Source organism: Bubalus bubalis, chromosome 3, assembly GCF_019923935.1.
Source record: "Bubalus bubalis isolate 160015118507 breed Murrah chromosome 3, NDDB_SH_1, whole genome shotgun sequence".
NCBI lineage: Eukaryota > Metazoa > Chordata > Mammalia > Artiodactyla > Bovidae > Bubalus > Bubalus bubalis.
In genome coordinates this window covers 57454767-57598945 of record NC_059159.1, presented here as the reverse complement: position 1 = coordinate 57598945, position 144179 = coordinate 57454767, and the positions used below count along the sequence as shown (strand labels likewise).

The window sequence follows — 144179 nt, the reverse complement described above, 5'->3', positions numbered from 1 at the left end:
CTTGGCATGTGGTCATATCAAAGCTGCCATCTCTGTATCACATTTGAGGACTTAGTAATTATGAGTTCCTCTCCACGCCTCCTCTGACAGAGCATTAAGTTCAACACTGCTTTGTGTCTAAACTATTAATAGTTGGTTGTGCATCGGTATTGTCACTCTGCTGTAGGATACCCGAGGGCATGGATCGTATCCTATTCATCTCTGCCCACAACCAGGCACAGAGGACAGAAGGAGCCAAGGGTGAGAAGTCAGGCGAGTCAACTTGAAGGTGTTCATAAAGCAGCCAGCGAGCCAGCAGTAGGAAGTTTGAGTGGGTAGAGCATGATCCATTTCAGCTGTGGTGGGGTTAGAACATGGGGCCAGACTCTGGCGGGCAAGAGGAAGGCCCCCAAAGGCGTACTGAAATCCTAAGTATAGGCTCTGGACTGGTGGCAACCAGCAGGGTAATTCTCTGTGCTTCAACTCATCCTTTGCCAGCTTGAGTGGATAATATTACTCACCTCAGAGGGCTCTTTTGAGAATGAACAACGGAAGACATGTAAAGTAGTTAGCATGGTGCTGGGCACCTAATAAGTTCTCAAGCATTAACTATTATGTCATTATTTTTGTGTGCAATTCATAAAACATTTTCCCAAATCAGCCTCGATTTCTCAGAAATATTTAGTAGGTTGGGGGCTCTGAAAAAGCTATGAAAGGAAGATTCTCAATAAACTACTAATAAATAATTGGGCAAGGTCTTACCTGGAGCAGCTGGAGCAAAATACCATAGACTGGGTTATAAACAATAGGAATTATTAACAACAGAAATGTATTGCTTAGAGTTCTAGAGGCTGAAACTTCAGACTCAAGGTGACAACATGGCTTCCTTTGGTGAAAGTCCCCATCCTGTTCATAACCCATGCGTTCTTGCTGGGCCCTCACATGTTGGCCAAGACCAGGGTGCTCTCTGGGGCCTCTCTTCTGGAGCACTAATGCCATTCATGAGAGTTCCACCCTCATGACCTACACACTTCCCAAAGACCCACCTGATAAAATTATCTTTGGTGAGAGGATCTCCACATAAGAATTTTGGGGGGATACAAACATTCAGCCCATAACAGGGAAGATGTACAGGCATAAAGAGAGAAACACACCCAGAGACACACAGGCATGCCTGATTCTTTGCTTCTGGGTCTGTCACACACACACACACATACACACATACACTCCCTTTTCCAGATGTCCCCTGGATAGAATTCTGCAAACAATATGTCACAGCAAGCATTCTTGGCTCTGCCCCTCCAGGGATGATCCTTGAGCCAACATGGAGAAAGACATTCTCATCACAATTTCCGTTGAGAAGACTGTGGTTCCTTGGGATGAGGAAAGCCTATGATAAAATGTTGGGCATGAATTGAAAAAGTAACTAGTTTTACTGCAGAGAATGGAGTACAAGAAACAATTTATTCAGGCCCTGAAATGTATCTCCCTTCTGAATCCATCCTTTACAAAGCAAAAGTGGATATATATGTGAAATCTCTTGTGGGGTCACTGCTCCTTTCTCCTGGTCTTGGTGTGCACAAGATTTTGTTTGTGCCCTCCAAGGGTCTGTTTCTCCAGTCCTGTATAAGTTCTGGCAGCTCTATTGTGGGGTTAATGGTGATCTCTTCCAAGAGGGCTTATGCCATACCTACGTCCGCTGCACCCAGAGCCCCTATCCCTGCAGCAGTCCACTGCTGACCCACAACTCCACAGGAGACACTCAGACACTCAAAGGCAGGTCTGGATCAGTCTCTGTCAGGTCTGGTGCACACAAGGTTCTGTTTGAGCTCTCCGAGCGTCTCTGGCAGGTATGACGTTTGATTCTAAATGTGATTTCACCCCTCCTACCGTCTTTCTGGGGCTTCTCCTTTGCCCTTGGAAGTGGGGTATATATTTTTGGTGGGATCCAACATTCTCCTGTTGACAGTTGTTCAGCAGCGAGTTGTAATTTTGGAGTTCTCACAGAAGATGAGTGCATGTCCTTCTACTCCACCATTTCCTTCAGCAGAAAAGTCTGACCCAGACTTGCCTGTGAATGTGCAGGACTTTCTGGCGGAGGTGAGGGTCGGTGGTGGCCTGGTGCAGGGCCAGGGGCACTGAGTGCACCAGTGAAGGCATGGGACCTTTTGAAGGACATCCCCATTATCTTCATTACCTCCACCATAGTTTGGCCTCAGGTTAAACAACAGGGAGGGAACACAGCACTGCCCATCAACAAAAAATTGGATTAAAGATTTACAGAGCATGGCCCCACCCATCAGAACTACACCCAGCTCCCCCTAGTCAGGCTGTCCCATCAGGAAGCTTCCACAAACCTCTTATCCTTCTCCATCAGAGGGCAGACATAAGGAAAACCACAATCACAGAAAACTAATCAAACTGATCACATGGACCACAGCCTTGTCTAATTCAATGAAACCATGAGCCATGCCATGTAGGGCCACCCAAGACGACTGGGTCATGGTAAAGAGTTCTGACAAAACATGGTCCACTTGAGAAGGGAATGGCAAACCACTTCAGTGTTCTTGCCTTGAGAACCCCACGAACAGTATGAAAATGCAAAAAGGTAGGACACTGAAATATGAACTCCCCATGTTGGTAGGTACCCAATATGTTACAGGAGAACAGTGGAGAAATAACTCCAGAAAGAATGAAGAGATGGGGCCAAAGCAAAAACAACACCCAGTTGTGGATGTGACTGGTGATGGAAGTCAAGTCCAATGCTATAAAGAACAATATTCCATAGGAACCTGGGATGTTAGGTCCATGACTCAAGGTAAATTGGAAGTGGTCAAACAGGAGATGGCAAGAGTGAATATTGACATTTTAGGAATCAGTGAACTAAAATGGACTGGAATGGGTGAATTATACTTATATGACCATTATATCTACTCCTGTGGGCAAGAATCCCTTAGAAGAAATGGAGTAGCCGTCATAGTCAACAAAAGAGTCTGAAATGCAGTACTTGGGTACAATCTCAAAAACAACACAATGATTTCTGTTCATTTCCAAGGCAAACCATTCAATATCATGGTAATCCAAGTCTGCCCTGAGCAGTAATCCTGAAGAAGCTGAAGTTGAATGGTTCTATGAAGACCTATAAGACCTTCTAGAACTAACACCCAAAAAAGATGTCATTTTCATTATAAGGGACTGGAATGCAAAAGTAGGAAGTCAAGAGATACTTGGAGTAACAGGCAAATTTGGCCTTGGGGTACAGAATGAAACAGGGCAAAGGGTAACAGAGTTTTGCCAAGAGAACACACTGGTCATAGCAAACAGTCTCTTTAAACAACACAAGAGGGGACTCTATATATGGACATCACCAGATGGTCAACACTGAAATCAGATTGATTATATCCTTTGCAGCCAAAGATGGAGAAGCTGTATACAGTCAGCAAAAACAAGACCAGGAGCTGACTGTGGCTCAGATCATGAACTCCTTATTGCCAAATTCGGACTGGAATTGAAGAAAGTAGGGAAAACCAAAGACCTACAAGACCTTTTAGAACTAACACCCAAAAAAGATGTCATTTTCATTATAAGGGACTGGAATGCAAAAGTAGGAAGTCAAGAAACACCTGAAGTAACAGGCAAATTTGGCCTTGGAGTACAGAATGAAACAGGGCAAAGGCTCATAGAGTTTTGCCAAGAGAACTCACTGGTCATAGCAAACACCCTCTTCCAACAACACAAGAGAAGACTAGCACCAGATGGTCAACACCGAAATCAGATTGATTATATTCTTTGCAGCCAAAGACAGAAAAGCTCTATACAGTCAGCAAAAAAAAGACGGGGAGCTGATGGTGGCTCAGATCATGAATTCCTTATGGCCAAATTCAGATTTAAATTGAAGAAAGTAGGGAAAACCACTAGACCATTCAGGTATGACCTAAATCAAATCCCTTATGATTATACAGTGGAAGTGAGAAGTAGATTTAAGCGACTAGATCTGATAGATAGAGTGCCTGATGAACTATGGACAGAGATTTGTGACATTGTACAGGAGACAGGAATCAAGACCATCTCCATGGAAAAGAAATGCAAAAAAGCAAAATGGCTGTCTGAGGAGGCCTTACAAATAGCTGTGAAAAGAAGAGAAGCGAAAAGCAAAGGAGAAAAGGAAAGATATAAGCATCTGAATGCAGAGTTCCAAAGAATAGCACGGAGAGATAAGAAAGCCTTCCTCAGTGATCAATGCAAAGAAATAGAGGAAAACAACAGAATGGGAAAGACTAGAGATCTCTTCAAGAAAATCAGAGATACCAAGGGAACGTTTCATGCAAAGATGGGCTCGATAAAGGACAGAAATGTTATGGACCTAACAGAAGCAGAAGATATTAAGAAGAGGTGGCAAGAATACACACTGCTGCTGTGAATACACAGGAGAACTGTAAAAAAAGAGCTTCATAATACAGATAATCACAATGTTGTGATCACTCACCTAGAGCCAGATCCTGGAATGTGAAGTCAAATGGGCCTTAGAAAGCATCACTACAAACAAAGCTAGTGGAGGTGATGGAATTCCAGTTGAGCTATTCCAAATCCTGAAAGATGATGCTGTGAAAGTGCTGCACTCAATATGCCAGCAAATTTGGAAAACTCAGCAGTAGTCACAGGACTGGAAAAGTTCAGTTTTCATTCCAATCCCAAAGAAAGGCAATGCCAAAGAATGCTCAAACTACCACACAATTGCACTCATCTCACATGCTAGTAAAGTAATGCTCAAAATTCTCCAAGCCAGGCTTCAGCAATATGTGAACCGTAAACTTCCAAATGTTCAAGTTGGTTTTAGAAAAGGCAGAGAAACCAGAGATCAAGTTGGCAACATCCGCTGGATCATCAAAAAAGCAAGAGAGTTCCAGAAAAACATCTATTTCTGCTTTATTGACTATGCCAAAGCCTTTGACTGTATGGATCACAATAAACTCTGGAAAATTCTGAAAGAGATGGGAATACCAGACCACCTGACCTGCCTCTTGAGAAATCTGTATGCAGGTCAGGAAGCAACAGTTAGAACTGGACATGGAACAACAGACTGGTTCCAAATAGGAAAAGGAGTACATCAAGGCTGTATATTGTCACTCTGCTTATTTAACTTCTATGCAGAGTACATCATGAGAAATGCTGGGCTGGAAGAAGCACAAGCTGGAATCAAGATTACCAGGAGAAATATCAGTAACCTTAGATATGCAGATGACACCACCCTTATGGCAGAAAGCAAAGAAAAACTAAAAAGCCTCTTGATGAAAGTGAAAGAGGAGAGTGAAAAAGTTGGCTTAGAACTCAACATTAAGAAAACTAAGATCCTGGCACCTGGTCCCATCACGTCATGGCACACAGATGGGCAAACAGTGTAAACAGTGAGAGACTTTATTCTTTGGAGCTCCAAAGTCACTGCAGATGGTGACTGCAGCCATGAAATTAAAAGACGCTTGCTCCTTCGAAGAAAAGCTATGGCCAACCTAGACAGCATATTAAAAAGCAGATATATTGATCTATATTTCTGTCTTTGTGCCAGTACCATACTGTCTTGATGACTGTAGCTTTGTAGTATAGTCTGAAGTCAGGCAGGCTGATTCCTCCAGTTCCATTCTTCTTTCTCAAGATTGCTTTGGCTACTCAAGGTTTTTTTTTTTTTTTTTGTATTTCCATACAAATTGTGAAATTGTTTTAGTTCTGTGAAAAATACCACTGGTAGCTTTATAGGGATTGCATTGAATTTATAGATAGCTTTGGGTAGCATACTCATTTTCACTATATTGATTCTTCTGATCCAGAACATGGTATATTTCCCTAGATCAATGGAACAAAATAGAAAGCCCAGAGATAAGTCCATGCACCTATGGACATCTTATCTTTGACAAAGTAGGCAAGAATATACAATCTTTTTAACAAGTGGTGCTGGGAAAACTGATCAACCACTTTTTAAAAAAATGAAACTAGAACACTTTCTAACACCACACACAAAAATAAGCTCAAAATGGATTAAAGATCTAAATGTAAGACCAGAAACTATAAAACTCCTAGAGGAAAACATAGGCAAAACAGTCTCTGAAAAATCACAGCAGGATCCTCTACAATCCACCTCCCAGAGTAATAGAAATAAAAGCAAAAATAAACAAATGTGACCTAATTAAACTTAAAAGCTTTTGCACAATGAAGGAAACTATAAACAAGGTGAAAAGACAGCTTTTAGAATGTGTGAAAATAATAGCAAATGAAGTAACTGACAAAGAATTAATCTCAAAAATATACAAGCAGCTCATGCAGCTCAATTCCAGAAAAATAAATGACCCAATCAAAAAATGTGCCAAGAACTAAACAGACATTTCTCTAAAGAAGACATACAGATGGCTAACAAACACATGAAAAGATGCTTAACATCACTCATTATCAGAGAAATGCAAATCAAAACCACAACGAGGTACCATCTCATGCCAGTCAGAATGGCTGCTATCAAAAAGTCTACAAACAATAAATGCATGAGAGGGTGCAGAGAAAAGGGAATCCTCTTACACTGTTGGTGGGAATGCAAACTAGTACAGCCACTATGGAGAACAGTGTGGAGATTCCTTAAAAACCTGAAATAAAACTGCCATATGACCCAGCAATCCCAGTGCTGGGTATACACACCGAGGAAACCAGAATTGAAAGAGACACGTGTACCCCAGTGTTCATTGCAGCACTGTTTACAATAGCTAGGACATGGAAGCAACCTAGATGTCCATCAGCAGACGAATGGATAAGAAAGCTGTGGTACATATACACAATGGAGTATTACTCAGCTATTAAAAAGAACACATTTGACTCAGTTCTAATGAGGTGGATGAAACTGGAGCCTGTTATACAGAGTGAAGTAAGCCAGAAAGAAAAACATCAATACAGTATACTAATGCATATATATGGAATTTAGAAAGATGGTAACTATGACCCTCTATGTGAGACAGCAAAAGAGACACAGATGTAAAGAACAGACTTTCAGACTCTGTGGGAGAAGGCGAGAGTGGGATGATTTGAGAGAATAGCATTGAAACATGTATATTACCACATATGAAATAGATGACCAGTCTGGATTCGATGCATGAGACAGGGCGCTCAGGGCTCGTGCACTGGGATGACCCAGAGGGATGGGATAGGGAGGGAGGTGGGAGGGGGGTTCAGGATGGGGAACACATGTACACCCATGGCTGATTCATGTTGGTGTATGGTGAAAGCCACTACAATATGGTAAAGTAATTAGCCTCCAATTAAAATAAGTTAATTAATTTTTAAAAAAAAGCAGAGACATTACTTTGCCAACAAAGGTCCATCTAGTCAAAGCTATGGTTTTTCCAGTAGTCATGTATGGATGTGAGAGTTGGACTATAAAGAAAGCGGAGCGCCAAAGAATTGATGCTTTTGAACTGTGTTGTTGGAGAAGACTCTTGAGAGTCCTTTGGACTGCAAGATCAAACCAGTCCATCCTAAAGGAAATCAGTCCTGAATATTCATTGGAAGGACTGAAGCTGAAGCTGAAGCTCCAACACTTTGGCCACCTGATGTGACAAACTGACTCACTGGAAAAGACCCTGATGCTGGGAAAGACTGAAGGTGGGAGGACAAGGGGATGACAGAGGATGAGATGGTTGGATGGCATCACCAACTCGATGGACATGAGTTTGAGTAAGCTCCAAGAGTTGGTGATGGACAGGGAAGCCTGGCCTGCTGCAGTCCATGGGGTCACAAAGAGTCAGACTCGACTGAGTGATTGAACTGAACTGATATGAAATCTATACATCCCACTTCATAGACCAGGTTTGTAAAATAAGTTCATTTTTCTGCTAATAATAAAGTCTATGACTCTAAGGTTACACTTATTGTTGAGAGACTTTTTCTCTCTGCCGTGTAATTGCTTCTTTCTGTGATTCCAGGTTATTGGGAGAATTAAATAAGTTATTACAAGAAAAGTGTTTACACTAGTGTCCAGCTCAATTCTAACAGAATAGCACTCACTCAATAAATATTTTTTATTATTATTCCCACCATAAATATTATTCCCAGTATTTCAGTTTGGCCAGTGGGGCTTCCCAGGTGGTGCTAATGGTAAAAAGACTACTTGCCAATGCAGGAGATGTAAGAGATGCAGGTTCAATCCCTCGGTGGGGAAGATCCCCTGGAACAGGAAATGACAACCCACTCTAGTATTCTTGCCTGGAGAATCCCATGGACAGAGGAACCTTGTGGGATACAGTCCATGGGGTCACAAAGAGTTGGACACAACTGAAGCAACTTAGCACACATTGGAGTCTGAATTTGGGAAGCCAACTAGAGGCAAAGGATGTCATGGACGCAATGGTTGTTGACACTGCTCACAAATGTACAGGTCCCTGGTCTTCCTGGCACCAGCTAGAAGCAGACTCACTCAGCTGCCTATGGTTGGGTAAGGCCACATGACTAGTTCTGGCCACTGGGTTGTGAATGGAAGCAACACATGTTCACCTTCACAATGGAGTTTTAATTGCTGATGCAGAACCTGCCAGAAGACCAGCAATGTTGCAGATGAGGGCTGCTCCTTCTGTCCCTGAACTCAGTTGAGAACAGTGATGAGATGGAACAGCTTGTAATGGCTGTATAGCACGAGCAAGAAATGTCTTCACTCTTTTAGCCACTGCTGCTGCTGCTGCTAAGTCGCTTCAGTCGTGTCCGACTCTGTGCAACCCCAGAGACAGCAGCCCACCAGGGTCCCCCATCCCTGGGATTCTCCAGGCGAGAGCTCTGGAGTGGGTTGCCATTTCCCTCTCCAATGCATGAAAGTGAAAAGTGAAAGTGAAGTTGCTCAGTCGTGTCTGACTCTTAGCGACCCCATGGACTGCAGCCCACCAGGCTCCTCCGTCCATGGGATTTTCCAGGCAAGAGTACTGGAGTGGGGTGCCATTGCCTTCTCCACTTTAGCCACTAGAGTTTGGGTTTGTTTGTTTTTGTGACTCACTCTAGCCCAACACCGGAACTCGATTAACTCAACACAAGCTATTGCATGGCAAATGCATCTTCAAAGGAGTCTGTGGCTTATTGAAAATTCAAAAAGGTTTTTTGCCAGTGGCTCTTTCTGCCACAGCATTTCTCAGGGCCAGGACATGGGGGGAGGTATTTCTGGGAAAATACCTTCCAGCATTTTGCTCAACTATGAGCTCCCAATGTTGTGGTCATTCCTTGCTAACATTAACTCAGTGATAAGTTGGTTCAGCCCCAGACACATGCTTCATCCGCAGTTTGACAAATGCCCTGTCCCCAACCAAGTCACCTCTCCATCACTGTGATATTTTGGTATCCTTTTTCACCTACTGATTTCAGTCAGTACCATCTAAATCATCAGAAATTTTCAAACACGTTAAACATCAAAAAGGAAAGTAAAAGGGAATTTCCAGTCCTTTCAAAAGCCCTTAGCTCCTTATGCAAATATGCTCATACCTACTGTCTAATCTTTAAACTCTCTATACCGGAAGAATGGATGTCTTTGTCACACCCCAAATGTCTCCCAATTCCCACATATCAGACATCTGGTTCTTTCTCCTGGCTTTCCATAGCATCATAGCGCTGGGCAGAAACCTTTATTGACCATTTCTCAGGATCTCTGCAGTTTTCTGTCTTCAGGGCATACATACATGGTGATTGATGACATAGCATGGCACAAACACAGAGGATACAATTGGAATCATTCCTGACCCCTCCTCTCCTTCCCATATACCCAGCCAAGTGATGCTGAGATATCTTTCATCCTGCTTCCTAGGAAAGGGTGATGGGGTGGGGGTGGGGGTCGCAGGGGCAGCTGGGCACAGGAAGTGCATGGACCTGCTGTGGGGTGACTGTGATCGGCTGGCTTGTCACTGAGCACATGTGAAACACCCTTGGGTACTCTCTGGTGTAACTGGATGAGACATGGACAGGATGAGCAGGAGGGAGCAGGAGCCAGGGCAATTTTAATAATTACTGAGCATCTATACCCACAAGGGCTATACACCTGGGACACCTCGTTTCTTACACGCCATCACCTCTCACTCCTCTCCAATGCAACCCTCCCCTGTGCCAATAAGTCTGGTCACTAATCTTGAGAATATTGGATTCATTTGTACTCCTTTGCTCATATGGCATTCAACCATCTATATAGCTCTTCCCTCGTCCTCTGTTTATTTGGCCTAACCTAAGCAATCTTTCAAGGCCCTCTTCTGTTTGTTAACTCTTTAAACTAAGCTCTGCCTACACGGTCTATCTCTGCCACATGGCATTATCATCCATTTATGCACTTAATTGCATGCCATCTCATCATTATTTTAATAGTTTCCAAGTGTCTGGTTTGCCTAACTTAACTACATTTCCTTTGAGTTTAGGGGTAATGAATGTCCTCCATTTTTCTACAAGACCCCTGTACTTCCATATATAGTAGTAGTCTAATATTGATTGTATATGCGGATAAAGAAATAGCACACACAAATGGTATGTGTGTGTGTGTGTGTGTGTGTGTGCTTAGTCGCTGAGTCATGTCCGACTCTTTGCAGCCTCCTCTTTCCATGGGATTTTCCCTGCAAGAATATTGGGGTGTGTTGCCATTCCTTTATCCAGGGGATCTTCCTGACCCAGGGATCGAACCCACGTTTCCTGTGTCTCCTGCATTGGCAGGCAGATTCTTTAGCACTGAGCCACCTGGGAAATCCTATGGTATTTGTATACTTCCTTTATATGGTCTGCCAAAATGTCATCACTTAATCGCTCACCATAACTTTGTTTTTGTAGTAGTGGAGACAGATTTTCTCTGATGTAGCACACCCTCATTGGGAAGATGTACATCGTGGGAAAAACTGCAAATTCTCTGGCTGCATCATTTGGGATAAACCAAGATGGTGACTGAAGCCATGAAATTAAAAGACGCTTCCTCCTTGGAAGGAAAGTTATGACCAACCTAGATAGCATATTCAAAAGCAGAGACATTACTTTGCCAACAAAGGTCCATCTAGTCAAGGCTATGGTTTTTCCAGTGGTCATGTATGGATGTGAGAGTTGGACTGTGAAGAAAGCTGAGTGCTGAAGAATTGATGCTTTTGAACTGTGGTGTTGGAGAAGACTCCTGAGAGTCCCTTGGACTGCAAGGAGATCCAACCAGTCCTTTCTAAAGGAAATCAGCCCTAGGTGTTCTTTGGAAAGAATGACGCTAAAGCTGAAACTCCAGTACTTTGGCCACCTCATGGGAAGAGTTGACTCATTGGAAAAGACTCTGATGCTGGGAGGGATTGGGGGCAGGAGGAAAAGGGGACGACAGAGGATGAGATGGCTGGATGGTATCACCGACTGGATGGACGTGAGTCTGGGTGAACTCTGGGAGTTGGTGATGGACAAGGAGGTCTGGAGTGCTGCGATTCATGGGGTTGCAAAGAGTTGGACATGACTGAGCGACTGAACTGAACTGAACTGAAGATCTACCATCCAACCCACACCTGAAAAGGGGGACAATAAAAACAATAGTAGTAATAAAAATGATGTGGGTGCACTGTGTTTGCTTCCTCAAGATCCACATGCAGTATGTTTGCTTGTTCTCTCTAGCTCCCCTCAAAGCAGGTGGATAATGGACTAAGCCAAATGAATGAAAATAATCCCGTCTCCAGCTACAGTTGTTGGTTCAGATGTGGGCACTTGTCCCAACTCAGGTCAATGAGTACGAGAAAGGTGTGTTTGCTTGCTGACTCTTAAAAAGTCGCATTTTCACTAAGCGAGACCTTCCCAAAGCTTTAGATGAAACTGACATCATGGAAAGCATGGCGGACAGATGGAAAGAAACTAGGTACTGGTGATATTGTTTAGCTGCTGCATCAAACTGTCCCTGAAGTCCATCCTGTCCTGGACTTGAGTAAAATGAGCTACCTGTTCAAGGTCAACTCAATCCACTTAGAGCTGGATTTTCTGTTACTTGCAACCCAATATAACCTATAAAGACAATAATAGTTCATCACAAACTCAGAGAGTAATTGGGAGGGTAGAAGTTAATCACAGATGCAAAACGGCTGCATCGGTTTTACCATGCAAATATTTGTTGCTGACAATTGCTGTGTTAAGATTTCTTCCCTTAAGACATACAACATGGAGAGGATCTTAAAGGTGTAGCAGTCTTGTTGTGGGGGAGGGGGAGGTTTTCTTGGGCATTAAATTTTTCCTCAACAGAGATTCCGGAAAGCTTGAAACATTAAAACACAAGCTGATTGGGATTAAAAGTGCAGCAGATACTGCATATGACAAATTTCTAGAAAGAAATGATTTATATAGAACCTGGTGCATAGCACAAAGTAAGTGCTAAATAACTCTTTTCAATTTTAATACACAAGGTACAACGTCGAAGTTACCAAAGTTAGTGTCGAGTCGGTCTCTCTTCTTCCCGGGGCCCCTCAATCATCAGATATACCTTCCTTTCCATTTCTTTTGTGCATTTCCAGAGCTCTTTATAGGCTCCAGTAGCATCCCATACACAGTGCTGTGCTCCATGTGCTCCAGAGACCTGGAGGTCTCTCCGTATCAGCGTCTATAGAGCTGTCCATTTCTTTTTAAACACTGCTGCTGCGGCTAAGTCGCTTCAGTCGTGTCCGACTCTGTGCGATCCCACAGACGGAAGCCCACCAGGCTCCCCTGTCCCTGGGATTCTCCAGGCAAGAACACTGGAGTGGGTTGCCATTTCCTGCTCCAGTGCATGAAAGGGAAAGTGAAAGTGAAGTCGCTCAGTCGTGTCCGACTCTTAGCGACCCCATAGACTGCAGTCTACCAGGCTCCTCCGTCCCTGGGATTTTCCAGGCAAGAGTACTGGAGTGGGTTGCCATTGCCTTCTCCGTTAAACACTGCACAGAATTCCAAACATTGCCTAAAAGCAGTTTCTTTCTCTGAATGTGACTTTAGAGCGTTTCCCACCGTTTGCGGATGTCACACAGTGATGTCATGATTATCCTTCTAGGGAGGCATTGCAGAGAACAGACAGCGCATCTGCAGGAAACATTCTGAGCCGTGGAATTGCTGATTCAAAGGGCTCGTGTACAGTAACTTTGTTTTCATTTCTGAATTCACAAATGCTAAATTCGATGTTCTGGGGCAGCCCCCGGGGTCACCTCAGCAGCTCTCTGAGCCGTGGGGTGGTGGCCGAGGAATCCCGAGCTCGCGCTGAGCTGGGCCGCACACCCGGGCCCCCTCGGGCGCTCCGGGACCGGCCCGCCGCCCCGCCCGCGCGTCCCGCCTGCGGCCCGGAGGAGCGGCACGTGCGAGTCCACGTGAAGCTGCCGGGGCGCGCAGAGCGCAAGTGCGCCTGCGCGGGCGGCGGGAAAAGTAGGTCAGACTCCCGCGTCACGTGACCCGTTCCCCTCAGCGCCCCCGGCGCCTCCCGCCCGGGCGCAGCCGACAGGCGCTCCGCAGCCAACGTGAGCGGCGGGCGCGGCCCGCGAGCGCCAGGCGCCCGCGAGGATTCGCCGGTTCTCGTCCCTCCCGGGCGCTCCGCTCCGAAGTCGGGCGGGCGAAAGAAGCTCCCCTCGGAGCCTCCCGGCGCGGAGTAGGAGCGAAACGCTGAGGGCGGCGGCCTCCCCTCGCTGACTGGGTCGCGGCTCGTTGAGGCGCCGCCGGCTGCGAGGAGGGGGCGCGTGGCCGCTCCATGTCGGCCGGACTCCACGGAGCCTTCGAGGTTCCTGTTTGTTAGGGAACTTCAGACATTCCGGGAAACGGACTGTGTCCAGGGAATCTTCCCAGCCCAGGGATCGAACCCGGGTCTCCCGCACTGCGGGCAGATTCTTCACCGCCTGAGCCACCAGGGAAATGGGAGAGTGTGACTGGTTCCTGGGCGGGAATGCTCCTCAGGCCCTGTTTCTAATCTGCCCCCCACCCCAAGATACCTCACTGCGAGGATTTTAAGCACATTTCTCACCTTCCACAGGAGACTTCAGAGGTGATGGGTGCCCATGGGGCTGGCTGTGTGTGAGGCAGCTCTGAATCAACTGAAGCATGGGTTTTGTGTATTAGGAAAAACTATTTCTTGTCTCCACCCTTTCTGATTTTAAACTTTTTGCACGAAGACGGGCTCCGCCTAAGTGGTTGCAAACCAGTGGAAGAGACCAACGAAGTCAGTGGGCCACACCGCAGTGGGCTATAAATCCTTCGATAGAGGTGTGCCCAGGTGTTACATAAGCACAAAGGAGGAGGGGCCCCCAAGCGCAGGGGTGGGTACCCTGAGTCTTGACGGCTAAGTGGGAGTTCGCTGGCAGAAAAGTAAGGCAGAGTGGGTAAGTGTTCCAAACAAAAGGAGCTACTAATAGTTACATAATGTTTCCCTCACAGATTTCTTTACTGTAATTGTTTTAGCTTTGCATGTAGTTGGAATGTATGTAGTTTCCATTTATGTTATTCTAAACCAGTCTTTAATGAATATCATTATGCACAATGCTTTCCCCATTTCACTTTTAAATAAATCCCAGGAAAAGGATGGGTACATAGAAGTCACAAATATTTTGTAACTTTTGTAAAGCACTGTCAAATTGTTTTCCAAAAAGAGTTATTTTAAACTTGTATCAAGGTAGCATTTAAATATTTAGCATTGAGGCAGTAAGTCACCCTTTAATTATTTCAAATCAACATAGTCTGATGAGATTAATGTTTTATTTACCAAAATTCCATAAATCATAATATATGCATTTCTAGTTTTCATAACCCATGATTAAATTCTGATTGAATTCAAGTCTGAAAAATGGAAAATATCAGATCAGTGCATTTCATCCTTACAGGGAACCAGGTAGCGTGTGTGTGTGTGTGTGTGTGTGTGTGTGTTGGGAGCGGGGGTTGAGAGTTGAGGGACAGAGAATAGGAGTCAGAGAAACTAAATCAGCACTAATGTCCAATACTTGCCTTTGATTACTTTCTTGCTGTGAATCAAGAGGAACAGAGAAGTTAGCGCCACACAAGTCAGAACAAGCAAGGAAAGTTCCACACCTTGCAGCAAATGTCAGAACAGCAGCAGAATCAAAGGGGTCCAGAGTTTGACCCAAAAGCCCACTATAACTTGGAGGAAGCCTGATCACGTGTTGGGAAGGAAATTCCAGAAACCTGCATGCTTCCCAGCTAAGTCTCTGTTGGCCTCTGTACCTACAAGAAGAAAACAGTACTGTGACACGCAAAAGGACATTTGGGGGAAAAGTAATTTAGGTAACAGGGACTATGACAGCAGAACATACCTTCCTTTTTGCCTGTATTAAGCTTGATGGTTAAGGAAAGCAGAAGCATGGTACAGTTTTGATTTTGCAGACACAAAGCTATAGTTCACATTGTATTTTTCCCTAATATCTATTCTGCCCATTGGGTAATGACCATACACTTTTTGGGAAGGGACTTACCTCCCAGCAGCCTCTGGGGCTGGCCTTGATTGAATTAACAAATCAGAGTAGTCCCATTGCATTTTTATGAAAATTAAAAGAGTTAATTCAGCAAAAGCACTTAGAAGGGTGACTGCCACATGTTAAGAGCTCAGTGAACATTTGTTGTTGATACTGTTGTTTAGATTAGAGTAACAATGACTGTTCAATCAGAGAAAGCCTGGACTTGTTTTAGTGGTACTTGATGACCTTATTTCTTCTAGGAAGGAGATAAAGAAGGTGTGTAACAACTGGTGCCATCTTTCCACCTTGAGGGGAGCCAAGCCAAGCCAAGCCAACCCCACACCTGATAAAGGGGCAGAGGAGGCCACACCCTGATCAAACTGCACTTGAAGCCTGCACACTACCGTTTGAGACGAACACATCCCATTTGTTACTTCCGTCATTGAAGTTATTGTTCGGTTGCTAAGTCATGTCCCATTCTTTGCAACCCCGTGGACTACAGCACTTCAGCCTCCTCTGTCCTCCACTGTCTCCTGGAGTTTGCTCAGATGCATGTCCATTGAATTGGTGATGTTATCTAACCATCTTATCCTCTGCCACCCTGCTTCGCCTTTGCCTTCAGTCTTTCCCAGCATCAGGTTCTTTTCCAATGAGTCTGCCCTTTGCGTCAGGTGGCCAAAGTATTGGAGCTTCAGCAGCAGTTCTTGCAGTGAATATTCAGGGTTGATTTCCTTCAGGATTGACTGGTTTGATCTCCTTGCAGTTCAAGGGACTTTTAAGAGCACCACAATTTGAGAGCATCAATTCTTCAGTGCTCAGTCTTCTTTATTGTCCAAATCTCACATCCATATGTGACTGTTGGAAAAACCATAGCTTTGACTATGTGATGTCTCTGCTTTTTAATATACTGTCTAGGTTGGTCATAGCTTTCCTTCAAGGAGCAAGCATCTATTAATTTCATGGCTACAGTCACCATCCACACTGATTTTGGCGCCCAAGAAAATAAAATCTGTCACTGCTTCCACTTTCCCCCGTCTATTTGCCATGAAGCGATATGGACCAGTTGCCATGATCCTAGTTTGTTTGTTTTTTTTTTAACGTTGCATTTAAGCCAACTTTTTCACTCTCATCTTTCACCGTCATCAAGAGGCTTTTTGGTTTCTCTTCACTTTTTGCCATTAGAGAGGTATCATCTTGAATGTCTGGAAGTTCTCTGTTCATGTATTATTGAAGTCTTGCTTGGAGGATTTTGAGCATGACTTTGCTAGCTTGTGAAATGGGTGCAATTGTGCAGAAGTTTGAACATTGTTTGGCACTACCTTTCTTTCTGATTGGAATGAAAACTGACCTTTTCTAGTCCTGCAGCCATTGCTGAGTTTTCCAAATTTGCTGACAAATTGACTGCAGTGCTTTAATAGCATCATCTTTTAGGATTTGAAACAATTCAGCTGGAATTCAGACACTTCCACTAGCTTTATTCATAGTAAGGCTTCCTAAGGCCCACTTGACTTCACACTCCAGGATGTCTGGCTCTAGGTGGGTGACCACACCATCATAGTTATCTGGGTCATTAAGACCTTACTTGTACAGTTCTGTGTATTCTTGCCACCTCTTAATCTCTTGTGCTTCTGTTAGGTCCTTACCATTTCTGTCCTTTCTTATGCCCATATCTGCATCAAAGATTCCCCTGATATCTCCACTTTTCTTGAAGAGATTTCTAGTCTTTCCCATTCTACTGTTTTTCTCTATTTCTTCACATTGTTCATTTAAAAAGTTTTTTTTTTATCTCTCCTTGCTATTCTCTGGAACTCTGAATTCAGTTGGGTATATCTTTCTCTTTCTTCCTTACCTTTCATTTCTCTTTTCTCAGCTATTTGTAAGGCCTCCTCAGACAACCACTTTGCCTTCTCACATTTCTTTCTCTTTGCAATGGTTTTGGTCACTGCCTCCTGTACAGTATTATGAACCTCTGTCCATAGTTCTTCAGGCATTCTGTCTACCAAACCTAATTCCTTGACTCTGTTTGTCACCTCCGCTGTATAATCATAAGCAATTTGATTTAGGTCATTCCTGAATGGTCTAGTGGTTTTCTCTACTTTCTTCAATGGAAGCCTGAAGTTTGCAATAAGGAACTCATGACCTGAGCCACAGTCAGGTCCAGGTCTTCTTTTTACTGACTGTATAGAACTTCTCCATCTTTGACTGCAAAGAACATAATCAATCTAATTTCAGTATTGACCGTTGGAATTAGGTTATCTGTTATTTGCCAACAACAACAGGTAACAAAAGTGCATGTCTTAAGAATGAGATGATACTCCCATATTTGAACATCTGCCCGTGTTTATTTCATTATATGATTCTTTTACTTTTCCCCCTAGAGCGAGAAAAAAGGGGAGGGAAGAAGAATTGTTCACAGTGGAAGCCAACATTTCAAGGAAATATTTTGTTATTGCTTCTCAGTGTACCATCCCCGGAGAAGGCAATGGCACCGCACTCCAGTACTCTTGCCTGGAATATCCCATGGATGGAGGAGCCTGGTAGGCTGCAGTCCATGGGGTCGCTAAGAGTCGGATACGACTGAGCGACTTCACTTTCACTTTTCATTTTCATGCATTGGAGAAGGAAATGGCAACCTACTCCAGTGTTCTTGCCTGGAGAATCCCAGGGACGGGGGAGCCTGGTGGGCTGCCATCTATGGGGTCACACAGAGTCGGACCCAACTGAAGTGACTTAGCAGTAGCAGCAGCAGTACCATCCCAGGAAGGCAGGCTCCAGCCCAAGGGTTCTGAACCAAGGATGCACACCAGAATCACCTGTGATCGTTTTTACACACATGCCCAGGACTCTGCTCCTCAATATTTTGAATCAGTGATTCTGGAGAAGGGCATGTCTGTGGAAAGAACTACAGGCATAATGCATCACACCACTAGCTCTGAACTGGTGTTTGATCCAAACCTTTCCTCCAAACCATTCCTGGGTTCTTTTGGCCAATGATGTTAAAACACCTTGAAGCCTATGGATATAATCCAGGAAAACTGCACACATATATCTTATCTGCAGTCAAGAAGGACAATTCTTTTTTTTCCCAAAGTTACATATTAAGAATTTTAGTTGGTTGAGTGGAGAGAAAGCATCCAAGTAACTTAAATTTTTACCTATTTTGCCATTCTAAATGCAGTTAGCTTTTCTGAAACTAGGAGTAATGTTTTGCTACAGTGCTGATGTACTCCACAAGCAAAAACAAAACTTTGCCTGGCGTTTGCAGTAGATACAGAGCAGTATTTGGTATCGGTGTGCTTTGTTAAATCACTGAGGTATATTTTGGAATTACTGCACTAAAATAACAACAGACTTGATTCCGTCAACTCTCTTGAAGGGTTTGTGTAAGGAAATTGCATTTGCCTGCTGAACTGTAAATTAAACAGGTTCTTCCACTGCTTCAGCCATGCATCTCTGTGGCTGCATATGGAATTTGTTCTCACTGGACTTCAGTAAAGAGCACCCAAAGAGAAAAAAAGAGGAAACTTTACTCAACACATTGAAAAGCAAAGAATTTCCTGCTTTCCTCAGAAGTCCAGCTTTTGGAGCAGTGGAATAAGCAGATATTTTGAAATCAAATAAAACTGTTTCAAACCCCAGCTCCTTCCAACCACAACTAGTTTACATGTGTTAACTGCTTGTTACTTCACCTTCTGAGCTACAGTGATTTGACTCTGTGCATGGCAAGTCACACTCATGTGGCAGGGTGGTTGGCTGTGAGTATCAGAGTAAAGATAATGTATGTAAAGTGCTTGGCATGTGATGGGTACCCTCAACTGAGTCCTGGCATCATCATTATTATTTTCTTAGAAAGAAAAAAATATGCAAATAAGCAAGAATTTACTTTTTCTTCAAAGTTCCCTCTTAATAAGAGGAATTCAAAGGAATGAAAATAAATTTGGAAATCTCCAACTTGCCTCTTGGTAACCACAGATGCTAACTCTACAGTGGCTACTTCTTTATAGATGTGTACAAGTACGAAGGTATATAAGCATAAAATGTGTACACATACTAAGGTATATGTGACATTTTCAAGGGAGCTAAAAGGAGCCCTTAAACTTCCTTTGATCAGCACATTGGCTGTGAATTGATAGTTCCACTTGAAATAGAGTGAAAGCTCAAACTCCATGGAGTTGAGGCACAATCTTTTCAATATGGGGAAGGTGGATTCAAATAGAATATGTAGTATTTACAAGATCTCAGATTCTTATAGAACCTAAGATTACTAAGTACAAAGCAGGTGGGTGTAAACTATACTTCAGTTGTTAAGAGGAAAAGGAAGAAGAAAATTGAGCCCTTAAAAAAATTAACCTTCTAAAAAAAAAATTAACCTGTTAAAGTTGGGTCAGATTTTTGTATCAACTTGAGTTTCCAGGGAAGTGGAAGCAGAAAGGAAGGAAGGGTTGTGATATTAACATCAGACATTCAAAACCAAGGGGAAGTATAACTACCCCAAAGGATGCATGTGTGCATGCTCATTTACTTCAGTGGTGTCTGACCCTTCGGCACCCCATGGACAGCAGACTGCCAGGCTCCTCTGTCCATGGCATTCTCCAGGCAAGAATGCTGGAGGAGGTTGTCATGCCCTTCTCTAGGGGATCTTCCTGACCCAGGGATCAAACTGAGATCTCCTGCATTGCATGCAAGATTCTCTATCCTCTGAGCCACCAGGGAAGCTCCATCCCAAAGTATAACTGTCACAAATGTTTTCATACCAAATAACACAAAAAAGTAAAACATGACTAATGTTGAAATAAACATCAATAGTTTAACCTGTATATAGAGAATACACATCCTTTTTAAGCATTGAAACGTTTATAAAAGTAACTACAAACACTTGACAAATTATCAGATATAGACAGTATTAGCATTGGTCAACACTAAAGGAGTTTGGAGTGACATTTAGGCTTTCTGTGTTCTTTCATATTATTTGAATACTTTAAGCTGACGTTTTTATAAGAAAATAATAGGATTATTTTAATTTAAAAATAATACCTAATAATTACTGGATGCTCACTGCTTTGCGGGTATAGATGTAGCATGTGTCCTGACACTTTATTTCGTCCTCACAGGAATACCAGAAGTAGGATGGCAAACACTGATGGCATCAACCTTCCCCTATGTATGTTTTCTCTACTTTATCCATAATAATAGAAGTTTTAGGTAGACATGTACCACACAGCTAAAGACAAGTTTTCTCAGCCTCCCTGGCTACTAGGTGGCCAATGGATTGGATGTGAGAAGATACGAGTACGACCTCTGTCTCGCCTCCTTCTTTTGATCTTTCCCGCTGCTAGAGTACAGACAGTGGACATGATGGGAAGCCATATTCAACCAAGACTTAGAGGGCCTCCTGCAGGGCAGGGGGAGTAACATGAGAGTGAAAAACCTGGGTTCCTGATACCAAGGAGCTCCAGACTGGCCTTGAACTGTTTGCATTCAGGCTGCTATAAGAGGGAGAAATAAACCTCTGTCTGTATTTCTGGCTGTGCTGGGTCTTTGTTGCTGTGCATGGGCTTTCGCTAGTTGCAGCAAGCAGGGGCTTCTCTTGTTGCAGAGTGTAGGCTCTAGAGCACACAGGCTTCAGCAGTTGTGGCTCCCAGGCTCCAGAGCACAGTCTCAGTAACTGTGCACAGGCTTAGTTGTTCAGAGGCATGTGGGATCTTCCCAGACCAGGGATCAAGCCTGTGTCCCCTTCTTTGGCAGGTGGATTCCCAACCACTGGACCACCAAGGGAGTCCATAAACCTCTATCTTATTTAAACCACTATTAAGTTGGTATCTTTTAAAGATACCAAATCAATATTGTGTTACTATCTTACATTGTGTAGATTTTCTTTTGAGAATTGTAACTTTTACATTATGTTTTATAACCACAATTATTTAAAATTTCATTTTATGCTTCATTTCAGTGTTCACCAATAATCCTTATGTGCCTCAACACCATCCCTTTCATAAGTATCTTAGTTTTAATCATGCCCAGAGGTCCTGGTGGTATCTTTTCATTACAAAAGGAAGAAATGAGTGATATATTCCCAGAGGTCTTCATATTTTAATGGCAATTTTTAAAAATTGAAATATAGTTGATTTATAATATGGTGTTAATTTCAGGTGTACAGCATAGTGATTCAATATTTTTGCAGATTATACTTCATTACAGGTTGTTAGAAGATAATGGATATAATTCTCTGTGCTACACAGTGTATCCTTGTTGCTCATATATTTAATATGTAGTAGTGAATCCCATGGTGCTAATTTATCCCTCCCCACTGCCCTTTCTCCTTTGGTAACCATAAGTTTGTATTTTATGTCTGTGAGTCTGTTTATGTACATTCATTTGTTTTATTTTTTAGATTCCACATATAAGTGATATTATATAGTATTTGTCTTTCTCTGACCTATTTTACTAAGCACAATATTCTCTAGTTCCATCTACATTGCTGCAAATGGTAATATTTCATTCTCGTTTGTGGCTGAGTACTATTCACATATATATATACCTATATAAAGGAAAGTGAAGTCGCTCAGTCATGTCTGACTCTTTGCAACCCCATGGACTGTAGCCTACCAGGCTCCTCTGTCCATGGGATTTTCCAGGCAATAGTACTGGAGTGGATTGCCATTTCCTTCTCCAGGGGAATCTTCCCGACCCAGGGATGGAACCCAGGTCTCCCTCATTGTAGACAGACGCTTTACTGCCTGAGCCACGAGGGAAGTCCTATACATATATATACACATATCATATTTTCTTAATCTAATCATCTGTTGATGGGAACTTGGGTTGCCTCCATGTCTTGCCTATTGTAAATAGTGCTTCAGTGAACACTGAGGTGTCCGTATCTTTTCAAATTACTGTTCTAATTTTTTTTCTGAATATAATAATCTGGAGTGGAATTGCTGGACCACATGGTAGTTCTGTATTTAGTTGTTTAAGCTCTACACTGGTTTTCATAGTGGTTGCACCAGTTTACATTCCCACCAAGAGTGTACAAGTGTTCCCTCTACATCCTCTCCAACATATTGTTTATAGACTTTTTTATGATAGCCATTCTGACTGGTGAGGTTATTCCTAACTGCAGTTCTGATTTGCATTTCTCTAATAATTAGTGGTGTTGAGCATCTTTTCATGTTCCTGTTAGCCATCTGGATGTCTTCTTTGGGCAAATGTCTGTTCAGGTCTCCTGCCCATTCCTCACCCCCTTTTTTAATTGAATTTTTTGTTTTTTTGCTATTGAGTTTTATGAGCTGTTGGTATATTTTGGATATTAACCCCTTGTCAGTCGCATAATTTCCAATTATTTTCTCCCATTTTGTAAATTGTCTTTCTGCTTTGTTGATGGTTTCCTTTGCTGTGCAAAGGCTTTTAAGTTTTATTAAAACCCACTTGTTTAGTTTTGCTTCTTTTGCTTTGGGAGACTAATCCAAGAGAATATATCCACAGTTTATGTCTAAAAATGTTCACCTATGTTGTCTTCCAGAATTTTATGGCTTCATGTCTCCCATTTAGGTCTTTAAGCCATTTTGAGTTTATTTATTTATTGTGGTACGAGGGAATGTTCTAATCTCATGCTTTGACATGCGGTTGTCTAGCTTTCCCAGCACTTGTTTTTTTTCTCTATCATATATTTTTGCCTCCTTTGTTGTAGATTAATTGATCATTGGTGGGTGGGTTTATTTCTAGGCTCTCTATTCTGTTCCATTTTTTGTCATGCCTGTTTTCTGCCAGGATGACACTCTTTTGATTATAGTAGCTTTGTGGTATAGTCTAAACTCTGGGAAGATTGTACCTCTAGCTTTGTTCTTTTCTCTCAGGATTGCTGTGGCAATTCAGGGTCTTTTGTGGCTCCATATAAATTTGAGAATTATGTGTTTTAGTTCTATGAAAAATGACCTGGGGATTTTGATAGGGATTGCATTAAATCTGTAGACTGCTTCGGGTACGATAGCCATTCTCATAATATTGATTCCTCTAATCCAAGAACCTGAGCTATCTTTCCATTTCTTTGAATCATCTTCAGTTTCCTTCATCAGTGTTTTATAGTTTTCAGCATATGTCTTTTACTTCCTTGGTTAAATTTGTTCCTCAGTATTTTAAATTTTCTGATGCAATTTTAAATGGGATTTTTTTTTTACTTTCTCTGTTTCTTTATTAGTGTGCAGAAAATAACAGATTTTTGCATATTAACCTTGTATCCTATAACCTTGCTGAATTCTGTTATTAGTTCTAATAGTTTTGGGGTGGAGAATGACAATTTGTTTATTTTAGAATCCTTTCTTTTTGGCTGTATTGTCTGGCATGTGGGATCTTAGCTCCATGACTGTGTCACCTGCATTGGCAGCACAGAAACTTAACCTTTGGCTGCCAGGAAAGTCCCGTGTTTTAGAATTCTTGAGTCATTTTCCTTCCCTCTTAGGTCTCTGGGGATTGCTTTCTGTTGTTGTTATTTTTGTTACCTTCTGGGCTGAAGGTTGCTTTGAGATCAGCCTGATCATTTCTTCTTTTGGAATAACCTGATTTCTGCTGGGGCACTTTTGGATTGTAAACTTTAGACTAACAACTTCACAAAGATTATGTAATAGCAGTAGTCAATATTAATCATTTAAAAAATACTATAGACCCTTTATTGTGTAGTTCTTTGGTTTCCATCTTTCCATTTTCTTGTTATATTAACTTTTCTTTTTATTCTTTTATCTTCAGATATGCCAACTGTCTAAACTCATTCATCCATTCAACAAGTATTAAATAAATGTTGGTCACCATATTTAATGTTACTATGTGCCAGGCATTGTTCTAGATGCCAACAGTAGAGTAATGAACAGGACAAAGTTTCCACTCCATGGAGCATACCTTTTAGTAGAAGGAAGCAGAAAATAGTTAAACAGAAAACTAAGCAAGAGCCTTTCAGATGGAGATACGTTTTAGGAAGAAAAACCAGGATGATCTAACAGCATGACTACCAGGAAGCAGTGGATTAAGGACAACTTCAGTGCTTGAGCTGAACCCTGAATGACCTGAAGAAGCCATTCATCCACGATCCTCAGTACCGCTTTCTTTGTCTCACGAAAGCCCAGTAGAGGATTTCTGAAAGTGGATTCCAAAATATACCTCAAATCAGATCACTTCTCACCACCTCAGCTTCTACCACTCTAGACCAAGCCATCTCTCTTTCTCCACTGGTCTCTCCACTTCCACTCTTATGCATACTGTCTTGAAACTGCTTTCCTTTACCATCCACGCAACTTCTGAAGAATCAGTCAGATTGGGTCACAACCTTGCACAAATCCCTACAGTGACTTTCTATGACAGAGTTATTTTCAACCAGAGAGCATTTATTTCTTCTCCTTTTGCTAATAGAATTACCTAATTTTAGCTAGGAGGCTTCCCTAGTGGCTCAGTGGTAAAGAATCCACCTGAAAATGCAGGAGACAAGAGTTCAATCCCTGGGTTGGGAAGATCCTCTGAAGAAGGAAGTGGCAATGCACTCCAGTATTCTTGCCTGGGAAATTCCATGGACAGAGGAGTCTGGTGGGGCTTCAGTCCATGGGTTCACAAAAGAGTCAGACACAACTTAGTGACTAAACAACAATTTTAGCTAGGCACATTACCCAGCTCCCTTTGCAGCCAGTTTTGGTTATGTGACAAAATTCTGGTCAACAGGATGTGAACAGAATTGATGTGAACAATTCTAAATTGTGCCCTTAAGAAGAAAAGAGCTGTCAGGACTTCCCTGGTGGTCCAGTGGTTAAGAATCCATCTGCCGATGCAGCAAACATGGGTTCAATCCCTGTTTCAGGAAGACCCCATAGACTGTGGGGCAACTAAGCCTGTATGCCACAACTTCTGGGTCCGAGCTTGGGTCCTAGATCTCGTGAGCCTCAAATACTGAAGCCTGCGGGGCCTAGGGTCTATGCCTGCTCAGTAACCAGAGAAGGCACTGCAATGAGAAGCCGGTGAGACACAACTAGAAAGTAGCCCTTGCTCACCGAAACTAGAGAAAGCCCACACACAGCGATGAAGACCCAGTGCGGCCAAAGATAAAGGGATAAATATTTTAAAAGAAGATGAAAATAGCTGTCCTTTCCTTCTCCTTTCCCCTGGCTCTCATGGGGACCATGTAGTGGTGACCTGCCTTCCACTGTCGATGGTGCAAACTATGGGAGATGGTAGGAGAACGAGAGCAGGTGGTTCCTGTCACTGTGGAGGCCCTGGGGTTGCTTACTTTCAGACTGAAGAGGGAAAGAGAAATAAACTTCCATGTTACTAAAACCATTGCTACTTAGGGCTGTGAGCAGAAATGATGTGTGGTACTTCTGGGTCATGTCTTAAAAGAATAGATCACCTTGCCTTTCCCTGACTTTGCTGTCTAGGGTACAAACACAGTGACAGCAGAGGGAGCAGTCGTCTGGGGTTCAGAAGTGGAAGCAGTGTCCTGAGGATGGTACAGCCACTGCCTGCCCCTAGGCTGGTATGTGAGAGAGAAATACCTTCTTACCCATTGGAACCTCTGTACTGTTGGGGGTCTCTTTGTTACAGCATCGTAGATCCTACCTAGCTGATACATTTCCTTTTGCACTTAAATCGCAAGTCCTTAATAAGAAGCCAGTGTGTCTACTTCATAGGGAGGCCAACACCTAGCACAGTGTTCAGAGCAAAGGATGTACTAAAAATAGCAGAGCCAAGCTGGAATCAAGATTGTCGGGAGAAATATCAATAACCTCAGATATGCAGATGACACCACCCTTATGGCAGAAAGTGAAGAGGAACTCAAAAGCCTCTTGATGAAGGTGAAAGTGGAGAGTGAAAAAGTTGGCTTAAAGCTCAACATTCAGAAAACAAAGATCATGGCATCCGGTCCCATCACTTCATGGGAAATAGATGGGGAAATAGTGGAAACAGTATCAGACTTTATTTTTTTGGGCTCCAAAATCACTGCAGATGGTGACTGCAGCCATGAAATTAAAAGATGCTTACTCCTTGGAAGGAAAGTTATGAGCAACCTAGATAGCATATTCAAAAGCAGAGACATTACTTTGCCAACAAAGGGTCTGTCTAGTCAAGGCTATGGTTTTTCCAGTGGTCATGTATGGATATGAGAGTTGGGCTGTGAAGAAGGCTGAGCGCTGAAGAATTGATGCTTTTGAACTCTAGTGTTGGAGAAGACTCTTGAGAGTCCCTTGGACTTCAAGGAGATCCAACCAGTGCATTCTGAAGGAGATCAGCCCTGGGATTTCTTTGGAAGGAATGATGCTAAAGCTGAAACTCCAGTACTTTGGCCACCTCATGCGAAGAGTTGACTCATTGGAAAAGACTCCGATGCTGGAAGGGATTGGGGGCAGGAGGAGAAGGGGACGACAGAGGATGAGATGGCTGGATGGCATCACTAACTCGATGGACGTGAGTCTGGGTGAACTCCGGGAGTTGGTGATGGACAGGGAGGCCTGGCGTGCTGCGATTCGTGGGGTTGCAAAGAGTCGGACACGACTGAATGACTGAACTGAACTGAACTGAACTGTCCTTCCCCCAACTTTACTCAGCACATCATTTTGATGCCTGGAAACCCTAAGGTAATGTGACGATGTTTTAATGGGAAACTAAATACTGGTAATTAGAAAACGTGAACAACGAACAGTAAGAGGATCACATCACTGCATATGTTTGCCAGGAAATGTCTTGCTATATTTTTGACATTAAAAAGGTTCCAATTCTTTGGGAAAGTGAGGCACTGTTGATTTCATGCCTTGTAGCTGTCACAGATAGCTCTTTATCCAATCTAAGCCTTAGTTTTCTCACACTTCTTAGAGTGCCTGCAGGAATGAATTCATTAGACATTCAGTGGCAGAAGCTTGACGTGTTAGCCCCGTGTGGCAGTACCAGTTCTTTTCTTGCACAGTTAAGGCCTGTGAATGTCAGACCACTGCCAGGGCACTAATTAAATTGGGCAACAATCAGAGCTCTGACTAGAAAAATCCACAGAATAGTGAAGAAAGGCCTTATCTTGCTCAGCCTCCTCCACGGCTGCCACTACAGGGAGAAAAAGGCAGCCAATGGGATTTCTACCAAATACCAAGGATATTGGTGCTTTACACACATCGTTTCCTTCATTCCTCACGAGACCCCCTTAAAATCATCGTTATGATCCCCATTTTATTTTTAAAAATTTTTTTTAAATTATTTTATTTTTTTGGCTGCACTGGGTCTTTGCTGCTGCTGGTGAGTTCTCCCTAGTTGTGGTGAGTGGGGGCTACTCTTTGTTAACAGCGGTGTTATGGGCTTCTCATTGCAGTGACTTCTCTTTTGCAGAGAGAGCACGGGCTCTGGGTGACTGGGCTTCGGTAGTTGCAGCACGTGGGCTCAGTAGTTGTGGTGCTCAGGCTTACTGGCTCTGTGGCATGTGGAATCCTCCTGGACCAGGGATCAAACCCGTGTCCTCTGCATTGGCAGGCAGCTTCCCACGCACTGTGCCACCAGGGAAGTCTGATCCCTATTTTACTGATGAGAAAACCGAGGCTTAGGAGACTTGGCTATGTGATCACAAATGCTGAGCAAGGAAGTTATGAAGCCAGATTCTCTTGTGTTTGTTAAAAAGTCATGCTCCCTCTGCCCGCAGACCTTGCCCCCATCCCAGGCTTCTGACAATGTGATGAGAGATGCCAGGGAAAGGTGTTCTCAGGCCTGGGGCACTCTGAGCTCAGTGTCCTCATCTGAAAACAGGGGTGCTGGGGTTAAGCTAGATGAACTCGGACTCTTGTGGGAAGAAACCTGTGAAACCTGCAACTGGTGTAGGAATGACACAAAGTGCTTTCCAATCCGCACATTAGAAGGAGGTCTACAAGCCTGTTCCTTGTAGCCACACATACCCTTGGGCTACAGCTTCCCCACAAGCCCCAAGAAAGCCAAGGATCTACGGCTTTGTTTACTAAATGTATATTGAGTGCCTTCTAGGAGCCTGACCTTGTGCCTGGGTCACACTGGTCAACAAGACATGTGTGATTCCTGGCCTCACAGAGCTCATACTTTAGCAGGGGAAGCAAGCCAGAAACAAAGAATTACACATTTAAAAGGTATTTATAAAGAAGCAAATAAGGCTTTGAGAAAAAAAAGAGTAATTAGACTTTAGAGAGGGTGGGGGTGAGGGGCAGACCTGGAAGGTTAGCTGGCAGAGCTCCAGGCAGAGGGAGCAGAGTGTGTAAAGGCTGAAAGCTGGAAAGAATGAACCAGGCTCAAGGACCAGAGGCTTGAGTAAGTGAAGCTAGAAATAGAACCAGCTCCAGATATGCAAGGCCGAGACTGAGAGCTGTGGTAAGGAGCTTAGATTTTAGCTGAAGTGCAACAGAAAAGCCCGAGAAGGATTTTAAACAGGGAAGAAAAGTGATCCAATACCCTCACCTTTTAAAATCCTCATCCCTTTGGGGGATAAATTTATTGAAGTATAACTTAAGTTCAGAAAAATTCACATATTGAAAGTGTTCAGCTCAATACATTTTAACAATGTGAAGATCTCTATTTAAACAGCACCCAGATCAAGAAACAGAACATTACTGCAAGTCCAGAACCTCCCCTGATGTCCCATCCCATTCATGTATCCACCCCTGACTCATGCAGAAGGTGGCTCCTGGCAGCTTGCGAGTGATGAGGATCAAATTTTCAGGAGTCTATGAAATGGTTGTTAAACACAGCAACTCTCAAAAATTTATATAAATTTCTAATTAGATACATTGTATTAAAAGAAAAGGTTAGAAATTTTAGAAATTAATATATAGTAACAGAAAGCAGATCAGTGTGACCTGGAGATGGAGGTGGGGGGCACCAGGAAATTTGGAGGTTGGTGGATGTGTTCATTATCTTGATCATGGTGACAGTTTTGTGGGTGTATACCGAAATCAAAACTTGGTGTGTACAGTAAATCATCTGTAGTTTACTGTATGTCAATTATACTTCAACAGAACTGTTAAAAAGAAAGGCGCCTGGAATGTAGCTTGCTAAATATTTGTTGAGAAGCTGGATAAATTCAGATAGACTAGGATGGTTCAAGAAAGAGTGACACTAATGGAGAAACTAGCATCTGCATATATACACTACCATGCGTAAAATAGCTGCTGAGCTGGAATCAAGATTGCTGGGAGAAATCTCAATAACCTCAGATATGCAGATGACACCACCCTTATGGCAGAAAGCAAAAAAGAACTAAAGAGCCTCTTGATAAAAGTGAAAGAGGAGAGTGAAAAGGTTGGTTTAAAGCTCAACATTCAGAAAACTAAGATCATGGCTTCTGGTCCCATCACTTCATGGGAAATAGATGGGGAAATAGTGGAAACAGTGTCAGACTTTATTTTTTGGGGCTCCAAAATCACTGCAGATGGTGACTGCAGCCATGAAATTAAAAGATGCTTACTCCTTGGAAGGAAAGTTATGACCAACCTAGATAGCATATTCAAAAGCAGAGACATTACTTTGCCAACAAAGGTCTGTCTAGTCAAGGCTGTGGTTTTTTCCAGTGGTCATGTATGGATGTGAGAGTTGGACTGTGAAGAAAGCTGAGCACCGAAGAATTGACGCTTTTGAACTCTAGTGTTGGAGAAGACTCTTGAGAGTCCCTTGGACTTCAAGGAGATCCAACCAGTGCATTCTGAAGGAGATCAGCCCTGGGATTTCTTTGGAAGGACTGATGCTAAAGCTGAAACTCCAGTACTTTGGCCACCTCATGCGAAGAGCTGACTCATTGGAAAAGACTCTGATGCTGGGAGGGATTGGGGGCAGGAGGAGAAGGGGACGACAGAGGATGAGATGGCTGGATGGCATCACTGACTCGATGGACATGAGTTTGAGTGAACTCCGGGAGTTGGTGATGGACAGGGAGGCCTGGCGTGCTGCAATTCATGGGGTCGCAAAGAGTCGGACATGACTGAGTGACTGAACTGAACTGAACTGAGCTGGTGTTGCTGTGTAACATAGGGAGCCCAGCCTGGCACTCTGTGATGACCTGTAGGGGTGGGGGAGGGGAGGGAGACTCAAGAGGGAGGTGATATATGTGTAATTATGGCTGATTCGCATTGCTGTATGGCAGAAACCAATACAACATCGTAAAGCAATTTTCCTCCAATTAAAAAATAAATTAAAAAAAAGGAAAAACAAGAATGGTGCAAATTGAGAGGGTAGTTGGCCATCTGAAGTCATTTCAAGCATGTATCTTAGAAGGCATTAGCTGTTTCAAATTTGCATGTGAGTGAGGGTACAGATCATTTGGAACACAGAAAAAGGTAATGAATACTCAAAATTCTCTACTTCCTGTGCATTCTACTATATTTTATTAGTATTTATGCTCTTGAGGTTATTTACATCTATCCGTCCAGTGGAAATTCCATATAATATTGTGCTATAATACAGCTTCTCCCAACTCTGAATTAAATGGCATTGTTTTAGCAGCTTGAAATTGGCTGAGATAGGAGTTTTTACACCCAGGAAAACAACTAATACTGGCTTCTAGATCCATAGAAACTTTATACATAGTGCATACTCTTATGGATCTGATCTCTTTGCCTTCTTCCATATTGCATTTACGAGACATTCATTTCGTTGCATGGAGTGGATTCACCGAGAGGAGAATCAATAGCAAGGGTACAAGGATGGGAGAGGTGGACACCAGTGAATAGGCCCTTTTGGCCAGATTTTGCTTTTATGATGATATCAAGGGGGAGGCAGAGCTTTGGGATGAAGCACGCTGTAGTTGACCCTGATCCCAACTTTAAGAAGAGTCACAGCTCCTGGAAATGTTGGGGGAAGAGACAGGATTGGGGATTGCATGAAAAGTAAAATGTACACACACACACACACACACACACCTGAAGATGGAGCACCAGCTACAGGATTTGTAGAAAATCCTTGGAGTATTAGGTGTACAGGAAATACATATGGTAAAAGAGACGAGGTTCTTGTAGACAAAGCAGATTGCAGCCATGAAGACTCCCACACTTTTGTCGAAAAAGCAGGGGTTACTATAGATCCTTGGTTTCAAGGAATTCTTTAGTTTAAAACAGGATGAGGAAGGTAACTAATATACAAAAAGAGGAGGAGGAATCTTATCTCAGTGGTAAAACTGTACTAATAAGACAGAGAGAGGAGAAAACCAGGATAAGGATTACAGAGAGGAAGGGCTGATTTTTATCAAGGTTCAATATACAAAGGTCTGATGAGTTGAAAGAAAAGGAAATACTTCCATTCTTTTGTGTGCCTTGTGTGTTTGTTCATTCATTCATGCATTTAATATCTATGTTTCCAGCAGAAGGCTCAGTGCGTTTGGTGAAGAGGCAGTGTCTGAGCCTGGAACTTTGCTTTTAGAGCTAAAGTTTTATTTTGGCCGGAGAGGAAAAGACCAGACATTCAATAGAAGAGAGAGAAAAGGAGAAGAGGGAAGAGAAAGGGAGGGGAGGAAGCGATATGAAACAGGGGAGGGAAGCCAGCCCTTCTGCTTTTCCTCCCCCTCCCTTTCTTCCACAATGGCAAGTGCCCAGTGAAGTCACTCAGTCGTGTCTGACCCTCTGTGATACCATGGACTGTAGCCCACCAGGCTCCTCAGTCCATGGAATTTTCCAGGCAAGAGTACTGGAGTGGGTTGCCATTTCCTTCTCCAGGGGATCTTCCCAACCCAGGGATCAAATCCGGGTCTCCCGCATTGCAGGCAGACGCTTTACCATCTGACCCACCAGGGAAGCCCCAGGGGGAGAGCATTCCCTTTTATTTCTAGTTTTTTCAACTTACTAGTGTTCTAGCATAGAACCGTCTAGATATCACAAAGATGAGTACAACGATAAGCTCTAAAACTGATCCAGGACCTAGGGTAGCATTTTTACAGTATAATCCCAGAACCACATAAATCAGCATAACTTTCTGTAGAGGGTTGAATCTGGTCCCATCAAGAAGATATGTCAAGGAACTTCCCAGGTGGTCCAATGGTTAAGAGTCTGCCTGCTAATGCAGGGGACATGGGTTCAATCCCTGGTCTGGGAAGATTCCACATGACTCAGGGCAACCAAGCCCATGTGCCACAACTACTGAGCCTACACTCTAGAGCCTGTGCTCTGCAACAAGCGAAGCCACGGCAATGAGAAGCCCACACGTCACAACTGGAGAGTAGCCCCTGCTCATCACCACTAGAGAAAGCCCACACACAGCAATGAAGACCCAGGGCGGCCAAAACTAAAAAAAGGGAAGATATGTCCAAGTCCTAACCTCCCAGTACCCGTGAATGTGACCTTATTTGGAAACAGCATCTTTGCAGATGAAATTAATTTAAGAATCTCCAGGTAAAATGCTCCTGTATTTAGGATGAGTTCCAAAACCAATGACTGGTATCCTTATAAGAGAAATAATAGGGATATTTGAGACCCACATCAGAGGCCAAGGCCATATGGAGGCGAAGGCAGAGACGGAAGCGATGCAGCCACAGCCAAAGAATGTCCAGAGCCCCCAGCAGCAGGAAGAGGCCAGGAGAGATTATCCTTGAAGTGCCTTTGCAGGGACCCTGATCTACCAGGATCTTCAGTTTAGGCCTCCAGAACTGTGAGAGAAAAATTTCTTTCATCTTCAGATACCACATTTGCAGTGATTTGTTAGGGAAGCGCTAGGAAATTAATTGGGCCATGGTAAGTCACTTCAGTCATGTCCGAGTCTTTGCGACCCTACGAACCATAACCCACCACGCTCCTCAAGAATACTGGAGTGGGTTGCCATGCCCTCCTCCAGGGGATCTTCCCGACCCAGGGATTGAACTTGTGTCTTACCTCTCCTGCACGGGCAGGCGGGTTCTTTACCCACTAGCTCCACCTGGGAAGCCCTAGGAAACGATCCCCCTTGATGCAGACATAGTGCAAATGACTTAACAAGTAAACAACAACAACAGATTACTAAATGAAAACTCAGCAGCAGGCCCAGGAATCTACATTCTAATGAACCCCTCTAAATGTTAGTATATAAGGCTCGACAACTGCAGATAAAGAACAACAGAGTGTGGCTTCTGTCTTTTGGGATGGAAGTGGCCCAATATTTCAAGATTTTTTTTTTTTAATGAAATAGGAAATCCCAAAGGCTGCCTTCCACTTTCTCAGCACAGAAGCCAGGATTATCAGGCAGAGGCATGAGATGCCCAGATTACTGTTATTGGAGACGTATAATTACTTAAGCCCTGACTGAGTAGCAACTGGAGCCGCAAGCTGGAGACCTGGTAACTGGTCTCACTGGACAGGAAAGCTCTCTGATTGTGCAGAAACTAATGAGGAAGGAGAGCTGCATGGTCAAGGGCTGGTGTCGGCAGGTAAACAGAAACCAAGCTGGAGAGGTAATGGAGAATCTGGGAAGCTTGATAACAAACACAACTAATACTCAGACGTGGATAAAAGCTGACAGGTCGAGGTGGAAGGACCAAGCTCCTGAGCTCTGTAAATGATATTTTCCACACCTCTGAAGGTAAGCAAGTAGGAACAGTTGAAATATGAGTAGAGAAAACAATGGTTAGGCAAACTAATCAGCACCTTTGGATGACCCAGGCAAATGACTCTAAATATTGGTGTTGCCCCCATAAAATCTACATATTTATGCTTTCAAACTGGTATGTGGTGGGTACAATGTTAGGTATGGTGACAAATACCAAGAGAAAAGAACCATACTCTCGAGGAGCAGGGGGGGGAAGATGGACATGAGGCCAAGAGTTTCTGGGGCACAAAGGAGGATGAAGTGTTTTTGAGGGCATCAGGGAGATTTCAACAAGGAGTGGCAGCTGTGCTGAGCCCAGAAGGCCGAGACAGGCATTCCTGAGAGCTGTGAGAGCGGGACTCCTCGTGGTCACCCAACTGACACTCTGGGCCAGGCTCTAGTCCAAGTCCTTCCTATATATTAATGCACTTAACCCTCCCCTGTGAAGTGGGTACAAGTGCTACCCTCATCTTATGGCTGGGGAAGAAGCTGAGGGACTTGCCACACATCATCCAACTGAGAGACAGTGGCCAGGTTTTGAGCTCCTGGGTCTTGTTCCCGAGCCGCCTGCTGCCTGCTGCCCTGCTGGGGGAGCTGGAGTACAGATGGGGGGCCTGGGCCGGGGCTGGAAGGAGCCTGCAGGCTGGTGCCCAACTGGGGCGGGATGTCTGCTGCAGGAGAAGGGTGGGTTTCATTCTGCAGGCAGTGTGGAGATACTGAGGGCTCATAGTGAAAGGAAAGAAATCAAATCCCGATTAGACTTTTGGAACCTAAGTTTGGAGGAACACTACTTTGGGAAGGCAGGAAGTGAAGACGGAAAGTTCAGGGGCAGCAGTGGGTAAGGAGGCTCCCCTCAAGGGAGAGTTGCAGCAAGCCTTAACCAAGGCAGCAGCAGTGAGGATGGAAAGGTTGGTTCTGTAGTTTCTAACTTGCTGACCTGGCAAACTGGTGCCAGTGGAGAGGGGGGAGAGGAAATGCAGCCGGGGAGGGGTTGGTTCATTTGAGAGTAGGACGAAAGAGGAGTACTATTTAGAGTTATTTTGCAGAGAGGACTAGACTCTCAAATATTTGGAAAATTACCGAGTTTGGTGGCATCTAAGCTTACTTGGTTGAACAAGATAATTGTGCCAGCCAGGTCATATTGTTTCTGTTTTCTTCATATTATGGTGGTTTGACATTTGACATCTTAAAAACCTTCCTACCCGTTTTGGGGCTAGACAATTCTTTTTTTTTTTTTTAATTAATTTGGTTGTGCTGGGTCTCGGCAGCCTGCAGGATCTAGTTCCCTGACCGGGGATCAAACCTGGGCCCCTGCACTGGGAGGACAGAGTCTTAACCAATGGACCATCAGGGGAGTCCTGGGGCTAGGCAATTCTTACAGATAGCAAAGGACTCAGCTGGGAGCACACTCTTGAAATACAAATGAACTAACCCAGAGCCACACCTCCTCTGCCTGGCCTGAACACCCTCAGGGCGATATTACTTTGCTTTAAGTGCCCTGGGTACTCCGCAAATAGGACCACCCCTAGAGCCTGCAGCTGATATTATTGAACTAGCCAGCTGTAGACTGTGGACCCTTCCCCGCCTCGCCTTTCCGGCAGAAATTGAAGGCCGCCCAGGTTCTCCACTCACTCCTGCCCCTTCAGCCTCCTGACCAGCACTGGTGCTTCCCCATACGGCCCTGCATGGCGTTGCCATGCCTCCTGTTTCTAGGACCTGTGGGTATATTAAACTTGTTTTCACAAGCCTCTCCTTGTTCTTATCTTCTCTTGAGGCCACAATTGACTGCTCATCACCTGAAAAAGCACAAAACACAGGCAAAATTACCAACTCTGTCACCAAAAGAAGCTTTCCACAGCCACAGACTGTGCTGTTACCCTTGAGGGGAGAGATGGAAGAATATGGTTACCTCATTGCAAATCCATCTCTCCTCCTGGAAGACAGTTCTGGGCAGAGATAGGATGCAATCCCCATATACTGAAAGCAGTTTATTAGACTTAATCTGGATAAAATAATTAAGCTCCAAAGGGCTTGGGTTTAATTTGTCTATTATTTGGTATTTAGTTAGCATTTATGTGCGCAAGTTGAACCCAACATTTGGAAACCAGGGGACAACTCTCTGACAGGAAATTTGTAAGAATCAAAACCTAAAGAAGGAGGTTGAGATGACCCAATCCATTGTCTATAAATGTGTGGTGAGGAGGACTAGGAGCTGCCAAAGACCCAGCAAGGCCCTCTGCGCGCGTGACAGTGGGGGGCATGGAGGGGAGCAGGTCAGCACTCTGATAGAACAGGGTTTCTCAGCCTTAGCACTGCTCTCATTCTTGAAGCAGATCGTTCCTTGTGTGGCCGTCCTTTGCTCTGTAGAATCTGAGCAGCAGCCCTGGCCCCTACCCACCAGAGGCCAGAAGCAGCCCCATCCCCAGCCCAGATTTGGGAGGAGCAGAAATATCTCCAGACATTTCCAGATGTGCTGAGGGGAGGGAGCAGAATCCTCCCTGTTTGCAAACCCCAGAAAGAGACTTAGATTAGAATCCAATTTTTGCTACTTATTAGCTGTGTGGCCTCAGCCTGTTAGTCAACCTCTCAAACTTCAATATCCTCATTCCTAAAGAAAGCAGTGAGTGTATGTGATTTTGTCTGCCAAGAACCCCCTCAGTCCAGTTCAGTTCAGTCTCTCAGTCGTGTCCCACTCTTTGCAACCCCAGGGACTGCAGCACACCAGGCCTCCCTGTCCATCACCAACTCCCGGAGCTTACTCAAACTCCATTGAGTCCATTGAGTCGGTGATGCCATCCAACCATCTCATCCTCTGTCATCCCCTTCTCCTCTCACCTTAAATCTTTCCCAGCAACAGGGTCTTTTCTAATGAGTCAGTTCTTTGCACCAGGTAGCCAAAGTATTGGAGTTTCAGCTTCAACATCAGTCTTTCCAATGGATGTTCAGGACTGATTTCCATTAGGATAGACTAGCTGTCCAAGGGACTCTCAAGAGTCTTCTCCAACACCACAGTTCAAAAGCATCAATTCTTCGGTGCTCAGCTTTCTTTATAGTCCAACTTTCACATCCATACATGACTACTGGAAAAACCATAGCTTTGACTAGATGGACCTTTGTCGGCAAAGTAATGTCTCTGCTTTTTAATATGCTGTCTAGGTTGGCAATAGCTTTCCTTCCAAGGAGCAAACATCTTTTAATTTCATGGCTGCAGTCACCATCTGTAGTGATTTTGGAGCCCCCCAAAATAAGGGGACTGTTTCCCCATTTATTTGCCATGAAGTGATGGGACCAGATGCCATGATCTTAGTTTTCTGAATGTTGAGTTTTAAGCCAGCTTTTTCACTCTCTTCTTTCACTTTCATCAAGAGGTTCTTTAGTTCTTCTTCACTTTCTGCCATAATGGTGGTGTCTTCTGCATATCTGAGGTTATTGATATTTCTCCTGGCAATCTTGCTTTCAGCTTGTGCTTCATCCAGTCAAACCCCCTACTCTTGGGACTTCCTCTTCCTTCCACTCCAACCATTTGGTCCCAGCTGGGGTGGTCACATTCCTATCAACTACAGGACACCACTGCCCACTCCCAGAATGGGCAGCTGATCTAAGCTGGGCCCCTTTGAGCCTGTCTACAAAACCAAGAAAGAGAGTTAGTCCATCTCTGGTGGAGGAAAGCCAAAGATATGAAACCCCTAAATGACTGGAAGCCACACAGTGCATGGAAGAGGCCAATTTGCAGAGAGAGAATCCAGAGACAATGAGAAGGCAAAGTGAAGGCAACCCAAACTCCCCATATTTGCCTCAGCCAGTGTGGCTTTGGCTTATGACACCCCAAGAATTTTCATCAATAAAAAGCTATCAGTGTCTATCTCCTAGTGTTGTCTTGAACATGGTCTGTGATGATGCAAAGTACTTAGCACAGAGCCTGGCCTGGTCCGTGCTCTACATATAGTCACTGCCATGGTTAAGATCATTGGTATCATTCTTCTTGTGAGCTTGGCATTCCAGAAACTGAACAGCCTATAGTTCCAACTGTGCTATTCTATGCCTGTGTACCTTACACCCGGTATACCTCTCCCACTCCCCACCTCCCTCATCAACTCCTATTCTACCTACAAAACCTTCCTGAGGCCACTCTCTGAAGCCCTTCAGTAAGAGGCAGTCACTTCCCTCTTCACACTGTTTGTCTCTCTCAATTGTATACTGATGTATGTATCTAGCTAAGTGACTGTCTTCCCAGCTGATTGCAGGGAAACCCATGTTTCTATTTCTCTTCTTAGCTTGAATCCTCAGCATCCAGGACAGCGCTGGGTCCCAGAGTGCTCTCCTTCACCCATCAGCATTCTGTGCCTTGAGAAGAGGACCTGCAGAAACAGAAAGGCGGGCCTGCTGAAAGCTCCTCAGTCCTCATGTTCCCTGTCTGACGAAAAAAGCACTAACAGATGGGAAACAGTGTGCTTGGAGCCTAGTAAAATTAGTGTCCAAAAAGCCAGGAAGGTTGCCTCCAGCTCTGAGCAAAGACCAGCAGATTCGAAGCCTGTGAGACATAATGAGCTGGAATAAAGTGAGCCTAGAATGTGTCTGTCCCTGTGTGAGAAGACCTAATGCCACCTCCAGCCAAGCAAGGCCCTTTCTCCTGCCTTTCCCCCCCAGGCTCTGAGCCCCTGTGATGGACGTGTCCACATCCTCACAGTTATGCAATGGGAGGGAAGTCTCAGCAAGATCGTGTGCACCCAGCTGGCACTGCCTGGTGTCATTAAAGCCATGCAACTCACTTGCCTGGCTCTAACTCCATGTTCAGCAAGGATGCTCCCATGGAGTGTCCCTACAGGGCAGGAAACACACTATCCAGCTGATACAAATTTTTAAGTATTGTTAGAAGTTCAACACACCTGGCATGCCCAGTGCTTCTTTACAGAACAAAGCTGTGCCAAGTTGATCTGGCCACACATGGCTTGGGCCACATGTTTAAGTAAAACCAGCTACCTTGGCCTCTAGTAATTGAATTGATTACCAATGTCCCAACAAAAACACCCACTTAAAGGCATCGGTTTGGCCACTTGTTATGAGATGGCCCATGTGAAACTCTGCCCAGTGCAAAATCTGGATATAGAAAATGGTGGTGAGGTCTGTGGATCACGTTTTGTCTTGGAGCGAAGATGCAATGAACAGAGAGAACCCTGCATTCCTGTGTGATGAGATGCCCTTGTTCCTAACACAGCCCTTGTTCCTAACACATGCCCTTGAGCCTGACACACAGCTTGGAAATTATATTTTAGAGTGTGGTTAATGGTCAATTTTACTGAGGCTGACCGAGCCTGGATTCTAGAAAACTGAAGGCTAGATTTTCAGTCATGGCAAGTCCTTGCCTCTGTAGCTCAAACATCTCTAACTTCAGTTATACTGACTAGATTTGAAATAATTTTCATGTGCTAATTAACACCCTATATAGGGATTTCCCTATAGCTCAGATGGTAAGGAATCTGCCTGCAGTGCAGGAGACCCGGGTTCAGTCCCTGAATCAGGAAAGATCCCCTAGAAAAGGAAATGACAATCCCCTCCAGTATTCTTGCTTGGAGAATTCCATAGACAAGGAGCCTGGTGGGCTACAGTCTATGGGGTCCCAAAGAGTAGGACAGGACTAAGTGACTAATACACAATTAACACCCAGATTTCTATTCCTCACCCTTTAGTAAGATATAGGAAATGGATATCTTTTCCATAGTCTGGTTGAAAGGCTATTAGGGATCTGCTTTATCGGATTCTTTCATTGAACTTCAAACTCATACGTCTTTTGGAGCCTGGAAGCAATAGAAGGTGGCTACCCTGGGTTTCTCGCTTTCGCGAGAAAAGTGTGAAAAAAGAAAAGGACACATGTGTTTGGATTAAAAGGAGCATCTAATATCACAGGCCAAATAAACAGATATGTAGATCCACAAATGGAACATCCCTGCAAAGGAAGAGAAAAATAGAAAATGCAAAAGTGCCCCAGTTAACAAGTTCTCACAGTCAGTCAGTTCAGTCGCTCAGTCGTGTCTGATTCTTTGAGACCTCATGGACTACAGCATGCCAGGCTTCCCTGTCCATCATCAGCTTCCAGAGTTTACTCAAACTCATGTCCATCGAGTCAGTGATGCCGTCCAACCATCACATCCTCCATCATCCCCTTCTCCCGCCTTCAATCTTTCCCAGCATCAGGGTCTTTTCAAATGAGTCAGCTCTTCGCATCAGGTGGCCAAAGTATTGGAGTTTCAGCTTCAGGATCAGTCCTTCTAAAGAATATTCAGGACTGATTTCCTTTAGGATACACTGATTGGATCTCCTTGCAGTCCAAGGGACTCTCAAGAATCTTCTTCAACACCACAGTTCAAAAGCATCAATTCTTCCCTGTTCAGCCATCTTTATTATAGTCCAACTCTCACATCCATGCATGACTACTGGAAAAACCATAGCCTTGACTAGATGGACATTGGTTGGCAAAGTAATGTCTCTGCTTTTTAATATGCTGTCTAGGTTGGTCATAGCTTTTCTTCCAAGGAGAAGCATCTTTTAATTTCATGGCTGTAGTCACCATCTACAGTGATTTAGGAGTCCCAAAAAATAAAGTCTCTCACTGTTTCCATTGTTTCCCCATCTATTTGCCATAAAGTGATGGGACCAGATGCCTTGATCTTAGTTTTCTGAATGTTGAGTTTTAAGCCAACTTTTTCACTCTCCTCTTTCATTTTCATCAAGAGGCTCTTTAGTTCTTTGCTTTCTGCAATAAGGGTGATGTCATCTGCATATCTGAGCTTATTGATATTTCTTCCAGGAATCTTGTGCTTCATCCAGCCTGGCGTTTGTCATGATGTACTCTGCATATGTTAAATAAGCAGGGTGACATATACAGCCCTTCCAAGCACCTTCACGTGCATTCTCATTTAATCCTCCTAGTGATTCTGTGAGCTTTAGTTTTTATTTCACACAAAGAAAATGGAGATCAGAGAGGTTATCCAAGGTCACAGGACAGAGGAAGAATTTGAACCAGAGGGAAGCCCAGTGAGTTTACTGGATGGATGACTGTCATTCGTTTACTGCATGGAGGTTAAGAGCACATGTTTTGGAGTCAAGCAGAGCTGTTTTCAACTCACAGGTTTTCCATGTCCCAGCTAGGCATAGGACCAAGGCAAGTCACTACCTTCTTTAGGCTTTACTGTTCTCATCTGTAAAATGGGAGTGACAGCGCTCCACACCCTATGCTGATGTTACAAGCAAAAAATGAGATAATATATTAAAAAGTGTCTAATGCTGTGCCAGGACACAGTTAAGCACACAACAGATGTGACTTTTCCTCCTTCGTGTTGTTCTAATTACTACTTTAGTAGGAGATACCGAGGTATGTCTCACCCCAAACTCTGTACTTATTCTACTGTAACACACTATATTAATTTTTTTCTCTCCCTTTTCAACATACTGTATATCTGTTCTTTCCTTCTCGTCAACACAATTTTTCTTCGCTTTCCTCTGGATTGCAGTAAACCACACTTAGCTGGCTTACCACAGCTACTGCTTTTTGTTTCTTTGTTTGTTTTAGAAATTAATATTAAGGAATTAAAGATAGTTTAAACAAAATCCCATGTATTTGGAAATTAAACATCCACTTATCAATGATGGGTGTATCTCAGATGGCTTACCACCTCTTACAGGTATGTCTGTCCTACTCCTTGGGACATTTCATTTAGTAAACACCCCCAGAACCCAGATCTAGGGTAGGAAGCCCAGCTCTGGTCCTTCACATGAGTCATCCTTTGGACAAGAATTTAGCCTGCTAAACATGTGTTTGCTTTTGGTTTGCATCTTCCTGAACCAAGTGAATGGATTTGAGGGTCTCTAGTAGTTAAGCTAATTAAATATAATTTTCCCATCTTTGGTGTTTTAGCCGGGATAGAGGTTTCAGGAAGGAGAGAGGGAAAGCCGGGTGAGGCGTATCCAGCTCAACTCCCATGTGATGTCTTTTACTTCTGAATTAATTCCCTGGATAAAGTGCCCTTTCTGGCAACAAGATAAACAGGTTCATCTAGAGGTTTGGCTCGCTGGCACATAAAGGCTTTTATAACCTCAGTGGCTGCTTCTCAGCACCCTAGGCTCCCAGCCGCTGGTAGGGTACAGTGGCAGGCATTGTGTGCTCAATAAGCTTTCACACCCACTGGGAACCTGAAACATAGATGCTGCCTACCCTGCAAAGACCTTTCTGCAGACCTGCAGGGTAGTGCCAAGGTGGCAGCATCAAATCTGCCCCCACTAGGCTGCAAGAAAGACTTCCTCACTCAGTCTCACCCAAGTTCTGAAATGACAGGCCAGGTGCAAACCACTGGCTGGACAGAAGGCTGATTCCCGCACCGTCAGGGCAGAGCAGGGCGGTGCTGACAGCTTTTAAGAGGTTGTCTGAGAAACCTTTCTTCCAAGGTCATTTCTATTTTTAGGACAGTTCCATACTCCAGGAGCCTCTGCTATCCTTCCCTACTTGAAGAGACAACTAAAGAGTTTCCACTGACCTGTTAAATGTTCTCCTTACAGAATTTATTTGTTTGGATGTATGCAACAGAGGTTTAGCTTTGACCTTTTTATCCCCCAAGCACATGTGGGTTAGGACAGGAGGGCTGAAAATATTCACATTTGTAACAAAAAGCATTCAATAGACTTGATTATTTACTCTTAGACATAAAAAGCAAATTAGCCATGCCTCTGCCTCTAGGCTTTTATTTACCTTAACATGGACAGCTTTGTAGAAGGTCTTGTAACAAACCAAATGAGCCATCCAAAGTGAGCCATCCATTTTAGCCTTGAACTTAGATGAACTTTGTTCGGCTGCTTGATGCGAATCAGAGCCCAGGAAACTTAGAAACAGCATTATTCTGTTCTTGGAAATAAAGCATCCATTTTCCCTTGAGGATCAAAGGTTTTGATCACTCACAAATATACAAATAATTTTCAATAAATCTACCAAAGCCACTCAAGGGGGAAGTAAAAGTCTTTCCAATAGTTGCTGCTAGAACAATCGAATATTCCCATGAGAAGAAAAAAAAAAAATAGAGCCTCGGACTCCGGTGCCCATGCCGCCTGCGAAGCCGCCGCCGCAGGACGCCCGCCGCCGCCCCTGCCCCGCCGCCTCGGGACCGGCTGTATGGTTAGGTCACAGTCTTCAATGAGTAGACATATTCCTCAGTTCTGTGGTGTTCTCGGTCACACATTTATGGAGTTTCTGAAGGGCAGTGGAGATTACTGCCAGGCACAGCATGACCTCTATGCAGACAAGTGAACTGCAGAAATTCATTACTGCTCAACCAAGAAGCCCCCAAAAGACTGGTTAACCTGGACACAGAAGTGTTGAATTGAAATCCACAGAGCATTTTTATACAAGAGTTCTGATCTGGATGGGGTAAACCTCAGTGCACTTCCTTTCTATTGCCTCAGTATTACTGGATTGAAGAATTGCTGCTTCTTGTTAAGAGGTTCATTCATTCATTACTCCCAACTTCATACTTAAAAGCACTGAGAATTTCAAGTGGAGTATATTAAAGTTGACTGTGTTTCTTTGCATCATTTCTGTATTCAATTTTTTAAATTCTTTCATATCCCTATTGAGTGTTTTTTAACTAAATTAACATGGCTCGAATGAACCGCCCAGATCCTGTGGAAGTTACATACAGGAACATGAGATTTCTTATTACACACAACCCAACTAATGCAACGTTAAGCAAATTTATAGAGGAACTTAAGAAGTATGGAGTTACCACAATCGTAAGAGTATGTGAAGCGACTTATGACACTACTCTTGTTGAGAAAGAAGGCATCCATGTCCTTGATTGGCCTTTGGATGATGGCGCACCAGCATCTAACCAGATTGTTGATGATTGGTTAAGTCTTGTGAAAATTAAGTTTCGTGAAGACCCTGGTTGTTGTATTGCTGTTCATTGTGTTGCAGGCCTTGGCAGAGCTCCAGTGCTTGTTGCCCTAGCATTAATTGAAGGTGGAATGAAATATGAAGATGCAGTACAGTTCATAAGACAAAAGCGGCGAGGAGCTTTTAACAGCAAGCAACTTTTGTATTTGGAGAAGTATCGTCCTAAAATGCGGCTGCGCTTCAAAGACTCCAATGGGCATAGAAACAACTGTTGCATTCAATAAAACCAGGGTGCATGATGCCATTGATTGGAAGTGCAACCTGAGACAGGATGGAATTTGTCGTACATAGCAGATAGCCCGGTTGACTTGGTGAATAAGTCTGATGAAGCTTCCATAAGGAGTGTTGAAAAGCAGTTTTACCAGGCCATAGGCCTGGCAGAATTGTAGTCTCTGTTCAGGTTATGATCAACCTATTTGGATACTAGTAAAGAATTCTTGCTGTTCAGCATTTAATATGTGCTTATAATTTGTACCAATTGACCTTTCCTGAAATCATGCAGTATTGAGTCATGTCATTAAATCTGTTTCCATGCCAGAATCTTACCAATATGTAAGAAATTTAGAAAGACTAGGTGCCAAAATACCCAGCACAATACTTGTATATTTTTAGTATCATATAGAACAAATCCCAGGAACTATGAACACTCTGGACCTTATGTGGTTTATTCCTTGCATCATTTCAAACATAGAAAATAGGGCCTATGAGGTTTGTTTGCTCACAATATGTTTACATCTCCCACACTCATACCAGTATCCATCAGATTTGCTCCCTTTTTAATTAACCAAGTCTTACAGTGATTATTTAATATCTTTCTATAAATCTCATTTTATGTTGTAGAAGGCCTCCATTTTGAAAATCTACATTGTACAGAAGCACATGTCTTTAATGTCTCCAGATAAAAGCCTTACAGTTCATTTTAATGTTTGCACTTTGGGGTGCAACTTACAGGGAGGGCCTGAAAAAAGAATGGGAGGGGACTATTAAGTATTTTTAGTAAAATGTTGCCTTTGTCTTGTGCAGAACATGTAGAATATGCGCTTTAATTTAGTAAATATTTTTTTAAAAGGTAGAAATACTTTGTTACTGTAACTAAAACAATTCTTAAGCAAAATTTCTGAAATTCTTGTAATTTTTTTTTCATACTTACCTGAAGTTGTTTACCGACTTAGTTTTGTTTGAAGTGTGATTCCCAGCCTCTCGCAAAAAAAAGTGGGTTTCTGCTAATGAATTGAGCAGACATTTAATATTTTATATACCTTTTGAGCTGTGTAACTTAATATTTGGATACTTGACAATTTGTTTTATTATGTAACTGATAAAATGGTGATGTGTATTAACATTAGCTCAACCATATATTTATACTGTCTGGGAACAAGTGGTTATAGTTCTGTGGGAGAAATAATTTGTCAGTGTTCACCAGCTTGTAAAAATCTAGTGCAAGAGCTTAAACATTAAATAAACGATGATATGCGTTAAAAAAAAAAAAAAAAAACAAAAAAACAGAGCCTCAACCTCTATCTCAGTGCTATCCACAAAATTTAATTTGAGATGGGTCATTGACTTAAAAGGAAAAGCTTAAACTATAAAAGGTTTGGAAGAAAATATCTCCAAAACTCAGGATTCTTAGTCCACCAAAAGTAATAGCCATGAAAAAATTTTTAATAAGTTGAACTTCATTAAAGTTCCGTGAGTCCATGAATTTTTGCTCATGGAAAGGCAATGTTAAGAAAATTAATAGGAAAGCCACAGAGTGGACGGAAACACATGTAGCTGCCAAAGGACCTGTTATCCAAAGTATATAAAGAACTCCTAAAATTCAATCATAAAAAAGACAACCCAATTTTAAATTGGGCAAGGGAGTTGGGCAGTTTGCACAGAAAAATATACAAATGATTGATATGCACATGAAAAAGTGCTTAACATTGTCATCATGAAAATTCAAATTAAAAACACAATGAGACATTCATCCACTTTAATGGCAATTTTAAAATTGACAGAGGTAAATGTCAGTAAGAATTCAGAGCAATCAGGATTCTCAACTGCTGCTGGAAATGCAGAATAAGTCACCTACTTCAGGAAGTTGTTTGGTAGTTTCTCATAAAGTAAAACATGTATCCTTCCAATGAAACCAGTTGCACTCCTATTTGTTTATCCAAAGAAATGAAAAGACATTCACAGGTTGTCAATTTCCTTTCTCCATATCTTGACCAACATCATTCCTTTCTGGAATTCCCTTTTTCCTACCCACATCCCTGATTTCCACATGTACAAATACTATGTATTCTTTTTATTTATTTTTGATGTGGACCATTTTTAAAGTTGGGCTTTCCTGGTGGCTCAGATGGTAAAGATCCCTAGGTTGGAAAGGTCCTCTGGAGGAGGGCATGGCAGCCCACTCCAGTATTCTTGCCTGGAGAATCCCATGGACAGAGGAGCCTGGTGGGCTACAGTCCATGGGGTCGCAGAGAGTTGGACACAAGGGAGCAACAAAGCACAGCACAGCACATTTTTAAAGTCTTTACTGAATTTGTTACAATATTGCTTCTGTTTCACTGTTTTGGTTTTTTCTGCCACAAGGCATGTGGAATCTTAGCTCCCTGATCAGGGATTGAACCCACACCTCCTTGATCACCAGCGAAGTCCCCAGATACTGTGCATTCTTAATGCCTTGTTTTGAGAAAGCTTGCTGCAAGTTCCCTTCCCTTATCTTTATTCTCCAGACCTCTCTTGTACTCTTTCTGTGTTTCTCATGTGTGTGTGTGTGCTAAGTCGCTTCAGTCCTGTCTGATTTTTTCTGACCCTGTGGACCATAAACCACCAGGCTCCTCTGTCCATGGGATTCTCCAGGCAAGAATACTGGAGTGGGTTACTATGCCCTCCTCAAGGAGATTTTCCCAACCCAGGAATCAAAGCCGCATCTCTTATGTCTCCTGCATTGGTAGTTGGATTATTTACCAGTAGCGCCACCTGGGAAGCCCGTGTCTCTCACACACCATCACTTTTCACATTGGTTACATATGGCATATCAACCAGCCAGTCTCTAAGCTCCCACCTGACCTGATCCCTCTGGTCTGACATCTTCACCTGGCACCCAGAGCTTTACACAAGTTGTTTTGAACTAGTACTGAATGAATGACTGAGTGGACATATAATCATCCAATGACACACTGGACTCACGGTCAGAAGATCTTGATATAATGATGTTTGATAAGTTCTCTAATCTTATTTGCCTTTATTTAAGATAAAATAACTGTGGTAGATTCTTACTTTGGGGACCTCCTAATGAACTATGCCACCCAACTTCCACCCCTCTGTATAGTCCCTCCTCACATTACTTGAGATTTGACCACAAATCTGACTTTGACCACTGGAACATTAGCAAGCAAAATCTTAACAAGTGCTTATCTTAGATGGCTGGCTCTTGGCAGCCCTGACCTGTCATGTAAGAAGTCAGACTACACGGCTGGAGAGACCATACAAAGGCCACGTGAAAGCAGACAAGCTTTAACACCTCACATAGAGGAAGAGAAGGCTGGCCATTTCAGCGTCCCAGCTGAGTCTAGTCCAGACTGCAGGACGAGGAGAAGAAATAAAACAGCTGTTCTTTGAAGTCAGTAGATTTTTGAGTGATTGTTTGGAGATGTCATCTCTATCTACCCATTTTTGCTCCTTTAAAACTATATTGTAATGTGCATATATGCCAGGCTCTAAACTAAACTTTTTTGAGGGTTAGAACTATGTCTTATTCATCTTTTCCTCCTCAGTTCCAGTATAGGTCCCTGGCATACAGCTGGTGCTCGATACATATATGTGACATTAGCTTAAAGCCTGACGTTTTCGGAATTTGGTTGAAGTCTGAAACACTCTAGCACTGTCTCATCTACCTTTCCTCATAATTTTCAAATGAGGAAAAATGTAGAGGTCACTTGATCATATGACCAATGAGAAGGAATCTGTGGCTCAGAGAGGGAAAGGCACTCACCAGAAGCGACCCTGCCAAGGGTCCCCTCCACCTGGTCTCCTGTCTTCCAAATGCCACGGGGGACTCCAGGGAAGAGCCACCAAGAATTTCCACCCCCCAGAGGTAGTCTTAAAAAAAAAACAAAAAACAACTTTTTATTTTGTGTTGGGGAATAGCTGATTAACAATGTTGTGATAGTTTCAGGTGACTAGTGAAGGGACTCAGCCGTACACATAGGTATATCCATTCTCCAGCGAACTCCCCTCCCGTCCAGGCTGCCACATAACGTTGAGCAGAGTTCCCTGTGCTGTACAGGAGGTCCTTGTTGGTTATCTGCCCACTCTTAGCCAGAGGTAGTGTTTACAAAGGCCTTTCTGTCTTATTGCAAGATTGTATTAATTTGTGCCCCTTCACTCTTGCAGACCTTTCGGGAGACGACAGTACCCTAATCTTGGCGAGGAGATGTGGGAAGGGAAGGTGAGGAAGACCCAGACGGCTGTGTTGGGGGGGAGGGGCTCCCCAGGCCTGGATGCCAGCGCTACCAGCCAAGCCATACCCGGCTTCACCACTGCCTGGCGGCAAACTGGCCAAGCACAAACCTGCAGCTGCCGCGGTGGCCTTGAACAGTTATATTACTTTGGGGAAAATTTTACAAAATCATGTTTAATACCATGCAGACTTTGTAAGCCAGGCACAGTTATCTGCGTTCTTTTAGAGCAAATATTCCTGAAATACCATTCAGTGTGTGTGTCTCTCCTGCCCTCACTTAACTTTGGGCCGGAGTGTATCCCTATTAACATTGCCTTGAAAGCTCTGGAAACAGTTCGCAGCGCTCCTCTGTGGTCCCCTCTCTGGTTTTTATTATGTCTCATTTGAACTTCTAGCAAGTCCTTATTTTTCTGAGGTTGTGGGAGCGGGGCAAGAGAAAGAGCGCTAAACTTGGCTGGGGCCGGGGGGAATATTCAGAAGAGTATCCTGGATTGGATCCTAAAGATCCTAAAGCAGTCATTGCCCAACTTGGCTGCTCCTTAATCACTCTGGGAGTGATTTTTCAAACGCCCTAAATTATCCCCAGGTGGAAAACTAAAGAGATAAATTTCTCACTCGTCTTCTTACTGTGAAAAAGTTCGGTCCTCAGCGCAGGACCACTGCCCCGAGGGGACCTGGCATCCTTACACCCTTCGCCTCCCGCCGGCACCACAAGGCTCCGGAAAGTCGGCGCGCGCGGCGACGTTACACTCGCGGCGGGGGCGGAGCCTCGGCAGGGGCGGAGCCCGCTGGGGCGGGGCCTCAGTGGGCGGAGCCGATGGCCCCTCCCCCGAACGCCGCTGAGCGCGCGGGGCGGGCACTGACGTCACTCCCGGCCGGCCGCGGCACATGGGCGGCCGGCTGCGCTGGGCCGGGCGCTGCGCTGGGCCGGGCGCTGCGGGGCCGCCGGCGCGGAGGGCAGCGGCCGCGGCGCGGGAGGGGCGGGGCGGGGCGCGCGGCCTCGCGCTCGCGCTCGCGCCGGGGCGGTGCGGGCTCTCCGCCTTCTGCAGCGCTCTGCATGTTTTTCCTTTCTTTTTCGCAATTTTGAGCGTTGTGCATGACGAGAGGTTCGAGGCAGGTGAGAGCATCCCGCCCGCCGCGGAGGAGCCCGCGGGCACTCGGCGCGCTCCCCGGGGGTCGTCTGCGCTTGGAGCCCGAAAGTTCTTTTGGTTTTGTGTTTTTATGCAGGTGTATTTATAAAGACATAAGTAATTTTTTTTTCTTTTTCTTCTCTTGTCTCCACCGCCTTGAAAGCTAATACTTTTGGCAAAGGACGGAGGAAAAAGCTCAGCAACATTTTGGGGGGAGGTTGGAGTTTTTTGGTTTTGTTTTTTTTTTTTTAAGAAAAAAAAATTGAGTGCATCGCGATGGAGAAAATGTCCCGACCGCTTCCCCTGAACCCCACCTTTATCCCGCCTCCCTACGGCGTGCTCAGGTCCTTGCTGGAGAACCCGCTGAAGCTCCCCCTTCATCATGAAGACGGTGAGCGCTGCCCTGCTGGCTGCCCTGCTGGGGGCCCCCCTCCCGGGCCGGCACCCCCGGAGCATCCCCCGCTCCCCCACTCCCGGCACCCCGGCCCCGCTTGAATGAAATTGAGGCACTCACCTATCGCCCCACCCCTCCTCCCCCTCAAAAGGGAGGGGACGTTTCTGTCGAGGGGACATTCCGTGTTGCTAGTTGAGCGCCGGGGCCCCGGCCGGGCCTTGCGGGTCCTCTCGGGCGGCGCAGGTGGGAGACAGAAGTTGACAGGTCGGCGTCCCCGAGGTCGAGGTGCACCCACACGCGGAGCGAAAGCGCCGGGGCGAGGGGCGCCCCGCGCGCCGGGGAGTGAACCCTAGGGCCGGGCTCCAAGCGGACGGGGGCTTGAGTCAGGGGTCGCACCGCGGAGCCAGGGTATTTGCGATAGTGCTGATCACAGCTCTTAGTTTTAGCGTTTGGAGCTCCCGAGGCGACAGCGGAGACGCGCGTTGTCCCGGGCTGGGTGCTTCAGACCGGGAGATAGGGGCTGGGGTGGGCTGGAGGAGTGGTCCCTGGGCGGGGTGCCGCGCACACCCCCCCGCGCGGCCCTCTTCGCCGCGCACTTTCCCGGTAGGAGGGGAGAGTGGGGCAGGCTCAAGTGTAACCGCACCGGAGCCTCCTTTGGCCTGAACCCTTTCTGGGTAAGTCCCAAACCTTCCCCGGGCAATCCTGGCTGGGGCAGGCCCGGAGGGGTCCTGCGTGGAGGCTCCGGATCCAATTGGTGCTGCCAGGGATTTGTCGTTTGGGCTGGCGGGTTTCCTGCCATAGGTATCCCAGGAGCAAATGTGAACTGTGAGGTGAGCCCTGCGGCTCAGAAGTGTAAAGTCTTAAAAGATCCTTTGGCTGCTAGCAGTGGGGGCATATTCTCATTTTTCTTTCCTAGGACAACCTGTTGCATTGCAAGAGCCGAGGGGTTTGGTTCCCAGTCTGCAGAACGGAGCTTCCCTCTTAAATCCCCTTTAAGGAGGGGCACTTGGGAGGAAGGTGCTGCCTGCAGTCTTTTGCATCTGTGGGAGTTTTGAAGTCAGATTCTTGGGAGAGGAGACTGTAGAGGATTAGAAGGGATGGCATGGAGGCTGTAGAAGCCAAATTCCTTAATCACAGATTTCACTCGCACTTGAGGACTAGTAGACTTGTCCAAATCCAGAGCGCTGGTTAAAGACCTAATGGGGTGAGGGGTACTTGCAGGTAGAAAATAGCTGTACATCTCCATCATAGGTGCTCAGAGGAACCACCTTTTCTGGTAACTGTGCTTTTGACAGGTTCCATACATGTATAATTTTTGAATTCGATCATACCTAAGTGTTTGGGGAAGAGGAGGAAGAAAACACTTTTGTATTTTAAACTACACCAAAACAAGAAACTCCTTTTGTAAAATACAGTGTACCCCAGTGGCTTTAAAAGCAAACACATGTGGGCTAGGAAGTTCTCAGCTTTCCTCTCTGCAATGTGATACATTGGTTAAGCTCCCATAGGCCTCAGAGCCTCCGTTTCTTCATTGTGAATGGCAGTTGTCACTATGTGCAAGTTTATGATGAGATTTTTGGGGGGAGAAACATATAAAAGAACGAGGTATGTTAGTAGGTGCTCAATACAGGGTATGAAAGAAGGGCAGAGTCCCTGCTTTACCAAAATTAGCCTTACTAATGCACTGGCTTTCTAAATCTGAATGACCTCATATTGTCACTGTAATGAATTTCCTGGAAGATAAATCATGCCTAGTTATTGGCTGTTTTCTTAAAAAATCACAGCAGTTGTATGTAATTGCAGGTGTTATTTTCCCACTGTAGATTTAAATTATTATTTGTCTCCTTAAATAATGCACTGAGGATTGTGCTGTGTTGTTTGTATCTTAGACCAGTCTCCAGCCCTGCCCCGAGGACTGGTGCTTTCTTTCCAAAGTAAATAGGAAGATGTCGAAAAACAGGCCGAGATCCATGTCCTGCCTGAACTTTTAACTCTAGATCCACAAGAAACAGCAGCCAGAGAACAGCCCCGGTATGTGTGGAAAGTAGTTTTGTAGCAGAAGCCAAGGAGGAGTGATTAAAAAAAAAAAGTGAGACTTTTTCACTGTCTTTTTTAAACTCCAATATTTTCCCTTGTTTTGCAGCATATAGTAAGGATAAAGACAAGGAAAAGAAGCTGGATGATGAGAGTAATAGCCCGACGGTCCCCCAGTCAGCATTCTTGGGGCCCACCTTATGGGACAAAACCCTTCCCTATGACGGAGATACCTTCCAGTTGGAATACATGGACCTGGAGGAGTTTTTGTCGGAAAATGGCATTCCCCCCAGCCCGTCTCAGCATGACCACAGCCCCCACCCTCCGGGGCTGCAGCCGACCTCCTCAGCGGCCCCTTCTGTCATGGACCTCAGCAGTCGGGCCTCCGCACCCATTCACCCTGGCATCCCACCCCCAAACTGTGTGCAGAGCCCCATGCGACCAGGTAAACTCCCAGATGGTTCTGCCTTCCCATGGGGAGGAGGGGAGCAAAGGGGGAGGACAGAGCTGACATGAACGTCTTGATCCTCAGGGGTGCATCTGAAAAGGGGAGCCTTGGATTTCAGCCACGGTAGTGGTTGTCCCATTTCAGGGAGCGCATCACCCAGAGAGTCTGCTAAAGGCTGACTCTGTGGAACCTACTCCCAGAAATTCTGACGTTTCAGGTCTGGCTGAGGCCTGGAATATGCATTTTTATCCAGCCCCAGTGGGGATTCTAATGCAGCTGATCCAAGGACTGCAGTATGAGGAATGCCAACCTGTAGTTAATGATTCAGATAATTTAGGCCCCTGTCTCAACTCCCGTCTTTTCCTCCTTCCCCAAGTACTCAGATAACAGGACCTTGCTTAATAATTTGGGCGGACTGTCTGTATAATGCTGTGGTTTACCTGTATTCATTGTTTTTTCGGCCTGAAGGGGAGCAAGATGTGAGTGAGGGGTGGGGGGCAGGTATCTTTTTCATCCATTTCATCTTGTGTTGTCAGTTGAGAAATTGAGTCTTAAAGTAGCTCTCACCTTAAGCATGACTTAGCCTTCTTCAGCATCAGATCCTGTCTTTCTCTTCACTATTCCTACCAAATTGTTCTTTTTTTTTTTTTTTTTTCACTTTCATCTGTTCTCCACACGTAATCCACTTTTATCAAAACCTATAAGGCTGGCTTTAAACGGTGTTGAAATATTGCACAAAAACGTTACCTGAAATGACCGGTACTTCAAAACCCACCCACAAACGCTCAGATGTAAACACAAGTGAGGGCGCTCTGTCTCCGTGCCTTTAGCCCCCTGTCGTACAAAACACACAGGAAGAAAAGCCGTTTCATGTGCACAGGTAACCGGGAACAAAGATGCAGGGGATAAATTGTTGGGAAGGTCACCGAGCCAGGGGCCTTAGCTGCGGGGAGGCCAGAAAGCAGGACAGTGGGAGACTTGGGCCGGAGATCATTCCCGAACTCTGTGTCCTTGCCTCATGTAGAATTTCTGTGGCACACAGAGCGAGATGAAAATGAAAGGAAGCGGCGCGGAGGAGGAAGAGAATGCCTCTGCCTTGAAATGTTAGTATTGGAGTTAAAGCTCTCCCATCCAGTCTCTCTGTGCGGCCCCTTCTTCGAAACCCACTTTGAATTATAGCTTCCAGGGCACTGCCTGGAACAGCATGAAGTCTTAGCCCCTGCTCCCCACCGGGGGCCACAGAAGCTTATGGAGACACTCCTTTCATGTGAGCCTGACCCCCTGTTACTTAGGACATACAGGGGCGTGCTCCCAGCAACAGACTACAGAATAAATAATCGTCAGAGCAAGAAGAGAGTCAGGAGGAAGGGCACAGAGGCCCACTGAGAAGGCTTAGCTGTGCCTCTGTCATCTGCTCACAGCAGTGGGACTTTACAAAGTGCTACAGCCTTTCTGGGCCTCGGTTTCCCTTTTGTGCAGGAGGGTATTATTTCTGTTCGATTGGGTCATTGTGAAAATTAGAGATAATGTGTCTAAGGGGTCAGATGACTAGCGCTAGATGCTTCCATCATTTCTTCCAATGCTTGTCTTCTGAAATACCTTCATAGAGTAACTAGGTACAATGTATAACCCTTTGCTATGTAGAGAAATGTTAGGAGATTTTGACCAATAGTTTTTGGCTTGCAGTGTTCTAAGCCTAACACTTGCACTCAGTTGACAAGTTATTTCTCAGTCTTCTGTTCATGTATAGATGTGTGTCATGTCAGAAATACTGCATTTTTCCCCCCAAAAAGGCATGCTGATTGTCGGGTCCCCACCCTTAGGTTCCTCCTGAAAAATCAAGAATTGGGATTTTGGAGCTTGAAAGTCATTTGAATCAATATTGATCAATGACTTTCAGAAACGTGTGATGCCCCCCTCAAACTTGCAGTCCATAACAAAGGACTCCTGCTTTTGGTTGGCTGCCCTTTTGTTAGGTTGTGGAGTTAAAGATGCTTGGATCAAAGGGTCCCCTGGGACCTAGAAATACGTTCTTCACTTACATGCCTTTTTTCATAATGGAAGCACACTTCATAAATAATACTCTTTAGTTCATTTAAACTCGATGATATTCCTCACAAAAAATGGAAAAGAAGTTAGAGCTCTTCTTGAAATACCCAGTGCAGATAAAATAACACTGCTGTTCTTACAGAGGTGATAATGCAAAGTAAATTCTAGGGAATGTGGAACTGATGGATGGTATATCACAGGCAAACCTGAAAAAGGAGAAAGTCCTTCATTATTCTGTGTAATCACAGTGGTGACCCGAATAGAAATACCAAGTAAACCTTGAGGAAAACAAATCCTGAGAAGGGAAGAGCACAGAGGTAGCTGTGAACATTCTGGGAACTATAGAATCTCAGTCTGGAGCATGATTTCTCAGCTTTGGCACTCTTACGTTTCAGGTCAGTCTTTGCTGTAGGGGCTGCCCTGTGCTTTGTGGGATGTTTAAGGGCATCCCTGCCCTCTCTTCTGTAGAAGCCAGTAAAGCCTCCCCACCCCAACCTTTGTGACCAGTAAAAATGTCTCGGGTTACTGCCAAATGTCCCCAGAGGGCAAAATCACCTCCTCCCTCTCCCCACCCCCAGCCCACCCCAGAACTACTGATCTCAACTTGTGATTTGAACGGCCACATCTGGGCTTAATTCAGGATCCTGTCACACACACACGGATGCTTTATACCTCCTGTAATGCATTATGGCAAAACTTTTGAAGCAGTCAGGAGACCTTAAGTTGCCAAGAAGAAATATAACATTAATAAGAGCATAGTTATCCACTTTTAGTTAATAAAACTAAGACATCAGGCTAATCAGGAGATAATTGCAAAGCAATTTTGTTAAACATTTGTTTTCTACTCTCTGCTCAGCATGCATCTTTTGAGTTATACTTGGTAGCGTTGTACCATTAGTGTTACCTGTGTGGCTGAAGGGAAGTGAAAGAGATGACAAATTATGCATTTCTAGCTTTACCCCAAGTGTGTCTTGGAATGACGAGGTGAGTGTTCCTGTGAATTCTCTTACTTTTTACCCTGACTGCCCTCCAAGCCCTCTCCTATTTTATACACCCATCATTATTCCTCTGTTTACCTGTCCAAAGAATGAGTTAAATATCTGAATACGGTTTCCCTTGAAGAAATAACCCAGGGATCCACTGAAGCCTCCTCTGGCAGTGGGGGTTATTGCTATGCTTTCTGGGCTGACATCTTAATCAGGAGCAGTGGTGGTTCCCGGATGCTGTAGGCATCGGCAGGGGCTTCTCAGGCATTTGAGGTACAGTTTCCTGGACATTCCTGAGCCCGCAGGGATGGCAGGAGTTGTCCTGAGCACTTCAGTGTTTGCATGTCAGATGCTATCAGAGGCGGTGCCCGGGAGTGCTTTCCTGGAGGTATGTGCTGCATTCTGGAAAAAAGAATCAGTTTGCCCTGAGAATTGAGTGATTGCTTTAAGGACAGCAGTCCCTTTAGGGAAAGTCATCTATAGCAGACAAAGGCAGAGTTATTTTTAAATCACATGCTTGTAAAGCCAGAATTGAAATTGTTTCCTCTGGTGGTTTTTCTTTGAATAGCTTGGAGGTGTCCTACCACCATTAGACCCATATTCAGCTGAGAATTATGAAGCCTCTCTTTCCAGTTCTGAGCACGATCTGGGTTGTGGTGAAGGCTGGTTATGGAGTAAAGTGAGAACCCTTCTGTGTGGGGGGGTGTGTGGGAAGAGGAGGGTGGGGGGGTCGGGGAGACCCCACTGGAGCTTGGCAGGATGGAATCAGCGTTGTGTGTGCTCTGTTCTCCTCTTGTAATGAGGTTTTGATGTGGAAGGGAGGTGCTGCCATGGTATCCGAATCGTGATGTCGGGGAGTTCTGTGCTGGGGGCTCTGAGATTACGAGGGGTCCTGCTGAAGCAACAGAGTTCTTTCGGCTTTTATGACACTGTGAGACGAAGCTTCGATTTCTCCCTGCCCTTAAGGGCATGCAGTTCATGTACCTTCCCTTCCCGCGTGCTGGTCAAGTCCGAGGGTTGGGAGCACTCTGAGGTGAGGTGCACTGTGCCCCGCGCGTCTTGGGAGTGCTTTCTATTCATCGGGATCAAGGAGGCCTTAAGGGGAGAGTGTCAGCTTTGTCCCCGAAGCAGGCAGACTTTTTTTGGTTTCACTTTCTTGTACGAGTTCATCTTCTCCACCACACCCTGCAGAGGACAGGCTTGCCCTGCTCTCTTGGCTTTGCCGTCTATAACGTTCCCAGGACTGCACATCTTCTGGCAGGAGGTGTTTCTGGATAGGAGTGCACAGTGAGGGTGACGAGGTGCTTAAGAGCATCAGCTCTGGGCCCAGGGACTTGTGTTCACAACCTGGACGAAGGCTGGCGTGCTGTGTAACTTTGGGTCCACTTGCTGACCTCTTTAAGCCTGGGTTTTCCCAGCGGGAGATGGACACTGGGCATAGTCCCCCTCCCATGGGGTGTTAGCGGGCTGTGTGACACACGCCTCCGCAAGCTGGGAGCTGGAGGGATGTCGTGGCTTGCCAGCAGGGAAAGGAACGGCCTGTTCCCAACCCCAGTCTCCATTGAGGGATTTGTTTCATCCAGCACCCTTCCCGCTGCAAAACTAGGACATGGGGTGTTTTGTGGTCCCCCCACAGCGGGCCCTATCCCCTGGAGGCCGCCTGACTTTTTGGCCTCATTCTGGATTAGAACAAGCCACTTCCCTGATGTTACCCCAGCAGTTTCTGGGTTCTCACCTCATGTCCTCCAGTGTAGACACAGCTGCTTGCCGGGTGCCCAGCCCCCAGCTCCCTCCCGCGTGAGTCCCGACCCTGGCTGCCTGCCCTAGCGCTCCGTGTGCCCCAGGCACGTGGCTGTGCCCCGCGGAGCTCGCCCAGCCCTGGGTGGCAAGCTGGCCGCCTGCCACCCTCCCGCCCCCACCCTCGCTTCCCTTCCCAGGCACGCCACTGTGAGCGCACTGAGCCATCGTAATCCTGACCCTGGCACGAGAAGGCCGAGCTCCGGAGGGCCGTTCCCATGCCAGGGAAGCCTGCTCTGCCCCACATCCTAGCCAGACCCCAAGTGCCCAGCTGCCCAGAGGCGCTGTCTTCTCTGTGCCGCTGCGGTGGGCAGGCTTCCTGCAGGCCGGCTCCTGCCAAGGAGCTTGGCAGAGGCTTTTCAGTTCAGCCCGGTGTCTACCAGATGAGAAAAATAGCAGTGTAAAGGCAGAACTAGGTAGAGCAGAAGAACAGGGTGGGGGAGGTGGGAAGGAGGGGGCCGCGATAACATCCTGGTGCGGAGAGCCAGAGGGTGAGAGACAACAGTGATTTATTGGGTTTTGCAGAAGCCTCCCTGCCAACCAGTGCTAATCACTTGTACCCAGGAATCATTTTTTATGTCTCAGCAGTGAAGATGGAGGGAAGCAAAAGGGTGGCAGGGGAAGCATTAAGACGGAAAAAGCTTTGGAAGAGAATAAACGAGAGAGGGACGGGGAGGTGCAGGGCCTGCATTTGGTTCTATAATGGAGAGGGCCGAGAATATTGGTGCCAGGTCATATCCCACTTTATTATACTGTTTGGTGTTCCCCCAGCATGTGTCTTAACCTGAAACTACTCAACCACTGTTTTGGAATAAACTGAGACGTGCTTCCAACCTAGGTGCTTGCTGGCTCACTGTCCAGATGTCCATCAGGGTGACCTGTGTTTGATACGCAGGTCATCCAAGCAGCGTGTCAGTCTTGTAGGGCACAGGTTCCCACAAACACACACACCTGGTGTAAATCCCGTCCCTGCCACACTCACCCATGCTCTTGGACACATCCTTTAAATGGTGTGAGCATTGCATTTCCCATCTGGAACTTCAGAGAAATCCCTGGACCTGCCTCCTAGGCTGTTGAAGGATTGCTGGAGAATACTTGGCATAGTGATGAGCCCGCAGCAAGGGCCCAGTCACAGCTGCTCTGAGGGTTTCCTCATTCTCGTCTGGTCTCATCTCTCATAGGAGGACCTCATCTCTCGTTGGGTTCCTGGGGAGTCTCCACACTTCTCCCTTCCTGGCCAGTTAAGGCCTCTGGAGTTGGCGTTTCTCCTTTGCTTCTCTGCCGAGTCTTGCTCACCCCCTTCTTCACCTCTGAGTTTTAATTAACCTTGGATCGCTAACTGTAGCCTTTATTCAGTCCTCCTTGCTCATGAGATTAAAAAAAAAAAAATCAGACAAGCAAAATGTAGCCCAAAGAAGTTCTTGAGTAGAGGATTTCTCCGTGACATATATGGCTAGTAAATCAATCAGTCAATCAGTTGATGTTACTATTGTGAATTTTTACTAATAGGCATGAATCCTACTTGAAGGAAATACAGTGAACTCAGGGGTAAAGAAACCATACAGGCATGTTAGGGCGCTGGGAAAGGAGGAAAGTCTAGTCCATCCTCCTGCTTACCTGCAGGACTTTCCAAAAGCACTCCAGAATAATTCCTCCTCCCCCCAGAGGTCCTTTAATGGAGAAATCTTGACTCTTTCCACACATTTATCTTCTTATCTGCAAAGTAACATCTTTGTTGGGTTGATGTGAGGTTTCTGATGTCCATGAAAGCCAGCATGGCACCTCCCATAGTCAGCCAACCCTGACCCAATCAGTCCCGTCACTTTCCTCTTGTCAACAGTGGGAAGACGAGGAGGCAACAGAAGAAGCCATCAGAGCTGGGGGTGCGTGGGTGATCCCCAGCAATAGCATCAGCTGTGGATTTGTGCTTCCTCCTGGGGAAGACAGACAAGGGTATGATCGAGCTGCTGGTCTCAAGGAGATGGGAGTTCAGTAGGGAAGATGGAGCATTTAGGTAAAACCATGAGTGACGGAACAAGCTAGCATGTTCCAGGCCAAAGGATGAGTCCACGGAGGCCTCCAGTATCTACTGAAAGAGGAGGGTGGAAGAGTCAGCCCGAAAATGAGTAATAAAACCTCTGAAAATTAATGCGGGGGCAGTGCCAAAGTCAGTCAGGGCTGCCAGGTCTCAGGGAAGCAGCCGCTGCCTGGGGCGGGAGGGCCTGGGGCTGGTGCTTCTTGGAGAGTCAGGCCTTGCTGGGTCTTGTGCGTGATGGAGGAGCCAGGATGGACAGCAGCAATGGTGTGGTGGAGCGTGGAGGCGGGAACACCCGTGGGTGTCCAGGGAGCAGGGTGTTGATCCAGTTCGGCTGGTGCAGAAAACTCACATGAAGGAGGCAGGAGCATGAGTCTGCAGAGGCAGGTGCCAGCCAGGCTGGCAGCTTCATGAACGCCAGGCTCCTGAGCTTGAACTTGGTCCAGGAGGCAGTGGGGAGCCATTGAAGGTTTCTGAGCAGGGAAGCGGCATGTGGATGTTTCCGCTTGGGTTCAAGGTTGGATTTGAAACATTTTTAGATACTTCACAACAGTTTCCTCTGGCAAACGGGGACTTCCTTATTTTTGTTGTTTGGAAAATAAACACTCTTCCTTGAACATCAAACAGCTTTTCAAAACACAATGTTCTAATGATCTAGAGAAAGTAATTCAAAAACACAGGGTTTAAGTTTCACTTATAAAGCCCATAATTTTGATGATTGGGGGAAACCCTCTTTGGCAAGAAAAGAGTTTGAGGGATGTGAACGGTTTAGAATTTAGAAGTCCAAAAGCGGGCCTGATCTCACAGAAGCAGACAAACCCCATCTATTAACATTCATGACTTTAAAATGTCTCTATATTATAAAACTTACTGGGTTTGCAAACAAATATGTTAAACCTCTTTCTATGAGTGTAGGTTTTTGTTTGTGCCTTTTTGTGTGTGTGTATATGTGATTGTGAGAGAGAGAGGGAGGAAGGATCCAGTGATACAAATAGTACTTGATTATAAGGATTACCTGCAGCAGTAATATCAGGCTAGAACACTTAGGCGAGCGTTTGGCCAGCTTAGTAATTTTACTCCTGAGAGACAAAGAAATCCTTGTTGCAGTTGTGTATTCTTGAGTCCTGACCTTGTGTTTGTGGCTCCCTTCTTCCCTGAAGACCAGAATTAATTGCATGTCATGCAGAGATCGGGTGGCTGGGGGTTGGGTGGGGGTTGTGCCGAATTGCTGCTGGAGGAAAAGGACTTTGTGGGAGCAGACAAGCTCTGGGGGAGGGAAGGGGGCTGCTGAACGGCACCTGCGTGAAGTAGCTCGCTCAGGTACCCCTGAAGTGTTCTCTGAGCTCAAGCTAAGCTTACAGAAAGCAGGAGGAGTTGCCATAACCCACATCAGTTCACTTAAGGAAAAAAAAAGAAAAAGTAAATGTGTGCAATTTCACCTCCAGCTATGTACAGTAGACAATTGCAGGAGTGTTGGCAGAATCAAGCATCTGTTGGGGAAAACTATACAGTACTTGTTTCTGTTAAATTGGCTTCTGGTGGATACACACTCCATGACTTACTATGAAAATTCCAAAAATGTTTTCCTTCCTTTCTGACTTTAATAAGTATTGTCACTGTCTCAAGTTCCTAGCCATCCAGCTCATAATGGGAATCCAGTCTCATTGTCTGTCCTGAAAAATGGCAGTTCCGTTGTCAAGACAGATCTCCTAAAAGTTTTGTTTTTAGAAGTTTAATCTAGGGTTTTTTTTTTTTTATTAATGATTTTTGGAAGAATGCTTTGGAATTTGGGGTCTTGTAATAAGAGATGGCTTGTGGCTAATTAAACCCCTTTCTGTCTCAAATCTTGCCCGGGAGACCCTAGATTCCTAAAAACAATGAGCGCACGCTGCTGCAGAAAGATGCTCCAGGGAGCTGCAACACTAAATCATCTGTGACAAAATGTTCTCTTAGACAGTGGGATTGCATAAATGGATCAGCAGAAATAAGCGCCTTGGCAGAAGCTTCTTGAGTGGGAAACAGCAGTGCTTTCTTCTGTAACTGGATCTGGGTAACAGTCTGCTGGGAGGTCCTTGCTGGGGAACCCACGCATGGGCCGTGGAGTAGAGAAGGAAAGCTTCCCTGCCACTCTGTAAGTGTTTTCACACTTAATGGAAAGAGTTAAGTGAGACTGGCCATTCAGGCCCAGTAAATGCCTCCTGAATTGAATGGCAGAGTGAAAGTTTATTTGGCGAGGGATGCCATCAGGCCCTGGCCAATGGGAATCAAGGCTGTAAACCAGATGAACAAGATCATCTAGATAGGCAGTAATCAGATTACCCAGAACAGATACTTCAATACCCCAAGACAGGAAGAGTTCTTCTAAGGAGAATGGCAAAGAGTCAAACTCTGTCTGCCCAAAGGATTGATCAGAAGACTTAGTTCACTTTAGAATGGATTTATTGTGCTATGGGCTTAGTTAGAATCACGGAAGGAGATTATGGAGGCTTTTACTAGAGAGAAATTTTAAAATAGGATGGAGATCTCATATCCAGTTCGAATAACATTGCTTTTAGAGGCCAAATGCCACTGAAAGATTTATGGAAGAAAGAGTAAATAATATAAAATGTAAAGATAGAAATAAAGCCTTGATAGAGTTTCTGAGGATAGGAAAAGGAAAATTTGTAGAACTGACTTCATAGGAATTTGGTAGAATTCATTTCATCACGATTGATTTCTTTTTATTAATATGCTTTCCAGGGGAATTGTGGGTTTTTTCCCCTCATAGAATCTAAAGTATGTTTATTTCAAATGACCAGTAACACCTGAATGATTTTTTAAATGATATTTATATTCAGGTCAAAAATATGTTTAGCATTGTAAATGAAATTAACCCAGACATATCAGGTCTCCTAGTGATATTTAGTTATTGGATTCCTTAGATGTTTAAAGGTAAAAGATACGAAGTTTCGCTATTACAAAAATTAAGTGTAAAGAAGCAATTTGAGTTTACTTACATTCTACTTATTTCTCTTTTTATCCTCAAGCTTACTTGGCAGTGACATTGCATTGATTCAGATTTTGTGATCATTCGATCTTGCATCGATCAAACTTAAATCTGTATCTTTGTGTTCTTTGTAAAGATATTACCAAACACATTAATTATGCAAATAGAATTTTAGAAGGCACATTGAACTTATTTGAGTACTAAACAGGCTTGAAAGGCCTTCTCTGTGTCTGTGCATCCGCGTTCTTAACCACAGCATGTATCAGCAAGGAGTAAAGGAATTTCTCGCATCCAGCTGCATCAGTACTTCAGATTAGTGTGACCAGCAAGCTGTGGCAGTTGTCTCTGTCTGCCCTCCCCCACCTTGTCCCCACCTACTAAAGTTTCATCTTCTTAAGCTTACATTTTCACATAAGTGCATGGAACCAAACGAGCATTTTTGTTCATTTTCATCCCATCAGAGAGGATGTCATGCAAGAGTGGTGTTTTCCCCGAGGATTTTCCTCATGAACTCATCACCTGCTGGAGCAGACTCCTCTCCTTCTTCCCTTCCCCTCACTGATGGGCAGCACAGTGTGGTTACAATTCCCGTCTTGGTTTAGATCTTAGAGCCAAGATGGACCCGCTCTCTAACTCTTCTGCCTTTGTTTTCTCCTCTGTAAGTGGGGATGGCGAATACCCGCTTGAGCTTCAGCGGATTCCTGGAGGAGTAAACGAGGTGCTCTGTGGAAACAGTGGTCAGCCTGAATGGTAGCCGTCGCCACTTTCATTTGCTCTACAATGACGGGTGTTCTCTTTTCCTACTTCCATCGTCATCTGTGGACACTTACGTGGGAACGGGTTTTGTGCTGCCGCAATCATGGCCAGCAGTGATTGCTGTAGCCACGCTCTCTGCCTCTTGTAGGGAGAAAAGGGTGATGGAGAGGCCGAGCTGGCAGCATCCTCTGTACTGACCTCAGTGAGCAGATATCCAGCCCCCGCACCCCGACAACCCTGTTTGTGGTTCTATAACAGTACATGCTGTCTTTCTCGGGCAGCACTGTGTCTTCCGTCTCCACCCTCCTTGCCATCCTCTGACTCTGTGCCTGGAAGACCCGGAGAGACTAATGGGGGAAATGGGACAATTCATTTCTCTTCATGCTCTCAAGCTTTTCCAGTGTGTTACAGGGTTGGGAACTGGGCTTCTTCTTTCTCCTTTCTGGTGACACCTTTGGGTCATGGACTGGAAGACTGGCCATGGCCCTGCTGTGGGCAGCGGGGTGTGGAGCAGAGTGAGACCGTGGGCTTCCATGGTAAAAATCCCCAGCTTTCTGTTCTCCTGGTGCACATCTCGCAAACATTTTCTTAACCCTCCCTTCAAGATAAAAAAACATGGCAGAGGGTGCCTCCAGAGAGGGCAGATAGAGCCTTCTGTCAGAGTAGAATGGAAACCAAGGAAACAGAAGTAAATGATTTGGAAGAAATGTGTGAAAATAGTTTTTACACAAAGGGGGAAACTAGAAGTCGATTAACTTAAGACTCGGGATTAACCTGTTATGACTGTCTTTCAGCCAGATTAGAGATCTGGCCCTCTTGGCGTGGGTCTTCATACAGTACAGAGTGCACTGTACACATCGGTGTGGCAGGATAAGCCTTTTCAAGGCACAACAGTCCTGTCTTAAGGATGGTGAAGTACATCAGCATCAACCTAGGCAAGACTTCCCTCTTGGGAGGGGAGTTTGATTTCAGGGAAAGCTCCCTCAGCCTGATTTCACATCCAGTCACACACCTCTGAGCTTTTATAAAAGACTAGACACCATGCTCCTAAGTTTGAATGAACTAAACACTATGACATCATGGCTGTACTCATTATGTGTTCAGGCCAGGATGGCGCTGAGCATTTAGTGTAAGGGGTTGTAGGAAATCAAGTCACGTTAGAAATGAAATTGGTTTCTGGAATTTACTCTGCTCCCAGGAGCATTGACTCTTGTGGATCCATTGCCAGAGCACGTTTTCTCTTTTCTTCATCCGTCTTTCCATTCTGATTACAAGCTGCTTAAAAATAAATGTAGGCCTATCTCAGTAGCCCAAAACCATGAAGATCAGGATTAAATAATTTTAAGGCAGAAAATAACAAGCTTTGATTAAGACGTTCAGAAAAACACGGTCCTAATAGCATCTGCACATTCCTTTTGGATCCTTCAGACGCTAAACTAAGTCGGAGCCCGAGAAGCCATGACACCCTGGGCAGATCACTTAAACTCTGAGCCCTGTTTTCTCGTCTGGAACATTGCAGTCTTATTTCATAGGAATGCTGTGAGGGTTAAGTGACATTAAATGGGCTAATTGGTGAACAGATCTGGAGAGTTGTTCCTCGGTGTTAACTCAGAGTGAGAATCTGGTATTTAGGCTCCACTTTGAGGCTCACTGTTAGATTTTTGAGTTGCTAGGCTGAGTCTTTGCAAGCCTCCTGATGCTTCTTTAGATACACTAACAGATCTAGTATCTAGTTTCAGCTGTGCCAAGACCACCTTCTCTTGGTTTATCAGCCTCTCTTGGTTTCACCTCTTCATTTGTAAGATGGGAATAATCTATGTTTTTCTAACTTACAAATAAATATAAGATAGCCAATTAGAAAACTGACCAAATTAAACTCAAAGTATAAGTTCTGCGAGTGTTATTGTTTCCCTTGGGTTTTAAGTGGCAAAGGGGAAAATACATAGCAATAATTGCAGGGCAGGCCATTTACAAAACACTGAGTTTGGAATCAGCTAATCTAGGTTCTGGCTTCCCAGGCGGCGCTCGTGGTAAAGAAGCCACTTGCCAATGCAGGAGACATAAGAGACACAGGTTCAGTCCCTGAGTTGGGAAGATCCCCTGGAGAAGGGCACAGCGGCCCACTCCAGTATTCTTGCCTGGAGAACCCCATGGACAGAGGAGCCTGGCGGGCTACAGTCCATGGGGTTGCAGAGAGTCAGACAGGACTGAGCGAGTTTGCACACACACTCGCAATCCAGGCTCCGGGCCTGGTCTGCACCGACAGGTGGTGTGTCTCTGGACAGGTCACTGAATCTCTGAAGGCCTCAGTTTTCTTATCTATCAAACACAGGTGCTATTTTAAGCTCCATGACCTTGAATTATAAGGTTATTATGAACTAAAAGACTAATATTCAACTTTTGGTGCAAAAAATGTAAATTTTCTTGGGGTGATGGTACCACTCCTAAGCTGGTCAGTAGATTGAGAGTCTGATGTTCTGCCACTCATAAAGGATGGCAGCGTTCAAAAAGTAAACCGGAAAAGCAAAAGATATTTGACACCATTTGGGGTGGGCAGGGGGAAGGCAGCAGCATTAAAGCTCTTTACTACCTAAAACTTGGTCTTCATCCCGTTCTGAATGGGAACTACTGACTTCTCTCTGGTGTTCAGCATTCCAGAATAACCCTGAAAGCAAGTTTTCTGGCTGAAATCACTGCTCCAAGGGTTAGAGTTGTTTTTTTTTTTTTTTTTTTAAGTGGTGTTTTATTAGCCAGAGAAATAATTTTTAAAAAAGAGAAGCAGGAAAACCCCAAGGCCCACAGCTAGCTCTGATGGAACTTCTCTGGAGGGCCGCGGCCCGCTGTGCCCTGGCCTGCCCCTCTGGGTGGCCGGGTTTTTGTGTGAAGGAACTTCCCATGCAAGCCAGTTTCTCCCCAGCCGTTTTTGATGGATTAGGAGGTACCTGGAATGTCTTGAAAGACTGAAACTTGGTCTGGGCTCAGTGGAAAGAGCTCTGTGATGGATTAGGGGTGTCTGATGGATTAGGAGGTACCTGGAATGTCTTGAAAGACTGAAACTTGGTCTGGGCTCAGTGGAAAGAGCTCTGTGATGGATTAGGGATGTCTGCCCTGAGCGGAGGTAGGACCTTGTTTGTGCTGGGTCTTTGCTGTCCCGACTGAGCGGGGTGGGAGGATCCTTTGGGACTTGTCCTTCCAGTGGGAAGAAGGTCAAGGACTTCGGCCAGTGCTGTTCCCGGTGTCCTGGGAAAGTGCTTATCCAAGTCCCTGGCAGGTACTGTTCCGCTCTCAGCAGGAGTCTTCCTCCGGTTAATGTCGCAGGATGGAAGAAGGGAAATCTGTTAATTCTGTACCATGGCCACAGGACGGGTGTCGAGGGTGGAAGGAAGCTGTCATTCCAGCGGTCGCCATCAGATTCCCGTGGAAACTTCGGGGCGCAGACCAGGGCACTCGCCGCCCCGCAGGGGCAGCCACGCACCGCGGAGCCCTGCAGACTGTGGCGGAGGAAACCCAGCCCTCCGAAGGACCGGGAGGCTGGGCCCTCGGTACGTTGCACACTGTGATTCTTGACATTTAAAACAGAAGTTCTATTACCTGAAAGAGCATTGGAGAATTTACCAACCTGTGTAGATTTGAGGATGACCCTCGGGTATCCATGTCAGCAATTCTGAAGTTGACTTCTCTTCCCCTTCAGAATGTGCTGGATGTTTTTGTACTCTTGATATGCTTTCCTAGTGATGTTTAAACTCTTCAGATTTTCCTTTTTGTAAAGCACACTCAGGGGGAGAGTAGAGTGGTTTTTTCAGCTCCCCCAGTGTGGTTCCCCCAGCCAAATGTCTTGGAGACCTCCTAACTTCCTAACTTTAAATCCATCAGCCACACTGTGCATGCTTGTGTGTGCTAAGTCACTTCCGTCGTGTCTGACTGTTTGTGACCCTATGTAGCCCACCAGGCTCCTCTGTCTATGGGATTCTCCAGGCAAGAATACTGAAGTGGGTGGCCATGTCCTCCTCCAAGGGACCTTCCCTACCCAGGGATCAAACCTGCGTCTCTTGTATTTCCTGCATTTGCAGGCAGGTTCTTTACCACTAGCGCCACCTGGGACCACAGGCTCGACCACACTAAAGGATTAATAATAACTGCAACTTATTGAGCACTTACTGAGCGCTCCCAGGAGCCAGGGTCGCTGTGTAACAAGGGTCAGTTGCAGGAGTGAATGGGGCCGCGTGTGAAGTGGGCTCGAGGTTGAACATTGTCTTTGGAGAAGTGACAGTTTCACTGAACGTGGACCTGACTTCCTCTGCTACTGTGGTTTCCTGCCGTTTCCAGTGACTGCACTTGGGCTGTGCCTACGATTAACTTTCAATTATCCTGAGGCCGATTAACCAGTTTGCAGATTAACCAAGGTGAAGGCTCACCTGGGCCTGGGAGGCACTCATCAATTCAGCTGCCCCACAATTAGCTGGTTCTGGTTGACTGCATACCCCGTGGTCCAGGAGCCTGAGGGCTGGGCTGCTGCAGGGGAGGAGAGCTAAATGCCAATGTCTTCTAGGACCTTCCATCCCTTTCCATCAGAGGAGCCCACAAGCCTGGCAAGCCCTGCAACCTCCAGCACATCCCCTGAGACGTTCGGAAACTCCTGGGGCCCCAGGGCTCTGCCTGTGCCCCCAGTAGCTTCCAAGTTGGGGAGATCAAGTTAGCTAGAGGGCACAGTTCCTTTGACAGTTCTGGAGAGGAAGTGATCTACGGTGTTGAAAGAGGCTCAGCAAGCAGGGGCCCTAATCCCCCTTTTCCTCCCTGTGAATCCCCCACCCATGGTGCCCCCAAATGTGGGTTTGCAGGCTTGAGTCCGTGGGCAGTGGCTACCTCCTGTGGTCAAAGGAGGCTGAGGCCACAGTGGCAGTGAGGCAGGAGTGGCCCACAAAAGCAAGGCGCGTGCCAGGCTGGAGCATACACAGTCTAACCCCGGAGCCAACCTCCTGCCACCCTGGGAGGGATCTCAGTTGTGGGGGAGGAGCCTCAAGTCCACGGTAAACTCCACATCTTGAGAAAGTGCCCATGAACTTTGGTCTCTGGCCCGTCAAGGAAGAGCAAGCCTTTGCTCAGGACATACTCGCTGCGCCTCTGTGGATTATCTGATGTTTAAGCAGCTTTCGCACAGGCGCCTGGCACGACCTTTCACCTCTGACTCGGGGCTCATCCCGCACCTGCCCGGCCTGGCCGCCCTGGGCGGTGCAGTCGAGGTTGCCGACCGCTGCAGCCCTCCTCAGCCTGGGCCATGGGTTTCCTCGGGTCCTTCCCTTTGGCTCACGTTTTCCCAGGGCTGCCTGTGTGTACAGTCTAGATATCACATTTTATTAACACAAAGAAATCTGCTCTGGCTGCCTGGCTCTTGCAGTCACATGGAGAGAAATGTGCTCCTTCGCTTCGCCAGCCCGCAGCTCTGTGCAGAATCCAGCCGCGGGCTGGGCACCGCGCCAAGCTTACATTTCACTTTGGAACACACTTTCACATCACTCCTTGGCAGAACATCCACGGCGGCGTCTATTTGGGGAGTGAGTTAGAGAAGTGTTATTTCCCTCTTATGAGTGTCGAGAGATAGGACCTTTAAAGCATGTTTGACTGGTCCCCGTCCCTGATGTCTTAAGGGGGCCCAGGTAATGTGGTGACCCAGCGAAGCATGGCAGCGGCGGGCGGGAGAGGCCTCCTCCCAGGTTCCCCTGTTTCCTAAGTCAGTAAACATAGCCAGGACTGCCTGGGACAGAGAAACTCAGGCCAAGGTAATAACATCAAAACCAAAGTCCTGGAACTCTTGAGTAAACTAGTGACCCTCCCAGATAAAACAACTTTGTTGTCCAAATCTTCCTTTCCAAAGATCTAAGACTTTTCAAATGCTGGTCCAAGGCCAGCCATTGAAAGAAAGAGCTTCAGCAAGCCTCCTGGAATGGCAAACACTGTTAAAATAAACAAACGAACCTCTTCCATTCAGTTTTCCCTTACTGGTCTATTTTTATTTCTGCCCCCCCTCCTTGGTACTTAACATTTTGTAATCCCCTCCCTTCTGCACCCCTGCTCCCATCCTCACCTCACTTTTCTCTGGGACCGAGCTCATTGTTTCGCCTTCAGTAACACAAATATCTAATTTCAAAAAGAGGAATTGGGGGAAAGGGGTGGTGTAACCTCCTCTTTTTGGTGTTGGCTCATACACCGTTCTTACAGGTGGATACCTAAGCCTGTCTCAGGTTTGAAAAAAACTTTGGTTTGGAATTTTAAACCCTGATTAGGAAAGATCAGAATGGTTAGAACACAGAGATTCATTGGAATCATACTGACCTCTCTTTTCTCAATGAAATCGACCCCTCTTGAAACAAACAAACAAAAAATTGAAAATAAATTCTTTTTTTCCACATTGTGCCAGCCCATACATCCTTTGGGGATTTCCCAAGTGCCAAGTCTTATTCTGATTCTAGTGTTGACTGCCTCGGAATGTTGCTTTTGCTGTCAGTCCCATCTAGCCAAACAGCAACTAATAAAGATTTAAAGAAACTTTTTCATCCACAAGATGCATACGGCAGCTGCTGCTTCATAGAACAGGATGCCACAGATCCCCTCCCCCCATGAGAAGGGTGCCCAGAATCTTGGGGACCAGGATGCAGGCTCTCCTGCCAGGCATCTGGAGAAGTTTCTCCTTACTCTGCAGAAGGGAGGGTGCAGAAACCCATGCCACCTGTCTCCAAAACCTGAAGGTAATTAGCTTTAAAAATAATGCCAAGTTCTCATGGTGATGGTAGAGGCCTCAGCGCAGTGGGGGGTGGAAAGAGGGCTACTTCACAGAGTAAAACTGTTGCAATCACATTAGTCATTTCAGGTGAGGTCAGACAAGGTTATTGGAGAGATGAAAGTTGCCCTGCAGTTTCAAAGAGATCTCCTGAAAGCATTGAGAAATGGTTGAAGTTCAGAATCTTTGTTCTTCCCCTTATAAGCAAGACAGGTTTTTTTTTTTTTTTTTTGTCTCTTTTTCCTTTTTGATGGGCAGAAGATCTAGTGGACGACGGGGATGGTCTGATCTGCAGTCTGGCAGGTGTGTTGTGTGGGTCACCTGCTTTCTACGTTGGCCATGGTGAGTGTGTAAGGTCCTGGCTCGCTGCCATCTGCCACCCAGCAAGATGGCACCTCGAGGCGGCTACCCTCTGTCTTTGCTTGGGGGAGGGTTCAGGGAATGTAACTTGATGATATAATTAACTGATGCAATGCACACTGCTTTTCTTACTGCTTTGAATGGCAGGACACTTACCACTCAGAATTGACTGTGTTGGGACTTTGAAAATCAGTAGATTAAGTGGCTGGGCCTGAGTTTGACCTATTCTCATGCCAATGTGGGTACTTCAGTTCCATGAAAGTTTTGCATAAAACAGGTGGTGGTGTGTTGAACCCCATGTTCCCCAGAGCACTTGTGTGGACTCTACCCCTGCTCACGGGTGTCCCAGAGACAGGGATTAGGCATTTCTCTCAGGCACCGAAGCCCATGCTTGGCCCCGTGGTTGGTGTATGTGCTTCCCCAGTCAGCATTTGTTGAATGATTGAGACCGCAAAGACGTTACTTTCACCATAAATGGTTTTCCAGGAGCACTTGTGCTCACTTCAATATCTTCGGCGATGCTGGCAGAATTTGGTTCAAAATGGCAAGTCTGTACGGAAGATCCGGGGGATGTGATGAGCTCCTTTAGGGCAGTACTGAGTCAGGGTGGTCTTGGAGGAGGGGCCGTGCATACAGACCCCTGTGGACGGTGATGGGGTCAGGGCTCACCTCAGGGCTCCAGTGAGCTGCTCTTTGGGCTGTTTTCTGATAGGTTGTTGAATAGCCAAGGATGAGAGATTACAAACAAAGGTGGGTACTCACTCAGCCCTGACTTTCCATGCCAAGTGGCAAGCCAGCAACTCCAGACTGTTCCGTGTCCCCAGATCACCTGTAAGAGTCGTGAAACTCATTTAACAGGTACTTAATCGGAGTTTTAACTGGGCAAGTAAGAAGTCCCATGTTGGGCTGGGGGAAGGGAGGAATGGAGAGGAATGCCAGTTTTTTGAAAAACACCAACTTAGAGTTCTTCAGTTAGCAGATGCAGAGGCCTCTCCAGTGACACGTTAGGATGTAACTCCCTTGAGCATAGGGTTTGTTGGTTTGAGGAAGGCTGCTCTGTCCTCACCAGCCAGTGGCTGGGGCCTCTGAGATAGACAGGGCCCTGCTGGAGGGAGAGGGGCTTCGGGGGCCGACCCTGTGCTGAGGATGGCCTGGGGGCCTGAGCTGCCCTTCTGGCCCCCTGTCCCCTGCCACGGCAGGTCAAGAATTAGATTGGGTTTTGGCTGGATCTGTGATGTCCTCAACAGTCTCTGAGCAGAGTTCATTCTAAGCCCCCTGCCCGCTGTGTGCCCACACCAGAAAACTCAGTGTGAAGCTTCTGGAGGCCCCTGGAGGTGTGGGACCCTCCCCCACATGCTGCTGCTGTTCAGTCTGCTGTGTCTCAGTTTAGTAGAACGTTGGGGAAAAGAACCTCCCTCCTACTAGGGTGAGGTCGCAGAGGTCTCTGGAAAGAACAGAGCAGAAAATTATTCAAACAACTGAGGCATTTGAAAAATTATTTTGAGAAAGGTTTAAAATATTTTTTAAAAACTGCATAGCAAGCACCCTTCTTCCATTATCCAGGGTGAATTAACATCTTGGCATATTTACCATGTATGTTCATATATAAATGTATGTATTGGTTTATGAACTTAAATGTTACAGATCAAGTTGTGATTTGGGGGGAACTTTTAAAAAAGAGCCATGTATAAACTCATAAGGTGGAACGTTAATAATTCCGAATCTGCTTTCTCAGGTGCAAATCTGTCCTGGCCCTTTGGGTCCGCCGTATTAATAAATAAGCCTGGCTTGAGTCTGGTTAGGAAGGCCAGGCTGGCTCATAGGAACACGGCGTTCCGCTCGGTTAGCCTTTGTCAGAGGGGGGGCAGGCGGCTCGTTGGCACAGAGTCCTGGGTGTTTCCCTTTGGAATGCAAGGGGAGTATCCCCTCACTTCAGGGGAGACTGCACCAGGGCCATCTTCTTCCCTTGGTGCTGAAGAAAAACAGACAAATGCACAGAGCAGACGTTCAGAGAAGACCGTGGTACAACCCAAAGCTGCATGGTGAGCTGTGATGTCCGCTCACCCCAGGGCACCCAGCATCACAGGGGAGGCCCGTTAGGTGAGGCAGCCGGACCGGTCACCCTCATGCCTTCTTTCTTGACAGCTGAAATTCTGAGAGTCAGGCAGCCTGCAGTGTGCACCAGTTTTTCTCTGAACACAGAGCTTCCTTCAAACAGATGGGTAAAAAGGAACAGTGTGATTAACAGCTAATCCTTCTCTAGTATTTACTGTAGCCTGGGCTACAAGCTAGACTGAGTGGTTTTACATGTACAATTAAAACTCAAAGCAAGCCCTGGGCGCTGCTATTATTGGTACTAGGTAGATACTATTATTATGCTCCTTGCACAGAGGAGAAAACCAAGGGCCGGAGAAGGAGCAGACGGCCTACGGAGTCCGGTCAGTGGGCAGCCGGGCTGGCTGCCGCACTTGTGTGCAGGCCCACCCTTCCTGTTTCCCCGCAGGAGATGCTCTGCCTTCATGGAAGGTGGAGAACTCCCGGGACCTCGGAACCCCTGTGTGGATGGCATGACAGTGTCAGGCGTCCTGGGGACCTGGGTGTGGAGGGGATGTCAGCGAAAGGACCCCCAAACCAGGCCATGCATGTGTCTGTGGCGGCGCTGAGATCTCACCGCCGCAGCCTGCAGAGGCCAGCTGTCAGAGCGCAGGCTTCCCTTTCAAATCATAGCGGATGTGACTTAAAAATGGATTCTGTGCTTTGGTACAGCTCTCAAAGCCACAGCGCCTTCCAGTCCGATCTTAAAAGTGAGCCTCTGTGAAGTGGTAAACACAGCCATCCCGGGACACTCTAGAGGCTTGGGAGCGCGCAGTGCCTCTGTGCCAAGCTCGTGGTGCGGTCTGCGGAGGGCAGAGGGCAGGGGTCGGCCCCCAGGGCCCAGGCTGTGCTGATCTGCCCGGTGCAGCAGGGAGGCCTGTGGGGCCCGAAAACACTGGTCCTCCGTGCTGAGATTTCCGTCTTCAGCCCTCCCAAGAGGCTGGCACGGAGAACCACGCACGGCCATGTGGACGTGCAGGGCGGCAGCTCTGTACTCTGCCATCAGCGGGTGGGTGAAGGGAGTGCGCACCTTCACGTGCTTTTCAGAGACATGCTTACCGAGAGCTCCTTGCAGACTCAAAACGTGGGGCACGGGTGTTCACAGAGTCAGGTAGGTGAGGAGGCTCAGAGCGTGGAGCAGGCACTTGGTAAATATTAGTTCCCTTCCCCTTCCTGTGTGTGAGGCAAGTTGTACAAGTGAAGCATCAGCAGTTCAGATGCAAAAATAGAGCTCCATGTGAGGATGTGGCCTCTTTTCCCTGCGTGTGGACCAGATGTCAGGCTGCCTGGTGAGGACTCCAGGAATGTGACAGCTTCCTTCTTCGGGGCTTCACTGCTTCTCCCCATATGGAGGAGCCTCCCTCTCCATGCACTTCTTGGATCTGAAAAACAAGAATGAGAAAGAGGATGGTATAAAAGTCTCAGGAATGAACTTTCTGTATTCTCCTTCTTAAAAAAAGCATTTGCATATGTGTTCTTTGGCTCTTACCTTCAGGTTTCATACCTGGTCACCACATCATTATCCCTGTTACTTAACATGATAAAAATTAATGGAGGATCACAGCAAATGAACCTTTGTTTACAGTGCATCTATCCTTTTCCTTACCTGACATTTACTGAGGGCCAGCTATCAGGCTTTGAACTAGATGTTGGAAATTCAGAGATTAGGAGGATGTTTTCTTGAACTTGAGAAGTTTATGAACTACAAAGAGATAGATAAATAAATGTGACTAAAGTGTATGGGTCTTCTCTGGCAGTCCAGTGATTAAGATGCTACACTTCCGCTTCCCTGGTGGTTCAGAGGGTAAAGAATCTGCCTGCAATGTAGAAGACCTGGGTTCAGTCCGTGGGTTGGGAAGAGCCCCTGGAGGAGGGCATGGCAACCCACTCTAGTATTCTTGCCTGGAGAATTCCATGGACAGAGGAGCCTGGTGGGCTACAGTCCATGGGGTCGCACAGAGTTGGACACGACTGAGTGACGAAGCACACTTTCACTGGAGGGGGCGCAAGTTCAGTCCCTAGTTGGGGAACTAAGATCTTATAAGCCACATGCCATGGCCAAAAAATAGAGGCGGAAAAAAAAAAAAAAAGTACCACTTGGGAAGAAATGAAAGTTGTAAAGAAAGAAAATAGAAATTAAAAAAAAAAAAAAAGGTGTTAAGGGTATGGACAAAGTGAAGTCAGGAAGGCAAGAGTGGTCAGCTCTGAATGGGGTGCAGAGAAACGATCAGAGATGAACTGTGTCTTGAAGAATGAGCTCAAATTATTCAATGTGAAGTACATATTTAAATGACTCATTGAGTTTTTCTTGACTGATACTAATTTCCATTACATACGCTCAAGAATTAATTCAGATCATAGCGTTAAGGGACATGAGACTAAGATTTTAAAATGAGAGGGAAAATAATAAAAAGAATGTATATGTGATGAATACCCAGAGAAACGAGGCTTTGGTGTGTGGTGAGGGGCCGGGGGTCTGCACTCCAGGGCAGCTGAGGCACGTGTCTCAAACGTGGCACATTTAAAGAAGTTGGGAGGTTAAAGGCGGTGTAACTGATGGAATTTGACAGTTGCTGGGGCAACACACCCACTTTCAGAAAAGCATTTGGTGGGAGGGCAGGAAAAGGTGTGGTCCTTGCCCTGGGCTGCCTTACGCCCCACACTGCCTGTTCTGGCCAAAGGTGAGGATGGATTGAGAGGGACAGACGCCCCACGTGGCTGACTGTTGTCTGCTTTTGTGGAACTGACTCTGGAATAAGATAAGGAGATGAGTAAACCAGAGCAGACAGCTGGGGACCCTTTGAGCAGGAGGGGGAGTTCTGAGCAAGCCCACTGCCTTCAGGAAAACATCTCCCAAGCACTGTAATGGAATATATTGAATGACCCATGGATTTCTGTGAAAAAATGCACATGGCACAAATGTGTGTAAATCTCCCCTATGGAAGCAGCAGCAAAGAATGCTGTTGGCATAAAAAAAGAGTCCTGAGAGGAGCAAAAAGACTTTGGTTTATGAAAAATTGGTTTTGAAAAGTTTTGGCCCAAGAGCTGGGTGATTGTCTCTGCGGCGCCACCTTCTGGCACGTCAGAAGTATGACATGGTGTGAATCTGTATGGGTGGTGGGTTTCCTTACAGGCTTCCATGTGTTAGTTACTTACCTCGAGGTGGGCTCTATCTTCAGACCTTTGGTTCAGGACTCAGCGACACAACATCAACAACAAATTGGTTCTCGACCTTGGCCTCATGTGAGACTCTCCGGGGGAGCTTTTTGAAAAAAGTTATTTAAAATAATTTAATTACAAAAGAAATGTATTAGTCAGTTCAGTCGTTCAGCATGTCCGACTCTTTGCAACCCCATGGACTGCAGACCGCCAGGCTTCCCTGTCCATCACCAACTCCCGGAGCCTGCTCAGATTCATGTCCATTGAGGCGGTGATGCCATCCAACCATCTCATCCTCTGTTGTCCCCTTCTCCTCCCACCTTCAGTCTTTCCCAGCATCAGGGTCTTTTCCAATGAGTCAGCTCTTCGCATCAGGTGACCAAAGTATTGCAGCTTCAGCTTCAGCATCGTCCTTCCAATGAATATTCAAGACTGATTTCCTTTAGGATGGACTGGTTGGATCTCCTTGCAGTCCAAGGGATTTTCAAGTCTTTTCCAACACCACAAATCAAAAGCATCGACTCTTCAGCACTCAGCTTTCTTTATAGTCTAACTCTCACATCCACACATGACTACTGGGAAAACCATAGCTTTGACTAGACGGACCTTTTTTGGGAAAGCAATGTCTCTGCTTTTTAATATGCTGTTCAGATTGGTCATAGCTTCTCTTCCAAGGAGCAAGCGTCTTTTAATTTTATGGCTGCAGTCATGATCTTCAGTGATTTTGGAGCCCCCCCAAAATTAAAGTCTGTCACTGTTTCCATTGTTTCCTCATCTATTTGCCATGAAGTGATGGGACCGGAGGCCATGGTCTTAGTTTTTTTGAATGTTGAGAAGTAATATATGACCAGTGTAAAATACAACTTGAGTTCCTATATCTCATTCCAGATTTAAGTCAGCAGTTCCTTGGATACTCTTCCAGACATTTTCTTTGTGTGTATAAATACATGTGTACATATATTTATATAGAGATTGATTGTGTAGAGAAGTATGGAAATATATGTATATAAACACACTATATGAAGAATATATACTATACATAATGTTATGCAACTTGCCTTTTTTGCTTAATGTTTTTTGGATATCTTTCCATATGAGTATATGGAGCTCTCCTGGCTGCATGGAATTCCATTGTCTGGATGTGCTGTAATTTATTTAACAAGTACCTTTAGCTTGTTTTCATCCTTGGTTGCCATTCTCTGTACATTCAGTATATTTAAAGTGTAAGTCCCTAGATGTGGAATTACTGGATCAAAGTATGTAGGCTCCAAAAGAATTGTACTAGTTCCTATCAAAAGTGAGTGTGAAGGCTATTTCTTCTTTCATTAAAAAAATAAATCAATAAAACAAACCAAAAATAGAGAGTTCCAGGCCCCATTTTCAGAGCTTCTGACTGAAGTGGGAGAGGTACTTGAACATCTATATATTTTAAAGCTCTGCAGGTGAATCTGGGCCATAACCAGGGTTACCCCCTCAGACAGGGGGTAAAATTAGGAACCTTGCTCCTAGGTGGTGATGCCTCGGTTATGCCCTTTCAGATCCAAATAGCAAGGCTTCCCTTATGGTGGCCAGCTAGTGGGTAATTCCTTACTGCGTGGCCTCAGATTCCATTAGAAGAGGCAGAGTTTGTGGATATGAAAGTCAACACCTTGCTCTCTGACTTCAATATGAAGAGCCCCTGGCCTGGCCCACTTTGGGGAGTACCTGTCTCCTTTCTTCTGCTTAGTTAGCTTCAGGAGATAGAAAATGGACATCTCTTCTTCAGAGAGCCTGCTGTAAGCATTCTGCATCTCGGGGAATGACTCCTCCTGCACAGCATGTGTCAGAAGAAGGCCACCGCCTTGGTTGCTTTCGGTCGCTCTCGTTCTGTCCTTTGAGGCTGTGCTCTGCCATCCCCTTCCATGCCTCTGTCCGCCGAGCTGTGCCAAGAGCAGCGTCCTTGCCCGCTGGCATCAGGACATCACGTCTTGCTTCACGCCTCCCACCCCCTGGAAGACCTCCGTCCCTGTCTGATACATCTGTCCTTTCCTTTTTGAGGAAACACCCCTATCCCTGCCCATCTATTGTTTGCCCACGTGTCTTTTCAGTTGGTTTCTTTCTCTCACTCCCATGTTTAGGTAAGAACTGCCTTTCGTTAGCTAAGGAGTTTGTATCAATATTAGGAAATCTGAGTTGACTGGGGTGGTGGGGGCGGGTTGCACACTGGAATGACAAAGGTCACGGAGGCGCTGGGCCCTGCTGGGTCCACCGAAAGGTCACAGACTCTGCCGGGCCCTCCGTCCCGCACGTGGTCCTGGCAGGCCCTGGCCTGAAGCTCAAGAAGGGGTTTCACAACACGAGGACCCGCACGAGTGTTTGATGCTGACTTGGTCCTCATTTCTGTTTACCCAAGAGGCACGCAGACCTCACCTCATGCCTGGGAAATAGAAAGGCAGATTTTTGTCCCATATAGATTTTTCTACATGAGGCAGGAGCCAGATGGGTTTAGCTTGGCTAATCTTAGTGCAAGCTGGAAAATTCCAATTTTTCCGAAACAACACATTTCTAAGAAATTGTCTGGTTTAGAATATTATGCTAGTATATGTAAGGGAACCACATGACTCTGGGCTGACTTACAGCGAGGCTTATAAATACGTAGGGAAATGTACCTGCATCTCCCTTGTCCCCCACCAGCATAGTGGTGGCAAGGACTAGATTCCGTTAAGCCCCTCCATTTTTATTGCTTGTCAAAACCAGTGCCTGTTTGGCAAATATTCCATTGTGTAGGACTTAAATTTATTTGAGAAAACCTGAGTGTCTGCCTTTCCCAAGTCTCGGCATGCATGACGCATGCTCAGTGAATGTTGATTCAGGTTTTACATCGCTGGAAACAGTGTGTGTTGCTCTTTAGTCTTCCCTTCTCCTCTGCCCAAATAACCGAGACCAAGCTATCACTTCTTTAAAATGCAGTTCCTCCCATGATACCTCATCACCAAGGTGTATGCCCATCGGACGACAATACCCATGCCGGGAGCACCTACATGAAGCAGAGTGCCCGCAACTGCAGCAGAGGCTGGCAGTGCCCGCCTTGCCCCGGATGAGACGCTGGGTGGGGTGGGGGGCACAGAGTGCCTTTTGTTCAGGTACCAGCTGACTCTGTGGGGTTAAGCTGATTTCCCCCTCCCCGGGAATCCGTATCCCCGAGTTAGCAGAACCTCACCCCACACCCCCACTGCAACTCCTGTTGCCTAGCAACACTTATTAAGTAACCTTTCAGAATCATTAATACTGAGGAAGAGAACCTCCCTGCTCCATGTTATATACACAGCCTGTGCACTGCAGACTTCTCTGTTGTGGGCTGGAGGGGTATCTACGGGCATTTTTTATCTGTCATCCTCTGTCCAACATACACTCTCCAGACCAAGAGCGAATCAAAAGATGTCACGAGGACTTCAGGGGACATCAAGGCAGTGGATGCAAAGGGGCCCCTCTAGGCTGGTCGCTCAACATCCCTCAGAGAGAGCTCCCCCAGAGGACGTGGAGCAGACATGGACATCCCAAGGAGTGGGTCAGAGCCCCGGACTCCGCCGCCCAAGGGGTCCAGGGGAGGGCTGCTTGGCGGGAATTGTTGGCCACGGCCTGTGGCATTCCTTTTGTAGTTGGGCAGGTGTCAGTGGTGGCGGGAGTGTAGAGAGGATAGGGCTTTGGAAGTAACCCAAGTCTGAATGTAAGCTCTTGTACCTCACTGGTTGCTCGACCTAGAGCCAGTTATCAAGCTGTAACGCGGCGAACCCTCGCTCAGTCAGCCCATGACACCAGCTTGTCCAGGAATGAGTCCACTTCCTGCCTTTCTGTCCTCTCCAAGAACTGTCCACAGACTCCTCTAAAGCTCCCATCCCTGGAACATCAAGATTACCCCACGGCCTTTTCTCTGATTTTCTTCTTGCCCTGTATTATCTCCCAGGGGATCTCAAGGCTGTGAAATCCGTATCTCTAGTTACAATTGCGCTTCTCAGGCCTGGACTCTTGCCTAAAGCTGAGGTCCACATCCTCCGGGGTCTCCATCTGGAGCCCAGAGGTGCCCTGGATTTGGTGGAGCCACAGACTCTGACTTTTCCTCTGAAAGTGCTCAGGGCACCGTCTCCTGGGTCTCGGTGAGTTTTATCACCTCCTTTCTGGCTGTCCAAGCTGGAACCTGCAAGTTGGTCCTGCTCTCTCCTGCGCTGCATCACAGATTGACAGAGTCTCATATTGATCCTACCTCATCAATGACTCTTAAATCCAGCCTGCCCTCTCCCAGCATTGGGGGAGCTGCTCAGCATGTCTTGCCTCCCCTCTGATGCCTCCTCCGCTGTTGCCATGGTGTCACCTCATCACTCGCTCACCAGCCCCTTGAGGGTGAGATCTGGCCAACGAGGGCCCCTCTCTGTCTGGTCTCAGCTCTTCCTTCCCCTCTCCTTGACCTCTAAGCTCCAGCTACCCCCTGCTCTCAGTTCCCTGCCTGATCCAGGAGTTTTTCAACATCTTCATGGCCTCACAGATTCTGTTCCCTCTGCCTCCATCACCCCTTATCTCTTTACTTGTCCAGCCAATGTTGAGAATCCTCCAAGATGCCAACTCGCTCTGAGAAGCCTTTCCCGATGCCCCTGCAACTCCCTCCGTGGATCTGGCTTAGTGATCGACCTTTGGCCTCCACCCTGTGGTTCCCTGGGCAAAGCTCTCCTGTAGCACTTAGCACCTGCTGTGAACACCTGTGTGCTTACAGTGTCCACCTCCAGGCTGTGTGCTGGGTTTTATTTATGTATTTTCACAGCTTGGCTTCCCTGGTGGCTCAGGTTTGATCCCTGGGTCAGGAAGATCCCCTGGAGAAGGGAAGGGCAACCCACTCCAATATCCTTGCCTGGGCTACAGTCCATGGAGTCACAGTGTCCAACACCACTGAGCAACTCTCTCTGTCTCTCTGTCTCACACACACACACACACACACACACACACACACACACAACAAAAGTAAATACACAACTAGGAAACTGACAGCTCTGCTGGATTAAGACCATCCAAACTTTTGGTGCTTCACTGGTGGCTCAGACAGTGAAGAATCTGCCTGCAATGCAGGAGACCCGGGTTCAGTCCCTCTGTTGGGAAGATCCCCTGGAGAAGGAAATGGCAACCCACTCCAGGATTCTGGCCTGGGAAATCCCAGGGACGGAGGAGCCCGGCGGGTCCATGGGATCACAAAGAGTCAGACATGACTGAGCAACTAACACACACACACTCAGAACTTAGTCCATAGTAGGTCTTAGTAAATGTTCGTTAAATTAATGTTTTAGTCAACAAGCCTTTGTTTTACTTTATTATTATTATTTTTAAATATTTATTTGGCTGCACCAGGCCTTACTTGCGGCACACAGGATCTAATTTCCTAACCAGGTTCAGATGCAAGCCCCCTGTGTTGGGAGTGGAGTCTTAGCCACTGGACGGCCAGGGAAGTCGCAATAAGCCTTTGCTAATCATCTTCTGTGCAAGGCATTGGCAAGGACTTTGCCTGAAAAGATTTCCAGTGTAGTTTGAGAACAGATAATTGCTTAAAAGCTATAGAGTCACTTAACCTGAGAAGCTTCCAGGCCAGCATATGCTTGCATGAGATACGATATAGATATTAAATGTGAGGCATGTCGGACGTTGTCACCAACACTGCGACAGTCAGTGGGAGGAGGGCTTGACTTAGACCTTGAGGGGCGGTCGGGCAGGTAGAGGTGGAGACGATGAGAAGCAAGAGCATCTGGAACAGGGCCAGCCAGCGTGGCTGGACTGAGAGTGGAGCAGGGCTGAGGTCATCCTCGGCCTCTGGACAAAGCTTGGACCAGGTGGCAGAGCAAGGCCTCTGGCGGCCTTGATCGGGTGGAGGTGCTGTTTGAAGTGCTCAGGACAAGCCTGCAGGGGGCAGGGGGCCCAGCGAGGAGGGCACTGCATCAGCCCAGGTCCTCAGGGATGGCCTGTCCCGCTTCTGACGGATCTGAACCAAGATGCACAGCCTCCCCAAGACTTAAGGATGGTTTACTGCTAGAGCTGGAATGACCTTTGCTCTCATCCTGAACTCGCATCTCATTATATAACTGGTGCTCAAACCAGAGCCCAGGGGGTCTCCCCCACAGTCCGAGTCACTGGCCTGGTCTCTGGATTCCAGTCCTTTTGCATGAGACGGGTGTGGTCCACACCTGAAGCCTGATGGAAGAAGAGATAGGAGACAGCAGCGTCCAGGCCTTGGGAGACCCGGGGAGAGGGGCTGGTGGTCCCCGCAAGCTCAGCCTGTGAGTTTGGTTCCCAGCAGCGGTGAGTGACAGGCCTCGAGTGGCCGCACCCGGACCAGCGCAGGACTCTGAACTCTGGGCAGAGAATTTCAGAGTGCGCTGGCCGGGCGCCGAGGCAGGAGGCCTTAGAAAAGCTTATTTACTTTTGGGTGCTCAGCCTGGAGACTCGCACAGGAAAGAATTTGTGTGGATCTCCTTGAGAAGCCACACCTGAGTCCTATTCATGTTCATCCGGAAACTCAGGCTTTCAAACAATTCTGTTTCTCTTCCTATGTTTGTTTGGACAGGTTGAGGGGCTGGGAGAGGAGGAAGGGTGTCGCTCGGGGGAATGTGGGCCATTTGTTTGCTGCCGGTTCCGGGGTTCGCCGAGGACGTCAGCAAGCCCTGCGCTTACCTCGTCCCCGAATCCAAACAAAAACTCACATGGCCCAGAGAATAGTCAGTTTAATAACTCGCCCTGGCAGCACTTTGAAAACTGCAGGTTTCAAATGACTAGATCTGCAGATTTTCACCAACTCGGACAATTAAAGAGGCTCCAGGGACCTCAGCGGTGCTGACTTCAGTGGTGCATGTTGTCATTAAAAACCGAAAATAGCCTCCAGGTATGGAGAGCTTGCTTCTCTGCTTGATGAGAAGGTAGCCCCATCCCAGCAGGACTTCCGTAAACTGCTTAGTGGCTCAGTTTCTCCGCAGGTACCGTGTGCCCATTGGCCCTTGGGGCTCTGCAGGTCTGTCAGGAGGGCAGGACGAGGCCATCGACACTCCATGTGCACTTGAACCAGGTCCAGAGGCAGCGAATAACGCTGGGCAGGAGCCCCTCTGGTGTCTGCTCCTCCTCGGAAACCGACATCACCACCGTTTCCATGCAGGGGGCTGAGGAAGGGCAGAGGGGGGAACCCAGACTCCGCTTCATCCCCTCCAGATGCCTCTTGTCGCTTGTCCTCTGTCCCATGGAGATGCAGAAAGGCTTGACATGGTCATTCTAGATGAGAGCCCTCGTTCCCCGGGCAGCCTGGGGAGGATTGCAGCCACGCAGTTCTCGGAGGGTGTGTCTGACGTGCAGAGCGTTCAAAGGCTGGGCAAGCAGGCAGTTGGTGGGATTCAACCTTGCACTTCCCAGGTCTTCACCCGCCATGCATTTCCTGCAAGTGCAGAGGAACCAAGAGGCCTGCTCTTGTGCAGCGGCGTGCCATGACTTGGGATGGAGTGGGCAGAGACAGGAGAGTGCAGGGGAGGACCGGGCACTATTTCCCATCCGTGGCCCTTCCGACTCTACGTATGGTTGATAGGGGGAGGGAGGGTCAGTGTTGCCAGACCTGGAATCCGGCCTGCACCCACTGGCTTTGGTCTGTGGGGCTGTGAGTACATTTCTGGCCACCTTTTTAATCCCATGCGCCCAGCAGGGAGAGACTCTGGCTCTGGGGATAGAGGAGCTGGAGGGGCTCTGTCACTTTGTCTAGGGAACAACGGTGCAGTGGCCGGTGGGCCCATGCATGCCCGGACCCCCGGCGGGAGCTTTGGTGCTGCTACGTGGCACTGAGTGCCAACAGGGGAGGCTCTGAGCCCCTCAGCTCTCAGTCGGCTCAAGGAGGCAGGTTTCTTGCTGACTCCACTGGCAAGATTTGCGCTGATCCACACCCTTGGAATGAGAGGCCTTGCTAATCCAGCCCTGGCCTCTGCCAAATCAGGAGCTGCCAGATCAAGTCAGGGCCATTTTGGGTACTGGAGCGCGATCCCAGAGCAGCGTGCTTGTCCTGGACGCAGGGTCACACTTGGTGACGTCCAGCAGGCTTTGCTTGGGTGGCAGCTGGCAGGCAGTGTGTGCTGGAGGGCGGGGGGGAGGCAGACACTGCCGCGTGGCCTCCCCACACCATGCCCAGTGCAGCCAGCCCCGGGCAACTAACAAGAGAGCAGGACTCTGCGTGGGGGAGCGGCTGGCCCCGGTCACAGAGCTCTTTAGGGGCAAGTGCACCCTGAGTCCAAGTCCATCTGTGCTTTCAGGCGAGCCCGGCGGTCTCCAAAGGATGGGTCAGAGGGGACGGACAGAGGCTGGAGCAGGAGCCTGAATGGTGTTTCCCCTGTCTGTGCCCAAACGCAGACCCAGAGTTAATTAGCGCGCTGATCACTCAGGGGTGTAGATGTAAAACATGCTCCCCCGTGACATGACCTTTGCAGCCACAGCCATAACGGAACAGACAAGGCCTGGTCTCTGGCCATCCAGCAGCTCTTTAAAGATGATGAGTGATATGTAAAGATGCCTGCATGATATGTAGCCAGGAGCCCCGGCCCTCTGGGCCATTAGTTGATTTGTCGTTGAAGGCGTGTCCTTGGCATGAGCGGCTGTTCAGGAGGACCAAGGTAGTGGAGGCGGGGAGGGAAAGGAAACGGGGCGGCTGGCTGCCCTCATTCCTGGGGCTCTTGTCCATGCCTGGGGCATCCCTGCCCCCTTGGGGAAGCATCCACGCCCAGGAGCATGGCACGCCCTGGGAGACTGAGCCCCACCAGTCTCCCTCCAGCTTTCTGGCTGCATGACTGTGTGTGTGTTGGGGCGGGGGGGAGGATGTGGATTTCACCTCTGACCCTCCTTTTCCTAATCCGTAAATTGTGGGGCAGGCTCATGGGTCAGTGGGAAGTTGTCCATGAGGCCAGGAGACCCAGGTCCTGACACTGAGCTCAGTCGGAGAGTACAAAATCCCTTGCTTTCCTTTAAGGCATTTATGTGCTTAAGAGCTTGGGTTTTAGAATCAGAAGAATTGGGAGGTGAGATTCTGTTTCATCTACCAGTTCGGCAACCTTGGTTCATTATTTAGCATTTCTGAGTGAGTGAGTGATAGTTGCTCAGTCATGTCCGACTCTTTGCGACCCCCTGGACTGTAGCCCGCCAGGCTCCTCTATCTCTGGGATTCTCCAGGTGAGAATACTGGAGTAGGGTGCCATTCCCTTCTCCAGCATTTCTGAGCTTGTCTTAAACTGTCTGGAAAAAGGGGGTACTAATGATTCCAACTTACACACATATCTTGAGGATTAACTGAGGTGGTACATGGGAGGGGTACCTGGCAGGGGGGCGGGGGTGCTGACCACTGACCTTTGCTCCTAACAGCGACTTCTCAGTGGGTGGGGGTCTGTCCACCCACCCTCAGGGCAGCGTTTCACGCGCTCTCTCAGTGAATGGAGCAGGCAGACCCTTCCTTATGTTCATACGTAATGGGTTGGTTTGGCTTCTCAATGTTGTGCTTTACCCATATTTCTGTGGACAGCCCATTACTGTGGAGAGAGTGTTAGGAAAGAGCTGCTTTGATCAAACTGATCTTTATAGAGACCTTTCAGTATATTTGTTCTGCAATCATGGACAGCACTTACTGGGCACCTTGTCTGGATTTGGCACAAGGGAAGTATGTGTGTGCGTGTGTGTGTGTGTGTGTGTGTAAAACAGAGACAGAGGGATTTGTTTTTGCCTCGAAGTTAATGTATCAACCAAATAAGGCTCAGGACACTAGAAAAGTGTCAAATGTTATGACAGATTCACAGCTGCTGGAGTTGAAAAGGACTCTTTCAAATCTAATGTTTGGTTAAGCCTTTTCTTTCTCCTCTTCTTCTTCCTTTTCTGGGGGCTTCTTCTCTTTGCAAAATGAAGCAAAGTCCAATTTTAAAAGCTCATTTTTATTTCTGTCTTTGAAAGTAAAAGAGGCTCATTATAGATAATTGGTAAAATATAATAAAAAGAAAACATATTTCCCCAAACAGTCCTCATTACGAACCAGGGGTATTTATTTCCAGTTGTTCAGTGGTTAGTATTAAACGTCTCCTCCATGCAGGCTCCTTCTAGAAGCTGGGGATACAGCAGCAAAGAAGACAAGGTCCCCATCCCCTGGTTCTTCCGTGTTGATGGAGGGAGGTCTCTGACCAAGTCAAGCAAATACAAAAGATAGTTTGGGGTAGAGATACATTTTGCAAAGGACATGAAACAGGGTGGTTTGGTAGTTGGGGCAGAGGAAAGTCAGAGAGTGAGGGGACGTGGCTTTTGCACCGGCAACTAAAGGGCGCAGAAGGGCCAGGCAGGCAGTGCAGGGGAGAATGTTTAGGTTAGGGAATCCTGAGGACCCAGACCTGGGGTCCTGCTTGGGGCGTGAGGAGCGGAGGCAAGGCTGCATGACTAGGCCTGCAAGCTGCGGGGCCTTGAGCGGCAGTGCAGTCTATGGAGGGCTTCAGATGGGAGGGTGGCCAGCATAGGTCTGTATTACCTTTATATGTTTATTTCTGGCTGCACCACGTGGCATGTGGGGTTGTAGTTCCCCAACCAGGGACTGAAACCACGCTTCCTGCTGTGGCAATGCAAAGTCTCAACCACTGGGCCACCGTGCAAGTCCAGGTCCATTGTTAGAATGTTTTCCAGGCTGTGTGGAGAGCCCATTGTGAGGACTCGAACGGAAGGAGGGGGAGCAGTTAGGAGGATGAGAGAGATGCCTCCCAGGTGGCTCAGTGGTAAAGAATCTGCCTGCCAATGCAGGAGATGCGGGTTTGATCCCTGGGTTGGAAAGATCCCCTGGAGAAGGAAATAGCAACCCAGCTGCCTGGGAAATCCCATGGACCAAGGAAGCTGGTGGGCTACAGTCCATGGGGTCACAGAGAACTGAACATGACTGACCATGCACTCACACACACACACAGATGCACAGTGAAGAAACCATGAAGCTTAGACGAGGAAGTGTAGTCTTTTTATTCAATTTTTTAAAAGTATCTGGGATCATAGTATTTATTTATCTATCTATATTTTTCGCTGTGCCAAGCAACTTGTAGAATCTGAGTTTCCCAGCCAGGGATCGAAGCTGCAGTGGAAGTGCAGAGTCCTAACCACTAGACTACCAGGGAATTCCTCATACTCTGCTGCTGCTGCTAAGTTGCTTCAGTCGTGTCTGACTCTGTGCGACCCTAGAGACAGCAGCCCATCAGGCTCCCCTGTCCCTGGGATTCTCCAGGCAAGAACACTGGAGTGGGTTGCCATTTCCTTCTCCAATGCATGAAAGTGAAAAGTGAAAGTGAAGTCACTCAGTCATGTCCGACTCTTAGCGACCCCACGGACTGCAGCCCACCAGGCTCCTCTGTCCATGAGGTTTTCCAGGCAAAGTACTGGAGTGGGGTGCCATTGCCTTCTCCGCCTCATACTCTGGATATTTGATATTTGTATTTATATGGAGACCACTGACTACTTCCCAGGCACTGTGAATTATGTTGAGCACTTCATCTATCAGTTAAGTTCAGCCACTCAGTTGTGTCCAACTCTTTGCGACCCCATGGACTGCAGCATGCCAGGCCTCCCTGTCCATCACCAACTCCCGGAGTTTACATAGACTCATGTCCATCATGGCATCGTTGGTGATGCCATCCAACCATCTCATCCGCTGTCGTGCCTTCAATCTTTCCCAGCATCAGGGTCTTTTCAAATAAGTCAGTTCTTCACATCAGGTGGCCAAAGTATTGGAGTTTCATCTTCAACATCAGTCCTTCCAATGAACACTCAGGACTGATCTTTAGGATGGACTGGTTGGATCTCCTTGCAGTCCAAGGGACTCTCAAGAGTCTTCTCCAACACCACAATTCAAAAGCATTAATTCTTCTGCGCTCAGCTTTCTTTATAGTCCAACTCTCACATCCGTACATGACTACTGGAAAAACCATAGCTTTGACTAGATGGACCTTTGTTAGTAATGTCTCTGCTTTTTAATATGCCGTCTAGGTTGGTCATAACTTCTCTTCCAAGGAGCAAGCGTCTTTTAATTTCATGGCTGCACTCACCATCTGCAGTGATTTTGAAGGCCCAAAAAATAAAGTCTGTCACTGTTTCCACCGTTTCCACATCTATTTGCCATGAAGTGGTGGGACCAGATGCCATGATCTTATTTTTCTGAACTTTTAAGCCAGCTTTTTCACTCTCCTCTTTCACCTTCATCAAGAGGCTCTTTAGTTCTTCTTCACTTTCTGCCATAAGGGTGGTGTCATCTGCATATCTGAGGTTATTGATATTTCTCTCGGTAATTTTGATTCCAGCTTGTGCTTCATCCAGCCTGGCATTTTGCATGATGTACTCTGTATATAAGTTAAATAAGAAGGGTGACAATATACAGCCTTGATGTACTCCTTTTCCAATTAAGCAAATGAAAGAACTCAGCTGTAATTCTAGCACCTCCACTAGCTTTTTTTGTAATAATGCTTCCTAAGGCCCACTTGACTTCGGATTCCTGGATGTCTGGCTCTAGGTGAGTGATCACACCATTGTGGTTATCTGGGTCATGAAGATCTTTTTTGTATAGCTCTTCTGTGTATTCTTGCCACCTCTTCCTAATAGCTCCTGCTTCTGTTAAGTCCATACCATTTCTGTCCTTTATTGTGCCCATCTTTGCATGAAATGTTCCCTTGGTATCTCTAATTTTCTTGAAGAGATCCCTAGTCTTTCCCATTCTGTTGTTTTCCTCTATTTCTTTACCCTGATCACTGAAGAAGGCTTTGTTATCTCTCTTTGCTATTCTTTGGAACTCTGCTTTCAAATGGGTATATCTTTCCTTTTCTCCTTTGCCTTTTGCTTCTCTTCTTTTCTCAGCTATTTATAAGGCCTCCTTAGACAACCATTTTGCCTTTTTTGCATTTCTTTCTCACATTCGTTTCTCACACAGCCCTATGAGACAGGCATGGTAATCTGCGTTTATAGATGAAAAAACTTAAACTCAGAGAGGTAGATTTTTAAAAAGGAAAAAAATTCACCATAGTTTCTGTCCTTACTATAGACCTTACTAGGAAGTGGGGACAATTTCTTTCTGGTCCTTTACTCAAACACCCAAGTTTATAACATACAGGTGGCAGAACGAGAAATCAAACCCGAGTCTGACTCACTAGACGGCTTAACCACTACTCAGTACATTTTAAAACCTTGTTGTAATCTTAATGTTATTGTATAAGCATCTCCCCAAGTACAACAGCTCAGCCTGTAGATCAGTCGGGTTGCCACGACAGTGTTTACCAAACACTCACAAATGCTCAGTAGCATTCACAAATGAAGGCTTATTGTTCCCTTGTCTGAAATGGCTATGAGTGGGTCAGGTGGCTCAGCTGATCTTGGCTGGACTTGCACGTCTGGGGAACAGGTGACCTGGGCTGGCCTGGACTGGCCTGCCCCCTGTCCCCCTCAGCCCCTCCCCACACTGCAGTGTGACTGGTGGGGACTGAAGTGCTGCAGAAAAACAGCAGGATGTGCGAGCCCTCTTTAGGTGCAGCCTTGGAGCTGACATTGTCACTTCCGTCACGGTCTGTCGGCCAGCGCTCGTCACAGGGCCAGCCCAGATGCGAAGGCTGGGGAAATAGACTCAGCCTGGAACTGCAAGGTCGCATGTAACAGAACATGGGGAGAGGGAGGGGCAAGACCTCTGGCCTTCAGGACACTGCTGTCTTTGCAGAGTGCTTGTTAGACAGGCCAAGAGGTTCCTGCCATTGGAATAAAGACCTCAGGGCCCAGAGTCAGCCTGAGGGTCCAGGAAGCCCGTATCCTTAGGATGTGCTTGTAGGGCCTTTATTTAATCTCAGTATCTAGAGTGGTCACTCATTATGGACCCTTGAATGTTACTAGAGTCTTCTAAGTTAATTGTTTCCCTGTAACATAAGGATTCTCAGAAGCAGGGTGTTTTGCAGTGAAGTGAGCCCTGATGATGGTTTTCCTCTGAAGGCAGTGGGTGCAAAGACAGTCAAAAGTGCTATTTCATACTCAAATTATGACTGTGTGGGGTCAAAGAGGTTGCTAGATTCTTATTAAGTATGTAAGAATAAGAAACATCCTATCTTCAATTACGCTATTTGGAGGTTTAGGCATACCTACTCGGACAAAAGCAGAGGCCAATTTTTGGTTTCAAGATAACTTTTAATCTCTGTCCAGATTTTAACCCTTTGTTCCACCCTCTCCACCAGAAATCCTCCTTGGCTCTCCTAGAAATGACTTTCACTGAGATGCTTTTAGAAAAAAGAAAACTATGTCCCAGCAAACTGCAGAGTCTACACCATGGGGTTGATCCTGTCCACCCAGTTCTTTCAGAGAAAGCCTTGGAGAAATACCAAGCTCAGACTTAACAAATACACGAAAAGAGAAACAAAACACGTGATCATCTCAACAGATACTAAAAATGCATTTGAGGAAATGTATTATCATACATAATTTCTGATTTACAAAAAACAACAGTAACTCTCAGTGCAGTAGGGCTGGGAAGGTTGGAACTATTTTAGCTTCTCAGAAGGTTATCTACTAGGGGTCTAGAACAAAGCTTAAGGATGTAAGGCATTAAAAGTTATTTTCATTAAAGTCTGGGACAGACTTTAGCCTCATCCCTTTTACTCAGTTTTTTTTGCAGAGCCTAGCCAATGCAGTGAGTTATTTTTTTTTTTAATTTTTAAAGTAGGAATTATAAACACTGAGGCAACAACTATCTCTAGAGACAGAAAAGATTATTTACCTTGAAAACTCTGTTAGAGCTTTTAGAACTAATAAGGGAGTGAAGTGGCCTTAAAGATATAAGAAAAAGATGAAATAATAAAAATGGAGAGTATACTAAGGATGTATTGAATATTTTAAAGGTATCAGTTGTCCCCAAACTAACCTATGGTTTCACTCAATCGTCATTCAAAATCCCATTAATAATTTAAAATATAATTTAATGTATCCTGAAATTCCTATTTCTATGAGTATAAGAATACTGAAGAAAATCTTCCAAAAAGAACCATAAAGAGGGCAGAACTTGCCCTTTCAAACATCAGATCTTACTAATACCATTATATTAATCCATTTGGAAAGTATTATGTAAAGGCCCTTGCTTGTATGTTATACAAAAATAAATCATAGGTGACTCAAAATCCTAAAATATAATTATAGTTATATTAAAGTATGCATGCTAAGTCACTTCAGTCGTGTCTGACTCTGTGCGACCCCATAGACGGCAGCCCACCAGGCTCCTCCATCCCTGGGATTCTCCAGGCAAGAACACTGGAGTGGGTTGCCATTTCCTTCTCCAATGCATGAAAGTGAAAAGTGAAAGTGAGGTCACTCAGTCGTGTCCGACTCTTAGCGACCCCATGGACTGCTGCCTACCAGGCTCCTCTGTCCATGGGATTTTCCAGGCAAGAGTACTGGAGTGGGGTGCCATTGCCTTCTCCATATTAAAGTATAGAGTAATATATATGTGTGTGTATATATATATATACCCACACACATATGTACACATATATAGTATATATATATATACATGTATACATGTGTGCATATAGTATGATTTGGGGATAGAGAAGATATGAAATTAGAAGCCATAAAGAAGAAATTTTTAAGATATTATTACTATATTATAGTGCAAGATCTCACCCATAGTGCAAAACTCTAAGCAAAGCTAGAAAACAAACAGTCTGGGAGAAAATATTTTCTACAGAGAAAACAGATGAAATGATTATATCCATAGTTGATATGAAATTCTTTCTATAAAGAGTGCTTACAAATGAATACGCAACAAAATCCACTTAAAAAGGAGCAAAAAATAAGAAAAGGGTAGTATACAGGAGAAGAAATAAATACCCAATAGACATGTGAGTTGTTCAGTCTCACTACTAAGAAGGAAATGTAAATTAAACAATAGTGATATTTGTGTAGTCAGATTGGCAACATTTTAAAACTTATCATTTAATTTGTACAAAAATGAACTCTCTCAAATGTTGGTGCAAGTATAAATAGATAAGACTTAGCAATGCTTTTAGAAATTTAAAAATACTTGCCTTTTGTAAGAGCAATCTCACTTTTAGAAATCTCTTCTATAAAAACACTCACATACCTAAAAATGCATCAGTTGGGAAATGATTAGGTAAATTGTTACATCCAAATTTTGGGAACTACTCACCCTTTAAAAAGAACAGAGTGGTTCTGTTTGTACTAACATGGGTAATTGCATATGGTATACTGATATATAGAAAGAGTAATGTAAGACCTAGGGGTAGTATCTACAGGATTGAGAAGTTAACACTAAACAGTTAAAGGTATCCTTTGGGAAGAGCAGCAAGATGGATTGAGGGCAAGGGAGACACATTTCTGCATTTGTTGAAATTTTGCAATGAACATCTATGGTAATTTAAAAAATTAAATGATTCTTAATTTGAAAATTCATATTAATAAAATTTTGCAAATCCACAAAAAATAGGATAAAATAATAAAGATCCTCCTGTTACTCAGGGATACTGTTAACATTTAGGAATAAAGGGGGAAATAAACATGTCCAACAGAGTTAATGCAGTCAAAAATATAGACAAACAAGATGATGCAAGGGTATCTTGGGAGAAGGGAGACCTGGATGTTTCTCAGGTCCTTTGCTGGGTGCTCTGCGATGCTGGGAAGCCATTGAAAGCCATTGACTCATCTGCGGTCCGGGCAGGTTTTCTCCATGCTTCAGGTAGGGCTGACCTACTTCCACTGGAAGAAAGGGCTGAAGAGAAGGAATGCAGATAAAGGTTCTGCCTCATGTGAAGTGTTATTGTTAGAATGTCCATGAATGAATGTCAGCACCCAGCATTTCTGAGGGCCACCATTAAATGAGCAATATTCTTTATAGAAGCAGAATTCTGAAGTAGGCTCACTGGGAGAAGTGGGTGGGGGTAAAATAGAGGAAAGATGAAAGACCACGTGGTCGGTAGTGGAGGAGTGTGTGTGTGTGTGTGTGTGTGTGTGTGTGTGTGTGTGTACTGGGCAGGGGGAGTGGGTATGGGGTGGTTTTATTATTAAGTTCAAAGAGAGTTCCTAAAGGGAAAATAAAATACCAGTTTGAGTCAGACACGGCTCGTTCTCTCAGTCAGTGTCAAGAGGCACAAGATCAAATCTGGCTTGACACCATCCCGTGCAGATCTCAGCAGCCACTAGAAGCTGGAACCAAGCAGAGCCTGGCTAATGAGAATCTCCATCCTCTGCCAGTGCCTGGGGGCCCATCCCTTCCTCTCTGGCAAGCAGGATACAAAGAGAGCTCAAAGCAGAGTGAGGACCAAAAGGTCACCCAGAACATTCATTCTGCAAGCTCCCCACCAGGCCTTTCTGAAAAACAGACAAGTGTGGTTTCACAGTTTAGCCAGAAATCGAGCCAACGGCTTTGCCCTTCAGTCCAGGGTAGGTTCTAATGGCACCTACAGGATGTTCCACGCGACAGCCGGCCTTCAGCAGTGAAGGCAGAGGAGGACCCGGGCCAGACCCAGCTGAGGCATATCCTCTCATGTATTCTTTGGGCATGAAAGGGGTGACTGTAAAATTCAGGTGAAACTGAAAGTTAGGATTCAGAGCTCCCACATAAACACTGCAGTCTGTTATCAAGTTCATGTTCACCAGTGAGACACTTTCCAAAACACAGTCAACTTGTTGCTCTGAGGACCTTTGTGCGTTTCGGCGGCAGGTGGAAGTTAGAGCATCTCCACAGTGTCTTTTCCATTTTGCTTGGTGTTTCCGGAGTGCATGTGTGGGTTAGGGTGCAGCCTGCCGGCTCATCTCCCGTGTCCAGTCCTGTCCCCTTCAGCTCACTCCTCACACTTTCCAAACCTCAGCTCCGCCTGTTGCTTTCGTGCTCAGAACCCCTCAGTGACATTCGAGGCCTCTTGAACATCCCTACTGGCCACCTTCCTGACCACATCTCTTGCACTTCTGCCTCTCTCAGTCTCGTGCTCTGACAGAGCCACCCAAGACTGCTCGTGGTTCCTTCAAAACCTGACCCCCTGTCTTGGGTCTGTCCCTGGATTACCTGTGTGGCTCAGCTCTCTGTGTAGAGATGCAGCTGCGCCGAGCATCCTCTCTGGGAAGTGTCCCCTGGCCTCTTTGTGTTGTGTCCTGTTCCTCCGCTCTCTGCAAGCATGTGTGGTTTCCTTTCACCCCTTCACTATATCTCACTGGCTGGTTTTAATCTGATTCCCCGACTCACTTGGAAGAAACCTTAAAGGTGAAAAAAACAAAGTACCTGCCACAGAGGTGGTGCTTCGTGATTACATTATAGGAAGGAATGAACGCATGCATTTTTTAATTTAGCTTGTGAATATGTGTACGTGGGTCTTTGTTTCCCCCTATCTGACACGAGTAAAGTGTTCAGCCTGCGGGGTCACATTTAAGTGAGCTTAAGACCCTTCACCTCATCCTGAGCGTCATCAAGTAGACGGAAGTCGATAGCCCACTCCTGGGCTTCCATAGAGGGCTCACGAACTAAAGCTCCCGTGCCATTCCAGGCCAGCTGCTGCCAGCCAACCGCAATACTCCGAGCCCCATCGACCCCGACACCATCCAGGTGCCGGTGGGCTACGAGCCGGACCCGGCCGACCTCGCCCTCTCCAGCATCCCCGGCCAGGAGATGTTTGACCCTCGCAAACGCAAGTTCTCCGAGGAAGAGCTGAAGCCACAGCCCATGATTAAGAAAGCGCGCAAAGTCTTCATCCCGGACGACCTGAAGGTAAACGGGAACTAGTAACTAGGCTGTGGGCAAGTGGAGAGCGGGGTCGAGAAAGACAAAGACTGATAATTTTCGGCCCCATTTTTCAGCACGTGACAAGGTTGGTTGCTTCCTCTCTGGGTGTCTTCTGTACTATGCCTTTCATATCTTGATAATGTACAGAAATAAGGAAAAGCAATAAAATGAAGTACTTTGCAGCCCATGAAGGAAGCAAGCCCACTGCTATCTGCAAGGAAACCCATAAAAGCCTAGTAAAGTCAAATCTGGATCTTTCAAGGTTGGAAAGGGAAAAAAAAAATATTGGGAAGGATACCTAGACCTCAGAGTCTTCAAGGGTTACCTTTCCTTTGGGAGTTTAATGCTAATTAACTGCTGCCATTTCTCTGTAGGCCTCAGGGAGTAACAGCGAGACAGGACCTCTCTCCACATTGCAAACCTTGGATGCCAGGGTGGGATGTTGTTAAGGAAGCTGGGGGGTTTCCTGACCCTATTTATAAGTAATGTTCACTCTGCATCTCACGTAGTGATCACTTGAGTATCTCAACAAAAGGTTAATTTGGGGTTGGTTTTTCTCTACTGTGTTGAAGGGACACATTATTTATAAAGGGAAATAGATTTACCTTAGGAAATCAGATGCAACTTAAACAAAATTAATCCAACATCTTTATGATACCTTAGGAAGATAATTCTTTCTAAAATTATGCCATGCCTACTGATACCAAAATAGAACCATTTTTGATTAGCCATTGCTTAGAATTGTCTGTGTTTATGCTGCTTTCTAATCATATGAACAATAGAGATGTGATTGTATACATTCAAGGCATTGGAAGCAGGCATAATTAGGTCTTTTCTAACTTCTCAAACCTAAACATGGTTCACACGAAGAGAACTCCTGTTGGGAAAATAGGGAGTTTGGGACATTATTCTGGAAGCACTTTGGACCAGTTATGCCTGCTTTTCAGACCTAAAGAGCACTGGGAGAAAACATGCCTGCGGATTTGTCACTGCTGGCATCCAGCACCTGAGATTACCTGCGGTGATGCAGGATCATACAATGTCCGAGGTGAAGGGGACCTCAGAGGCTCATTAGATCAAAGTGGTCATGGCACCACTGAGGAAATGGAGATAAAGGAAAGTGAAGGTGAGCCCTGGTAGTTAGAACAAGACCCAGCTGGGTCCCCAAGTCTGCTAGCTTCCAGAAACATCACTGTGGCACGTGGCCCTGACAGCAGATACAACAAGGACCTCCAATAACTGTCATCCTCAATAACTGTCAGACTCAAAGGAGGAAAGTGCATAGTAAACACACCAGAAGATAGAGACTAGTCAGGGAACTGATGGTTAGACAAAGATAGAATAAGAAAAGGGATTAGGTCCTGGGCAGTTTAAGTACCTTCTTTCAACAGATGCTTTTCCTCACCTTGTGTTCTTAGTCATCCAACTCTCTGTATTTTAGAACTGGCTTCTTAAACTAAACCAGGGAGACCATTCAGCATGGATTTCCTCTTGAGTGGAGGCAAGTTTGAAGAGGTGCTGCTATATAGTAGATAAAACCTCTAGCCAGACTTGCACAGTCTCTGAATTAACAAGTTTAAAGCAAGGAGCAAGCTGCTTTAATTACCCAGGTAACCTTGGCAACAGAGGCCACGTGAACATTGCTGTGCTGGAATTATACATGTTACCATAGCCATGGCTGGACGTGGCCTTTCCACGTGCCAGTGTGGGGAACAGGCAAGAACATTATCCTGCCAGGGGTCTCTGGATTCCTTCAATTGGGAGCAAAGCCTCAGGCCCCAGACCAGGAGCACGGGTGAAACAGGAAGCAGAACTCTAAGGTGTTTCTTGTGCAGCAGGAGGACTGAGCTGGGGCAGGTGGGAGCCACATGTGCGGCCTCCAGCGCTGGGTGAGCTGACTGAGCGTGTGAAGCGGCCCTCACTGCCTGCACCTCCTCTCTGGAGCCATTCATCTGGGTTAGTGGGCGTCTCCCCCCAACCCGGGAAGATGAAGGGGTGGCATACTGGTTCCTAACTGAGAATCAGTTTAATTGCCTTGGTGTCTTTCAAAGACCCATTCATTCACTTGACAAATATTTTTCAAATGCTAGTGTCTGCCAAGTCAGGGCCTGGGGATTCAGAGGTGCCCCACTACGGACATTGTTCCTACCCCTGAGTGGGAAAAGGGAGTGCTGATATGTCAGGAGGGACCTGCTGAGCGGAGGTGGCATCAAACACAGACCCTCAAGAAGACGGCACTGGACTCAGGGTGCTTTGCCAGGTGGCAGTGCCTCAGGAGCCAGATGGCATCTGACCCTGGAGGTAGAGGGAAAGGACACAGGTGATGTATCAGCCCCGATCAATACTTCTGCACCCCACTCCCATTCTGAGGTAACAGAGCGGGGGAGGCTGGTTTTGTTGTCGGGGACAGCCCTCCTTCCATCATTCCTGCCTCCTGTGTCCCCCGCTCTATTCCTACTCCCAGCTCCCCTCCAACCTGAGACGGTCCACATTTCACACCTTGGCTCGCTCATCTGTTCATGTGCACAGGAGGCTGGGAAATGAAAGTACCTCAGAAGTGAAAAGAGCTCAGAAATCGGTTGTTACACTGAGGTCAGCTGGTGACTCCCCTGGTCCTTAAGACCTGATCCCAAACCTCCAAGGCCTGTGGTGGTACCCCTTCTCCATCCCCCTGAAAACACAGCTTCTTCAATTTCCCAGGGCCTTGTTCTCCCGACTCCCTGGCCCCCATGTGCAACTTCTGATGCATCCTAAGTTAGTCCCTCTTTCAGATCATCTTGGAAACCACACTTCTGGGAACACTGATGAGAGTGGTAGATTTCCTGATTTACCAAGGGCGTGGATCTGGGGCTTACTAACATAGACAACATCCATCAGAACTGGAGGTTTCACTGTTAATGTGCCATAGACCCTCTCACCCCACGGAGTCTTAGGCTCTCTTAGCTCCTCCCAGCTTCTTTCCAGCCAGCTGGCCTGGCCTCTCTCCTCTTCCTCCAGCTCCCCACACCCTTTTCCCAATGGAAAGCAACAAATCCTGCCCCATGGTTTCCAAAGGATAGCCTCCTAAGAATTCTTCAGCCATTATGAAGATCATGTTTTTCACTTAAATGTATAGTAAGCTGGGAGTGCTTTATAAATAAGAGGACAATACTAGCTTGTGAAAGGCAGACAGCAGGTGCCTGCACTGACTTTGCCTGCACTGACTTTGTCTCACACCTCCTGTCTGCTGGGCACTGTGGGCTGAGGGTAGAGGGCAAGGATGGGGCAGACCACTGACCTTGCAACTTGCTTGCAGACTTGCCCTCAAACCATGTGACCTCCTCCAGTGCCAAATGCCCCTTGGAATCCTGGGGCAGGGTAAGAACTGACCTCACTCACTTATTCTGGGTGGTACTAACTGCGGGTATTAGCATTGCTAGGATTGAGGAATTTACTATTGCAATGTGTTGAAAAAAAGGGGTTGCAAAACCCACTTGGTGGCACCATAAATGGAAGAAGACTTACATTTCTTAATGCTTCTAGGAAGGTTTTCCCTTTTTTGGCAGAGAGAGCAGTGATGGGGGAAAAAAGGGACTGTTTTCAAGTCGACCACAATCAAACATCACTCAGGCTAAGAAGGCCTAGTTAACAAACAGTTAAACAAAAAAAGTTAGAGTAAATTATTTAAATGCTAGCCATGAATAAGAACTTATTAATCAGTGGCCAAGTGGAACTTTATTGTTTGTTTTTAATTGCCACAGTATACATGCCATTATAGAATATTCTAATAGTTCAGAAGGACATAAAAACTGAAAGATCCTACCTCCTTCAATCTCCCTTCTAAAGGCACCACTTTTAATAGCTGGGTATAAATCTTTCTGGATTTATACTATTTCTGAATATATATTATTACTTAAAAAAAAAACAAAAACGAAGTGGGATGAGAACCTATTGATCTGCAAATTGCCACTGTTTCTGCCCACACAGTGATATGTCTCTAGCATCTTTCTGATTTAGCAGGATCATTATTTTTAATAGTTGTGTGACTCTATCATGATGTAGTTATCAAAGCTGCTACTGATAATTGAGAGGGGAGGGGTTGCCCATTTTTTTCAATTTCAGACAGTTCAGTTCAGTCGCTCAGTCCTGTCTGACTCTTTGCGACCCCACGGACCGCAGCACCCCAGGCCTCCCTGTCCATCACCAACTCCCGGAGTTTACCCAAACTCATGTCCATTGAGTGGGTGATGCCATCCAACCATCTCATCCTCTGTCCCCCTTCTCCTCCCACCATCACTCTTTCCCAGCATCAGGGTTCTTTCCAATGAGTCAGCTCTTCGCATCAGGTGGACAAAGTATTGGAGTTTCAGCTTCAGCATCAGTCCTTCCAATGAACACCCAGGACTGGTCTCCTTTAGGATGGACTGGTTGGATCTCCTTGCAGTCCAAGGGACTCTCAAGAGTCTTCTCCAACACCGCAGTTCAAAAGCATCAGTTCTTCGGCACTCAGCTTTCTTCACAGTCCAACTCTCTCATCCATACATGACCACTGGAAAAACCGTAGCCTTGACTAGACGGACCTTTGTTGGCAAAGTAATGTCTGCTTTTTAATATGCTGTCTAGGTTGGTCATAACTTTTCTTCCAAGGAGAAAGCGTCTTTTAATTTCATGGCTGCAGGCACCATCTGCAGACAACACTTAAGTAAAAACGTGCCCTTGTGTGCGCAGGTTGAGTGAGGACTGCCCTAGGGAGGGAGCCCAGGTGTGAAATGGCTGTTCAGCCCTTAACAGACATTGCTAGGTCGTCTTCCAGCAATACCGTACCAGCTTAGCTCGGAAAGCACGCGCGCCTAGGGAAGGAAGGGGTTGAACAAAGAGAAGGAATTCGGCCTGTCCTTCGCGGGTGCAGGGCCTGCGCCCCACTTGGCAGGCTTGCGCTCTGCCTGGCGGGAGAGGTGGCCCGACGGAGGGCCGGGCCAGGGAGGGAGGCCCGGGCGGCCGCGCTCTGACGCATCGTGTGTCTCCCGGCAGGACGACAAGTACTGGGCGCGGCGCCGGAAGAACAACATGGCGGCCAAGCGCTCGCGGGATGCGCGGCGACTCAAGGAGAACCAGATCGCCATTCGCGCGTCCTTCCTGGAGAAGGAGAACTCGGCGCTGCGCCAGGAGGTGGCGGACCTGCGCAAGGAGCTGGGCAAGTGCAAGAACATCCTGGCCAAGTACGAGGCCCGGCACGGGCCCCTGTAGGTGGGCGGCGGGCGGCCGCGGCCCGGACAGGCCTTCACCGCAGCGACCGACTTTTCTGACATCAGCACTTTACCAGACGCAGCAACACGACGGACTCACGTTTTGGGGTGTGTGTGTGTTTGTGCTCCTGTGTGGTCAGCGCGGTGTGTGTGTGTGTGTGTGTGTGTGTGTGTGTGTGTGTGTCCCTGTGTGGTCAGCGAGTGTGTGTGCGCACTCCTACATCCCTTTGCGCCCGCCATTTTGAAACGAAAGGTGCCATGTTTTTACTGGACTGAGGAGACCGCGCGGGTTTCCTTCTCCCCGCCCCTTCACCCTACTCCTGCCCTTTCCTGTGGCTTCATGTGTGCTCCTGCCCACTCTTTCAGGACCTTCTCGGGTTCACTAAGAAGGGCCCTGCTGAAATAGTAGATCTCAGTTTTCAAGACCACGGGCTCTTGTTTCTGTTTAATCTGTAAGTTACCATGCTAATAAGGTGCACAGAGTAATTTAGCACTACACTGCAGCTCCGTTCAGTTATAGGTTGCTTTCCTCACTTTTTAAGTTTTGGTGATAATCGTCTTCAAATTTAAAGTGCTGTTTAGATTTACTAGATCCCATATTTACTTAACTGCTCTCTACTAAGTTTCCTTTTAACTCGACCAACTCCAGCGAGTAAGAGTACTCTTATAGAACACAGAGTGTGTTTTTGCACTGTCTGTACCTAAAGCAATAATCCTATTGTACGCTAGAGCATGCTGCCTGAGTATTACTAGTGGAAGTAGGATATTTTCCCTACCTGAGAATTTCACTGTCTTTTAAAAAGCAAAAATTACAGTAATGTATTTGAGCATGCCCAGAACATCCCCAGGACCGGGAAGCAGAGGGAAACGCCAGGTCTAAGAACAAGGGGTTAACTTATCAGTGTACAGCCAAAAAATGCATCTTGGAACAGCTTTTGACATTGATGTGTTTGCTTTTGTTTTCTCTCTTTTCCCATGCCCCCAGCCCCCAATTTTCTAGTTAACTTTTTCGACATCCCTCTTGATATTCAATACAATTCAATTACTTAAGATTCAGTTTCCCCCATTTTTTGGTAATGTATATATTTTTGTGAATTATACCTTGTTGTTTTAAAAAATCAGTTAAGTTAATAAGTTGATGTTTTGTAAAACCCCTTTTTCTTAGTGGTGTCATATTTGAATGCTTCATAAATTAATGATTCTGGAGCTTATGTTTCTTATTCTCTGTTTTCTTTTGAACGTATGTGCTCTTATTAAGTGGACTTCTGAAAAATGAATGTAAAAGACACTGGTGTATCTCCGAAGGGGATGGTGTTGTCACAAACTGTGGTTAATCCAATCGATTTAAGTGTTTACTGTAGACCAAAAGGAGAGATTATTAAATTGTTTAATGTTTATACAGAGTAATTATAGGAAGTTCTTTTTGTACAGTATTTTTCAGATATAAATACTGACGATGTATTTTGGAAGACATATATTATATATAGCAAAGAGAAAAGGAAAACTATTCCATGTTTTAAAATTATATAGCAAAGATATATATTCATCAATGTTGTACAGAGAAGTGCTTGGGGGTTTTTGAAGTCTTAAATATTTTAATTTTGTCACTGACACATCAGCATGTTTTCTGCTTTAAATTAAAATTTTACAACAGTATCGAAGCTTGCTGTGACGAATTCTGCTCTAAAATATCTTAGGAGTTTTCTTATTTCCTATTAGGTCTCAGAAAGAAAACCCAAAACCACAAAATGGATGTTAGTCAAATATTTATTGGATGATACAGTGATTTTTAGGAAAAGCATCTGCCACAGAAATGTTCACTTCAAAATTATGAGTTCCTAAAAATGAATATCACTGCAAGCACCCCCCAAAATTCTGTTCTCCTCAGTGGGCACGTGCATCTTAACACAGTATAAGGTTAATATCGGTGCTATGTGTATGATTTATAATTTGATAGCTGTCTTGACTTTAAAGGTGATTGTTCTTTTGTTTCACTAACTTGTGTTAAGAGATTTTGCTGTTGTTATAAAGAAACATTTTCTGCAAGATTAAAATACCCTTTTATCAGTGGGATTTTCTAGTTTCCTGTGTCCAGAGTATGTGATTCTTTAATGGTGATCTTGTCAATCTGTTAGCAATGCTTCTCTCTTACTGTCATAGTCTTGGGGAATCTGAATATTGGAATATTCCTACAGATATCCCTTTTTATCTGAAGCTACAGATTATGATGGGAGATGGACGCATATTGGAATTAAAATAACCTTGTTCGGGTAAATAACTAATAAAATAAACAAAACCTCTATCAAACTTAAGCAGAACTGAATTAGTGGTATTCAGAGACACAAGTAAGCATGGAGTTGGCCTTTTTATAGGTAAAGAGACTAACTGCAGCAGAATTGTTAAATAGTTCAATATCTAGCAAGAAAGCTGGAGAAGTATTGAAGGATTGTACTGAAGACAATCCAAATTCATTGAAGTTTAAAATGGTAACTGAAAAAACTGTATTTGAGTACTAGTCTTTCTGAAATTAGGTTGCTTGTATCTGATGAGTATCACAGATGTTTTCTGCAGAAGAAATTTAAAGATCATAATAAAACTTATTCTTTGGCATGCCAGGGGAGGTTTCAGAAACCTACCTCGTTTTAAATTTTTTAAAGCTTTGGAGTCTGTACAGGTGCCTTATATGTAGGTCATTGTCACCACATACAAGCACTCAACCCCTGAACTCACTGCCTTCTGTCCAGGGCAGTCAGCTAGTAAATAAAGCAGTCCTTCTAAATGACATGAGAAGGCATGGCCCGATTTGGAATGACTTGGATCATCCAGGGTCAGATGAGTTCCGCAGACTGCAGCTATTAAAAGAGTCCTGTTGTCATTTTTCACCTTTTCATCATAAGCATCTTTCAGAGATTAATTACTTGGCCATTAAAAATGAATCCAAATCATATTATGCCAACATCATTTAGACATGATTTGGAATGAGCGGCCTAGGACTTCTTGACAAGGTCACATCCTCCTTTCGACTGGACTTGCAAAGAAAGGCGAAAATTGATCAGCCTATGGTTCTGCTTGTGCTACCTGGAGGACATAGGTAGGGAATGGGAGGGCTGTAAGTGATCACTTCCTCCTCTTGAGAAAGTGGACGCTTTTGACCATTCCAAAACCCACAGTGAGCAGAATAGTGACAGGCCTTTCATCCTCACATATGACAGGCCGCTGTGAAACCATCGTTTGAAGCAGAAGGACCGTTTGCTTCATGAGCATGCAGACGGAATTCTAGCACTGGGTGGAGAGGAAGCAGTGCTAGAAAGCCCAGAGGTTCCTTCCAACTTACCGGTTTTGTGAGGAACTCAATTCTAAATATATGTTTGAAAGGTCTTGGGTCTGTTTGGAGAAGAGTCAGTAAGAATTTTAAGTAGAGTCACTCCCACCCCCATCCCAAATTAAAACAAAGGTCATTCTGTAAAATGCAAAGGAGTTTGCCTCCCTTATTCCTAAAGTTCTTTTTAGGAAAACTTAATTCGTGTTAATCAGGGCAGTTCCAGAAGGTGATAGACACCTGCTCTCAGTCTGCCAGCTTCCTGCTAAGGGCTCCTAGGCCCTCACTGGGGAGGCTAAGATCTCCTCTAGGTTTTCTCTACAATTAATGCCATTTTTTAAATGAGCAAAGCCATGTTTTTAATCGTGATGCATTGGATTTGGCAACTAAAGGCAGTACATTTTGCTGAGGGCTAAGTGTATGTAGAGGAGTGTATGTGTGTGTGTGTGTGTATGTGTGTGTGTGAGAGAGAGTAGTTAAGGCATAAAATCTTTCATGTGGAGCACCTTACCAAACATAACGATAATCACCATTATCCTTTTGGCAACACCACCAAGATTGCATCTGTTAAACAGGTACCAGTTCACTTGATGTCAGTGTGTTTGTACACCATGGTTTTGGTTGCTGTTTATGCTGTTAAGTCCAAAACTTTGTCTGTTATTCTTAATGTTTAATAAAATTTGAATTGTTTCCTGTCTTTCATGTATTTTTGTTGACAGTCTGCTGGAAATCAAATTCTATTCCCAATTCTATCATCAAGAAGCCATTGACAGATTAATTACATAGAGGATAAAGTAATAATATAATTAGTGAGAAATTAACATTTATTGGGTACTTACATGTCAGACCCAGTGCTAAACACTTGCAAGGAATATTTAATCCCACATTAACCTCATGAGGTAGCGACAATTGTTATCTCCGTTTATGGAAGAGAAGATAGAAGCTTGGAGAGGTTATGTAGCTGGTAGAAGTGACAGAAATGAGTTCTGGTTCATTAGATGGGCATCATTTAGAGTGGTGTTTCCCTAAAGCCAATCCAAAGGCTGTTTTCTGGTCATATATATGAGAATCATTTGGAAACATATTACTAGACTACAGACTCAGTGATTCTGAATCAGTACATCTGGGATAGAGCCTGGAAATCTGAACTGCTTAAAGACTCCCAGCTAACTTGCATGTGTGGCCAAGTAACTGGAGCCCAAGGATTTACAGACTTGACCTTCATCTGAGTTCATGACCTTGGGGGAATCCATGTAGAAGCTTCAAAACTTCTGTAATTACCTGGAATTGCATGCAACTTTTTGTACATAAACAGTTTTCTGTAGAGGGGATCCATGGCTTCCCACCCCACACAGGAATCTGTGCTGCAAGATGGAATAAAAAAATGCCTGATTTACAGGAGAGGTGATGTAGTGTGGTGGTTCCCAGCCCAGGCAACCCATTAGAGTCACCTGGGAAGCTCAGAATACTGCTGCTGTGTGGGCCACAGCCTCAGCCAAGGAGCTCAGCATCTCTGGCAGAAGAGAAAGGGCTCCAGTGAGGAGTCCAGTGATTCAGATCTGTCACTTAGTAGGTGTGTGACCTTGAACAGCCACGAAGCATTTTTAATCTCCTCCTCTGTGAGATGAACTTCCACGCTCCATCCCTGGGGGTCATGGGGAGAACTAATGACATAACAAATGCATGGTCTGGCTTATCGTCAGCCCTCAATAAATAACTGCCATGGGGACCCAGGGAGTCAAATGTGTGCCTGGAGCACTTTTTCCAGTTCAGTATTTCAGACCATTCATTCCTCCAAAGAAGGCAGAAAACAATTCTATGCAGAAGAAGGGGCAGGTGGCTGGTGGCGAGGGAAATGGTGACGCCCCAGCATGGGTGTGGTTTGTATTCCGACACCCCTAGTAGATCCGAGCTTTGGCCAAGCTTGGGGGACATCATCAGGTGGCCCCTTCCAGTTTAAGCAGTCGTAATTCAGAGTTAGCTCTATTTCACCATCAAATTGCTTTCTCCTTCCTTAGAGGAATAGGCACAATGTGACCTTCAGGTTCTCTTTGAGTAGGTGATTCTGTGTTTTCGCATTTTCAGATCTTAGATGGAATGATTGCTTCTCCATGCCTGGAGAGAGACTTTTGAGTCTCAGATGGCAGGAACTGATGAGAAGCCCCGCTGCAGATGCCCCCGTCACTCACAGTCACTCAGTCCCTGAGCCAGTCACATGCTGCCTTGGGGGTGGCTTTTCCACTCACATTTAAACATTAACACACCATCCACCCCCAAGCCCTTTCTCTTCAAAACACAGCAATTCCATTCCTTCTTTGAAAATCACTGGCTTAGAAGTCTCTTTGTGCGTCTTTAGCCAGGATCTGGGTGGAAATTATGGAAATCTTGCCTTTGTGGTTGGGAGATGGCTCTTTGGTAATAAAGGCAAGGGAACTACTGAAGGAGATAAAGTCCCAAGTGAGGAAAGTGGTGAGCATCTTCTGCTCCTCTGTGCTTTGAGTCAGTGAAGACTTGGGCGCAAAGGCCCCTCTCTGACTTTTCATTGTGCAAAGCCTGGCACAATAGGAAAAGGCAAAAGTTACTGAGTCCTAAGCCTTGTACCTGCCACATCTCACTTAATTCTTATGCTATGAAATTGCTACCAATATTTTTCCTGTTTTACAGGAAAAGAAACAGGTTCATGGAAATGAAGGAAGCAGAATGTAAACCCAGACAGGATGTCTGAGTCCAGAGTTTGTGTTCTGTGCTGCTCTTCTCCATGACTTAAATGAGGGACTCAGCAAAGGCAAAAGGCAATTGCTGTGATTAGGAGGGTGAGCCCAGGGCATGCAAACCTGGACTTAAATCCCCCCTCTGTTATTTACTGTGTGACCATAGAGAATTCACCAAAGCACCCTGAGTTTTATTTGCAAAACGGACATACTACTACTCTCCATAGGGTTGTTGTAGGATTAAGTGAGGGGAGAAGGCAATGGCACCCCACTCCAGTACTCTTGCCTGGAAAATCCCATGGACGGAGGAGCCTGGTAGGCTACAGTCCAAGGGGTCGCTAAGAGTCGGACACGACTGAGCGACTTCACTTTCACTTTTCACTTTCATTCATTGGAGGAGGAAATGGCAACCCACTCCAGTGTTCTTGCCTGGAGAATCCCAGGGACGGGGGAGCCTGGTGGGCTGCCGTCTATGGAGTCGCACCGAGTCGGACACGACTGAAGCGACTTAGCAGCAGCAGGATTAAGTGAAAACATGCATTCAAACACTTGGATCAATGTCCGGAGTATAACAGAAATTCAACAAATATTCGCTTTTTGTGGTAATAATAGCAATTATTAATAAGTATTGCTTGATTTGATTTCACTAGCAATGTGCTACAATGGAGTCAGACTCTACGTTGTGTATTTTAGTGGGTGCACTTTTATTTTGTAAATCCTTGACTATGTTTAGGTGACATCCCTCTTTTGGATGAGTAAATGGGAGAGCTGTGATCACTTTATGGGCCTAGCTGTGTTTCTGAGATTGATCTTATAAAATCCATGAGGCATCACCAATTTGAAGTCAACTCTGTTGCCTCTGATATTGTTGAGAACCTGGAGATCTTTGCTTTAACGAATGTACTAAGTGGTGCTGAAAGGCTGACCCTTGCAGTGTGAGGGCAGGCTAAGGCTCACAGAGACGAGAAATCATGAGTGGCTCTCAAGGGTCTTTCATTCGCTTCTGCTTTCAGGCCTGCCCCAGTTTCCACACTGTACATCTACATTCATATATCCATCTGTATACGTCTATCAATACCTCTATCAATCCTTGTTAGCTCCTGCTAATCACATGGAGAGATAGGCTGGGGCCCCCATGGTCTATGACGAGAGTAAGAAATATGTCAGCAGCTTACTAAACCCATTGCTTTCTCAGGATTTCCCTGGCTATCCAGTGGTTAAGAATCTGCCTTGCAATCCCGGGAACGTGGGTTCAACCCCTGGCTGGGGAACTAAGATGCCCCATGCTACAGAGCAGCTAAGCCCACGCTCCACAACTCTGAGTCATGCCCTAGAGCCTGAGCCATGGCTAGAGAGAGGCCTGCATGCCACGTGGGTCCTGCGGGTCCTGCATGTCACAATAGGACTCAGTGAGGCCACAAAACCCCATTGCTTTTCTAGACATTCACCGAGACCACCTTTTCCAGCCCCTCTTGCACTTCGTGTGTCCAGACAACTGGATTCTGGCCCATGGCATATGAGCGGGAGTGAGCCAGGCATCGCTTCACAACTGGCCCACAAATATCTCCTTCTTTCTCTTCTTCTGGCTCCAGCAGATGCCTCGAGAAGATGCAGACTCCAGGAGGAAGGGACTGAGGTCTCTGAATCACTGAACCATCACATGAGGGACAAAAACCCTGCTCTGGACTAAACCTTTGAGCTCCTGGGACTGGTTGTTACAGGGGTCAGGCCACCCTGACTTGAGAACCTTCTTCTGCAGTTCAGTGTCCTTACTTGAGGTCTTCACATCTTTGCCAGTCTCCCTCCTGGGCTGGGGAGTGGGGCTGGCTCCTTGGAACCCAGCTCGTCACCTCTCACATACAGGACTTTGAGGTCTACCTGCCTCCTGGACACACCTGCCACCCTGTTTTGGCCCAACCTGTTGGGCTGGACCTTCAGAATATCACTGCCTTCCTGTGGCCTCAGATTTTCCCTGGATTGAACAGTATCCACAGCTGTCCAGCCTCCCTCAGGAGAAGCAGCCTTTATTTCCAGGTCAGCTTTTCCAGCCTCAACCGCCCCCCTAGCCTAGACTCTTTCCCTGGCTCCTTGGCCCTGCCTCCCTCCCCCACCCCAGACATTCAGATACTTCCCTAGAAATGAGGCCTACCATTTCTCAGAGCACTGATCCTCCCAGTTTTTGACTCACATACTCCCTAAAATTCTTGGTAAACCATGAACCTACATTGCACGGTATAAAGCTAACATCTAAAATTTCTCCTCACAAGTATGTGGTACCATGCTGTGCTCAGTCGCTTCAGTCGTGTCTAACTCTGTGTGACCCCATGGACTGTAGCCCACCAGGCTCCTCTGTCCATGGGATTCTCCAGGCAAGAATACTGGAGTGGGTTGCCATGCCCTCCTTCAGAGGATCTTCCTGACCCAGGGATCGAACCTGCATCTCTTCAGTCTCCTGCATTGGCAGGCAGGTTCTTTACCATTTGTGCCACCTGGGAAGCCCCATCACAAGTATTAATAGTTGCAAATAGAGCAATAGCTGCTCTAAATATCAGCATTTTCATAAAGCACAGCATGCTATGCTATGCTAAGTCACTTCAGTCGTGTCCGACTCTGTGCAACCCCATAGACAGCAGCCCACCAGGCTCTCCTGTCCCTGGGATTCTCCAGGCAAGAACACTGGAGTGGGTTGCCATTTCCTTCTCCAATGCATGAAAGTGAAAAGTCATAGTGAAGTCTCTCAGTTGTGTCCGACTCTTAGCGACCCCATGGACTGCAGCCTACCAGGCTCCTCCATCCATGGGATTTTCCAGGCAAGAGTACTGGAATGGGGTGCCATTGCCTTCTCCAAAGCACAGCATACCTCTTCCTAAAGTAGCCAGTGAGGTACAAAACCCCAAGTGACTGGATACCTGCCAATATCCACTTGAAAAATGCAGCTGAAATTTGTACATCATTTCTTTTTCCCTTGAAATCATTATTTTAATGGTATTGTCCATTACTGAATTTTTTTCTAATGTATATATTTGGGGGCTTATAAGTCTTGTATTGCTCCTCCATATTTTTCAGCTGTAAAACCATATCTATAGACTGAGATTATTTTTATTTTCTGTGAAAATAAGGCCCCCCCATTTTAAAAATTTCTTTAGGTATGATTTACTTTTATTACCACTATGCAATTGATCAAAACCACATATATATGTTAAATTTTGGAATTTTTTTGGAATTTGTTTTTATTACATATATATAATAAAATTCTTGCCTGGAGAATGCAATGGACAGAGAAGCCTGGTGGGCTATAGTCCATAGTCTCACAGAGTTGGACACAACCGAAGCGACTTAGCGCGCGCGCATGCACACACACACACACACACACACACACACACATACACACACACATATGGCTCCTTGAATTTGAAGATTATGCTAGCTCAAAGCAGGGTGTTGGAGATGGGTGGGGTGTAGGGAGCAGGAAGTTCATTTGGGCAAGTCTTACATTTTTGAAGGGTTTAGGATGCTTAAGTAGGATGCTTGAGTTGTCATCAAATGAATATACATTTACAGAGATAGAATGGCAGCTTTTCTTGGAACTTTCTCTGGGCACTTCTTCATCTTTTGGAATATACCTTAAAGTCCATAAACAGAAGTGGTCCCAAGCCTCCCTCCCTCTCCATTGTGGGAGCAGGATGGCCTCCAGGTCTGGAAGGGCTCTATAGGGAGGGTGATGATTGAGCTGAGTGACGGAAAGCAAGTTTGTCAGGAAACAATGGGCAGGGATATTCCAGGTAGCAGCACAGAGGGGAGAGAGACCAGAACCCTCCTAGACTATTAGAGGATCATAAAACTAAGAAATACAAACAGGAAGTAGAGCAACAACATTTTTATGTGTTGAAAGTGAAAGTGAAGTCGTTCAGTAGTGTTCTACTCTATGCAACCCCATGGACTATAGCCTGGCAAGCTTCTCTGCCCATGGGATTTTCCAGGCAAGAATACTGGAGTGGGTTGCCATTTTTTTCTCCAGGGGATCTTTCTGACCCAGGGGTCGAATTCATGTCTCCCTCATTGCAGGCAGACTCTTTACTGTCTGAGCCACCAGGGAGTCCCTCCTAGGGGCAACGGCATTGTTGGATCCTAGGGTCTGAGGGGCAACGTGATGGGAAATGAGATGTGGCAAGACCATAAAAGTCCTTGCATGTCACCCCAAGGCCTTTGGAATTCATCCTAATCAGGAGAATGACACAAGCAGACTCCTTAGAAAAGATTAGCCTGGCAGCTATATGGAAGAAGGATTGCAAAGAATTAAGAAGAGTGGAGGGCTGAGGAAGGTTCTCATGTTCAGTTCAGTGGCTCAGTCGTGTCTGACTCTGCGACCCCATGGACCGCAGCATGCCAGGCCTCCCTGTCCATCACCAACTCCCGGAGCTCACCCAAACTCATGTCCATTGAGTCAGTGATGCCATCCAACCATCTTATCCTCTGTCATTCCCTTCTCCTCCTGCCCTCAATCTTTCCCAGCAACAAGGTCTTTTCAAATGAGTCAGCTCTTCGCACAAGGTGGCCAAAGTATTGGAGCTTCAGCTTCAGCTTCAGTCCTTCCAATGAACACCCAGGACTGATTTCCTTTAGGATGGACTGGTTGGAACTCCTCGCAGCCCAAGGGACTCTCAAGAGTCTTCTCCAACACCACAGTTCAAAAGCATCAATTCTTCGGCGCTCAGCCTTCTTCACAGTCCAACTCTTACATCCATACATGACCACAGGAAAAATCATAGCCTTGACTAGATGGACCTTTGTTGGCAAAGTAATGTCTCTGCTTTTCAATATGCTCTTTAGGTTAGTCATAATTTTTCTTCCAAGGAGTAAGTGTCTTTTAATTTCATGGCTGCAGTCACCATCTGCAGTGATTTTGGAGCCCAAAAAAATAAAGTCTGACACTGTTTCCACTGTTTCCCCATCTATTTCCCATGAAGTGATGGGACCAGATGGCATGATCTTCGTTTTCTGAATGTTGAGCTTTAAGCCAACTTTTTCACTCTCCTCTTTCACTTTCATCAAGAGGCTTTTTAGTTCCTCTTCACTTTCTGCCATAAGGGTGGTGTCATCTGCATATCTGAGGTTATTGATATTTCTCCCGGCAATCTTGATTCCAGCTTGTGCTTCTTCCAGTCCAGCGTTTCTCATGATGTATTCTGCATATAAGTTAAATAAGCAGGGTGACAATATACAGCCTTGACGTACTCCTTTTCCTATTTGGAACCAGTCTGTTGTTCCATGTCCAGATCTAACTGTTGCTTCCTGACCTGCATACAGATTTCTCAAGAGGCAGGTCAGGTGGTCTGGTATTCCCATCTCTTTCAGAATTTTCCACAGTTTATTGTGATCCACACAGTCGAAGGCTTTGGCATAGTCAATAAAGCAGAAATAGATGTTTTTCTGGAACTCTCTTGCTTTTTTGATGATCCAGCGGATGTTGGCAATTTGGTCTCTGGTTCCTCTGCCTTTTCTAAAACCAGCTTGAACATCTGGAAGTTCGCAGTTCACATATAGGAGAGCAAATGGATTAAAAAATCTTGGAGGGCCTTCCCTGGTGATCAAATGGTTAAGAATCTGCCTTCTAATGCAGAGAACTTGGTTTGATCCCTGGTTGAGGTATTAAGATCCCGCATGTCCTGGAGCAACTACTGAGCCCACACACATAATTAGAGATCCCCTGCATGCTACAACTAAGACCAGATGCAGCCAAATAAATAACTTTTTAAAAAAGAAAAAGGAGTCTTGGAGAATCTTTCATCCTGATTTTAAGATGAGAAATCAAACATTTGCTGGTGGAAACTAGATTCCATCCTAGGTTTGCAAACTTCCGGTGTAATGCTCATTCAGAAACATCAAACTTGCCCCCTAAAAACTGAAACGGAGCAGGGACCTGTGGCACTCCTGGGCATAGAAGCCTTTCTATGTCCCCCATTTCTTGTTTGCAGGGTATAGACTCCTGTCCCCATGACTTTCCCTGAGTTCTAAAGGGCAGATTCCAACAGCTGCTAATCAGGGAAAGGAGGAGATGCAGAGAGGAGGGAGCAGCAGTCAGGAAACAAGAGCGCAGCTTGGGGGCTGGGGTCTGACTCCATGTCAAGGGATACACAGAGCAATGCCTTTGAGCTCTTGACAGAACTAAAACTCCCAACAAACGGAAGATGGTGGCATTCTTCATTCCAGACTGAAGAACCGGAGAAGCTCATCAAGACTAGGAGACCATCCGAGACCCTGCACACGCTTCGATCCGTATCAGAAATCCTGCCCCTGCACCAGTGATATAACACTCACCAAGTCCCCCTGGGTTGGGGCACACAGTTTTTGAGGGGCACAAGCCTGCTGGGTTCCCCTTTGCCTGGCAAAATGGTAAATATTCTTTTCTACTTTAGTCAAAACTCTTGTCTCTGAGATTCCAATCAGCCCCAGTGCACAGAGGCTGTTTTCAGCATCAGAGCCATCGTGGCATCTTTAATTTTTCACTCCAAATATAAACTGGTAGTGGAGCAGCATGGAATTTTGAACCCCAAGATCAGCACTGACTTCTGAAAGCACCCCCAAATTAGCATGTAAAACCAGAATGCTCGGTTTACTAACACGGCTGCACCCCACTCCCCTAATAGATGGCAGCCCCTAAGCTACTTCTTCCTAGAAAGTCTGAAGCCATCCCCGAAAATGAGTCCCAGGAGGCAAAGAATCAGAGATCTGTGCCCTGCAGTGTGGACCCACAGGCCCCAGTCAGATGGGAATTGCGCAGCTTTCCTGGGTAGCAGGCGGCTTCCAGCATGACTCACAAGGTTCAGCCAGAAGCCAGGTTTCTGCTCCAATTCTGTCCTTTCCCCGGGCACCCTCCTGTGACTTGAGAACCCGGAGAAAGGAGGGAGAGAGAAGGGCGGGTCTCCTCGTGCACCTCTCACACGGGAAGACACATTCAGGGACGGAGAGTGTGTGCAGCGCTGCCCTGGGTACAGGCCCCTGACGTGTCTGAACACCACTGCGCCACAGAAGGACGCCTCACCCGCGTTTCACTGGCCCTGTCAGCAATCCCGGGAAGGGCCCAGGAAACTGGGCTGGCGGCGGCAAGCCTGCTGCGAGGCCAGCGAGGAGTGGGGCCTGAGTTGCGCAGTGACTCCGACTTCCCTGCGCTCCCTGAGGGGGTGTGCGGACCCCAGCCCAGCCTGACTCGCCTCAGTGCCCTGCGAACGCACCTCGACCTCCTCAGCTGTAATTAATGACCTGTGAATCAATTGTAAGAGATGCTTCTGACGGGGTGAGGACTCCCCACTCACCGCCTCTGAGGTCCGATTAAGATCTGAAGCCAGAAACCAGGGCTGGTTGATTTCCTTTGAGATGGGACTGCCTTTCCTAAATTTGCGTCTTCCCACCTTGATCCTACTGCTTGCCCTCTCCCTAACTTTTCTGCTCACAGCTGAAGGCCGGAGCAGGGCCCTTTGATGGGCTTCTCCGACAGCACAGGGCCCCCTCCCCGTCTCGGGCGCACCCCCTCCTCCCGGGCAGCCGGCAGAACGCGGGTCCCCCTTCCTGCAGGTGCCCTGCCGCCTGCTGCCTCCCTGGAACTACAGAGGCAGGCAGACACGCACAGAGGCCTCATGAAACGGTACCTTAAAAGACCAAAGGGCCTTTCTTTCTTTTGACAGAAGATGAATCTCAGAAATAGAAGAAGAGTGATTTTAGAAGGCGATGGGGGCGGGTGAGCAGAAAGGGGGAGCTGGGGTCTGCGCGTCTGCGCCCTGGGCCCTTCCCCTCCTCGGCCCTCCCCCTGCTCCGACCCCGCGGTCTCTCCTCCCCTCCGTCGCTGACCCTCTGCCCTCCCCATTCCCTCATCTCTGCCGCCTTTCTCCCTTCCCACCCCCTTCTCTCCTGCTAACTGGTGTGCTGGGTCGAGAGGGGACGTGAATGAGCAGAGGGGATGGCTACAGAGAATCGGGGCCAGAGACTCAAGGCCCCCAGCAGACGGATGGCACGGGGAACGCCCAGACTCCCCCATCCCCCTCTGCGACCCCATAGACCCCGCAGCTGGTTCTCTGGAGCCAGACCCGTCCACCGCAGCCATGCTCAGAAAGCCTCCCCAAGGCGCTTTCAGGACGGCCCAGGAAGGTCTGGATCAGAGGATGGATGCCTTTGAGACGTTTCCTGGGATAAGCTCTTTGTGGCCTAGAGATGGAAAGTGACTCTCTGAATGTCACACGCAGTTGAGGACAATTATGATGATCCCCCCACCCGCGGCCAGGCACTGTTCCAGAGAGCAGTCTGTCTCCTCTCGGGTTCGTTTCCCTGTGGACCCAAGGGGCAGAAAGGATGGCGAAATGGAGGCACTGGTTCCTAGGCCCTAGCAGAGTCTTTAAGTACCGAATGCTATTCATTCTTCAGGACACATGGAAATGCTATTTTTTCCCGTGAAATCTCCTCTTGAAAGAGTCAATTCTTAGGCAGGTTGTTAAGAAGTCCGGGAGTCCCAGAGGAGAGAGGGGTCTGGGGTTCTCGAGGAGGAGGAGGAGGAGGAAAGGGCAAACCTTTTTTTTCCCTCTACATTCCTTAGTCTTAGTCACATAAAACAGTGTTTTTCTTTAAGCCCAGAACTGATGATTACACAAAAAACAATTCAGTTTAAACCCTATACTAGGGATTATATAACAATGTATCCTGCTTGAGAACAGTTTCTCCTTCCTGGAAACCTTCTGACTAATCCTGATATTTTAGAATGTAAATTATGGGAGTGGGTCTGGTAGGATCTTTCTATTCTAGTGGGTCTTTCTAGGATCTTTCTGGTAGGATCTAGCTTTCTAAGTTCTAATGCTGTTGTCCTGAAACATAAATTGTGGGAGTGGGTCTGGTAAAATTTTCACAAACTTAAGACATTCTTTTGATTTATTGTAATAACAAATTAAAAAGCACATAATTCCCTTACTAAAGACTAGCAAGGGAGCACTCTCCACCCCCTTCTGATGTCTATGTCAGAAGTTACCTCTGTCCCTTCTCACTGTGATAAACTTCTGCCACACGAGAGCCCTGACTGGTCAAGCCTGGTCCCTGGTCCCAAAGCTAAATCTTCTTCTTCAGAGATCACAAATCCGACATCCTTCACCTAAGCTACCACTCTGATCTCCTGGTTGGACGCAGTTACTCCCTGCCCTGAGCCTCACCCTTTTTCCAACACAGCTCTCCACCTGTCCCTCTCCTGTGATGGTTAACTTCCTACAGTCCATAAAACAGCCCCTCCACAAAGACACCAGCATCTTTGAGGACAGAGACTGTATGTTATGGATGGAAAACCAAGCATAGCCCTAACTAATAAATGTGTCATTTTTATTCTTTCATTTGTTTCTGTGTTTGCATATTTGTATGCCAAGAGTGAAAAAAGGTGGGGGGCGGAATCTCATGGTGGAACACTGATTCCTTGAAACCTGACTGATCACATAGACCTTTCCCTAACAACATAGAAATAGAACTTATCTCCTCCAGGAAGTGTTCACCCAGAGCTGGTGGGGCCAGAAGGCAGGACGGGTCAGCCCAGGGTGTAGGCAGTAAGGGGCTTCATTGTCAGAAGTGATTTTTAAAATGATAATACCAATGTTCTGTTAATCAGCCATTTTCTCTTTTTTGTGGAAGAAAAATTTTCCAAGTTTTAACCAAATACAATTAAATTCAGTGGACTTTCTGTTAAAGGTATTTTAGTGGAAATTTTCAACTGTGGAGACTTTGGAAAGCTTTAGAATAAATCCTGAAGAGAAACAGGACACAGAAACTATTGCAAGTTCTGGAACTGACTGAAAAATGGGATGTCTTCTGTATCTTAGCTGAACTTACTCTTAGGTAGGTATGAAAATTTCTACTTGTACACCTGTTTCTTTATATGAAAGAAAATTTCAAAATTAAAACTAATAAAAAATTCTTTGATCAACTATGAGTGAAGATAGCTTGACAAATCTGACTGCATTGTCTATCAAATAGGAATATGCAGACTAATTTTGGCAGAGAAGACTAATTTTAACTACAATCATTGACAAATTTGTCAAACTCAAGGCATGAATATAGAATCTGTAATATCATTATTCATTATTTCAACATATCAATATACAGGTATAGTTTTTCCTTTGAAAGAAAATACATTCATATAATTTAAAAGTATTAATATAGTACTCTTCCTTTTTCACTGCATGTATATTTATCTGTTTATTACTGACATGATTATGTATATGACATAAAAAATTCAGTTTTCTGGTTGCCATTATTTATTTTAATTTGATTATCACTGAAAGTAATCATGTAGAGAGGAAAGGAAGTTAAAAATGATCTGTTCTGAGTATGCCCCAAGCACCAGCCTGCCCAGGGTGCACAGTTTCTTGTTGATCTGACAAAGCCTTTAACTTATCCACTTGACACAGCATTTTAGAAATGAAGTTCCAGTGGGGTTATGTCTCTAGGGAAATTAAGGTTTATCAGTTGTGTCTTCCTTATTAAGTAGTAATCACCTTGGCTATGGGTTCCTAGTCTATTTTCACAAGTATGAAAGGAGAGATACAACTTCCCCCCTTGAACTCAATCCCCCATAACATATATGTAAGAGGGTTGCTCCATCTTGGTACTAGACATTTGGAGCCAAGTCATTCTTTACTGAGACTGTTCTCTGCAGCACAGTATGTTCACCAGCATCCCGGCCTCTACCCCTGGGTAGAGTGTGACAACCAAAATTGTCTATAGAAATGGCCCCAGCTGAGAACCACTATATTAGACAGAGATTCAGCATGGGCCTGGAAGAAGCCTTCTTCTAGGTTGGTGAACTTGAACAAGGCTCTGACCATCACTGAGCCTCTGTTTTCTGCATCTGTAAAGTTGGAATAAAGCATCTACTTTGATTTGCCATCAAGTTCCAAATGATAATGTATGTGAAGATGACTCAGAAACTCTAAATCTATTTGTGGATTTGTAAAGCAATCATTATAGAGAGGTCAAAATTTTTACACTGCAATTCAGTTGTGCAAAAAAAAAAAAAAATGTAGCTCTAAAAAGTATAATTGATTTCATCAATTTATTTGAGTCCCCAAAAAACTTAATTGGCCAATTAAAAGTAATTTCTTCTTTTCTAATTTAAAACGGGCTCTTTCATTCAACTTGACAAGTTCAGGTTAAGAATTCAATCAATTTAGGGCTTTCCTGATGGTCCAGTGGTTAAGACTCTGTGCTTCCATTGCAGGGGGCGCAGGTTCCATCCCTGGTTGGTGAACTAACATCTCATATGCCATGCTGCATGGTCAAAAAAAAAGAGAAAGAAAATAATTCAATCAGTTCAAAATACAAAGGTCCAGGGAAGTTTCTCTCAAGATATCTCTCAACCTTTCTCTCTTTCTCTGGGTTGTGTCTGGGTAGAGGCCATGAGGGACGATAGATGGGCCCCTGGGCTGAACAGCTGGAGCTTGTCAAGTAGAGTAAATTGGATCTTTGTTTTCCCTAGACATTTCAAGGATCAACTCAATGGCAGGAGCTGATCTCTGCTGGAATAAAAAGATAAGATGACCACATCTATGACTCCTGAGGTCAAGGAGCCCTCCCTAACTGCACATGCATAGGAAGACTTCTCAGAGGTCAAAAAGGGAAGGGACACTGCTTCATAATAGGTAATGTGAAGCTCCCATAGGCCTCTGCACTGGAATCTATCTTGGCAAAAAGATGTGCACAGATATAGGGGCGGGCCCTGGGACAGAACAGATGTGGAAAAAGAAATGAGGTAATTGGCCAGATGAGGACAAAGACCCAGAGGAACTGTCCCCATATAAAGATTTAACCACCTCTTTACTGTACTTCTCCTCGTTGGGAAGGACGCCCACACTCTTTCTCTCCAGGTATGTATTCCTGTTTGTTTCTGTCCAAATAAACTATTTGTGCATGAGCTCTTGCATGTGTTGTGCTATGCCAATAATAATAATACTCACTGCCCAACAACCATTGACAGGAGAATGTTGGATCCCACCAAGAAAAGATACCCCACATCCAAGGGCAAAGCAGAAGCCAATTAAGATAGTAGGAAGGGCTTTGCTTAAATTCAAAGCCCATAATTGCCAGAAATGCTTGGAGGGCTCAAACAATGCCTGTGTGCACCAGGACCCAGGGACACCAGAGAGACAGGGCCAGGCAGCTTTGTGTCTGAGTGTTTCCTGCGGAGGCAGTCAGCAGTGGCCTGCATAGGGACAGGGCCTCTGGCTGCAGCAGACCTGGGAGGCACAGTCTGTGGCCTAAGTCCTCTTAGAGGAGGTCGCCATTAACCCCACCATAGAGCCACTGAGCAGATGACCCGCAAACGGGAGACTAATTATACCAAAGACATTCTAGCACTGTTACAAAAATTCTAAGATGCACAACAGATTTTCCAATGTGGGGATCTGGCAAAGAGACTGAGAACCCACAGGGAATTTGACTTTGGAGGCCAGTGGGATTTGATTACAGAACTGCCACAGGACTGGGAAACAGACTCTTGGAGGGCACAAACAAAACCTTGTCTGCACCAGGACCAGGAGAAAGGAGCAGTGATCCCACAACAGACTGAACCAGAGTTGCCTGTGAGTATCCAGGAGTGTCCGGCAGAGACATGAGTTGACAGTGGCCTGTTGTGGGGTCAAGAACACTGACAGGAACAGTCCTGGGAGCAACAATTCTGACCATCAACAGAAAACTGCATTAAAGATTTACTGAGCCTGGCCCCGCCCATCAGAACAAGACCCTGATTCCCCCACAACCAGTCCCTCCCATCAGGAAGCTTCCACAAGCCTCTTATCCTTATCCATCAGAGGGCAGACAATGAAAAATGCAATCACAGAAAACTAATCAAACTGATCACGTGGTTTACAGCCTTGCCTAACTCAATAAAACTATGAGCCATGTCGTGTAGAGCCACCGAAGATGGATGGGTCACGGTGGAGATTTCGTAGTCCACTAGAGAAGGGAATGGCAAACCACTTCAGTATCCTTGTTTTGAGAACACCATGGACAGTAGAAAAGGCAAAAAGATATGACACTGAAAGATGAACTTCCCTGGTCAGTAGGTGCCCAATATGCTACTGGAGAAGAGTGGAGAAATAACTCCAGAAAGAATGAAGAGATGAAGGCAAAGTGAAAACAACACCAAGCTGTGGACGTGACTGGTGATGGAAGGAAAGTGAGATTCTGTAAAGAACAATATTGCATAGGAACCTGGGATGTTAGGTCCATGAATTTAAATTGAAAGTGGTTTAACAGGAGATGGCAAGAGTGAACATTGACATTTTAGGATTCAGTGAACTAAAATGGACGGGAATGGGAGAATTTAACTCAGATGACCATTATATCTACTACTGTGGGCAAGAATCCCTTAGAAGAAATGGAGTAGCCATCATAGCCAACAAAAGAGTCCAAAATGCAGTACTTGGATGCAATCTCAAAAACCACAGAATGATTTCTGTTCATTTCCAAGGCAAACCATTCAGTATCATAGTAATCCAAGTCTATGCCCCAACCAGTAATGGTGAAGAAGCTGAAGTTGAATGGTCCTACGAAGACCTACAAGACCTTCTAGAACTAACACCCAAAATGATGTCCTTTTCATCAGAGGGGACTGGAATGCAAAAGTAGGAAGTCCAGAGATACCTGGAATAACAGGCAAGTTTACCCTTGGAGTACAAAATGAAACAGGGCAAAGGCTACCAGAGTTTTGCCAAGAGAACGCACGGGTCACAGCCAACACCCTCTTCCAACAACTCAAGAGACAACTCTACACATGGACATCAGCAAATGGTCAATACTGAAATCAGATTAGTTATATTCTTTGTGGCCAAAGATGGCGAAACTCTATACAGTCAGCAAAAACAAGACCAGGAGCTGACTGGGGCTCAGATCATGAACTCTTTATTGCAAAATTCAGACTTAAACAGAAGAAAGTGGGGGAAACCACTAGATCATTCAGGTATGACCTAAATCAAATCCCTTATGATTATACAGTGGAAGTGAGAAATAGATTCAAGGGATTAGATCTGATAGAAAGAGTGCCTGAAGAACTATGAAGAGAAGTTTGTGACATTGTACAGGAGATAGGGATCAAGACCATCCCCAAGAAAAAGAAATGCAAAAAGGCAAAATGGTTGTCTGAGGAGGCCTTACAAATAGTTGTGAAAAGAAGGGAAGTGAAAAGCAAAGGAGAAAGGGAAAGATATACCCATTTGAATGCAGAGTTCCAAAGAATAGCACGGAGAGATAAGAAAGCCTTCCTCAGTGATCAATGCAAAGAAATAGAGGAAAACCATAGAATGGGAAAGACTAGAAATCTCTTCAAGAAAATTAGAGATACCAAGGGAATATTTCATGCAAAGACAGACACAATATAGGACAGAAATAGTGTGCACCTAACAGAAGCAGAAGATACTAAGAAGAGGTGGCAAGAATACACAGAAGAATTGTACAAAAAAGATCTTCCTGACCCAGATAACCACGATGGTGTGATCACTCACCTAGAGCCAGACATCCTGGAGTGTGAATTCAAGTGGGCCTTAGGAAGCATCACTATGAACAAAACTAGTGGAGGTGATGGAATTACAGCTGAACTATCTCAAATCCTAAAAGTTGATATTAAAGTGTTGCAGTCAGCATGCTAGCAAATTTGGAAAACTCAGCAGTGGCCACAGGACTGGAAAAGCTCAGTTTTCATTCCAATCCCAAAGAAAGGCAATGCCAAACAATGTGCAAACTAGCACACAATTGCCCTCATCTCACATGCTAGAAAAGTAATACTCAAAATTCTCTAAGAGAGGCTTCAACAGTATGTGAACTGAGGAGTTCCAGATGTTTAAGCTGGATTTAGGAAAGGCAGAGGAACCAGAGATCAAATTGCCAACATCCATTGGATCACATAAAAATCAGAAAAACATCTACTTCTTCTTTATTGATTATGCTAAAGCCTTTGACTGTGTGGATCACAACAAACTGGAAAATTCTTCAAGAGACGGGAATACCAGACCACATTACCTACCTCCTAAGAAACCTGTATGCAGGTCAAGAAACAACAGTTAGAACCAGACATGGAGCAATGGACTGGCTCCAAATTGGGAAAGGAGTGCATCAAGGCTGTATATTGTCACCTTGTTTATTTAACGTATATGCAGAGTACACCATGAGAAATGCCGGGCTGGATGAATCACAAGCTGGAATCAGTATTGCCCCTGGTGGTCTAGTGGTTAAGAATCCTGGTTTTCACCCAGGTTTAATTTCTGGGCAGGGAACTAAGATCTTGCTTCAAACCACTGCTCACTGCTCTGTCTCTCAGATCAGCAGAAGTTAAAAGTCTACGGCAGCAGGGAGTAGTCACAGTTCCATGCGCTAGTCATAGGTATGTGCTGACCCATGAGCCATTCTTGTCTGGTTCCTGGGTATCTACCTTGGTAGGGAATCCTGCCTTGTCCTTTGGAACTTTGGTGGGGCCTCCACCTTGGCATTCAGAAGTGAATCCCTGCTCCCTGCAGCCATCTTATCTACCACCCCGATCTATTTTGATCATTTATTTCAGCCTCTGCATCCCCCTGGGGGTCCAGGAACTCTCAGATGTGGACCCTGCATCAAACTGGAGTCCACAGGTCTCCACAAGTCGGAACTCCTGGAAACCCTCCTGAGCCCTGGTTCCGGCTACCCAAGGGCCAGGGTTGCAGGAGCTCTGGGCCCACCTGGGCAAGGATATTTGCATTGCCCCGGGGGTGAGTCATCCTATATTCCCTAACTGGGTGTTTCTAACCTCTGCTACATGTCTTTGGTTCCATCCCACCCTCAACAACTGAGGTGTGACCTGGAGCTGAGGAGCAGAAACACCCACACCTCATACTCCCTGCCCTGTTTTCTGTCTCTCTAAGCCCCCTTCTCAGACTGCAAATGCATTTCCTCCCCTTCCTTCTGGGTGTTGAGTTCCCTTAAGGTCCTGTCTTCTTCCTTTGCTACTCTGTAGCTTTCCTCTCCATCTCAGGGGCCATATAGCCAAAGGGATTGGGGAAAGAAACATATTTATCAATAATGAAAATACACTGAGATGTATTTCAAAAATATTACAGTGAGGGCTTAGGGCTTGGTGGTGGGAAAGACGAATCCTCTGAACATGAAAAGCATGCTCCAAACTGTCTTCACCCTTCAGCTTCCTGTTCACTCCCATAGAGACCAACTCCTGCCCTGGCAAAGCAAAATCTGTCCTAAGAGAGAATGTCTCCTAAACCTTTCCCTCCTCCTTGTCCTTGTAAGCTTTCCTTTCTTCTCATCCTCCTTGTTTTTCTGTCATCATCTCCTCTCTATCTGGATTTGGTTTCCTGTATCATTCGCTCTTGGGAGCTATCCCCTGGAAAGAGGCCCCTGGGTTAGCAGAGGGAGGTCTGCTTGCTTTCTCTTCTTTGCTGAGGAAGCCGGCCTGATCCAGCTGCTCTGGCAACCAGTTTTCCAAGGAGAGCCGCCAAGCTTGTGGAGCCTCAGCACAGGGAGCTGGGACAGCATCTCCTGATGGAAAAGCCATTCCAGTGGCTTCCTTCAGAACCACGTAGAAGGGCCAAGGCAGACCCCAGGGTTACTCACCAGCCTGAGGTGCTCAGCAAGCAATCCCCAGTGGCTCCATCAACAGCTCCCTTTGAATTTCAAAGGGAATTCATAGCCTACAACCTATTCAGGGCCAGCGTTGCATTCTTGATAGCACTCCAAACACACTACGTGCACATGCACGCACACACACACAATGCACACACATGGACACATCTCCCCTCCAGCTCTGTTGAAAAGCCTGGATTAATATAATGAAACTTCTTCTGCCTCATGAACTAAAATAACTCTGGCATCCTGTTCTGGATGGATTTTAATTAGGAAAGACACAGCATTTAAATTATGCTTATTACTTGCAGTTGCTTGTACAGGCTGTGCGCTTAGGAAAAGGCAATGGAAGTCATGTGAGCTGGAGTTTTTAATGGGATGGCTCTGGAAGGGGAAAAACAGGCCAAGAGCATTTTAAATCTTTTCTTCCCTTGTAGTCAGCCTGGCTGAGAAAAGAAGTCCAGGTTCTGATATCACCATCATCATCACTAATATTCCTTGAGTGCCTCCTCCATGCCAGAATCCCAGCTAATAAGCATTTTATATGCATAATCTTATTTAGTCAAAAGAATTAGAATTTGACCAACAGAACTTATTAGAGGCCATTTCCAGGGGAGACCGGGGACAAACCCTTGGCATGAATCAGGGATTCCTTTCCTCCCTGGAGCTGCCAGGTGCCTGTCACAGTATCTACTAAGAGTACATGTGTGATGAATCAATCAGCAATAAATACGTGACTGAATGTGGATGTGCTCAGGATGAATCAGATGCAGAACTGTGTGTGGGAATAGAGTTTATCACTCCCTGGGGCTGAGGCCTGGCCGCAGACCTTGTTTTTGTGTAGACCAGACAGGCAGTGCATTATTCCATTAACTCCTCAGTGGATGGATAATGTGATGGTAGGGTTTAAAATCTGGAAGAACAGAGAGAATTTCTCTCCCCTTCCTCTTTCCCCAAAAGGTCTATTGGTATCTCACAGGGGATAAACTTCCAGGCCACAATTATGATTTTAGGCAAATTGTTAATCTTACTTGATCCATTTCCTCAACTATAACGTGGCTGTTTGTGATGCTAACATCTACCTCAGGGAGTTTTCTGAAGATAATGAAAGATCAGATGTGTCGCTGAGGAATAGGGGCACCAATATATTAAATGGTGTTACCATCATTACTTATTCAATCACCCAACAAATATTTGATTATCTATTATGCATCCCCCATTCTAGATGCCTCTTCCTTTTTTCTTTCATTCTTCATGTACAAATGTGACAATTGGGCCATAAAGAAGACTGAGCACCTAAGAATTGATGCTTTTGAACTGTGGTGCTGGAGAAGACTCTTGAGAGTTCCCTGGACTGCAAGGAGGTCCAACCAGTCAACCCTAAAGGAAATCAGCCCTGAATATTCATTGAAAAGACTGATGTTGAAGTTGAAGCACCAATATTTTGACCACCTGATGCCAAGAGCCAACTCATTGGTAAAGACCTTGATGCTGGGAGAGATTGAGGGCAGGAGGAGAAGGGGACAACAGATAATGAGATAGTTGGATGGCATCATCTACTCAATTGACATGAGTCTGAAGAAACTCCAGGAGATGGTGAAGGACAGGGAAGCCTGGCGAGCTGCAGTTCATGGGGTTTCAAAGAGTCGGTCATGACTTAGCAACTCAGCAACAACAATTCTATATGCTGGGGGCACAACAGTTGTATGGGACAGACAAGGCTCATTAGTGGGGCAGGGGAGACAGACAATAAACAAATAAAGTAGGTAATTTCAGATTACAGCAAATAGAGAATAAAAGAAAACAGTGAAAAGGCTATGATGGAGTAGGGTAGGGAAACTTTAGTCAAAATCCTCAGGGAAGAGCTCTAACAAAAATTGCCTGTTAAGCTGGGACCTGAATCAAAAGAGGAAGAAACCAGTATATATATGCCTGACTCCTTCACTGTTCACCTAAAACCATCACAACATTGTTAATCAGCTATACCCCAATACAAAATAAGATAAATTTTAAAATAAAGAGGAGGAAGAAACCATGTGACTGGTGAAGAGCAATTCAGTCAACAAAAACAGCACATGCAAAGGCCCTGAGGCAGAAAGGACATTACAGCAATGCTGAGACAGGAGGTCAATGAGCTTGGTGAGGAAGAAGCAGGGATTCCAGGAGAGAGCTAGACAGGTAGACAGATGCCAGATCATGGGAGGACTGGGTAGAGTTTGGATTTTATTCTAAGTGCAGTGAAAATATTTGGAAAATTTTAGTAGAGGAGTGGTGTGTTCTGATTTACATTTTAAAAGATCCCTCTGGCTGCCACATGGAGAATGAATTAGAACGAGATATATGTGGAAGTTAAGTGGAATAGTCAAGGGCAGAGGTGTTGGTAGCTGGACTGGGGGGCAGCAACATGATGGAAAAGCCTGGATCCAGGCAGTAAGGGAACTGAGCCTAGAGCCCTGCCTGCTACAGTACCTGCCCCTCTGGCCCACTGTGTGCCAATGGAAATAGTCCTGCTTTTCTTTTGTTTTAAGCAGATTTCCCATTTAACAGAGATTCCTGAAGAGCCAGGAGGTCCCTGGGAACTGCTAAGGTCTACACCCGAGGGAGATCTATGTGCCGATGTGATATACATTGCTAAGCGTCTCCGCAGTTCATCCTCCTACAGTGCTGGACCCGAAAGGGCTGGGATGCCCCAGGAAGGGCAGGAAAAGAGGGGCGAATGGGATCTTGGGGCTCCTGCAGAGTAGGGGGCTTCTCATCCAGAAAGCGCAGGTCTGAGGTTACAACCTGTTCCCATATAAGGGCAGCTAGCTTGCTGGCAGCAAGAGAGACCGTGTGGGGGGTGTTGGGGGGACAGCAGTGGGCGACCCTGGCCTCCGGTGCTGGCTGGGAGCACACCCTTCACTGAAGGGCTCTTCCTTTGCAGCACTTCACGTCCTCTGGAGGTGAGAAGGAACGGCTGCAACACTCTGGGGGGCCTTGTCTCTCAGTGCCCTGGGTTAAACGCCACCCTGAGTTTTAGACATCGTAATTCTTTGTTTACGGGTCCTTCTCCCTCATGGGAGAGTAGTCTCTCTGCTGCTGCTGCTGCTAAGTCACTTGAGTTGTGTCCAACTCTGTGCAACCCCATAGACGGAAGCCCACCAGGCTCCCTGGTCCCTGGGATTCTCCAGGCAAGAACACTGGAGTGGGTTGCCATGTCCTTCTCCAATGCATAAAAGTGAAAAGTGAAAGTGAAGTCATTCAGTCATGTCCGACCCTCAGCGACCCCATGGACTGCAGCCCTCCAGGCTCCTCCAGTGGGGTGCCATTGCCCTCTCTGAGTTTCTCTGAAAGGTATCCTTGGACCATAGCGAAGGAACTGGTAGGCCACCGGCAAAAACTGCCTAAGAGTTAATCCTGGAAGCACAGAACTGTCATTGTCTCAAGCTGGATGGTAAGAATTTGTAAATCTTAAGTCCAGGGATTCTCAGCCATTGTCTGTCACAGGCTCTTTTGAGAAAACAATGACATCCATGGACCCTTCCCTGCCCCCTGCCCAAATTTAGGTATAAATTTTTTTTAATATGTAATTTTTTTAAACAGATGGGGAATATGGAGGACCAGAAAACAGAAATGACTTATCCAAAGCCACCAAACTTTTCTGTGCCGGTCGTACCCAGAAGCCCAGATATCTTGATCGCCTAGCCCGTGCACTCTGCCACACGTGGACTCTGCCACCGATGTCACGGGGAGGGTACAAAGATAACGATCAGAACCATTCCAAGAACTGGCCCTGGGCAGAGTTCTCAGAATGCAGCTGATGCAGAGATAGGCTGCCTGGGGCTGCCTGATCACCTGGGCCAGTCCCGGCAGGCCGGAGAAGCCCAGAGGGTATCGGAGTCCAGAAAACAAATGACTGCTCAGTTGTCTCTGAAAGCAAGGCAACGATACCAGGTGTGTGTTCAGGAACCCAAACCTAATCATAACCCCCGATGAGCTCATTTCAACATCCGGGCACAAACACCTAGGACCCCCCAAAGCTCCACCCTTGCCTACAGGCGCATTTAAGAGGGAGTCGCGGAGCACAGCCGGGCTGGGGTGCCCCTCAGAGCCTGCCCCCTGCGTGGCTGTAGCCGGAAACACACGTCTGCCGGGCGTACCCCCAACTCCCGCTTCCTGAGAGAGAAGGAGAAACAGCATGTGCTGGAAGCAATGAAGCCAGAGGAGAAACAGCCGGGACGTCGGAAGACGAAGAGGGGATGGCTTCCCTTCTCTGGGGCTTTACAGCCTAAAAGCGCTGTCTTGAGGCCACGTCACAGACCCCCCAGCACAGGTTGTAATGACTGAGGAGACCTGGAGGGGAAAAAATAAAGGAACGTTCTCAGTAACCATCCTGACCATTTTCTTCCTTCAAGAGCCATAAGGCTGGGTTCTTAGGAAAATAGAACAAAACACTTAAAAAAAAAAAAAAAAAGACAGCTAACTTCCCTCTGAGGACGGTCATTAAGCACCAGAGGTCCGGTAAGGCAGGACCGCACACGGAAGCCGCCGTGTGGACAAGCCCGCCCGGCCTCCCCGAATGCATGCCCTGTGCCTTTCCGCGGAGGGCAGCGCGGCCCGCGCAGGCCCTGCGGGCGGAGGAGGCCCCAGGCTGCCGCCCTCCCCTCGTGGACCGGCTCCCCTGCCTCACCCTTCGTCAGCCCTCCAGGCTCCTGACAAACCCCATTCTGTCTTGTTCAGCTCAGATGTTACCCTTTCCATGTTGCTTTTATTCTTGGACCCACTCTTTCCTCTGCGGAAGATGAGGACGCCTAACATTTATGTGCCTATTGTGCAGCCACCATGTGCGACATACAGTCTCTTGAGTCTCAGATCTAGGAATAGCTGGGCTTCTTCAGAACTCCTCTGCGTTTAGCTTGGCGCTCTGAGTCATAACTAACCATATTTCCTTTCTTTACCGCTTTGGATGCTGAGAATCTTAAAGCCGAATTTGTGCCCCCATCACTAGCAATTATATAGACTCTTAAGATGGGATCCAAAATTCTAAACTTGTTTCCTGCTTTAACCTATCCTTGATTTTAACATGTATTATAAAAGAAAAGGTCATTATGTTAATTTTTATTTTGAGTAGGTAAATTCAAATCCTATCTGAAATGGGACATGATACAAAGAAAAAGTTAGAAGTATTATATATACCTTTTGTGTGTGTGTGTGATTTGCATGATAATCTTGCAAGTTGCAAGGCAAGTGGAGCTCAAAGAGTTTACATCACTTATTCAAGATAAGAGCTAGGTGTCAAATCAACATGACTGATTTCAGAGTTCAAGCCTTTGACAGTCAAATTGCCTATACAGGCAGGCTTGCTTATTTTGTACCAGGCTTTGTGCGGCTTATCCTCAGAATATTATCTCATTTATCCTGACAACCATCCTACAAAACAGCCACAATGATTACAAACGTTTAAGAGATGAAGAAATTGAGGCTCAGAGAGGTCAAATATTTGTCCAAAGGTTCTCTGCATGCTAAGATTCAAATCCAAACGCCTGAACTTGGACTCTCTACACTCTTTTCAGGTTCTTTAACTTACAATAGAGATAAACATATAAAAGGGCTTCCCAGGGGGCGCTAGTGGTAAACAACCTGCCTGCCAATGCAGGAGACACAAGAGACACAGATTTGATCCCTGTGTCGGGAAGATCCCCTGAAGGAGGGCTTGGCAACCCTCCTGCCTAGAGAATCCCATGGACAGAGGAGCCTGGAGGGCTACAGTCCATAAGGTCACAAAGAGTCGGACGCGACTGAAGCGACTTAGCACGCACGCAAACATATAAAACGCCAGACTCCTAATTGTTCGGCTTATTTGGAATGCCCAACTGCCTGATTAAATCGCAAAGGCTTATCCGCTGACAAATCCTAGTGGAGAAATGGGTGTCTGGGTAGAAGTAGGTATTTCTGAGTTTCACAGTTCTTCATGGAGCAGATGGATCAGAAACACAAAGTCTGTGTGCAATACTGGATTTTAAATACCAGCCTGAGCACTGACAGAGGAAGATACCTCGCACCCAAGGGGTGGAAATGAAAGCCTTTGGAAAGGGCAGTGCTGCTCACAGGCGCCATCTGGCAGTAGAGGTGAGAAATTGCTCCCAGAAAGAAACCCACACACAAATGGAATTCCCCCAAAGTATGAAGTAGTCATGTATGGACCTGAGAGTTGGACCAAAAAGAAGGCTGAGTGCTGAAGAATTGATGTATTTGAACTGTGGTGTTGGAAAAGACTCTAGAGAGTCCCTTGGATAGAGAGGAGATCCAACCAGTCAATCCTAGAGGAAATCAGTCTGGAATATTCACTGGAAGGACTGATGTTGAAGCGGAAACTCCAATACTTTGGCCACGTGATGGGAAGAACCAACTCATTGGGAAAAGACCCTGATTCTGGGAAAGATTGAAGGCAGGAGGAGAAGGGGACGGCAGAGGATGAGATGGCTGGATGGCATCACCAACTCAATGGACATGAGTTTGAGCAAACTCTGGGACATAGTGAAGAACAGGAAGGCCTGGCGTGCTGCAGTCCATGGGGCTGCAAAGAGTCGGACATGCCTGAGTGACTGAACAACAATGAAGTATAATGAATTGGGCCTCTTATGTTTTGAGTGCATAATGTACATATTTTTCTATGTACATAATGTACATATTTTCTACATTCCTATCCTTAGGGAGATATGATTACCTTTATTTTATAAATGAGAATTTTGAAACTCAAAAATACTAAGTATCTTGCCTTAAGAAGCTTGACCACAGTTTGCAGAGCCTCCCTCAACCTCTATTTCCGCTGGACCAGGCAAACTCTCAGAAGTTCCTCAGGCCTCCTGCCTTCTCTAGTCCTTCTCAGCTGGAATCACAGGTGGTCTACACTCCACCTTAAGCCGTTTGTCCAGGCAGGAACCACGTTAGCGGGAGGATCAATAGGGCTGGTGTCCCCCTTGCCTACAGTTGCCTGATTCACGGTACAGAACTCCTGCCCCTGGGACGATGTCAGACGCTCCACCCTGAATTGCAGGGCGTTGTTACCCCATGCTACTCTCAACAGCTCCCCTCCCAGGGAGTCGGTGATGCTGGATTCTCCTCTTTTTGTCCACTAATCATTGATGAGGTGCCCTCAGGATTATAGAGAAAAAGAAAAAAATGTATCCTCATCCTCTCCTCTCTCTTCCTTCTATCCTGAACTCCACCACAGCCCTGAGTGCGGCTGGGAACTCTGGTCTCCTTGACCCCCACGACACCACCCCGGGAGCTGTTGAGCAGCGGCCCAGCCTAGGCCACACAGGAACCAGCCTCTGCAGCGACCGCTTCCCCAGACCACCCCTCCCGGCCCCGCCTCACCCGGGAACTGCTGAGGCTGCAGATGAATTCTTCCTCGCCATTGTCCTCTGAAAATATGTGCAGAGATGAAAAAAAGGCTAGAAACTTGAGGGCAGACCTATGCTGCCTCAATTTTTGAAAAGAGACAGTGAGGGCTCCTTGATATTTCACTAAGTATAACATCCTTTAGAAACAAAGGATGTGTGAACAGTAAAGAAACAGTGAAGCATGAGAGCCAGAAACGTTTGCTATGAATAAATCATGTAAAATTAGCCAACTTACCTTTCGAGAAAAAAGTTGTCTTACTGGTAGATTTTGTCATGCCAGTGGCACAGTTTGGAAACACAAGGATTCCAAAAATTTTAATGGAGGACAAGTCCCCCCGGAGGGGTACCCAGTGAAATACAAAAAGGCTGGTCTGTGCTATGACTCGGCCAGTGAATTAAATGAAACCAAGAAGCATCCTTACTGATGCAGGATTCACAGTTATTTGACAAGCTGGATCAACAGCAATAAAGAAAAATGGAATTTAATTAATGCAAATGAAAAGTCTTAGGCCTCCTTAAAAACAACTAAAGGAAACTGTTCCTAGCTACTACAGGAAGGAGTAGCCGGCAGCTCATGACAAAAGATCGAGGCTTTTGACCACCACAAGCCAAGTGTAAGTGAGACTGTGATACCATTGCCTAGAAAGTCCTGCAGCTGGGCTTCCAGTTTGCACAACGGCAGAGTGGAGACTTGCGAAAATCTGCTTTTCCACAAAGCAGGAAGAACACTGAATCAGTGTTTTTAGAACTATGGAAATGAACAAAAGTCTTGCAACAATCCAAGGAATATTTATTCAGGGAAAATGTCTGGCTCTCATCAAAAACGTGCTTTGTGCATTTAAACTTGTCCTATTCCTGTTTCCCTCATATTTATATGAATATATATGTATATGTTTCCCTGGAGGAGGAAATGCAGTATTCTTGCCTGGAGAATTCCATGGACAGAGGGGCCTGGCGGGCCACAGTCCATGGGGTTGCAAAGAGTCCGACACGACTGAGCGACTCTCAGTCATATCTAGATATATATACTGGAGAAGGCGATGGCACCCCAATCCAGTACTCTTGCCTGGAAAATCCCATGGACAGAGGAGCCTGGTAGGCTACAGTCCATGGGGTTGGGAAGAGTCCAACACGACTGAGCAACTTCATTTTCACTTTTTACTTTCATGCATTGGAGAAGGAAATGGCAACCCACTCCAGTGTTTTAGCCTGGAGAATCCCAGGGACGGGGGTGTCTGGTGGGCTGCCATCTATGGGGTCACACAGAGTCGGACACGACTGAAGCGAATTAGCAGCAGCAGCAGATATATATACATGTATATGATTTTAGCAATGCCCCTGGTACATAACCATCACTTAATAAATATTAGCCTAAAGATAATGCTTCCTTCTTCTTCCCCTTCCTATAATTGTTGTGCCTGCAAATACGTATGCATATCTGTATGTGCATATACACAGTATATAATACCATACATAGCATATATGTATATACACAGTACATACACAGTATAGTAGTTTTGCGTACATATATGATCAGTTGCTAGATCCCCTTCATTTTTCTTTCCTAGTTTTCATAGGAGCTAGAAAATCCTGGCAGAAGTAGTGGCCTCCTAGTCCATGCTGCTGCTGCTGCTAAGTTGCTTCAGTCGTGTCCGACTCTGTGCGACCCCATAGACGGCAGCCTACCAGGCTTCCCCGTACCTGGGATTCTCCAGGCAAGAACACTGGAGTGGGTTGCCATTTCCTTCTCCAATGCATGAAAGTGAAAAGTGAAAGGGAAGTCGCTCAGTCGTGTCCGACTCTTAGCGACCCCATGGACTGCAGCCTACCAGGCTCCTCCGTCCATGGGAATTTCCAGGCAAGAGTCCTGGAGTGGGTTGCCATTAGGGCTCCCATGTACAGGGCTGGGGCAGGCTAGGTTGTCTCCGGGAAGTGAGACAAATGTGAATTATAACTTAGGACAAGAAGCAAGATTAACGCAAAAGTATGGCTCAGACCCTGAGCCTGTGCTGGTGTAAGACGAGGGGCAGAACACGAGGGGGCAGGAGAAGAGGGGCAAGCAGGAAGAGGGTGAGGGGCCCAGGCTGCAGGGACTCAGGAAGTGCCCCTCTGCCCTCCTCCGCATCCTCGCCGGCATCCTTCACCTTGAATCTCCACCTACTCACTGTGCTCTCTGGACCACTGAAGGGGCTTGCAAATTGTGCTACCCAGAGGTACACCCAAGGGTTTCCCAACATTTAATTTTAAAAATTGTGGCCAGTTTACCGTCTGGGGGCTGCAAGAACGTAAGAAAGAGGCATAGTAGGTGAAGACCTGGATCCCACACTCGTGTTTCAGCCAGAACATCAGCTTCATTTTCACTTCTCTTAACTACTGGAGTTTCTCTTAAAATTTAGCTTTGTTAAGAGTTTTCACTGCAACAGTGTTTGGCTTCGCATTGGTCTACTGCAACGTTGCCTGGGCGTCTCTGACTTTTGCCACTCTTTATCCCTGCACTCTGCTCTAAATAAATCATGCTAAGTGCTTCTTCATTAAGGTACCTACTTCCTGCTCCAGAATATCTGTTGACTTTTTATTATTCTCTGAGCAAATCAAACCCCCAGCTGAGCCCCTGGGCCCTCTTCAACCAGAATGAAAGGAATCTGATGCTATTGAGAACCCTTAGTGCTTGGCAGGCACTCAATACGTAAACATCAACTTATGATATTTGATTGTAATTCAAGGGAACTTTGCATCCTCCCAACTTCTAGAATAGGACCTTGCACAAGGGCCTTCAGTTGTGTACAAGGCATACTTCCTTGTACACAGCTCAGTTTCCATGGGGAAGCAACTGGGCGATGTTTAGGAAGATTCTGAATTTATACCTTCTGCAGAAAATGATGTGGTAATATTTAGAAAGTGCCTTAAAATTTCGCCTTCTGTTGTCTGGAAAAATACCTACTTCTGGCTGGTCCTCGATGGAACTGTTGGGATGACCTAACTGAATCCCTGGAATGGCTCATCACTACACCTGGCTCTTGGTGCCCCCTTGTGGCGATCTGTTGCCATGCAGCGTTCAACCAGAGAAGGGAGAGCTATTCTTTAGCGGGTGTTGAACTCGGAGAGGAACATCACGGGAGAATTAGCTCCTTTATCCTCACCGCGCTCCTCTGAGGTTGCTGCCGTTGGTTTCATAACTTATTCTAAGTACCATACCTAACAAGTGGCAGAATAGAAATTTGGACCCAAGCTGTTAGACCAGGGCTTGTGCTCCTGACGGCTATGCTAACATGCCAAGAGACGTTAGGGGAGGCATATAGTGGATGAATTGAGAGATAGACTTTCTGCAATAACGGAGTATAAAGCTTGGCAGGCTGTCCCCCAAGCAAAATAACAACTGAACTGAGGATATTATTTGAAACAGCCATCATTGAAAGCCTCTGGAAAGATGCCCTATGGGGATATAGAAAAAGAGAAACATTTGTTCAATAAAATCTAAAGTATCTCAATAAAAAACAGTGAAAATCTGTGGTGTGTGAGTCCCACTCTGTTCCACTGCTCTCCCCACTAGCTCCAAGTTTTGGAAGTTCTGCCCACGGCACGTGTAGCCAAACGCTCCATTTCTCCTGAGACCTGGGTCTGGGGCTGCAGTTTGACCCCAGAGGAGGCAAGAGGCTGCTGTTTCTCAGCTTCCAGCCCCATTTTGCAGAAGTTGCATTCCAGAGAGTCATACCAAGAGGACTAGGTCTCCCTCTTCTCATCTAGCCCCACCTGTGGGGCAGAAGCTCTTCCTCAGGCAAGTTGAGGGTCCCAGAGCCCTGGTTGCCCACACTTGCAGGGCAGAGATGATATGACTGTCCACACCGCCTCCCACAGAATACACTCTTTAAGCAAGGGCATCCCTTTGGGAAGAGAGGCTCTCTGGCCCAGATTCATTGCACTGGTACCACTCATCTGAATCTAGCGGGACAGGCAGGCCACAAGAAGGAACAGCTCCACAATTCTGAATTTATTTGGAATAAAGAGTGGAGAGCTTCCTGCCTAAAAGCATTGCTGAAAATACCCGTGATCTTCATGGAGAACAACGGGAGAGACTGTTATTTGCGGGATACAGGCAAAATGGTGGACCAGCCAGAAGCCTAATCGAGAGAACCAGGGAGAGAGAAGCCCAGCAGAGCACCCCACTGGTCACAGCCGGCTCTGGGGGTCACGCTGCCCGCCTTGGGAACTGTTAGAGCAGGGCGAGGACAGAGGCTTCACCGGGACGCGGAGAGGAGACGTTCCGGAGTGGTGAGTGTCGGGGGCGGGCCGGAGGGGGAAGTCCGCCACGTGGAAAGGAGACCTGGAGACCGACTGCTCCTCTGAGCTAAGCACGAGGGGTGAAGGGAAGGGCGTGGAGCTCGGGGGGGCGTAGTGTCACTAGTTTGTAAGGTTTTTAAAGTGGGGGCTCTTCCGTCCTTTGTGCGTAGACAGGATTGTGTGTGAGCCAGGTAAGAAGGGGCAATTCATGACGTGTGATATAGAAGGGGTGTGGCCTTGGAGTGAAGAAACCCAGGCACATGGAAAGGACGGCCTTTCAGAGGAGGAAGTGCAGGACGAGGAGGAGGAGGAGGGTGCCTGCTTTCCTGGACCAGACAGAAAAGAAGCTGGATGCAGACACAGGACGATGTCCCGCGTGGTCAAGGAAAGACGGGCGCAGTTCCACGTGATGCCCTGGATTTTAACCAGGAAAATATAGAGATAAGCCGGGGAAATCTGAGGCGTGAACAAAAGGGGTGGGGTCAAGCGGATAGAGAGAGAGCGTGGGAATCCCCAGCAGCACAGTGTACCCAGCTGAAGTCAGTTACTCAGCTCTTCATTTAAAGTGACAATTGGCTTCAATTCGTGGCTTTCTGTGGCTTTTCCTGGAAAAGTTGGTATATACAAAGTGCTCCACCTGTGAGGTGTATGTGATGAGAGGAAAGAAGTGTAAGAGAAACAGTGGCGGGGGAGTGATGGAAGGATCCATGAACCGTAAGTGAGGGAGATCGAAGTGATATCAAGAAAAAGCAGATGAACAAAAGAAAAAATAAGTGAGTTCAGTTCAGTTCAGTTGCTCAGTCGTCTCTGACTGTGACCCCATGAATCACAGCATGCCAGGCTTTCCTGTCCATCACCAACTCCCGGAGTTTACTCAAACTCACGTCCATCGAGTCGGTGATGCCATCCAACCATCTCATCATCTTGTCATCCCCTTCTCCTCCTGCCCTCAATCTTTCCCAGCATCAGGGTTTTTTCAAATGAGTCAGTTTTTCACATCGGGTGGCCAAAGTATGGAGCTTCAGCTTCAGCATCAGTCCTTCCAATGAATATTCAGAACTGATCTCCTTTAGGATGGACTGGTTGGATCTCCTTGCTGTCCAAGGGACTCTCAAGAGTCTTATCCAACACCACAGTTCAAAAGCATCAATTCTTCAGAGCTCTTTATGGTTCAAATCTCACATCCATACATGACTAATGGAAAAACCATAGCTTTGACTAGACAGACCTTTGTTGGCAAAGTAATGTCTCTGGTTTTTAATATGCTGTTTAGGTTGGTCATAGCTTTTCTTCCAAGGAGCAAGCATCTTTTAATTTCATGGCTGCAGTCACCATTTGCAGTGATTTTGGAGCCCAAGAAAATAAAGTATCACTGTTTCCATTGTTTCCCCATCCATTTGCCATGAAGTGATGGGACTGGATGCCATGATCTTTGTTGTTTGAATGTTGAGTTTTAAGCCAACTTTTCCACTCTCCTCTTTCACTTTCAACAAGAGGCCCTTTAGTTCTTCTTCACTTTCTGCCATAAGGGTGGTGTCATCTGCATATCTGAGGTTACTTATATTTCTCCCAGGAATCTTGATTCCAGCTTGTGCTTCATCTAGCTCGGCATTTGGCATGATATACTCTGCATATACATTAAATAAGTAGGGTGATAATATACAGCCTTGACATACTCTTTGTCTAACTCAATGAAACTATGAGCCATGCTGTGTAGGGCCACCCAAAATGGATGGATGGGTCATAATAGAGAGTTTTGACAAAACGTGGTCCACTGGAGAAGGGAATAGCAAACCACTTCAGTATTCTTGCCTTGAGAACTCCATGAACACTACGAAAACATAAAAGTTGGAAAGAATAGATTGGAGGTCTCCATGAGGCTTAAGAATTCCTGGCAAGAGAGGAAGCTGTGGTCCATAAATCAGATCATCAAGTACTTGGAGACAAAGTCTGCGGTGGAATCTCAGGCTCCCAGGCTGCGGCGCTGCTAAGGAAGGTCAGGGAGCTCAGTCCCTGAGCTGAGTCCCTGGCCCAGGAGACAAAGCCCTTGGATCATGGGCTAGAGTCTGGAGGTAACGTGACCACAGAGGGAGAGGAAAGAAGGCAACAGAGGGCAGCACAAGCCCCAAGGGAGCTGGGTTTGTTGTTGCTATTTTATGTTTTTTTGTTGTTTGTTTAACACCAAGGTAGAGGAATAACTTTTGGAAGCAGCAAGGACCCACGTGGAGGACCATTCTCCCATCAGACCCCTAGCTGCGGGAGAGTGAGGGCCACACACTGGCTGGGGTCTCAACTCTGGCAGAGAGGTGAGGGAATTCTCAGAGGAGTGTCTGAGGATGGATGAGTCTGCTGATCACTCAGTGGAAGTTATTGGTGGCAGAGTTAAGGGTTGGAGGGAGAGGAGGACTTAAGGGTTGGCTGGATGGGGCAGGGGCTGTGTAAAGACAGGCTTTTATTTTTCTAAACAGCACTAAATTTGCTGATTGTTTGGTAGATGACTTACATAATTTGTTAGTGACATATGTTTGTGGTCAGTCACCTCTGACTCTTTGTGACCCATGGACTGTAGCCTGCCAGGCTCCATGTCCATGGAATTTTCCAGACAAGAATACTGGAGTGGGCTGCCATTTCCTCCTCCATGGGATATTGCCCACCCAGAACTGAATCTGTGTCTCCTCCATTGGCAGGAGGATTCTTTACCTCTGAGCTGCATGGGAAGCTAGCAACCTTCATATGTATATAAAAATTATCTCCTCCTACTCAAAAAACTGACTACAGAAAAAATTCCATTGGCCTCCAACTTTATTTTATTTTTCTAGCATTTTTTAATGGCTTCCTCTGCTTTTTTAGACATTGTGGGCCCTCAATGGTAGTTGTAGTTTTGACTTGATTCAGCCCATTTGGAAAACAAACCATTAGGAAGCACATTTGGGCTTCGTTTTGTGAAAGAAGCAAAAAAAAAAAAAACCCCTACAGTATCTATTTCATTAGCAGATCAGGCCCTGGGGAGAGGTGAGAATACTCTGGAAAGAAAAGTACAGCGGGACTAGGGGAGAGATCAGCCAAGCCCCACAATTCAATTTTACTCTTTCCAGACCACACCTCAGTCAGAGCAGCTGGATTAGATAAGGCTCTCCGGTTAAGATGCTGAGATTGATATTCAGATGAAACGTAATGTGAAGAGGACTTTCTCTCTCAGGGTGAGAAGTGTTTTCTTTAGGGAAAAATAGCAGGCAAAACAAAAGAAGTGCTGAGGCTTTCAAAGAAAATGAGAACAGGAGAGGATGATGGAGAAAATGGTTTAAATGTCCCAAAGAAAGGCTGTGCTTGTCTGCACAGGTCAGTTCTGCCTGACAGTCAAGTCAGAAATGTGTCCAGCCATCTGCGGCTCTGAATGCATGATAACAAATCCCCTGCAATGGCCTAGCTTTTGATTGCCTCAGCAATGGCATTGTTTGTGACCACAGAGACCCAGCTACTCTTCCTCTTGCTAAGGAACGCTTAGAGCCATTCACTGGGGCCTTATTTAAAGATATTACATTGATAAATTAAATGGAATAATATATCCAGCTTGCCTAGCACATAAGAAGGCTACTTTCTTTCCACTTCAGTTATTATACAAACACAGTGAAACAATGAACAACACACATTGCCCTAAAGAATTGCTTTTCCCTCTGAATTTTAAAATTGCAATAACTGTAATACTGAAACTATTATTGCTCTCGTTGACTCTAAATCAGTCTCTTGGCATTGGCTGGAACTGTATGTGAAGTGAGTCTTTTCTTGGCCTCTCCCCCACAGGCTTGGTGATGCAGCCTGGTCTAGAAAGTGGTCTTACAGCAATTATGGTAATTACCACCCGGATTGAGATGCTCCTGCACGTCAGGTAGGTCTGTACTGGGCATACATTCTCTCCATTTCCCAGAACCTCTGTGAGTGAGGTAGCAGCATCCTGATCTAATGGATGAAGAAACTGAAGCTTAGGAGAGTCTTGGCCAAGACGGTTTTATTAATGATGAAATTCATAAATAAAAGGTTTTATTTAATACCTGCCATGTCAGTGGTGAAGCGTAGCTAACCCTTGATTCGAATCTTCTGAAGAACTCTTTTCAAACTATTTTTTAAGCTTGGGTCACTGTGATACAACACCAAAGGCAAACAGTTGAGAATGGCAGGTGGGAATTCTTGCCCATCTTACCTTCCTTTTTTCTTTTTTGGGAGGTGCCAGGTCTTCATGCTGCACTGGGCTTTTTCTAGCTGTGGCTAGCCAGGGCTTCCCTTGCTTGCCGTGCGTGGGCTTCTTGCCGCCGAGGCTTCTCTTGCGGAGAAGCATCGGCTCCAGGCGTATGATTTCAGTAGTGATAGCTCGAGGGCTCTGAAGGACACAGGCTCAGTAGCTGTGTTGCTCGGGTTCAGTCACTCTGAAGCACGTGCGATCTTCCTGGATCCCAGATCAGGGATCAAACCCATGTCTACTGCATTGGCAGGCAGATTCTTAACCACTGGACCACCGGGGAAGGCCAGGAAGCAGATTTTTTTAAAATTATTTTTTTATTTTGGTTATGCCGGATATTTGTTGTTGCGTGCAAACTTCTTCTTGTTGGTGTGGGCGGGGGCTCCCACCAGAAGTCTGGTGGTCACGGGCTTCTCATTGGGGTGGCTTTTCTTGTCATGAAGCCTAGGCTCCAGGAGCACTTCAGTGGTTGCACTGCATGGGTTCAGTAGCTGTGGCTTGCAGGTGCTAGGGCGAGGGCTCAGTTGTTGTGGCGAAAGGCTTTAGTTGCTCCCACCAAGTGGGATCTTCCTGGACCAGGGCTCCAACCTGTGTTCCCTGCACTGGCAGGCAGATTGCTATCCACTGCACCACCAGGGAAGTCCCTATCTTCTCTTTCTTGGACACTGCTGATTTTGATCAAAACATAGCTCGAACTATAGGGGACTGCCCTTGGGTTTTCCCTTCTCCTTTGCCACTGTCTCTGGGCAACTTCACTTATGCTTAGGGCTTTAACTGCCAACTCCATTCTGATGATTTCCAAGTCTTTAATTACAGTTCAATCTCTTTCTTGAGTTCCAACCCATTTAGTCTTACAAAACTTAATTTTTGTTGGTTAACATATACATTTTGCACTTAGCAACAGGTGTAAACTCTGAAACATCCATCAGAAAAGAATGTCCCTGAGGCACTTACACAAGAGGATATCAATACACATTTGCACAGTGACATTCAGACAGATAAGTGCCCTCAGAGCAGGGCACCAAATAGGAAAGATAGAAAGCATGAGCGGAGAACATGCGACATAAAATGAAATACATATGTAGAGACTGACCATCATTTGAAGCCAACCCATTTATATCCAGCTACTCATGAGATGTCTCCTCCTGGGTATTCCTAAGGGACCTCAAGCTCAATATACCCCAAACTGAACCCATACCATTCCCCCAAGCAAGTGTCCCCTCTTCCAGTTTCCATATACCCAGAGAGTCATGGCTGGAACCAGCAGGTCACAGAATCCTCCCACTCTTTCTGTCTCTCTTCCTGTATCCTGTTGGTGGCCCAGCCCTGCAGAGGAGAGATTCTTGGAATAAGGTCTCCAGACCACCTGCAGCAACTCCATCTGGAAACAAGTTAGAAATAACGATGCTTGGACTCCATCCTTGTTCAGAATGAGCATCTTTGGGGCTGGGACCAGCAATCTGTGGTGTAATAAGCCATCCCTGTATTCTGGTGACACTCTAAACTGACCTTGTTTATTAGCTCTCTAATTACTCCATTCTGGAAGCTCCTAAGTCAGGTCTTCCTCTTCTCCCACCTGAATGAGTACAATCATTTCCTAACCATGTACCTTTCTCCAGCTTCAGACCTCTATGAACTTCCTCCCCTTTCTTGCCAGCATGCTCCCTCCAAATAAAAATTTGATCATGTCTCTACCACACATATTAGGTTGGTGCAAAAGTAATTGCATTTTGCAATGTTCCAAATAGGAAAAGGAGTACGTCAAGGCTGTATATTGTCACCCTGCTTATTTAACTTATATGCAGAGTACTCATGAGAAATGCCAGCTGGAGGAAGCACAAGCTGGAATCAAGATTTCCGGGAGAAATATCAATGACCTCAGATATGCAGATGACACCACCCTTATGGCAGAAAGTGAAGAGGAACTAAAGAGCCTCTTGATGAAACTCAAAGAGGAGAGTGAAAAAGTTGGCTTAAAGCTCAACATTCAGAAAACTAAGATCATGGCATCCGGTCCCATCACTTCATGGGAAATAGATGGGGAAACAGTGGAAACAGTGGCTGACTTTATTTTTCTGGGCTCCAGAATCACTGCAGATGGTGATTGCAGCCGTGAAATTAAAAGACGCTTAGTCCTTGAAAGCAAAGTCATGACCAACCTAGACAGCATATTAAAAAGCAGAGACATTACTTTGCCAACAAAGGTCCATCTAGTCAAAGCTATGGTTTTTCCAGTAGTCATGCATGGATGTGAGAGTTGGACTATAAAGAAAGCTGAGCACCAAAGAATTGATGTTTTTGAAGTGTGGTGTTGGAGAAGACTCTTGAGAGTCCCTTGGACTGCAAGGAAATCCAGTCAGTCCTGATCCTAAAGAATCCTGATCCTAAAGGAGATCAGTCCTGGGTGTTCATTGGAAGGACTGATGTTGAAACTGAAACTCCAATAATTTGGCCACCTGATGTGAAGAGCTGACTCATTTGAAAAGACCCTGATGCTGGGAAAGATTGAGGGCAGGAGGAGAAGGGGACAACAGAGGATGAGATGGTTGGATGGCATCACCAACTCAATGGACATGAGTTTGGGTGGACTCCGGGAGTTGGTGATGGGCAGGGAGGCCTGGCGTGCTGCGGTTCATGGGGTCGCAAAGAGTTGGACACGACTGAGTGACTGAACTGAACTGAACTGAATGTTGAACTTTGCTATTTGATATTGGAATACATTCATAAATAAATGTGGTTATGCTTGCTAGACATCATTTGAATGCACATTTCTCGCCTTTTTTTTTTTTTTTTGCCAATGACTTATTGCTTGCTGTATATTTTATATCTATTTTAGACCATGGAAGTGATGTTAGACAAAAAGCAAATTCGAGTAATTTTCTTATTTGAGTTCAAAATGGATTGTAAAGCAGCAGAGACAGCTTGCAACACCAGTAACACATCTGGCCCAGGAACTGCTAATGAATGTACAGTGCAGTGCCGGTTCAAGAAGCTTTGCAAAGAAGCAGGAGCCTTGAAGATGAGGGCGTGGTGGCTGGCCACTCGAAGTTGACAATGACCAACTGAGAGCTATCGTTGAAACTGATCCTCTTACGACTACACGAGAAGTTGCTGAAGAACTCAACATCGACTGTTTTACAGTCATTTGACATTTGAAGCAAATTGGAAAGGTGAAAAGACTTAATAAGTGGGTGCCTCATGAGATGACCGAAAGTCAAAAAAGAAATCATCGTTTTGAAGTGTTGTCTTCTCTTTTTCTATGCAGCAACTGTGGACAGTTTCTCAATTGGATTGTGGCATGTGATGAAAAGTGGATTTTATACAACATCTAGTGATGACCAGCTCAGTGGCTGGACCGAGAAGAAGCTCCAAAGCACTTCCCAAAGCCAAACTTGCACCACACAAAGGTCATGGCCACTCTTTGATGGTCTGCTACCCATCGGATCTACTACAGCTTTCTGAATCCTGGCAAAATCATTACATCTGAGAAGTATGCTCGGCAAACCAGTGAGATGCATTGAAAACTGCAATGTCTGCAGCCGGCACTGGTCAACAGAAAGGGCCCAATTCTTCTCCAGGACAGCACCCGACCATAGGTCACACAGCCAACACTTCAAAAGTTGAACAAATTGGGCTATGAAGTTTTGCCTCATCTGCCATATTCACCTAACCTCTTGCCAACTGACTACCACTTCTTCAAGTGTCCAAAAACTTTTTGCAGGAAAAATGCTTCCACAGCCAATAGGAAGCAGAAAATGCTTTCCAAGAGTTTGTCAAACCCTGAAGCACAGACTTCACATTACAGAAGTAAACAAACTTATTTCTCATTGGCAAAAATGTATTGATTGTAATGGTTCCTATTTTTTTGTTGTTGTTGTTCTTCAATTTTATTTTATTTTTAAACTTTACATAATTGTATTAGTTTTGCCAAATATCAAAATGAATCAGCCACAGGTATACATGTGTTCCCCATCCTGAACCCTCCTCCCTCCTCCCTCCCCATTCCATCCCTCTGGGTCGTCCCAGTGCACCAGCCCCAAGCATCCAGTATCGTGCATCGAACCTGGACTGGCAACTCGTTTCATACATGATATTTTACATGTTTCAATGCCATTCTCCCAAATCTTCCCACCCTCTCCCTCTCCCACAGAGTCCATAAGACTGTTCTATACATCAGTGTCTCTTTTGCTGTCTCGTACACAGGGTTATTGTTACCATCTTTCTAAATTCCATATATATGCGTTAGTATACTGTATTGGTGTTTTTCTTTCTGGCTTACTTCACTCTGTATAATAGGCTCCAGTTTCATCCACCTCATTAGAACTGATTCAAATGTATTCTTTTTAATGGCTGATTGTAATGGTTCCTATTTTGATTAATAAAGATGTGTTTGACCCTAGTTATAATGATTTAAAATTAATAATGCAAAACTGCAATTACGTTTGCACCAACCTAATAACTTTCTTCAAAGTTTCCCCAGTCCCTAAGGGGCACTCTTCCCAAGAAAATATAATGCAGGCTCATAGAATTATTTAATGTGGCTACTAGACAATTTTTTAAGTTGAAAAAGAAACTGGATTTCCCTAGTGGTGCAGTGGATGAGACTCCAGCTGCCAGTGCAGAGGATGTGGGCTCACTCAGTCCCTGCTCCAGGAAGATCCCACCTGCCTCGGAGCAACTAAGCCCATGTGGTACAAATACTGAGCCCACGTGCTGCGACTCCCGAAGCCCACGCGCCTCTGGGCGTCTGTGTTCCGCAAGGAAAAGCCCCGCAATGAGCCACAGGGAAGAGTAGCCCCCAGCTAGAGGAAGCCCTCACGCATCAGTGAAGACCCAGTGCAACTAAAACTAATTAATTAAAAAAGAAAAGAAAGAAAGAAACCAAAAGATCCCACATGCCACAAGTAATGATCCTGAGTGTTGCAACTAAGATCCAGCACAGCCAAATAAATAAATAAATATTATAAAAATAAATGAATTTAAATAATTATTAAAACCCTATATATCTAAATATTATTTCAACATGCAATTAATATAACAATGAATAAGGTACTTTACTTTTTTCCCCAAGTCATTGAAATCTGGTCTATATCTTCACACTTAACTGCATATCTCATTTCAGATGTTTTCATGGAAAATATTCGGCTTATATTTAGATTTCATAAAATTTGCAAGTTGAAAGAGTAGATGTACTTATCCAAGGTGCTCCAAATATACTTAAGGGTTTTTCGATAGCTGAATTGAATACCACTTTTAAAATTTAAATGAATTAAAAATGAACTTCTCAGTCAAGCGACCACATTTCTAATGCTCTCTAGTCGCACGCGGCAGTGCCTCCAGCCCTCAGCATGGCTTGGAGAGCGAGCCTGACCCTCAGCCCCTCTGGGACCTGCTTCCTCCCTGGCCCCAGTGCTGCCCCTCCCCGCCCTGCTTCCTTGAATGGTTCATCACAAGGAAGTGCGTTTCCTGAGATACTTGGGTCGTTTCAGTGCCTCAGGACCTCCCCCATGACACCTCCTTCCCCTCAGTTCTCTCTCCCTCATCTCCTCCTTGATGTGGCAAAACCACTTATTTTTTAAAGGCAGCACGAGAGACACCTCCTCCATTAAGCCTCCATCTCTGCTCCCCAGGACTGACCAATCCTTCTCTGAGCTGAACTGTATCAACTTCTAAGACTCATATAAATACTGAATTTTATTTACTTGCTCATATTTCTTTTTTTTTAATTAAAAATTGTTTATTTTATATTGGCATATAGTTGAGCAACAATGTTGTGTTCATTTTGTGTGTACAACAAAGTGATTCAGTTATACATATACATGTGTACGTATCTCTTGTTGCTAGTTAGTAAACTCCTGAAATCTTGTTATTCATCTTTTTTTATCTGTAGCACCTAGAACACCACCCCAGTGAATACATGAGTAATACCCAAGTTTGTGCCTTTTTGTTATCACATACTCTTCTCCACGGACCTGAAGGGCAGCGGTTCACGATCACTGAAGAATTAGTAAAAATTGTAGCTATGTGAGATGATGGATCTGTTACTTAATGTGATTGTATTAATCCTTTCACAGTGTATACATGTATCAGAACATCACACCGTGTATCTTAAATCATACTGTACAACCTAAATATATATACACATTTTTAAAATATATATTTATTTTTTATTGAAGTATAGTTGACTTACAATCAGAGGATTGTAAGTCAGAGGATGAGATGGCTGGATGGCATCACTGACTCGATGGATGTGAGTCTGAGTGAACTCCGGGAGTTGGTGATGGACAAGGAGGCCTGGCGTGCTGCGATTCATGGGGTCGCAAAGAGTCGGACATGACTG

General features: G+C 45.8%; 2 protein-coding genes across 6 annotated transcripts; both read left to right on the top strand.

The window, feature by feature from the left end:
* The first annotated feature begins 43047 nt into the window (after positions 1–43047).
* LOC102394266 (protein tyrosine phosphatase type IVA 1-like) lies at positions 43048–44932 on the top strand. Its single transcript, XM_044939653.2, has one exon. It carries the CDS (start codon positions 43527–43529, stop codon positions 44046–44048), a length of 522 nt encoding a protein of 173 aa, XP_044795588.1. The 5' UTR covers positions 43048–43526; the 3' UTR covers positions 44049–44932.
* A 4319-nt stretch (positions 44933–49251) lies between these two features.
* On the top strand, positions 49252–103301 carry HLF (HLF transcription factor, PAR bZIP family member). 5 transcript variants are annotated; one of them, XM_025281279.3, is made up of 5 exons: positions 49252–49798; positions 51691–51832; positions 51945–52280; positions 93832–94052; positions 99078–103301. In XM_025281279.3, the coding sequence occupies exons 3-5, from the start codon at positions 52085–52087 to the stop codon at positions 99291–99293; spliced, it is 633 nt and encodes a 210-aa protein (XP_025137064.1). In that variant the 5' UTR covers positions 49252–49798; positions 51691–51832; positions 51945–52084; the 3' UTR covers positions 99294–103301. The 5 variants fall into 5 exon arrangements, with proteins under 5 accessions (XP_025137064.1, XP_006051583.1, XP_025137065.1 ...); XM_006051521.4 differs by lacking the exon at positions 51691–51832; XM_025281280.3 differs by lacking the exon at positions 51691–51832 and having other exon boundaries at positions 49266–49394.
* The last annotated feature ends 40878 nt before the right edge of the window (positions 103302–144179 follow it).

Bases quoted from the DNA above. Each gene is read 5' to 3' on its own strand.
- LOC102394266 (XM_044939653.2), top strand. From the start codon at position 43,527: ATGGCTCGAATGAACCGCCCAGATCCTGTGGAAGTTACATACAGGAAC.
- HLF (XM_006051521.4), top strand. From the start codon at position 49,684: ATGGAGAAAATGTCCCGACCGCTTCCCCTGAACCCCACCTTTATCCCG. The intron at 49,799-51,944 runs GTGAGCGCTGCC...CTTGTTTTGCAG, and splicing joins CCCCCTTCATCATGAAGACG to CATATAGTAAGGATAAAGAC. The intron at 94,053-99,077 runs GTAAACGGGAAC...GTCTCCCGGCAG, and splicing joins TCATCCCGGACGACCTGAAG to GACGACAAGTACTGGGCGCG.